The sequence below is a fragment of the Rattus norvegicus genome, chromosome 2 (assembly GCF_036323735.1).
Source record: "Rattus norvegicus strain BN/NHsdMcwi chromosome 2, GRCr8, whole genome shotgun sequence".
Classification (NCBI taxonomy): Eukaryota; Metazoa; Chordata; class Mammalia; order Rodentia; family Muridae; genus Rattus; species Rattus norvegicus.
This window is the reverse complement of record NC_086020.1, coordinates 84,135,555-84,279,733: the sequence shown is the minus strand read 5'-3', so window position 1 is coordinate 84,279,733 and position 144,179 is coordinate 84,135,555. Positions and strand designations below refer to the sequence as shown.

At 42.9% G+C, this 144,179-nt stretch overlaps 2 protein-coding genes, 2 long non-coding RNA genes and 1 pseudogene across 6 annotated transcripts; 3 read left to right on the top strand and 2 right to left on the bottom strand.

Moving 5' to 3' along the window:
• The first annotated feature begins 29,897 nt into the window (after positions 1–29,897).
• On the top strand, positions 29,898–33,660 carry LOC134485604 (uncharacterized). The gene is made up of 3 exons (XR_010063773.1): positions 29,898–30,430; positions 30,646–32,815; positions 33,556–33,660. It is a non-coding gene; the product is annotated as an uncharacterized LOC134485604 (long non-coding RNA).
• Positions 33,661–35,916: 2,256 nt separating this feature from the next.
• Marchf6 (membrane associated ring-CH-type finger 6) lies at positions 35,917–113,164 on the top strand. Of its 3 annotated transcripts, none has more exons than XM_008760826.4 (26): positions 35,917–36,166; positions 58,296–58,392; positions 59,410–59,483; positions 62,334–62,477; positions 65,491–65,563; positions 67,759–67,927; positions 70,251–70,440; positions 72,631–72,692; positions 73,569–73,601; positions 75,428–75,479; positions 76,993–77,051; positions 78,925–79,005; positions 79,229–79,297; positions 79,381–79,455; positions 80,606–80,740; positions 81,861–81,980; positions 82,177–82,277; positions 84,242–84,379; positions 85,947–86,148; positions 94,959–95,028; positions 98,783–98,979; positions 100,728–100,862; positions 102,252–102,341; positions 104,648–104,780; positions 107,320–107,455; positions 109,752–113,164. In XM_008760826.4, exons 1-26 carry the CDS (start codon positions 36,148–36,150, stop codon positions 109,840–109,842), a joined length of 2,745 nt encoding a protein of 914 aa, XP_008759048.1. In that variant the 5' UTR covers positions 35,917–36,147; the 3' UTR covers positions 109,843–113,164. The 3 variants fall into 3 exon arrangements, with proteins under 3 accessions (XP_008759048.1, NP_001292203.1, XP_063137600.1); NM_001305274.1 differs by having other exon boundaries at positions 35,942–36,166; positions 98,798–98,979; XM_063281530.1 differs by lacking the exon at positions 35,917–36,166 and adding an exon at positions 36,242–36,306 and having other exon boundaries at positions 98,798–98,979.
• Positions 77,959–78,081, bottom strand: LOC134478800 (small nucleolar RNA SNORA24; annotated as a pseudogene).
• Positions 113,165–114,169: 1,005 nt separating the features above from the next.
• Positions 114,170–115,093, bottom strand: LOC102553736 (uncharacterized). The gene is made up of 2 exons (XR_351509.5): positions 114,955–115,093; positions 114,170–114,347 (listed from the first exon to the last, which is right to left on the bottom strand). It is a non-coding gene; the product is annotated as an uncharacterized LOC102553736 (long non-coding RNA).
• Positions 115,094–115,517: 424 nt separating this feature from the next.
• Positions 115,518–126,205, top strand: Ropn1l (rhophilin associated tail protein 1-like). The gene is made up of 5 exons (NM_001191086.1): positions 115,518–115,648; positions 118,126–118,249; positions 120,323–120,484; positions 123,579–123,754; positions 126,030–126,205. Exons 1-5 carry the CDS (start codon positions 115,518–115,520, stop codon positions 126,091–126,093), a joined length of 657 nt encoding a protein of 218 aa, NP_001178015.1. The 3' UTR covers positions 126,094–126,205.
• The last annotated feature ends 17,974 nt before the right edge of the window (positions 126,206–144,179 follow it).

Genomic DNA, 144,179 nt, shown 5'->3' with positions numbered 1-144,179 from the left:
TGTGCCTCGGGTTGTTTGTCTGCGAGGAAGGAAAGAAAACCTTGAGAAAAGAAGATGGAAGGACAACAGCTTCCTTTTGTCCCAACCTTCCCCCAACACTCTCAGGCAAGGCCAGTGAAACCATCTTAATTTTCCGGTTCTGTCTCTTAAAGATGTGGGTGCTGGCTCGAGGCCTTGCTCTGGGCAGCGTTTGTCCTCAGGGCAAACCAATGGGAAAAAAAAAAAAAAAAAAAGTGTCTCCGCTGAGAAAGATGGATGGAATCCAAAGCCCATGAGCTCCTTTGAAAGTCTCTGGTGGACAGGATTGCTCTCCCTGTTTCTGAAACCGTCAAAAGATGTGTACAATGGAATAAGAGGGTGCCCTTCAGTGTTCCACAAAAGCAAACAAAACAAAACAGTTTCTCTAAGATGGAGGGTTTTTTTTAATGTTTTTTTATTTGTTTCGGTGTGTCTGAAGGGGGTTTAGTTGTGTTTTTGTTTTCATTTATTTATTTTTTAATTTTTAAAATTTATTTATTTCTAATTTATGTACATTGCTGTTCTGCCTGCATGTATGTTTGTTCGAGTGGAGACAGTTGTGAGATGCCATGTGGGTGCTGGGAATTGAATCCAGGTACTTTGGAAGAAGAGCCAATGCTCTTAACCACCAAGTCATCTCCCCAGTCCCTATTTTTTACTTTTTAAATTTTATGTTATGTGTATAGTCTTTTGCCTATATGTATGTCTGCATGCCTGGTGCCCCTTTGAGAACCAGAGAGGGCAGTGAACCCTGGGATTGGAGTTATAGATCGATCGTCCAGACTGACCATAGCTAGCAGAAAAGACCGGGCCATGAGAGGAGAGAAGAGAGGGAGCAAGGAGGGGCGGGACAAGAGAGGAAAAAGCCAAGAGAACCAAGGGAAGAGGGAAAGAACCAAGAGAGTGCGTGGCTGTAATGGTAGAGCTACACTGGAAAAGGAAGCTGGGGGGAGGGAAGCAGCCTCCATGCTGGAGAGCTTTAGGTAGTAGGTGGGGCGAGAAGAGGCAGAAGTAATAGCCAGCCATTTGTCCTGAGTTTCTTTGGGACCTGACACATGTATGATGTATGTATGTATGTATGTATGTATGTATGTAGTATGTATGCATGTATGTGTGATGTGGACCATGTGGTTGTCTGATGCCCTCCAAGGTCTGAAGAGGGTGTCAGATGCCCTGGACTGCAATTACAGACTCCAGTTGTGAGCTACCATGTGGGTTTTGGGAACCAAACTTGGAACCTCTGGAAGAGGAAGTGCTCTTAACCACTGAGCTGTTTTCCAGTCCTTCATTTTTCTTTTTTAAGAACCAGAAATAGATACAGTGTATGAAGAAGAAGGAGGAGGAAGAGGGGGGAGAGGGAGAGGGGGAGGGGAGGGGGAGGGGGAGGAAGAAAGTGGATTGAGGAACCCAGAAGGGATAGGGACTGCATGGGAAGACCATCAGAGTCAACTAACCTAGACAACCCTTGGGGGTTCCCAGAGATTGGACCACCATCAACCAAAGAGCAAGGATGGGCTGGGCCTAGGCACCCACACAAAGGTAACAAATGTTCAGCTTGGTCTTCATGTGGGTCCCCTAAAAACTGGAGTGGGGACTATCTCTGACTCTGTTGTCTGCCTGCCTGTGGATTCTGTTTCCTTAACTGGGCTGCCTTGTCTAGCCTCAGTGAGAGAGGATGCAGTGACTAGATGTACCAGGGTGGGATGATAATGGGAGGGGGGACTCCCCCTTCTTTGAGGAGGGGTTTGTGGGGGAGGGGCTGGGAGAGACTAGGAGGGGGGCCACAATCAGGATTTAAAGTGAATAAATAAATAAATGGAAAAAAAGAATAAATAAATAAATGGAAAAAAGGAATAAATAAATAAATGGGAAAAAAGGAGGAGAAGGAGGAGGAGGAGGGGAGGAGGAGAGGAGGAGGAGGAGAGGAGGAGGAGGAGGGGAGGAGGAGGAGGAGAGGAGGAGGAGAGCGGACCAGGTGCAGTGGTTCAGAGCTTTAATCCCAGCACCTGGGAGGTAGAGTCAGGCAGACATCTGTGAGTCTGAGGCCGTCCTGGTCTACATAGTAAACTCTAGGATAGCCAGAGCTATTTAATGTCACCCTGTTTCAAAATAAGTAAGTAAATAAATAAAATAAGAAGAAAGCACTCCCAAGGATGCAGGTGGACTAGTAATCGGGGAATAGAATGCTCAAACGTTCTAAGTGTTTTCAAGTACTGTGACTGTAACTCAGTTGGTAGAGTGCTTGCCTGACATGGGCAAAACCCTGGGATGGACTTCCCAGTACTGCATAATAAAATCAGGAATGTTGGTCTACTCCCATGACCCAGCACTCAGGAGATGGTGGCCAAGAAAAAGTTCAAAACCTTCCTTGGCTACATTGTCACCTTTGAGGCCAGCCTGAGTTACAAGAGACACTGTTGCATTATAAAAGACAAGTAACACTTTTTCTAAGTATTGTTCAACATCTTTGAAACTGTGTAGATGAGAAAATAATAGATATGACTAATTACATATCATTTTTCTCTATTTGCTAAATTTAGTTCCTTAAGCCTCAGTATTAGTCTCTGATTTAATGACACTGTTATTAATAGATGGGATGTTATATTCTCAGGACTCTGCCTTGCCACAATTTGCTAGCCTGTGGTGAAGGGATGAGTAAAGTGTAATGGGGAGAAGCCCTCTCCTATAACTGGGCTTCTGGACCTTTTTCTGGTTGAGGAAAGTCTGCTCTTCACATGAGTCATCACTGAGGATTCTCCTGCTCCCTCTCTAGGCAACCTAACAAAATGACCCTTTCTTTGCACTTGTCCCCATAACTGCAAAATGAGAGAATTACACAGGATTTGGTCCTTACACTCTCCCCTGGGAAGGCTGACTAAACTGCAAGCCCTAAGAGCTTCTCATCTCTGATGAACCTGAGAAACTGAGCATATGCACACACTGTCATTGCAGGGTTTCAGCTTAGTTACACCAGCTGGCTGTGAAGTGTTGCTAGGTAACCACATCCAGTGTTAAAGGCCAAGGTTGACACACAAAGCAGAGAGTTGGTGAGAAGCATGAGTCAGTGAAACCTGATGGACAGAACCCTGTATTTGTCCTTCCTATTTCTCACTGTGGTGCTGAGCATGTCCTTTAGAGACCCAGAGCTGTTCTTCATGAAATTAACCTCACGCACTCATGCAGAGATGATTCTCATATTAGGAGAGTGAGTTAGCAAAACAGCACTAGCAGGGAGCTCTACAGACCAACCACATACAGCCTTTTACCCTCCATCACTGGGAGAGCACATTCCATCTCCCTCAAACTGGAAACACACAAACAAAGGAAATTCTACAAAATATGGCTCAGTGTACAACAGGGGACACATGGCCAAACTGTCCCACCATAGTGGATGCATTTCCTTCAAATGGATTTCTACTCATCTGTGTCTTCTACACATCCCATTCAGATACTGATCCTAACTCTCACTGTGAGGGGACTGAGAGGTAGCTCTTGGGGAGGATCTCCATTCTGAGTGTGTTAGTGTGTTAGTGCCCTACAAAGAGTTTGTCATGTAACTCACCCAACCTAGGGTATGGGTCTATGTGTGGAGAAGCGTCTCTTCACCACCTTCAAACAGAGTGGTTCATATTCTAGTCTGAAACGTCTGGAGCCGAGTTACATACTGCCTTGAGACTTGCCTCAAATAGAGAATAGGCATGTTTTAGGTTTTGTTTTGGTTGTTGTTGTTTGTTTTGTTTTGTTGGTTTGTTGTTTGTGTGTGTGATTTTTTTTATTTTGTTTTTTGTTTTTTGGGTTTTTTTTTTTTTGTTTTGTTTTGGTTTTTTTTTGGTTTTTTTTTTTTTTTTTTTTTTTTTTTTTTTTTTTGGAGCTGGGGACCAAACCCAGGGCCTTGTGTGTTTGTGTTTTTGAGACAGAGTCTCACTGTGTAGACCTGGCTGTCCTGGAACTCACTAAATAGACCCAATGTCTTATTTTTAAACATCTGAATAGTAAGGACAAGCCGCCAGTGTATTACCACCTAGAATGAACTGAAGACCAGCCATAGTCACAAAATCTTTCCAGAGGGAGAGACACACAGACAGACAGACAGATACAGAGAGAGAGAGAGAGACAGAGACAGACAGAGACAGAGGGAGATGGGAGTGGGTGGGGGAACAACTTCCCAGCATCAGCTACTTCACTTCAGACTCCACTGGAAACCCATCCCACAGGGAATATTTAACTAAGACTGCTTAAAGTAGATGCCAGTTTCATTCTGATGAGCTCGCTCTCCCAGCCGGGTGAGCATCAAGTCAGCAGCTGCTGCAAGTTGCTCTTGCAAAGATGTTTTGATTTTTCACTAGGAAATAAGGAACCAAATTCCAAGGGCCAATGAGTCCAAGCTGAGTTAATAAACGAGGGAGGGCAAAGTTAAATCAAACTGCTGACTGCGGGCTGCTGTGAAGAACGTCGCCCTTCATCCAAAGGTTAGCAAAAGAATTTTCTCTGAACGACCTCTTCAGAGAAACTGGAACAAAATCGAAGCTGCACTTTAGTGCATCAGGGTATCCCAGGAAAAGTGCCTGAAGGGAAGCATCCCCATCTCCTCTATTTCCACTTACACGGAGAAGCTTCAGGGAGGCAACCAGGAAGCCCTGCAGCCTGCAGGACTGGCATGGAGGTGGGCATTTATTGCGCCCACCCGACAACCTCTCTTCTTTTCTCCCTACCTCCACTGGTCACATATCTACTCTAGGAAAGTAGCTGCCATGCTCTGAGTGGTCCCATGGAAGGCCTTATATGACACAGAATGTGTCTAACCGCAACCCAAGCTCTCACCTTCAGGAGAGATGCTGAGTCAGTATCACCCAGCCAAGCCATTCCCCGAGACCTGACAGTTTCACAAACTATGCAACAATAAACTAAGTGTATCTTTTTTGGCTACATTTTTGTGACTATTGGTACCTGAAGTAGGTGTTGCTTTTACAAAACCTCACATGTGGAAGAGGCTTTGGAACCGGGAAAAGACTGTTGAGAGTGGCTTAAAGACTTGGACAGCCTCAACAGGTTTCTGGTGCTTGCTGGAAACCAAGGCAAGGCTGTTAGAAATGCAAAAAACAGACTGTGCTTTGCAGATACCTGCTAAGTGGTGTACATGGGATATATAGTTTGGTCAATAAAGAAACCAGAGACTCTCTTCCTCTTCTGGCTTGACATGAAGAAAAAAAAAAAAAAAAAAAAAAAAAGAAATGCCAAAAACAGATCTTCTCAAGTCTGCCAGGACACTACTTAGTGTTGTCTGCTGCAGCCCCAGAGAGAAAAGCAGATGTACCAGGTTCTTAGTGAGGACACATTCAAATAAAAATGTTGGGGTTTGACAATTTCCTCCCGTTGCTTCAAAATGCTGATGGGGACACTGGCACAATACCTGGGTGAGGCATGAACAAGTGTCTCTTCACAATAGAGAAACAATGACAGAGCAAAATAGGATGTCACCAAAGTCCTCTGGCAATGAGTTTATTGGGTGAGGTTATTTATAGGGTCGGAAATAACCCCGAAGCAGCTGTGTCATCGAAGCCCACCCAGCCATGAGTAACGGACAGCTCATAAAAGCTGAACTCCAGAGCTCACTGTAGACAGCTCAACTGGCTGGAAAGTCTCTGGCAGGCAGTTAATCTTATCTGAATCTCTTCAACAGTCCTTACTGCTTATCTGACCTTGGGGTCAGGGGTCTTGTGATATGGTCATTTCAGGGATTTCCTGCAGTTTTGAATTGTTTACTTCAGAGAGTCTAAAGAGCCTTCTTTAGAAGTTCTCAGGTGGGTCTTAACGAAGGAATCTGCTACATATCAGGAGCTGGGACTGGGTAGCTGTGGAAATTGTCATCCTTCTCAGAAGCAAGCTAGTCTGTACATGTGTGAAGTCCAAGCAAAGATAGCTGTCATCCAGAGATCTGTAGGCATGACTAGAAAACATGCACTTTTAAGATTTCAGGAGCAGGGGAGATAGCTCTGTAAGTAAAGTGCTTGCTGTGCAAACCAAGGACGGGATATGAAAACCCCACATAAAGAGAGATCTAGGCATAAGAGACAGACTGTAACTCCAGCCTTATGGAAAGTCAGGCAGAGCCAGCATAGCTGAACTGATGAGATTCAGATTCTGTGAAAGGTCTGCCTTAGTTAGGGTTTTATTGTTGTGAAGAGACACCATGACCAAGGCAACACTTAAATCATCATGGTGGGAAGCCTGGCAGCATGCAGGCAGACATGGTGCTGGAGAGGTAGCAGGAAGAGAACTGAAACATACTGAGTCCTCAAAGTCCACCCACTAGTGACACTCTTCTTCCAACCAAGCCACACTCACTCCAATGAGGCCACACCCTCCTAATAGTGCCACTCACTCCCTATGGATCTATGGGGGTCATTTCTATTCAAATCACCACAGACCCATCTCAAAAGATAAAGGTGGAGAGTGATCAAGGAAAGATACCCAACATTGACTCTGAGCCTCCACATGCATATGCACATACCTACATGCACATCTGTACATACATGTGCACAGGATACACACACTTCAGAAACACAGGTGTTACCTCAGACAACCTTATTCAAACAAGTGGTCCTTCAAAGATTAACAGTACACACCTCACAGACCAAGCAGTTTGCCCTTGGTAGGGAACTCCTCACAATGCGCTCAGGGCTGATGATTAGCCCACAAACTGTCTCCAGAATTGCAACCCAAATATGTGAGGCAGGTGGGCAGGACTCCTAACAATCACTTATTTGTCTAAACATGGCTTCTACCTTGATGCTAAGCTGCCCATTTTCCCTCCCTTCATCATAATTTCCCTCCTCTGTCAATCCACAGAGACTCCAAGAGAGGCCAGTACCAAGAAGCCTCATGATGAAGAACTGAGGCTCTTAGCAAAACGCTAGCACAGAATTAGGGGTTCTCTCCTGTTGGCCACATGGTTGTCCATTTGGGACACAGATGCTGGAACCCCAGTAAAGCGCCAGATGATTGTGACCCTGGATGTGTATTGACATTAACTTCCTCCGAGACTCTGAGTAAGAGCTGCTGAGCCACTAAGCTCAGAGGCCTAACACTCAGAAGGTATCTGAATTTCTAAATGTTGCATGAGTAGCATGAGTTTGTTGAGAGCAAGCTCTGTCTCTAAGCAGCCCATGCTGACGTTTGCAGCATTGTCCTGAGGGCTGTGCACAGTCATGAACATCACACCTGGCTGTGGGCTGTGTTCTGAGTCACTCAGTGTTTGTCTGGGTGTTTCTGATGCTTTCTGCCTGCTCTGACCTGGACGTGCCACTTCAGTGCTGGCTGATTCCTACAGATAATGTTCCTTTCATCTGCAAATAAGCCAGTCCTGAATCAGAGCTCAGGGTTCTGGGCTCTCACACTCACTGGCACCAACTTTTCACTCTAGGGTCAGGTATGAGACACCCAGAGATAGCCCTTTCTCCTGGACTATCAGACATTATCCTGAGTGTCCAATCCCACCCTGCCTTGCCCACTTCTTCCCATGGAAAGTACAAGAAAGGCTTTCACAAGAGGCATTCTATTTGATAAGGATATTCAGGAAATCAGTGAGATATACTGATTCCACTAAATTGGAAAGGCCTTTAAAATGCACAAATTTCTGGATAAGCTCAAGACAGAAATCACACTACTATCTCAATGATGCAAAAAGGACTTTTGAAAAAAGAAATACAAAACAAAAATCCCTTAACCTAAAGTCTCAAAAAAAAAAAAAACTAGGAACAGGACTATGTCTCAACATAATAGTGGCTTATTATGATGAATGTACACCCCAATTATATAAATAGAGAAAATCAAAGGATTTTCACCAAAATCAGGAACAGATAATGCGTTCACTTCTCCGCTCATATGCAACACAGTTCCTGAAAGTCTTTGCTAGAGCAACAATACTGGAAAGGAACATAAGGGAGACAAAGGCAAAATGGAAAGGAAACATCTTTATGAGCAGAGGAGAGAGATGTAAGAGACTAAAGACCCAATAGAAAATTCTTAGATCTGGCTAATACTTTGAGCAAAGCACACAAAAACGACACAAAAATCAGTAGCCTTCCTATATACCAGTGCCTTGGTTAGGGTTTTACTGCTGTGAAGGTACCATGACCAAAGCAACTCTTACAAGGACAACATTTAATTGGCGGTGGCTTACAGGTTCAGAGGTTCAGTCCATTATCATCAAAGCAAGAACATGGCAGCATCCAGGCAGGCATGGTGCAGAAGCTAAAGGCTTCATCTGAAGGCTGCTAGCAGAATACTGACTTCTGAATACTGAATACTGACTTCCAGGCAGCTAGGATGAGAGTCTTAAAGCCCACACCCACAGTGACAAACCTACTCCAACAAGGCCACACCTGCTAATAGTGCCACTCCATGGGCCAAATATATTCAAACCATCACAACCAGTAACAAACATACTAAGAAAATAGTCAGTGGATCAGGGCCAGTGATATGGTTCAGCAGGTGAACACAGTTACTGCCAAGCCGGAAAGTCTGAGTTCAATCCCCAGGACGAATGTTACAAGAGAATGGAACTGACTCTAGAGAGTTATCCCCGCACATGTGCATGCACACACATAGTCAAGTATAACTTCAAAATAAATGAGTCAGTAAAATCATTAAAACATCCCCATTCACAATCATTTCAGAAATAACAATAAAACTACTTCAAAATACACCTAAATCAGGAAATGAACAATCTTTACAGTGGAAGAATGAAAACACTGAAGAAAGAAATCAAAGAAAATTCTAGGAGATGAAAAGACCTCCCGTGTTCATGGCTGTTGTGTGACAAAACTTTTTAAAGGAAATTCTACACACATACTCATTCATCTCAGACATAGGGTGCCCTGATAGACCGAAGTACATGTTAGTAGTACGTGTTGTAGTAAGTACTATTTATTTTTCTACCCCACTTTAGATCACCTAGTTTCCAGTTAAAAGACACAAACTTACTATATTATAATAAGCCTTAAAGCACTAGAGATTGGCAGATATCAACCCTCTATGCTATTTTGTCTACTTCCCTGTCAATAACCCCTAGATATCACTTGCCACTTCCACCTGGGCCACTCCTACTCCAATAGGCCAGGCCCTCACGGACATTCGCTCATGATCCACCTATGCCATGGTAACTTCTTCCCTTCTTAGAGACCCCAAGCCCTGGAAACTTCAGCTCCGCCTACCTCTCTTCTGCCCAGCTATAGACTGTAGGCATCTTTACTAACCAATCATGGAGAACTTGGGGGGGCAAGGTTTACACACACACACACACACACACACAGCTGCTATATGTGAGGGTATGCTCATCTTGGAGAGACCAGATCTTGGGGTACAGAATGTAGCATTTGAACACAGGCAGCACGAGACCAACCTCCTACAAGTATGTTTACCACAAAAGTTTAAGTTGGTAAGCCAATGACTTTTTTATCAGAGTTACTAACAGGAATGAGTGATCTGTTACTTACAGGAGCAGCAATGACTCAAAGCCAGCGGCATCGTTAAAACCCACCACAGCATGAATGATAGCTCACAAAAGCCGAGAACCTGAAACATTCAAAGCCTGCAGGCAGCTCAAAATCTGGAGAGTGTCCTTTTCAAGTGATTCTGGTCTAATCATTTTTTAAGGCAGCTCTTGGACTTTTTTTTTTTTTTTGTGCAGCTGTTCTGGGGTTAGTCTTTTTGGCAGCTGAGCTCTTGTTATTGTTTACTTTGGCAGAAAGGGGCCTAGATTCTGATCAGTTTTAGGAACTTCCTGAATGTAGTTCTGGGTTCCACCTGTCTCCCAGGGTGTCTGGTACGTGGACAAGTCAAGTCTGGAATGGGTGGGGTCTGCTGTCTGCCTCTTCCCTCCAGGGCATCCAGGGCCACTGCGAGCTTGGATGAAGGGGAGGGACGAATATTGTGGTTCTCTGTCTTCTGTTCTATCCCTCAGCCGATGCTGCCAGCCGGTCAGGTTGGGAGCCAGTGCTGGGGACGTGGGGAAAGAGAAGACCTTGTCAGAGAATCTTAATACTATGGCTTTTTTAGGCAAAAGCTTTCTCTGACAATCTTTAATGAAATAACTCTGAGACAATCTTAGCCTTGTTCATATTTCTTTATTTGGGGTAGGTTTGAACATATACTCTATTCAGGGTGAACCAAGAGTTATGTAGTTTTGTCGTGAGAATATCCAGGGTGGGAAAAGGTCATTGGCTGAAAGCTAAGGTACTGAGATGCCTCATTAGCATGGAGATGTCCTAGGCAGGCATGGAAACCTGAGAGCTAGTCCCACTCCTGCCAGTCTCAAGTTTTGGGATTTCCTTTTTGTTTAAGGAACTTTGCTGCTCCTTAATCTTGGGGGAAACTGTTATACTGTAGTGGAGTAAAAGAATTAATATTATGAAAATGCCTGTATTATCAAAAGCAATCTATATGTTCAATGTAGCCTCCATCGGAATCCCAACGACTCTTGTAATGTTCTATAAAGCAGAACAGCAGTGAGGAGCCCCACTGAGGTCTTAAATGATGGCTGCTCTTGTACACAATCTTCCCTCCTTTCCTTCTAGGAACCTCAGTGGGGTTTTCTTTGGAATGTTGATAGGGAGGCTAGAAAGTTCTGGAATTTATGGGTTTTGTAAGGGATGCTTGTCTTTCCCCTTGACACCAACTTCAGATTTGTTCTGCTTTTCCCAAATGTCTTCAACATCTACAGTGAGTGTCTTTTCCACCTGGATGAGACAACATCACCCTACAAAAGCCCTTGTTACTGGTCATATTTCTCTTCAGGAGTGGAGTTCCTAGAGGTCCACAAGGAGCACTTGTCAGGAGTGGTGGATGAAGCAGGACAGTATCTTAAAAACTACTCTCTGTTATGGCCAATCCAAGGACAGCTACCTGAGTCTTCACCCTTGAATTTGAGAGGCCTACTGCAAATGTGAGTCCAAATTTTCCTATATTTGACTACCCTTAGGTTTGAAAACCTTAAAAAAATCAAAAAAATCAAAAATTAGGATGATAAATAACTGTACTGAAGGGACTCTAGTCAGCTCGAGCATAGCAGACACGGTTCTGGTAGGCCCTGCCCTTCTCTCTGATTCCCTCCGCCTAGTTAAAAACAATTAGACTGCATTCCTAAAGCTAGCCCCCAAGGTCTATTGCCTTATTTGGCCACTTCTTCCTCCTGAGAGCCCAGCTACCAATGTATTTAAGTCCAGCAATCAAAAGTCCCCTTTGACTCACCTAATTAATATGCCCAATTAAAATTAGATACCCCATCCTAACAGAGTTTCCTCTTTCACCTTTCTAAACCGCCATTTTCCTCTGGACCATGTCTGTCTCCTGTAATGGGTTGGCCTAATGCTGCTTGTATTTTAATGCTAATACTGGCTCCTCAGCACCTGGTTGCCCAGTAACTATGTGACCTTGCCCCCAAGTTATTTCTGATTGGTGAATAAAGATGCTGACAGCCAATAGCTGAGAAGAAGAGGCATAGGTAGGGTTTAGTATCCTGGGTTTGGGATCAGAGGAGAACCACCAGGAGGAGAAGGTAATAGAAGAAGATGCCATGAGGGAGATGGACAATGAGTGCATGGCCAGGAGAAACAGCAAGTATCTGGAGTGTACACTGCCTGGGGTAGGGGTGGGGCTAGCCAGGCCAGCAGTTAGAAGAGAAGATTAAAGGTTACCCCTCAGTAGTCATCAAAGCCAAATAAAATAACCACAAGCTAGTTGGGGATAAGCTTAAAATTGGCAGCACTACAATCTCCTCTCTATCAAGAGGCAGTCCCTTGTACCCTACAGGACAAATGCCTCCCCCTCTCCCTTTCCCTTCTCCCTCATCCTTTATCTTCTATTTCTGTTTCTTATTCTCTGATCTTTGTCCCCCTGGGACAAATAAATCTTTGTGTGGAGAACTTGGTCTTGGGGGCTCCTGAGCAGATACTGTTCCCTTACTTGTATATTCTCTGTCGGAATTTCAGAAGTGCTAGCAGTTTTCCTCTTTCCTTTTTTTTTTCTTTTTTCTTGACCTTTTTGAATGTAAATTGTAGATGTTATGACATTTTACTCCTAAGCCAATTGTCTTCGCAGTTGTTCTACCTTTAGAAAACCCAGAATCCGGGGCTGGGGATTTAGCTCAGTGGTAGAGCGCTTACCTAGGAAGCGCAAGGCCCTGGGTTTGGTCCCCAGCTCCGAAAAAAAAGAACCAAAAAAAAAAAAAAAGAAAGAAAAGAAAAGAAAACCCAGAATCCAATAAGTGCCACATACTCTTGTTTCTTATAATAAGTCTCTTTTTGGAGGGAGGTGAATTTCAAGACAGAATTTCTCTGTGCAGTCCTGGCTGTCCTGGAACTTACTCTGTAGACCAGGCTGGCCTACAGAGATTCACCTACTTCTACCTCCCAAGTTCTGGGACTAAAAGTGTGGGTGACCACCACCCGGCCTAGTAGTGCCTTTAACATCTCCCATTAATAGGTACTTCTGGAGAGATGACTTGGTGGCCAAGAACACTTGGTGATCTGGCAAAGGACCCAGGTTTGATTTCCACACAAGGGGCTCATGACATCTCTAACTCTAGTACCAGGGGTTCTGACACTTCCTGGCCTCCACAGGTACCTGCATGTACATGGTGCATGTACAGACAAGCAAGTAAACATACACACACATGAATAAGTTAAAAAATTTTAAATCTATGCAGAAATATTTTGATCCTTCCGTAGAAAGATGGCTCTGAACCTTAAATGTGCGCTGTACTTAGTTAAGGCAAAGCAGAAGCATGTGCCTTCTAGACTAAGTCACAAGAAACACTGTGGCTTTCCCCTGGTTTCCCCTCAGAAAGATGAAATAGTGTCTACTGTGGCTTTAAGTCCTGGCACACAGATGCCACTCTGTTATGGTAAGGTCACTACCTTTATCCCACTGTAAACTGCAAGTAATCTAGGCAGAAAAAGGAATGGGCACACAGAACTTTCTGAACAGCATAGCTTCACAGCACAGTACACTTACAGGGTAATGATTTTTCTTTCCCTCATGATGGTAGGCTGCCTAAAAGCTTCTACTACTTGCCACCACTGGCCAACATCTCAGGGTACTGTATTTTCTATCACTAAGCTGGCTCTTAGGTTTGGGGCTGAGAGAAATTACTTTGCTAAAGTAGGACTGGAATAGCCACACACGAATGCAGGTACTCTCCATGGCCATATTCTACAGTGTGAATAGCTCTTGGTGAGAGAAGACATTGAAACAGGCACAGAGGTGAGGAGGGAGGGTCCCACCAGGACTCCAAACCTGCATTCCATCTCTCCTCCATTCTAAGGTTCATATATTTTATTTTGAGACAAGATCCTATTATGTATCCCAGGCTATCCTTGAACTCATGATCCTCTGTCTCGACCTTGGTGTCTGTGTGTTGGGAATACAGGTGTGAACCACCAAGTCCTCCAGCTCCAGTTCCTTTCTCAAACGTCAGTTCTACTACCTAGCTTCCTTAGGACAAGTGTTCCTTTCAAGCTTAAGACTGTCATTGGCTTTCCATACTTACAACTCAAGAGTCTCAAAATATATTCCATGAAATAGGTCCTGTATATTTCATGTGAATATGGCCACCTTACCAAACGTCCACAGTTTGAAGGCTTGAGGCAACAAGGATGTACTCACTCACAGTTCTGAAGGTACAGGCTGTGCAATGCATCTTGGGGGAGGATTCTTCCCTATTCCTGCTTCTGGGGCTGCAAATGTTCTTTGGCTCTAACCGCATCACTTCAGTTTCTGCTCCATCTGCATGAGGGCTTTTCTGTGTCTTAGTCATCTCCGTCATCTCTTACAATGGCACATTGAATTTAAGCCCAAAACGTAAGTTCAAAAAGATCTCAGCTTGAGATCCTTGATTACATCTGTGAAAAAATTACATAGATTCTAGGTGTTAGGACCTGGGCCCTGTTGTTAAATATCAGCCTGCACCAGGATAGAGCACACCAAACCAACATGGTTCCACGTGGAGAGATTTAATGGGAGAACAAGGCAAGGGGAAGGGGCAAGAGAAAGAAGAGAAAGAGAAGGAGGGCAAAAGTCTACCTTTTATTTGGAATGTGACGTAACTACTCCCAGGTGGAGGTGGGAATTAAACTAAAGGAATACTGGGAATGTATGGCTGTTGCCATGGCAACAGTGACCAAATGATTTCACTGTTGGAGGTAAAGGCAATTCCTGATACCCACAGGCCCCATGTCTCATAGGCTCCTCACCAGGCCTCGGTCAGTAGAATAACCTCATCAATGTATAGATTCATGTGTGGCATCCAGTTTTCACTCAGATAGTGTTTTAAACAAAAGTTACCGGCAGTCTGACAAAGCAAGAGAATGTAAGATTCCAATAAGCTTAACCTTCTTCCATGTTGAGGGGCACAAGTGTTTCTTATTTTAAGACCACTATCGAACAACAATGCCAACCAATCAGAGCTTCCAGGGACTAAGCCACTACCCAAAGGACCGACCCTGGGCTCCAACTGCGTAGGTAGCAATGAATAGCCTAATAAGAGCACCAGTGGAAGGGGAAGCCCTGCCAAGACTGAACCCCCAGTGAACGTGATTGTTGGGGGGAAGGTGGTAATGGGGAGAGGATGGGGAGGGGAACACCCATATAGAAGGGGAAGGGGAGGGTTAGGGGGATGTTGGCCTGGAAACCAGGAAAGGGAATAACAATCGAAATGTAAATAAGAATACTCGTTAATAAAGATTAAAAAAAAAGAAAAAAGAAAATTGGACATTCCACTACTTGAGGACCCAGCTATACCTCTCCTGGGCATATACCCAAAAGATGCTCTAACATACAACAAAGACACATGCTCCACTATGCTCATAGCAGCCTTATTTATAGTAGCCAGAAGCTGGAAAGAACCCAGATGCCCTTCAACAGAGGAATGGATTAAAAAAACGTGGTACATCTACACAATGTCATACTACTCAGCTATCAAAAACAATGACTTCATGAAATTCATAGACAAATGGAATGAACTAGAAAATATCATCCTGATCCCAATCACAGAAAAACACACATGGTATGCACTCATTGATAAGTGGATGTTAGCCCAAAAGCTCGAATTACCAAGATACAATCCACAGACCGCAGGAAGCTCAAGAAGAGGGATGACCAAAATGCAGATGCTTCCACTCCTTCTTAAAAGGAGGAACAAAAATATCCATAGGAGGGGATATGGAGGCAAAGTTTAAAGCAGAGACTGAAGAAACGGCCATTCAGAGCCTGCCCCACATGCTGCCCATATATATACAGCCACCAAAACTAGATAAGATTGATGAAGCTAAGAAGTGCATGCTGAAAGGGACCAGATATAGATCTCTTCTGAGAGACACAACCAGAGCATGTCCAATACAGAGGTGAATGCTAAGCAGTAAACCACTGAACTAAGAATGGGACCTCATTTGGGGGAATTAGAGGAAGGATTGAAAGAGCTAAAGGGGCTTGCAACCTCATAAGAACAACAATGCCAACCAGCCAGAACTTCCAGGGACTAAACCACTACCCAAAGACTACACATGGACTAACCCAGGGCTCCAACTGCATATGTAGCAGAGAATAGCCTTGTTGGTGCACCCGTGGAAGGGGAAGCCCTTGGTCCTGCCAAGGTTGGACCCCCAGAGCAGGGGAATGTGGGGAGGTGGAGGAAAGGAGGGGTGGGACACCCTTATGGGGGAGGGGGAGGAGATAGGAGGTTTACGGACAGGAAACCAGGAAAGGAAATAACATTTGAAATGTAAATAAAGAAATATATCCAATAAAAATAAATAAATAAAAATTTTTTTAAAAAGACCACTATCCAAGCAGGAGGTATATAAGGACCGTAGGCTCTGAGTCACATGGCACACTCTCTGTAAGTCACAGAAGCATCAATGTTGTGCACGGTACTCTGCAGGGCTGTCAGACAGCAAGAAAATCCATTTTCCATGTCGGAAGTACCAGGATTCATAAGTGTTCCAAGTGCCTGGCCTTAGCAGCTCAGTGATGTGAGGACAGCGAGCCACCATTTCTTGAGGGCAGGTGTCTGTCTCTTAGTTGAGAATACATATCTCCAGTGAAATTTTATAAGAATTAAACCATGATCTTACTGGAATTCTATTATACATTTTTTATGTTCTTTGGATAGTTAAAGGATGTTAGCCTATAGGAAAATCAGGTACTCAATACCAATTCACAGTTTAGCCTAAGAGTTGTTTTTTACCCTTGTGGTTTAAGGATGAAGTCTCATAAATTTTAAGTTTATTGTAGTACTTAAGAGAGAACTTGAGCTGTGCACGCTTTCAATGGTCTAGATTTCTCATAGTTATTAGAATCCAGGAATGCCTATTAGCATACTGTTTCCAAACCAAAGCACAGCTGTTAGTTATAATGCTGTTAATTATAATGACTCGTATAGTTTAAAAGAAAGCTGCAGGCACCTTGCCTGGAGAAGCGGCATTCACTGTAGAGAACGATCAGGTTTTGACTGCAGTGATCCACAAGGGCTTCCAGGGTTCTGTAGCCACTGTGGAAAGGGCAAACATTGGTCTAAGGATTGTCAATCCAAGAGAGACATACAAGGTAACCTCTTGCCATCGGGAAATGAACAGAGGGACCTGTCAGCTGGAGGCCCCGCAGCAAACAACATGAGCTGTCTTCCTCTGGTCAGGGAGGCAGCATTCTGCAGGCAAGAAAATCAAACCAAGTATTTCTGCTCTTACACATGCTATGGAAGGACGTGCAGCTTTGGATTTGACCACAGATACCCCTCTTACATTATCCCCAAAAGTTGAATGTCACAAGTTGACTATAGGTATGCATGGTCCTTTACCTTCAGGGGGAGTAGGAATAATTTTGGGAAGAAATGGATTAACTTCTCAAGGATTTATTGTGCATCCAGGTATAATAGATGGGGATGGCAAGGAAGAAATAAAAATCATGGTATATGTGATAAAGGGGATAGAATTGCTCAACTGGTGCTATTTCCTGACATCAAGGACTAGGTCGCTCTTGTAGAAAGAACAGGCAGGGCCTTTGGGAGTACTGGAAAATGTGTGTTCTGGCAAACAGTAGTCAATGATCAGAGAGACCTGAATTAATGGTACAAATAAATGGTGTTGACATAGTAGGTCTGGTGGATACAGGAGCTGATGTTAGTATACTTTCCCAAAAGTCTTGGAATCCAGATTGGACACTTCAGAAGATCCATACACAATTTATAGGGATTGGTAAATTATCAAGAATAAGTATCTGATGGATTAACTGTGTGGGACCAGAAAGGCAAACAGGGACGTTAAGACCTTATGTAGCTGACATGACCATACATTTATGGGGAAGAGATCTTTTTCAACAATGGGGCACTCAAATCAAAATTCCTACGGTTCCAGGGTCAGCAAATGATGAAATTAGGGGTGATATGGTAGATGCTCCTGGGGAAGTTATTGATACGGGCGATCAGGAACAATCACAAGCTGTGCCCATTGTTCAAACACAGGACATCACAGGAATTGAGTTTCCAAATGTGTAAAAGGGGCCACTTCTGTGCACCTGTGAAAAACGACACACCTGTTGTCTCTTCCTCTTCTTGTAAAGACAGCAGTCCTGATCCAGAGAGGCTCCAGCCAGTGACCTCATTTTGCTTTCATCCCTCAAGGCTCTACCATCACATTCAGGCTCAGTGAAGTACTTCAATATCTGAGGTCAGAGGAGAGGCACAACCCAAACAGAGCTCTATCTACCCGTCCTATTGAACAGCAATATACCGGTGTAAGCCAAACAAGCCCTATCCTTCCCAACTTGCTTTTTTGGTCATGGTGTTTTGTCACAGCAATAGAAACCCTGACTAGGACAAGTTGGTACCAGGATTGTGGGATATTGCTGTGCCAGATGTGACCATATTTTGGGGTGGATTGTGGAAGGACTTTGGAACTTTGGGCTAGAAAGGCCATTGAGTGTTAAGAGTTCAGTGGAATGTTCTGTAGAAGCATTCTCACCTCAAGATAAGGATGTTGACGTGACTGGAGAGATGGCTTGGTAGTTAAGATCACTGGCTGTTCTTCCAGAGGTCTTGAGTTCAATTCCCAACACCCACATGGCAGCTTACTACCTGCCTATAAGTGTAGTCCCATGTGATCCAGTACCTTCTTCTGGTGTACAAACGTACATGCAGACAAAATATCTATATACATATGTAAATAAATATAATTTTTTAAAAAAATGTTGAGAGCAGTGGAAAAGATGGAGGCCTGGCTTGTGGAGTTCAGAAGGAAGTGTAAAGCTTCTATTAGGACAGTTTTTCTATTTTGAACTGAGATTTTGTCGTTCTGGTGAACTGAGACTGAAGATTCGGCTGTGATTTACAAGAGACCAGCAACTCTGAAGTGAAAACTTTGTGCTGCAAGGACAATTGATGCTGGTTAGCTGGAGCTAAGAAATAGGGGTTGGGGATTTAGCTCAGCGGAAGAGCGCTTGCCTAGGAAGCGCAAGGCCCTGGGTTCGATCCCCAGCTCCGAAAAAAAGAAAAGAAAAAAAAAAAAAGAAATAAGTGGTGATCGAAAAGAGACCAGCATCACTGGGGTGAAATCTTCTGGGAAGTGTTTGCTCTGGGCCAGCACACACAAGCAGTGTTCCAGAAGCAGCTGAGGTTGTATCTCATACTGGAAGTCAACTTGGTGGTATAACAGGTACCCACGTGATTTTGAAGGCATGAGGGGTCATGGAGAAGAGCTGAGGCCAGGAGAGGCCATTGGTGAAAGCTGCAGTCCACTTGCAGCAGAAGACCCTACTAGCATTTTGGAGATGCCAGTACCCATGGGATAAACACCAAGAACAGCAGCGGCGGTAGAGTAGAATCAGTCAGAGCCTCAAAAACAAGCTATGTCAAATACATAGGCGAATGCCAGCAGCAAACCACTGAACTGTCAACGTTGAAGGAATCAGAGAAAGGACTGAAAGAGCTTGAAGGGGCTCAAGACCCCATATGAACAACAATGCCAAGCAACCAGAGCTTCCAGGGACTAAGCCACTACCCAAAGACTATACATGGGCTGACCCTGGGCTCCAACCTCATAGGTAGCAATGAATAGCCTAGTAAGAGCACCAGTGGAAGGGGAAGCCCTTGGTCATGCCAAGACTGAACCCCCAGTGAACGTGATTGTTGGGGGGAGGGCGGTAATGGGGGAGGATGGGGAGGGGAACATCCATATAGAAGGGGAGGAGGAGGGATTAGGGGGATGTTGGCCCAGAAACCGGGAAAGGGAATAACAATCGAAATGTAAATAAGAAGTACCCAAGTTAATAAAGATGGGGAGGGGGAAGCAAGCTGTGTGTGCTGCAGAGGGCAGAGCTGGAGAATTGATTCAAGCTCCTTGGAGGAGCCCAGAAGATCGTGAGTGGATCCCAGATAATTGGACATTGAGTTACTTAGACTGTTGGAGATTGATTTTGCTTGGTTAAGGTTGTGACTGGGCCCTCGTTCTTCACACTAGAAGAAGGTATTTCATTTTATTTTTGATTTTTACAGAAGCCAACAGCTAAAAGACTTTGAATTTTTTAAAAGAGATTATGGGCTTTTAGAGAGATCGGATATTTTAAAGAGACTAAAATTTTATTGTGTTTGAATTTATAAAGACCGTCTGGGACTTTTAAAGTTATTTATGTTTTTAATGTGAGTTCTTGGGGATGAATAAGAAAGGAAGGCTTGAGGCTTAATAGTGATGTATTTGTGTATTAAGTTGACAGGGGGTCCATTGTGCTGGCTAGTCTTGTATCATTCTGACACAAGCTAGAGTCATCAGAGAAGAAGGAGCCTCAGTTAAAGAAATACCTCCATTAGATCCAGCTGTAAGGCTTTTTCTTAATTAGTGGGGGAGGCCCCAGCCCATTGTGGGTGGTACCATCCCTGGGCTGGTAGTCCTAGGTTCTGTAAGAGAGCAGGTTGAGCAAGTCATGAGGAGCAAACCAGTGTGCGGCCCTCTCATAGCTTCTGCGTCAGCTCCTCACTCCAGCTTCCCACCTGGCTTGAGTTCCTGTCCTGACTTCCTTTGATAAGCTTCCATGTGGAAATGTAAGCTGAACGAACCCGTTCCTCCCGCTCTGCTTGTCGGTCATGGTGTTTCGTCAAATAATCGAAACCCCAACTAAGACATTTTGCATTTTTCTACAAAACCCTTGATAGAGACAATGAAATTTGAAACTTTATCACACACAAATTGTTCAGCTGACCAGTGCTAAGCTTTACAGTTCCTAGCCACCCACAGCTTACTTAGTACAAGTGACCACACCTACCTTGTTTCCAAATGAGAAAAACAATGACTGCATCTCTTCTTTCCTATGTAGACTAGAAAATCAGATTATACACCAGAAACAGAACTATTGAATGACAGGCTGGAGGTGTATATGTGTAATGTGTAGATGAGTATGATGAAAATGTGTTTGTACAAAAATGTCATGAGGAAAACCGAGCAGAGTGGCGCTCACATGTAATCTGTGTGTGTGGGAGGTTGAGGCAGAAGAATTATGGGTACAAGGCCATTCTCAGCTACATAATGAGTTGGAGGACAACCTGGACTGAATGATAACTTGTATAAAAATAAACTCAATAATGAAATGCATCAGCTTTTTTTTTTTTTTTTTTTTTTTTTACAATTAACGTACACTTTTAAAAAGGCATAATACAAAGTGTATTGTCTGGCCTTGGCAGGATATCTGTTATATCAGTCATTCATTGCAGAAGTTCATAAATCCTAAAGCAGCACTGTATGGTGTCTGAAGCAAACCAGACTATACTCCCTGTTTAGTCAGCCATGGATGGCTGGAGTTGGCGGGATAGGTTTGGTTCCTTGGTGTGGCCATCAGCCCAGCTCCTCTTGATGTGAGATCATTGATTGTTCCCAGGGATTGAAAAAGGTTCACATTATCTCTCAAGGCCTAGACTCAGAGCTTGTGTGGCTCATCTTCTGCAACATTATATTTAAAGTGAGTTCCAGGCTTAACAGCAGAATGAAACTGTAGCAATTTGGGGGGGACACACTGCAAAGGAGAAGACACAGGTGCACATTCACTGGAGCCCTAACTGTAACTTCCAGCCACAGTTGTATCAGTGGCACATGACACTTTTGAAGGAATTCACTAAGTTAGCTCTTTATTTATTTGGTTTGTTTGTTTGTATGTTTGTTTGTTTGTTTGTATTGAGAGTTTGTCTATTATGTAGTTCTGCTCCCCTGGAACTTGCTATGCAGACTATCAGGTTGGCATTAAGTCAGGCCTCTCCAGTGCTGAGATTAAAAGTGTGTTCTACTATGCCTGAAGTTCTTAAACTGTGATCTGGGTGAAATTAGGTTAAAATGTTTTTTTTTTAAATAGGAAATTCACATTAAGTGCAGTTTTTTTCTCTAACATTTAAACTTTTATTTACATTGGTGTCCTGCCTTTATGTAGGTCTGAGTGAGGGTGTCAAATCCCTCAGAACTGGAATTACAGACAGTTATGAATTACCATGTGAATGCTGGGATTTGAACCTGAGTCTTTGGAAGAAACAGCCAGGACTCTTAACCACTAAGTCATCTCTGCAGCCTCTTCAGTGCAGTTTTAATTCAGTCAGAAGCCATCTAGGAAAGGCTAAAGACATGTAAGTGAATTTTTTGGAGCTGGACGACTGTTCTCCATGGCCTGAGATGGGTGAGCTCTATGAAGCAAGAGCCCGAGAGAGTTCATCCCAGGATGGCTTCTTGCTGCAGATATGCCGTTTCCTGTCACTATTACATAGTCTAGTAATTCCTGGGCATAGCCCACCCCATTGGGCAGATTTTCTGCCGATCAACATGAAGATGTACTCTCACTTAGTAATGTTGTATAGATGGATTAATGATTTCACAATTCCGGATAATGATTTTATACAATTCTTAAGTTGATACAAGTCATTTCAGCACCCTATGGAATAAAAAGCTGTAAATAGAGCTCTGTAGACCTTCAGGTGTCATGGCTAATAGCACTAGACAAAGAAAGCAGGCTTGGAACAAATTTACAATCAAGGAAAACATTCCTTCTAGATTAGGTATGAGACCATTATCCAGTAACAAAAGGTCATAAACTGGGAATGGAAAATGTATTGTAGGTGCAAGGACAAAACATAAAATATTGACTAGTTTATCTATACAAAACTTCAAAATTAATAAGGCACAGGCAGATAATTTCTCTTTTGATAAAACCGTACTAACTTTATTTAAACTTAAAATGTACTTAAGGGGATAGCAACAGATAATGAATGTTTAGTGAGATACTAGTCTTAATGAAAAACAGCTAAACAATTCTGTTTGGTGTAGTTTTGTCTACACCGCTTTGCGTTCTCACCTGGTTGCACATGTGTACACCCACCGAGGAGCTATCTCGGATCCTCGAATAGAAAATACTCGCGTGTGTGTGTGCGTGCGTGCGCACACACTCACACACACACACACACACACACACACACACACACACACACACACACACACACCAGTTATTCTTAAAATGCCTAGGCAAATGCAACAAACTGGGCGCTCCTAAATATTCCCCTGCTACCCCATGCCCAATCAGGGAAGTGGCCAGAGGCCACTTACCCAAACCTCACCTGGCTGGTTGGCTTTATCTCCTCCACTACTACTGCTGAATCCCCTTCTCCTCTCTCCCACTCTCTCCTGACTCTCCTGCATCCTACCCAAGCAGCTCTCAGTGTCCTGCCCTGTGCTGAGTCATTGGCTATGGGGAACTCTATTGATAGAGCAAAAACCAACTGAGGGCAAGGACCTTCAGTGTCAGTAAACAGATTGATCAAAGCATCAGAACTCCCCTCTACACAATTTTGTTGTTATTCCTTAAGTCTTATCGATTTATGACATGAATTATTGCCTTAAATTACCATGAACTTGGTGGGATGTAAACGTATTTAGAAAACCATGTAATCAATTATCCTGCTGAAATGGTTCTGCCTGAGAGTTGTATGAGGTAATGCTTTAGAGACAGTATACATATTGAGAACAGAAAATAAAGGTCGTTGGAGCTTCTTTTTCTGTTTCGCCCAGAATAAGTGAATGTTTTTCTACATGTGTGAATTTTCTCTTTTCCTTCTTTCTTTCTCTTCTTTTTTTTTTCCTCTCTGTGGTTCACAAAGAGTTGAGGAACTCCAAGCCTTTAGCTGGCTAGGGAGGGGCCCTTGAGTCAGAGAGAAGAGAGCCCCAGCAACTAAGACTTCTTTATATAATCTACTGCGAACACCAGGAGCTAATTTCCAGAAACCAGCAGCTTTTAGCTGCAGAATAGCAAGAGGGAGTTAAGTTTCCAGTGGCTCTCAGCTTGTGGCCCCTACGACAGTAAGAGAGAGTTACAAGACCAGAGATCTTGCGGTTTTGGCCTTTGTCAATGCTGAGTGTCACCTCAGGAGTATCTGTAAAGTCTGGGGCGGTCCCCAGCAGTAAATCATTTAAAAATATCAGAAATCAATTGAGGGGAATGTGAGTAACGGCATTTCCTGTGGGCTTATGGCTTGTTTTAAAATTTCCTGAATTTATTTCATGTGTGTGCAGGTATGTGTGTTCAGGGATGACACAACATGCATGTGGAAATCAGAGGACAGCTTTCAGGAAGCCAAGTCTGCCCTTCCACCATGTTGTGGCTCTTTTGTTTCTGCACACCACCTTCTACTCCCCACTCCTCTGAGCTAGCAGATCCCCTGTTGAGATTATAAAAGTGCACCATTATATGACTTCTTATATTGTTTCTGGTGACAAACTTTGAGTCCTCTCCCCAACCCCACTCCATTGTTGCTTTATTGTTTGAGATTAGCATGGAGAATAGGTTTCCTTGTACCATTTCATATATATTTTGTTGGGTTTTGCTAGTTTTTTCTTGCATTCTGCTTTTTTTTTTGTGCTCCGCCCCCACCACTGTCCCCTGTCCCCTTTATCCCTCATACTTCCCTTTCCAACTTCCTGTCATATGCATTCTGTTAGTCTCCCTTCCAGCTCTCTCAAAACTTTTCTCTTGCCTCCTCTCAAGCATCCTTCCTACTTCTGACCTCTGCCCACACTCTCTCCCAAGTAAACGCACACATATAAGCAAGGCCATATCTGACGGCACAATGCTGTCCTCCTGAGATACCCTACTTAACATGATATTTTCCAGTTGTACTCATTTTCCTGCAAATTATAACTTTCTTGGCAGCTGAATAGAGTTCCATGGCCGCTCTGTATCACATTGGTTGATGGGCATTTAGGATTCCCTGGGATTTCAAATGAAGGTTTTTCACATGAAACCTCAGGGGGGAAAAGTGTGATCCCCCCCCCAAAAATCCCACAGAATCCATTCACTTTTTTTTTTCTTTTTTCGGAGCTGGGGACCGAACCCAGGGCCTTGCACTTGCTAGGCAAGCGTTCTACCACTGAGCTAAATCCCCAAACCCCATTCACTATTTTTAAATGTATGATTAGTATGTAATTGTCAGTCAACTCTCTTTGGTTTCCTGATGCCCAGTGTTGTAGAACAAATGAAAGGATCCAATTCCAAAGAGGATGTGGTCAAATGTGAATTCCCTTGTGTGCTGGAGTTCAGAGACTACAGGCCCCTGGTGGGTGACACAGAGAAAGGCCTACATGATCGTCACACAAGATGCTGCTCAGACATTTCTTCACACACACCCCTATGCCCTGCCAAACCTTGCCAACCTCAAAACTCTAGCAACAAGAAGTCATATTTGGGACTAAACCACTACCCAAAGACTACACATGGACAGACCCATGGCTCCAGCTACATAGGTAGCAGAGGATGGCCTTGTTGGACACCAATGGGAGGAGAAGCCCTTGGTCCTGCCAAGGCCGGATTCCCCCAGTGTAGGGAAATGTCAGAGCAGGGAGATTGGAGCAAGGGTGGTTGGGGAGGGGAAATACCCTTATAGAAGAAGGGCAGGGGCATGGGATAGGGGGTTTATGGATGGGAACCTGGGAAAGGGAACAACATTTGAAATGTAAATAAAAAATATCCAAGAAAAAAAATGAAGTCATGTTTGGATGGAGACCAGCTCTGCACTGGTACCCAATCATCTTTCCAACCTGGGCTCATTCCAAGAAATCCCTGGAAGAAAGTGCAATGCACAAATACCACAGTCAGGAAACCAACAGCCAGTCTGAGCAGTGCTTCACCCTTACCAACCTTTTCCTTTTCAGCGCCTTTGTTAACAGTTCTCTCTGGCCATAATCTTTACCCTCAAGAGCATACAGAAGGTTTTTGAGTTTTGTACTTTCTGGCTTGCCGTGCTGCAGATCAAGCCCAACATTCTAGCCACATCTATCTGTGGGCTGTTTTTTCCCTCTGACTTTTTGAGTCAGCACCTCTTTCTTAGAATGCTGATCTTTAGCCTGAGCCCAGAGCATGAATGTTGGAGGAGACACAATGCTCCTTCATGAGCAGCCAGTCTCCTGGGAACCTTGGGCAGGTGCGAAGTGGCTGGGCCTTACTGTCAAGTAGACACACAGAGCAAAGGAGGCACATAGCTCTTGTCCCACAGCAGCTGAAGCTGAGGACCATCAGCTGTCAGTGCAGAGTTGGATGGTTTGGCAAGTAAATGGCTGGGCATGGGGTCAGGGTGAGGGGTATGTCGAAGAAGGGGTCCTGGGCTGGAGAGATGGCTCAGCAGTTAGGAGCACTAACTGCTCTTCCAGAGGTCCTGAGTTCAATTCCCAGCAACCACATGGTGGCTCACAACCATCTGTAATGAGATCTGGTGTTGTTTTCTGGTGTTTCTGAAGACAGCTACTGTGTACTCAGATAAATAAAAATAAATTTTAAAAAATTAAATGATACTACATTCCTCCTTTTTTTAAAGAGGCAGGAGGAGGAGGAGGGGGAGGAGGAGGAGGAAGAGGAGGAGGAGAAGCAGAACAAGAACAACAAGAAGAACAAGAAGAAGAACAAGAAGGAGGAAGAGGAGGAGGAAGAGGAGGAGGAGGAAGAGGAGGAGGAGGAGGAGAAAGGGGAGGAGGGATACTCTTGAACAGCTCCCAGTAAGGCAGATAGTAAATATTTATCCGTTCCCTGCAAACTCCAAGTTCCCTCTTGAAGGTAATGTTTTGGCATTCAAACTCATTGGCAGACAGACACTGTTAAAACTGCATATCCGTGACTCTTCCTCAGCAGCATCAAATTACCTGACAAAGCGAATTAAAGAAGGAAGGGCTGATTTTGGTTCACAGTTTGTGGGAATAGAACTCTTCATGGAAGAGACCTGCTCGGGTGGCTGGAGGCACATACAGTAGAGCTGGAAGAGAACAGGACACAGTCACACCGGTCAAGACTTACCCTCCTGCTAAAGTTTCCACAACCTCCCAAGACAGTGCCATAAGCTAGAGATCAAGTTTTCAAACACAGGAGCCTATGGGGACTCTTTACAGAGCAAGCATAATGAGCAGTTAGGGACAATACATGCCCCAAGAGCTAAGAACTTCAGGCCAGGTTGTTCTTTCTCTGGAAAATATAAATGAAAGCTTACTGACCCAATGACTCTTCTTGCACACTACCCTCTCCTGCTATGCGATTGCCTCCTCCCCTGCTCTGCCTTCCCACAGCAGCCTCTCATGAAACCTCAGCCCAAAGGTCCCCTGCCTCTTCACCTCCAAGACCAGCTAGTTAAGAACTGGCCACCTAGGGGCTGGGGATTTAGCTCAGTGGTAGAGCGCTTACCTAGGAAGCGCAAGGCCCTGGGTTCGGTCCCCAGCTCCGAAAAAAAAGAACCAAAAAAAAAAAAAAAAAAAAAAAAGAACTGGCCATCTGCTCTATGAAAGCACCCAGGGCCCCTAGGTGCACATCTAAACTCCTTAATGTGTCACTGACTTTCTACCTCAGTTTACCTTCTTTCTTCTCACTATTGCCAAATTTATCATAATTTCAAACATGGCTTAGTGTTAATGTAAGCTGGTCTTCCTTCCCAGAAGGCTTTTTTTTCTTTCCTGATTTGCTGCCAACCCAGTCTTTTGAAGGTAGAGGTAAATATTATCTCAGCTGCTAAGCTCCTCCCCTGATCTGGAAGATTTTGCTCCCCTGCCCCCAACTCATCCTCCTCCCTGCTTCCTCCCCTCACAGTCAGGCAGAGTTGGCTCCTCCCAGGTCCTCTGTGGATTTTTCACCTCTAGCTAAAGCATCTGGGATGGGTTTGGGCTGCAAAGTGGGGTGTCTGCCTCCCTCCTACCCTGTAGGAGGATGAGGTGCTTACTCCCCTGGTGCTCTTCAGCTCCATCCCCTCTTTCCAGAACCCCTCATACACACATACTTTCTTGTGTTCTAGGATGTCTGCAGAGAGGCTCTCCTTAAATCTCCAGGAGAGAAGTTATCAGTGCTGTGCAGTATTGTTTCCTATTAGGTTACATCTAATTTTATTCAGAGAGAGAGAGAGAGAGAGAGAGAGAGAGAGAGAGAGAGAGAGAGAGGAAGAATGAGTGTGTGTAGGAACTTGTCAAAGTTGTTTTTCTCTTCTACCACATGGATCCTGGAAATCAAACTTGGGTCATCAAACTTCGTTTGCTTTTTACATTGCTCCCTCTTCCCAAAATTTCTAAGATTAGGTTTTGACAGTCTCTCAAAATCACTTACCACTTGACCACAGCAATTTTGTTTCAAAGTATAAAGCCACAGTATATCCACACAATTTGATCGTCCACAGCAGCCATTACTCATAATAGCAAAACTGTTGGCATACTCCAAGTGTTCAATACCTGACAGTGCTATCTATAGACTGGGATGTCATGTGGCAATAGTAAGAAATGATGTGCTGATTCATGCTATCCCATGGGTGGATCTTGAAAGCATATTACATAAAAGAGGTTAGATATGAAAGATCACATGTGTCTTAGGGTTTCCATTGCTGTGAAGTGACCCTGTAACCAAGCCAAGGCTTATAAAGAAAAACATTTAATTTGGGGCTGGCTTATGGCTCAGGTTAGTCCATTATCATCATGGCCGGAAGCTTGGTAGTACACAGGCAGACGTGGTGCTGGAAGAGCTGAGAGTTCTACATCTTGATCTGCAAGCAGCAGGAGGAGACTGTGTGGTAATCACACTGTATGCAGCCTGAGTATATAAGAGACCTCAAAGCCCTCCACCACAGTAACATATTTCCCCCAACAAGACCACACCTACTCCAAGGCCATACTTCCTAATAGTGCCACTCCCTATGGGCCAAGCTTTCACACAGGAGTTTATAAGGGCCATACCTATTCAAACCACCATAACATTGCTATTTGTCTTAGTCGCTACTCTATTGCTATAAAGAGACATCATGACCAAGGCAACTTATAAAAGAAACATTTCACTGGGGGCTTGCTTACAGTTTCAGAGGATGAGTGAGTTCATGATCATCATGGTTGGGAGCTTGGTTGGCAGGCAGGTCCTGGAGCAGTAACTGAGAGCTTACACCTAATCCACAAGTAGGAGGGAGGGAGGGAGGGAGGGAGGGAGGGAGGGAGGGAGGGAGAGAGAGAGAGAGAGAGAGAGAGAGAGAGAGAGAGAGACTGAAACTGATACCTGTTGTGGGCTTTTGAAACTTCCAAGCCCACCTAGTGACACACCTACAATAAGGCCACACTTCCTAATCCTTCCCAAACAGATCCAAACCGGACCAAGCATTCAAATATACATATATGACATCTCAAACCAGCAACTATCTGAAACAGTCCAGTCTGTAGTCAGAAAAGAGTGAATACTCACTTCCTAGGCTTCCTTCAAACAGAGAGAAAATAGTTAAAGATGAACTGTTGTCAGGGCTGTATTATTGAATAAACTAACCCACCATACTGTATGCTTTCATGGGAAGAATCAGATTTATGCCAGGAAAGCATCCAGGGAAAAAGCCTCAGGCTTTTACTCCATCACCTCCCCTTTCTCCACGCTTCCTCTTCTCTGTAGTGGGGCAGTAGGGACATTAGAGAATGTTCCTGGGGCCACCAAAGGTCCTTGAGGGGGCTGGAGCCTGTAGAGACCAGGACCTGATTCTCTGCCATGTTCTCAGGTTCATGGGCTCCAAGACTTAAGGAGCTGTTTTCAAATTTTTGGTGCCAGCAAATCAGAGGCTGGCACCTGGATCCCATCACTGTTGATCTCTGCTGCTCAAAGGAGAAGGAGAAAAACTCCAGGTCAGAACTCTCAGCACTTGGTGGGAGCTCAAGGCTATCCTGCTCTACATAGTGAATTCCAGGCTAGCCATGGCTACATAGTGAGACTCTACTTTAAAATTACAATAAAGAAAAAAGTCTGGTGAGATGGCTTAGCAGGTGAAAACACTTGTTGCCAAGACAACAAGATTTCTAGGATATAGATGGTGGAAGGAGAGAGACAACTCCTACAAGTTGTCCTCTGCCATCCACCTATGAATTGTGGCATGGCCACCTCCTACTCCCACATTCAAACAAAATAAATAAACACACACACACACACACACACACACACACACACACACACACACACCCCTCATAGGGATCTCACTGTCATAGTGCCCTGGGTCGAGTCAGGTCTACAGTCTCATTCTAGTTATGTGAGTCTTAGACCAGTGGAGCAGCAGGGTGATCATGGAAATCATATCCAGGTTGAGGAGATGGGCACTGAGGAAGGTTGGAGGAAACTGGAGGACTAGAGATGCTCCTTTTCTCTATCTGGACTTGGATGTTGGCTGTAATTTATCAACATATGCACTTTCACTGTGCACTGTCTCTGTTCTTGTTGTTAACCTTCCTCTGAGAAGGCTTAGACTACCCAACCCCCCCCCCCATCCTAACATGGACCGCTCAGATCTATATCCTCTTGAAAAGACTGAGGTGTTCATACACATTCAATGGAGGTTGCATTTACCTTGTCATTTCGTTGCTGAGCAACACAGTTTAAGCTGCACAACCCAGTGAGGCCAACCATTAAGAATCAGTGTGGAGGGGGTGCGGAGGGGGACATGCTAATCAAGACTGTAAGAATGATGGACATGGAGGATTCCCACCCTCTGCTCCGCTTGTACTCTCAGAAGTGAGGGGTAGTTTGGACATATTGAACACCACAGACCATGCAGAAGGCTTGACCCTTCCTGGCATGGGCTAGCTGCAGCCAGCCACTCTGAAGTGAGCCTGTGGGCTGCATCTATCACTATGGCAACTACTTCCCTAGCACTGGGGCTAAAATGAGGCTCTGTGGGTGTCCAACGGTGATTGGAGTCTCCTCTGACACAATGAACAAACGGATGAGTCACTGCAGGGAAGGGCACTGTCACTCCTACTGAAAGGAGACAGACTGGAGGCTGGCGAAGAACCCTCAGAGTAGAAGAGGGAGCCAGAAGCCTGGGTGGGCAAGATACCAACCACAAGACCTCAGAACTAGCCACTAAAATTAGGTAAAAATAAACAAAGGCTCCCCAAACAAGAACAAGCAGAGGCTATTCTGTGGTAAGGGAGTCCACCACAGCCAGTTGTGTTTGGCAGACTAAAGGCAAGCAGAAGAGTGAAAGGTCTTTGTAATGGGGGGGGGGGCTGGGGTGGGTAGGGAGAAGACCTGGTTAGAGGCTAATGGTGTGGATGAGGGCATCCCATGTGATTTGTCTTTCTCTAGCTGGTCCTAAAGTAGAAGCAGCAGCAGCGAACACGGTGCTCCAGAGGCAAACCTGACCCACTACGACTGGCTCATTGCTGCGGAGGGAGGAACATGGCTTCCCAGCCTGGCTGTTGCAGGTTGTGGGACAAAGTTCTATTAGAAATGATCTGACCAGTGCCTGTTTGTTATACGAGCAGCTTCTCAGGGACTACCCAGAGGCTAGAGAATCTAGAGAGGGGTGCCCACAGTCCACTTAACAAAGAAGTAGGGCATGCAGCAGAGTCTGGGCAAACCTGAGGGCTGTCCTATATGGAGACAGACTCACAGGAGGCAAGTGCTGGAAGAGTCAACGCTAAACCTTTTTGGGAGAAGGAAGGCTCTTCTGATGATAAAGGCGAGGTTGCCAATCCTTTGACAAGATAGCATGGATGTTTACTAAATGGAGGCAGTTGGGCAGGACTTACAGGGCCTTGGTGCCCATGGCCGAGCCTCAAGATCTTTCCTTTCCTGCCCCCATGTTACTGACAGTGGTATGACTCTGCAAGAGAACGAACAGTGACAGATATTGTGGTTGTCGTGAGATGTTCCCATATGTCTCAGGCATTTGAATACTTAATCTCCAGTTGGTGGCTAGTGGGGAGGATTAGGAAGTGTAGCTTTGCTAGATGAAGTATGCCACCAAGGGCAGGTTTTGAGGTTTCGAAAAACTGCTGCCATTTTGAGTTAGCTCTCGCTGTCCCTTGTTTGTAGATTGGAACGAGAGCTCTCAGCTGCTGCTCCAGTATCATGGCTGCCTGCTTGCTGCCTTGCTCCCCACTGTGATAGCAATGTGTTCCTATCCCTCTGGAACCCAAGTAAATACTTTCTTCTATAATTTTCCTTGACCATAGTGTCTTAGCATAGAAACCCTAACTAATGCAGATAATTAAGAGATTTTTGAGTTTCTGAACTACAGGTTAAAGAATTTTAAGTAGCACATGCTGGGATCAGGAACTGAGGAAGGCATCAGAGATCTGGATCCATCATCAGGACATGCATGGTAACTGAACCAGGTGATGGGTAACTGAAGAGATCCCAGTAGACACCCAACACATGTGCAGGGAGGCATGCAACTTCAGTCTGGGTGAGACTTTGCCTCTCTAGGGATGGGAGAAGGAGGTCAGTGGGGCTGGTTTCTACTGTTTGTTGTATGTTTCTTCTTATTCTTGTATTTTGTATACACACGCCCTCAAAGAATCTCCACAAATGAACTCGCAAGGTCAGTGAATACAGCACAGGTACATCTTTCCAGAAAGAATTCATATTTACTCTTGCTTAGAGATCTAGCAGCCCAAGCTCAGTTATTAATTAATTGATTATTTATTTTGAGACAGAGTCACTGTGTAGCCCTGGAAGGACTACACTATATAGATCAGGCTGGCCTCAAACTCGGACATCTGCTTGCCTCTGCCTTCCAAGGTGTGTACCACCATGCTTGGGCCCAAGCTTGTCTCTACCAAATTCATGGCCTGAGATGATTTGATCACTGATGGCCGAGTTTGAATAGCAGTTCCTGCCAGGAGTGACTCCTAGATTCAATTTTTCAGGACTATTTTTAGCCTTCCCTCTTTCCATATTTGTATTTCCTCTGTTACTGGGAAGCCATCTTTACTCTTAACATCTTTAGTTGCAGACTGTAAGGCACTGCCTTAGCCCACAGTGCTTCTCTATTCTACTTGTATACTTTTTTTTCCTACCTTGCTTTTGGGTCTCATTTCAAGGAAGAGGAATGATGAAGAAGATAGAAAGGGAGGAAAGATAGGAAAAAGGAAGGTGAGAAGGGAAGAGAAAAATAATAAGAGAAATTGAAGTGGGAAGGAAAGAGTTTAATTTTAAGACAGCACCATGCATTGCCCTTAGTAATTTGCTGTTCTCGATAATGTCAAGGTTGTGGTAAGGGTCTTGGCTTAGTTACTATACTTATGTTTCTTCAGGAGAGTTCTGTGCAACTGTTTCAAGGTCACACTTAAGCTCACAGTAAAAACAATAAAGAATTGAGGTTTGATGGCAGGGAGCGGTTGCTCTGCTAAACCAATGAGGTTTAAAATATGGGGCCCTAGAGTCAGACAGAGCTGTGGCTTAACGCTGCTTCCTTTTTTCCCTTTGTGTTAGTCACTTGCTGTGAATCTGATGGCTCATCTGCGAACAGGTATATTTACTTCACAGAATTGCCATTGATATTCATTGGACATAATGGGAACTTTGGTTAATTACTGTTATTATTAGTTTGCTATTGTCATCGTTCATGCTCAAAAAATTACACTGTATCCTCCCACATGTCCTGAGTCATCTTCTCATCCCATAACAACATACCTGACACAAGCTGCTTACACAGGAAAAGAAGCTCTAGGCTTGCCAAGGCTACATAGTGAGACCATGTCCCAGAGTGGGGAATGGGGAGAGGAAAAAGAGGTTTACTTAGTTTGGTTTTGTAGGTTCAAGACCATGGTGTCCTGTATGATAACTTCATATAGTGTGAGGATCTCATGGTGACATGTGTAAGGTGTGGATAAAGTCCTGAGCGAGTGTGAATTACTGAAAAGGACACGGCCATGTCAAGGACCGCAGTGCTTCAGACCTATGGGAATGGACAAAGCTTTCCTTGTCAGTGAGGCTCAGAGGAAAGGCAAGGCCTTCCTCTGGTCTATGTATGTTTATAAACAATTGACCAATGTGTGCAAAACCTAGAAATTGCAGCTTTTTCCTCCAGTTGACTGCACTGTGAGACTGTTCTCCCACAGAGACTTCTGTCAGGACTAGCTAACTTCTCCTGTGCTGTTCACAGTAAACATGACAAGGTTCTGGGTTGGGGCATCATGAGGCCAGCTCAGGAGAGTAAGCATGGCCCACAGACCTCAGCTTTTCTGTATGCCACCTTTCTCTATTCAGGTTGCTGTAAGCTGTTCAGGATATGGCAAAAGATGAAGGTGATGTGCATACAGGAGTGCATGGAACCAACCAGGAATCTGCATGGGACTAAACTTGGCCTTTTTTGGGTGAGAACTCTCAAAGACAAACCTACGGGGACTGTCTTCTGTTGGGGCTACTTTGGGGGGGGTATTCCATTGTGTTTTAGTACACTAAGGGAGGAGAGAGAGAAGGTTAAAGGGGAAAGGGGAGTAGACCTCCTTTGATTACTTCCTGATGATTAGGGGCATCGGGTTTCCTTGGCCAGTCCAAACTTTGACAACACGATATCTCCAGCTTCTCATCAAACAACAGCAACCAGGAGCAGCAGGAACCAACTCCCCTTTTCTTCCTCCTCTTTAGAGACAGCAAAGCTCACACCCCTCCTAGAGCAGGTTGTGGCTAAAATGAAACAGCCCCATATCCCACACCTGGGATGAAAACAAAAAGTCACATACTGTTTTTTTTTTTTTTTAAACCAAAATTCTAAATGGCACGCCTCAATGACTTAGTCACCTGATGTTAGGCCCCACTTCCCAATGATTCTAGCCCTTCCTACAAGTGACACCTCTAGGTCAAACTTTTAACGACAATAGACCCAACAAACAGAAAAAGCTGTTTTTAGACTACAACATTCTCTTACAATAGGGGTAGTAAAGTATCCCCAGAGCACAGTAAACAGTGCATTTCCACACATTCGAGGCAGTACCTGAACATGATGGTATCCATGTTGTTACAAGTCCTCCTTCAGCACAGTCATTAGGTTCAGGGATGGGCAATTTACTGGAGAAATTGCTTTTCCCTGGGAGTTTTAAGTTTAGTAATAGAGAGCTTCATGTTCTCCCTGTATCTAGCCACGTGGAAGAAGTTGGCTGGACAAGATGAACCCGATGTACATAGAAAGGCCAAGCTGAGGACGGGGTAGAGAGATTGGTTCTAGTAGCCCTGTGACCCAGCACAGTCTTATCTTGAGGTTCACATTAGGAATATTGTCCTGCTTTTAGCCTAAACGTAGTTAAATTACCATTAGAGGCATCTGGGAGGTCTGATTTATACAATTCAAAGGGTTGTTGTAAAGACTGCCTGGCACATAGTACGGACTAAACAGACATTGCCTAATTACTTACATCTCATCCAAAGTCAAAACCAGAAAAGGTAATTCACTGCACAATGTATTGCAATGTGGAAGGGCGACCTGGTGAAAAGTGAACTTTTCCCTTGAGTTCCCAAGAGAAAACACAGAAAACCAGGAGAAAGCCCTCCATCCCACCACCTTACATCACCCATGGCCAACAGGTTTACACACCCACCCTGAATACTATTAATGATACTTCCTTCTGCAAACCTTTTTCTCTCTCCCAGAAATCTTTCCTCCCATGCTGACAAGACTTGAATTCTGGTTCTGTGTTCCTGGCTAGCTCAAAGTATGCCGCTATAGGCCCTACAGAGTGAATTCTTAGTGGAATCATCTCCACTACTGTGGCAGCAAGAGTTTGCCTGGAGATATAGACAAATCAATGACTTTATTCAAAATAAATACTGTCCTTTTTGACGGATTCCTTTTCATACTCAGATGAGGATCGAAAGTAGTGTCTTTCTAATTCCTACTCACACCGATGGACAAAGTTTCGTCTCTTGGATCTATTTTTCGTTACGTGCATATTTAAGCATCGAGGTTGGAAAAACTTTTCTTCTAATCTGTACTATCTTATTAAGAGAAAGCTCTAAGGATTATGTGAGGAAGGTAGCCTACTGATGCGAGCAGAGCTGAGTCTTTCATCATTCTTTCATCAGCAATTTAGTTCTGGCCAGGTAAGCTTTCCTAATTGTGTCGACATCTGAACCAATTTCCCTTAGAGGTAGGTTCAATGTCAGTTTTCAGCTGTGAAGACGTGGTCTTTCCAATCAATTGCATAAGCCTCCCCAGGAGAGATTCTGATAACCTGGGTGCTAGTCTTTTTCCGTCTTAGGGATGCTTTTGTAATTCTTTAAGACATGCGTCAGAGAGCCACTCTGGAGCGGAACCCAAATGCATGTTCCGGGGCCGATTCTGAATGCCCCGGGAGTGGCGGTCGGGTACCCCACGCTGGGGCCTTTGTCCCGCACACCAGTCTGGGCGCGCGCCCGGCTCGCCGCGCTCGCTCCCGCTGTCCCGCGCTCCTTTGTCCCGGAACGTGCTGCACCTCCGCGAGGTGCTGCCTCGGCTTTCAGTCCCCATCCCGCGCAGCGACCGGCATCAGGCCGTTCTTCGCAACGCCCCCGCCCGGCGCGAGCGGGAGCGCGCACCGGATGTGACGCTTAGCACTCCAGCGCCCCGCCTTTTCCGCCGCGCGCCCCGCCCAGGCCCGTCTCTCCGCCGCGCGCCCCTCCCCCTCCCCGGCGCTCGCTTTCTGTCAGCCGCTGTCCCTCTCCCCCTCGCCCGAGTCTGGCTTCCTCTCGCACCTGAGCGCAAGCACCTGCCGGGCCCGCGTCCTCTTCCTCCTCCCCTCCTCCCTCCCGCCTTTCCCTTCGGGCCCCAGGCTCTGCCGGGTCGCGGGCGCCTCGCGGCTGCGTCACCGCCGCCCCCCAAACAAGATGGACACCGCCGAGGAAGGTGAGGCGGCGGCGCCCGCGCCCTTGCAGCGGTGCCCGCGCTGGGGCCGAGGCGCTCGCGGCGGCTCCCGCGGGCAGTTTGCTCGCCGAGCCGGCGGGCGCGCGGGTCCAGCGGGTCCTCCAGCGGGCTCGGATCGGAAGGTGACCGATCCTCTGCGCGCCCCCCGCCGGTTCCCGCGGGCGATGACCCAGCCTCGACTGGGATACTGGGTGCCAGGACTTCGGTGTCCGAGACCTGGGGTGCCGAGACTGGGATGTCCGGGATATGAGGGTGTCGCGACGTGGTGTGCTTAATACATGGGGGTGTCGGAAAGTGGGGTGCTTGGGACCGTAGGGTGCCCGAGACGTGGGGCTGCGGGGACTTGACGGTGAAGAAGATCGAGGCCCCGGCCTCCGCCGTCCTGGGTCCTCGGAGGAGGGGGCCACAGTGCGAAGTCCGGGGGCATTTTTCACTCCCCTCCCCCACTCATTTTTCCCCCGTGTTCGGGTCTGTTTGCTGTTGTCCTCTAAGCCCTACCTCTGCCACAAAACTTCTTTGTTGACTTTGAAACTTCGCGGAAAATACACCGCGAGGTGACGACTGCCCAGTGGACTGAACTGACCCCTGTTGTAAAACCTTGCCCTCTGCTTGCCTTACCCTAAGTGCATTGACCAGGCACGAGAGAGGGAGGGTTCCTAGAGACTATTGGAGGAAGAGGGGCTAATATTTAGGTTTCTTGTAAATCCTGGACACCAGCAAGCAAGGGTTTGTTTGTTTTGTTTGTGGGCGCATATTTTGGATGTGGTTGTTTTGAATTAGCAGAGTAACGAGACAAAAACGGCCACATGGGTATAGAAAGCAGTCGCTTACCTGACGTTGGCAGGTGTTTTAGAGTGGCTGATGTATTAGTGAGTCTGCAGAGGAAATTATGTATTTACCAGGGCAGATACTTACACTTTGGATATATTCTTGTTCGAATGAGCGTCTTTTTCAACCTCAGGGTTTATTTTGCCGACTTGATATGCAGTTGAACCGTCAAGCTCTGTATTGAAGTCATCGAGTAATAAAAAGTTTAGTAATAATGTGAGGAGTTGATAAAAAATAGTATAGTTTACAAAACATGCACAGGAGGATTCACTTTGAAGTTCCCGACAGCCCTGGGGGGTGGATCTGTATTACCTTTCGTGGCTGTGGAAATTTAGGCTTATTTAATAGCTTGGTTAAGGTTCACACAGGTGGTAGGAGACAGTTGACCCTATTTTCATTGCTTGTCGCTGTCACTTCATTATGCTACAGCATGGTTCTGTTGAGTGAGTGAGTGAGTGAGTGAGTGAGTGAGTGAGTGAGTGAAGCTAGTCGCCATTGCAGAACTTTGGGAAAGAGTCAAATGAAACCGTTGAGGATTAACAGTCACACAGGCTGATCTTGTGTGTACATCTCTGTAGGTTTCACATCCGTATATTCAGTGCTTGTCTTTGTTTTGTTTGGTTTTTGAGACGAGTTCAGCATCTTGCATTACCATGACTGGCTTTGATTCAAGTTTGTTAGTATTTTGCTCATATGTATTGGATCGATGTAAGCTGCTGGGACTCAAACCTTGGTCCTCTGCAAGAACAAGTGCTTGTAACTGCGCGTAATCTCCTTTGAATCAAGTTTTAATGACTAAATCTAGCAAGCATATGTATTATTTGCTTTGCACTGGCATATTATATGAAACCCTGATTCTTTCCACTTAGTACTTCATAGACATATGAAATGACTATAGTTATTAGTAACTCAGGAATTGAGAAACTGAGTGTCTGTGGTGTCATGAAGGAGATGGTACTTCTAGTGCTTAAAAGTACTTTTTTATATTGGGATAAGAGGTAAGTGATTTTTAAAAAAATCGATTAGTTACTCAGAGTAACTAATAACTTACTGAGGAGTCGCTGTGAGCTTTCCCATTACCTCTGAGAGGTGTTTCCTCTCAGTTTTTTCAGCAGGTTTAGGAAGGCAGCAACCTGCTGTTCATTACACAGGCGAAGGAACTAAAGGTTAATTTCAATGAGCAACTTGCCCCAGTTCCCTCAGGTAGTAAATGGCAGGAGAAGATTGCCTCAGCATGTCAGACCCTGTGCTTAGTTATTTGTAAGTGAACTGGAGAGATGGTTCAGGAGGCTCATCAAGCGTTCCAGAGTGCAGCAACTTGTTTTTGTCATTTCTTTTGGCGGATGAATTGTTAATATAAGTTGACAAGACCTTATTTTTCAACTGTGTCAGTATTCTCCTTCTACCGTACGGGTGGGCTCTAGGAGTTGAACTGAGGTTACCAGGCACTTTTCTTTACCTGAAAAGTCAACTCTCCAGGCATATGAAAGTGAATATTAATAGTTTTCATGACCATTTTTGTAAAGTTTTGAATTGTAAGGTTTTTTGAAAATTTCCCAATTTAAAATTGACTTGAAATAACTGCAAGGAATAGGTTCATGACAGACGTCATAAAATGAAGGTGGTACAAAGCTTGTAAACGATTGTTCTACTTGTTTAGTTACTGCAGGATATTTTTTTATTTTATGTACATGAGTACATTGTAGCTGTCTTCAGACATACCAGAAGAGAGCATCTGATCCCATTACATATGGTTGTGAGCCACCATGTGGTTGCTAGGAATTGAATTCAGGACCTCTGGAAGAGCAGTCGGTGCTCTTAACTACTGAGCTGTTTCTCAAAAATTGCAGGATATTAAAAAAAATTTATGTATCATAGAGTATTTTGATCGAATGCATGTATGTATGTACCATGTGCTTTGCTGGTGCTATGTTGGCCAAAGAGGGCACTGGATCCTGTGGAATTGGAGTTACGAATGGCTGTAAGCTGCTTTGTGGGTTCTGGGAACTGAACCCAGGTCCTCGGCCAGAAGAACTAGCGCACTTAATTACTGAGCCAGCTACCTGTCCAGCTCCAGTAGATTATTTCCTAAATGCAGTTTCTTTTTATTACAAACTGTTGGTTTTGTGTTTGAAAAGTATGACGTAACAGAAAGCAAATTAAATTTGAATTTGTTTTACTACATTTATAGTGTGTGTGTGTGTGTGTGTGTGTGTGTGAGAGAGAGAGAGAGAGAGAGAGAGAGAGAGAGAGAGAAGGTAGGTGTGCCCATTTTGGTGCAGTTATGGAGGTTAGAGGACAACTTACGGTGCTTGGTTCTTTATTCAATCTCTACTCCAGTCATGTGGGTCTTGTGTCCCATAGTCAGTTGTTAGATTTATTAGCAAGCACCTTTACCTGATGAGCCAAATCCATTAAATATTTGTTAATAAGAGGGCATATTGTAGGGCTGGAGAGGTGATTCAATAGTTAAGTCCCTGACTGCTCTTTCAGAGGACCTGAGATTTATTCTCAGCACCCATAGCCCAGCTTAAAACTGTTTGTAACTCCAGGGAATCCATCACTCTTTTCTGGACTCCAAAGGTACCAAGTATGCATATGGTGCACAAACATACATGCAGGCAAACACCTATACACATTAAAATATTTTTCTTAAAAATGCTTTAATTTTTTTTCTTCCATAATCTTCTAGAAGACCTCAGTTTACTTCCCAGCACCATGTCAGGTGGCTCACAGCTGCCTTTGATACCAGCTGTAAAGGGTACTACTCATTCTCTTGACCTCTGAGGGTACCTTGCCACCCCTGCTTGCCAATATACATAGTAGGCATACAGATGCACATATATAATATATATGAAGAAAAAATAAAATATATTCTTAAAAATGTTAGCACTATTTCCTATTTAGGGAAACACTTGTTTTAAAAATTGAATATTCTATGAAAAATGGTTGTTAGTAAATACCTACCACAGAAATATCATATTACATTCTTCTGTTGGACCATCGTCTACAATATTGTAATGTTCAGGATGTTTGTGTTTTCAGTAAAGGATTTATTTTATAATTTCTGTGTCTTCATAGTAAATAATTACCAATTTTCACTTTTTCCCCATCTTTATTAAATTGTGTATTTCTTATTTACATTTCAAATGTTATTCCCTTTCCCAGTTTCCAGGCCAACACCTCCCTAACCCCTTCCCCTCCCCTTCTTTATGGGTGTTCCCCTGCCCATCCTCCCCCCATTGCCGCCCTCCCCCCAACAATCACATTCACTGGGGGTTCAGTCTTGGCAGGACCAAGGGCTTCCCTTTCCACTGGTACCCTTACTAGGCTATTCATTGCTACCTATGCAGTTGGAGCCCAGGGTCAGTCCATGTATAGTCTTTGGGTAGTGGCATAGTCCCTGGAAGCTCTGGGTTAGTTGGCATAATTACCAAATTTTAAAGATTACTAAAGTGCTAAGTGTGTTGAATTATATTTTTGTCAAATTGGCAATTTTGTAATTTATTTTTGTATTTGGTAGATAACTTATTTGTGTATAGTTTGCAAAAGTACAGGTGTGTTATGTAAACTGCTGGCATCAAAATTTTAAATTTCAGAGCTAAAGGAGACCTTAGGGCATCTACCCTCTTCATTTTATGGGTCAGGAGTCCAATCTTATTGCAGTGCACTGAGATTTTTCAAGTTCAGAAAGAAAAAACAAACCAAAAAACAATCTATGCTGTGCTCCAAGTTACATGTTTTCTTTAAAGGAAAAGTGCTGCAGTATTGGAATAGATGTTGCAGTCAAGAACTCATGTCTGAAGCTCTCATAAAAATATTAAGTATTTTGCTACAGAAGAACATTTATATTTCAACCCAATGATAGATACATAAAGCAGGTTCTTTTGTTTTCCATTTTGTTAAGTAGCTACTTACAGTAATGAACATAATTCAAATTTTATCAGTATTTTGTAAGGGAAATGTTAGCACTATTTCTATTTTGTGTTTTATGATGGAAAATATTATTTTTGTTTATTTTTATTTGTCTTTTTGAGACAGGGTTTCTCTATAGCCCTAGTTGTCCTGATACTCAATATGTAGGCCAGACTGGCTTCAAACTCATAGAAAGCTGTCTGCCTCTCTGTCTCAAATGCTGGCTGGTATCAATGGTAGATACTATCATGCCTGGCCTTGGTAAATACTCATTTTTAAAAATACTCATTTTTACAACTGATCACATTGTTTAACATTATGACAAGAAGCATGGAGCAGTTCAAATTTAGGTGTAAAAGTAGCTTTTTAAAAAAATATTTATTTATTACATGTAAGTATACTGTAGCTGTCTTCAGACACACCAGAAGAGGGCATAAGATCTCATTCTAGATGGTTGTGAGTCACCATGTGGTTGTCAGGATTTGAACTCAAGACCTCTGGAAGAGCAGTCATTGCTCTTAATCACTGAGCCATCTCTCCAAACCCAAAAGTAGCTTTCATTTGCCAGATGTAGTTGTCATCTCAGAGTCTTCATCTTACTGCTGAATAAACAAACTCACCCTCCTAGTTCTTTCTGAACTCTGGCAGGTTGGTTCAACTCAGCTGTTCTGGCCCAAACTCTTCTCAAGCTGACTGATTCAATCTGGCTTCTCACTGAGTTGCTATGCTTGGCCTCTAACTCTGGTAATCTGTTCTAATCTTCTGGCTTCTTCTTATCTGTCTCATTCTGTCTCTGTAAAAACTGTTATGGTTTCTCTGTTTCTGTGTCTGTCTCTGATCTCTCTCTGTACTGCTATCTTAAGTTGCCTCTTTTCCTATGCTGTTCTTATGAGAGTTGAATGTATCCTATCTTTGATTTAGTCTGTCAAATCTTTTCTCTGATTCATCACTTTGTCTGCTCCTCAATTAGATGCTAACACTTGTAAGCATGGTTGCTTCCTTATACAAACTAACTTTATTTTCAATGTTAGGGATTAAATATGTGTACTAAGGGCATGTCTGTATTGCAGTTGGATCACACAGACCTAGGTTTTTGGAAGTAATCCCTTGCTGGGGCAGCCATATTACTGGATTCAAATTCTTCTACATTAGGAGCAATGTATTAATAGGATGGGCAAATATCAGAGTCATATAGCTAGCTAGCTTCTTTTTTAAGAATGTTTTAGAAATACGTCTTTTACTATGTTTCCAGACATAACCTGATTCATTCTAACCACAGACTTGTGGCTCAAACATGTTTGCATTCATGAACCAAGTGTGCCTGCTTTTATCTGGCATAATATTGAACACATCTTTCAATTCAAATAGTTGGTGTGTTTGAATTAGAAAGAAAACAAAGTAGAGGATTTTTTTTCATTGAGCTTAAAATCTAATTAATTTGGTAGGTAAAGAAGGAAAACCAAAACAAATATTAAATAAAATATGTGGCATATATGAATGGAAGGTTGTTATGTGCTGTGCAAAACATCAGGTATGAGGACAGAGCTTACAGTTTTGACAGTAGAAGACCTAACAGAGAGGACATAGAAGGAGTTATCTCTGCAAATGTTTTGTGTGTAGAGCAGGATAATCTCTAAGGTACAAGCATGCTTGGAATGTTAAGAAACCACTAAGAAGGTATGTCTCTGGGGAGTGAATGAATGAGCTGGGGGAAGAACAGGTAGATCATGAAGACATCTGGGGTTGGTTTTCTATTGGAAGTTCAGCAGCAGTGTAGCCTTCCATAGTCTATTAGGACTTAGGAGGTCTAAGAACAGTTCCCTCTAGCTAGAGCAGAGGTAGCATAACACATTTTCTTCTCACTCTGTTACGGGCTATTTTCCTTATGTAGCCCTTTTTGTTACCAGCTGTTAACCTCAGATTTCTGAGAGCTAGAATATGACTAGCTCATTTTGATCCAAGAGGCAGGGTGATAGTGGTAAAGGTAAGAAAAGAGAACAAAACTGTGACTGGCATTGTCGGTCCTTGAGCTGGCCAGACATCTGAAAACATGCCCAATACATGGGTGAACTGGAGTACTTGGGATTGAATTGCTACGATGAATTCTGTACTACGCAGAGACTGTTTTTGAGTTATCTTCATCTAATTTCTTTCAGATTAGACTGATTTTTTTGTTTGTTTGTTTGTTTGTTTCTGTAAGGACATGAAGATAACTCATTTTTAGTGTAATGAAGAATGAAATCTTAACAGGGATTAAGAAGTCAGTCATCAAGGGAAGCTTCAGATGAATACCCATTGTATTCTAGTGGGCTATGGAAGTTTAAATTAAAGTAGTGGGATTGGAATGCACATAAAGCCAATCAGTATAAACCATAACAGCTAAATAATTGAGATAGCCTAGGGAGGAGGAGTTGAAAGGAACTGATTTCTACAGTAGCAGTAGTATCAGTAAGCAATGGGAAGAGTTGGGATTTGACTATTGTTTAGTTTTGAAGGATTGCGGTGACAGAATGCCATAGTCTCGGTGTTAACTGTGTACAGCCCTATAGGACAGAAGCTTTGGATCCAAGTGTTGACAAGTGTCCTCCTCCTGAGGGGTGCACTCTCCTAGGCTTGGGGATGGTTGTCCTCTTCCTGTGGTCTTCCATTCTGCACTGATCTGTGTCTCAATCTCTTTCAAGAACGGTCATTCTGCTTAGGTCCCATACTAACAACTACACTAACTTAATTATCTCTTCAAATGTGCTCATATCTAAGAGGTTTTTCTGATGGAGGGGTGGGGTAGCATGCTCAGTTCTTGAGGCTTAGAAGCCAGTGAAGCATCCCCTCAACTCTTATTTACTCTTGTTTAACCTCAGCATCATAGCCTTTCTTATTTTTCTGCCCTTCCTTTACTTCTTGACGATGTTGTATTCTAAAGGTGGAGGTAGGTTAATTAAGTACAATTTACACCCATTGAAACTTATTACCTTTTTGGTATGCCATTCTGCTGGAACATTTGTTTTTAGATGAGGGATTTGGAGACACCACATCTTTAGAGATTTTGTCTCTACTTAATGAATACTGAACATCTACTGTGTACTTAGGACCTTTGCTAACTAAGTAAAATGTTTCATTCTTCCTCATTGTACAGTGCTTAGAAGCATTGTATTAAATGTAACACTTTGAAGGCTGTTATTCTTTGTTTCAGGAATGACCCTTACAGGCTAGTGTGTTCTATGAGGGTGCTGTTTGGGATGGTGTGGAACCTTTAGGGGGTGGGTGGGGGTCCCACTGGAGGGAAATGGGTTCGGGGCTGTGGGTCTGGAGTGTCTTTGGGTCTGATATTGCTGCTTCCTCATTTTCTGAGATGTAACAAGTCTCTTTGCAGGCTGTCACAGAAGAGCCCTAGTGGCTGTGCTTCCCTTCCACTTTGGGATGTATTTCTTAGTCTTCCCTACATTGCTTCTGTCAGATGTTCTGTCACTTTGACAAGAAAAGTAATAGAGGATGGTTGATACAGAGGAGTGTTCCAGTTTCCTCTCAGGACCCCTTTATACTCTTTATGGTTTTTGTTGTTTATATCTGTTTTGAAACTGGGTCTTTATTTGTCCTTGAACCTCCTGTGTGTGTCCTAGGTAACTTCCTACCTTCAGTCCTGTGTCGTGTCTAAATGTAGTGGAACCACATCTGGCTTTCTTTGAACTCTTAAAATTGAGAAGCCATAACATTTAAGTTGTTGTGTGTTGTATAGATATTTGCCCTATTAGAAAGGAAGACCAGTCTTCTCAAACTGTTTGATTTATATTTATTCTGTATACTTGCACACAGGCTTGAGCGTGGCGATCAGAGAATAGTGTAGGGGAGTTGGTTCCTTCAACCATGTGGATTTCTAGCATCAAACTGAGGAGTCAAGCTTGGCAGCAAGTGTACTTTACCTGCTGAGCTGTCTTGACAGCGTTGATAAACAACTGTTAAAAGTTAAGAGTATTTAAAAGTAACGATGGAGCTGGAGAGAAGACTCAGCAGTTAGAGTTCTTACTGCTCTGGCAGGGACTTAAGTTCAATTCCTAACACTCACACAGTGGCTCAGAACTGCCTGTGACACTAGTTGCAGGGAATCCTGTGCCCTCATCTTACCTTCTGAAGCACCAGGCATGTAGGTGGTATACATACATACACATAACATAAATAAAAGTTAAAAGGAATAATGCCAGTACATGCTAACAGAATAACCTTCTGATACATATATTTTCCCAAGGTGAAAATCTTGACTGTAAAGCCTAGTATTATTTTAACTCTTTAAAGATGTCTTATATATGGATTATTAGAAGACAAACATTCACGTGGCTTTTGCAAAGTGATAATGTATCTGAAAATGTCAATTTTTTTTAAAAGATTTATTTATTGAGTACACTGTAGCTGTCTTCAGACACACCAGAAAAGGGCATCTGATCCCATTACAGATGGTCGTGAGCCACCATATGATTGCTGGGATTCAAACTCAACCTCTGGAAGAGCAGTCAGTGCTCTTAACCCCTGAGCCATCTCTCCAGCCCCAAAAGTGTCAGTTTTTAAATTAAAAGATCTAAGTTGGATGTTAAAATATTTGGCCTCGGACTGGGGAGATGGCTCAGAGGTTAAGAGCATTTGTTGCTCTAGTATAGGACCCAGTTTGTTTCCTAGCAGCCACATGGTGATGCACAACCATTGGTAACTCCAGTTCCAAGGAATCTGACTCCCTCTTCTAATCTGCAAGGGTACCAGGCATGCATGTGTTATACAGACACATATGTGGGGAAAATACCTGTAAACATAAAATTAGTAAATCTGAAGCTTCTTCTCAAAGAATCTCTTGATCTGATGATGTGGGATGTTTCCATATGTTGTAAAATGTACATGGGCAGTTGATTTTTGACAAAAGTGCAAAAGCAATTCCATAGAGAAATATATATGTGTGTGTATATATATGTATATATGTATATATATTTTAATAAATGATGCTGGAATAACTGAATAGTTACAGGAAAATGAACTTGGAGCTGTGGTCCTTTCAGTAAATCAAAGTTAATTAAAAAAGAATGTTAAACTTAGTTGAACAGCCTAAAACTTAACTAGGAGTTTTTTGTGGTTTTGTGCTAGGTTGAAACTTCTGGAAGCTTAGTCTCTAAAAGAAGGATGTTGGATGGCTTTGATAAGTACAAAGGTACTTAGTAATGTCCTCATTTGATAAATAAATGTGTCATGTGTATGAATGGGCATTATTCACCAGTACTTAGAAACAGGGCACACCTGGGATGGACTTCATGAACATTATGCTAATTGAAGAAACCAGTTGAAAAGACCATATTTATGTGATCCACTTTGTATGGAATGTCAAATAGTCAAATAGACATTTGTAGACAAATCTCTGTAGAGAGGAAGTAGATTAGAGGTTGCTTGAAGTAGAAGGCCTAATAGAACTGCTGTCAGTTACAAGGTTTCTCGTTGTCTTAAAATGATGGTGTACTGTAAATAACTGGTGTTGACTTGCATACTTTGTGATTTAACTTCATGGTGTATAAGTATACTGTACTTTAAAAAGAAAGTTAAGTTGTATTTATGACATTCTAAGTAGAGTGGCTAAACTGATCTGGTAAAATGACTGACCAAACCAAGTCTTAGCCTGTGTAAGATCTGAAGTCGGTCAGGTCTTCATTAGGGCTATGAGAAAATGATCATTAAGCCCATTGATAGTGCGAAGGAATAGGAAAGCACCTCCTTCCTCTCCAGTGCTTGCCAGCATCCTTTACTGGCGCTTAATCCTTGAAGGGGTGACTCGAGGCTGAGTCTAGTTACTGCTTCTGCAGCTAAGCCTTCTCCCCAAGCTACTGGCAAAATTCTCCTTAATCTCTGTAATAAGTTGGGGCAATATACCTGCAAATTAATTGTTTCTGCTGGTTGTTAGAACCAGAACTATACAGTATTTCTTTCTGAAGTGCTCCTTATAGACAGACTCTTAACACAAATTTAGTCTTTCAGGAGGCCAGAATATGTAGTTTTCACTTTCAGACTACCAAGAATAGCAGGAAAGGTGGTTGTTTGCATTGATAGTAATCTAGAAAGGTAAGAAAATAAATGGGGATACACAGGGAATAGGAGTTCTAATGTTTATTATTGTATGCGAGGTGTATGGATGTGGATGTGGAGTCAGAGGGAAGGTCTGTAGAGCCATTTCTTGCTCTCCCCTTTTATGTAGCTTTGGGGATTGGACTCAGCTGGTCAGGCTGTTCTTCAAATACAAATGGCCTTACCAGCCAAGCTGCTTGCTGGCCCGGTGTTTGGGGTTTTCAACAGTGTATGATGCCTGCTTCCTAAATCCACATTTTTAAAAAAAAGATATTTTCACAAAGAATTTGGGGATTAGAGACAGAGTGTCATGGGCCTTAAGTTGGCCTTGAAGTTTCTGTGGGAATGGGGATAGCTGTGAACTCATTCTACATCCCAAGTACTAGGATTTTTCTGCTTCCATACCTAGCAAAAATGATGTTTAAAAATAGAATTTGAGCAGCTAAAGTATTTTATTTTTATAATTGTAAAGTAGCAGCAAAATACTAGCAACTTTGAGAAATAAAATAGCTACCTTTTTTCTTTTATTGAAAACAGATTTTAAAATACCATATATTCTGATTAGTTTCCTCTTCCACAACTCCTTCCAGTTCCTCTCCACCTGCCCTCCCATCCAGATCCACACACACCCTTTCTGTCTCTCTTCTGGCATCCAAGGAATAATGAGACAAGAGAAAAACAAACTGGAATGGAACAAAACAAACAGAAGAAAGAGATGCGTGCCCCCCCCCCCCCCCAAGGCACAGGAAACATAGATGCAGAGAGACACGTGTTTGCACACACAGGCATCCCATGCAAAGACCTGTAAGGTGAAAAAAAACAGTCCCAACACAGCATTACAAACACAAAGGATGCTGCTGGGTTCATTTTGTATTAGTACCGCTGTCCATGGGTTTGCTTCCCCAGTGAGATCCCCTTGGTTTCACTTGCAAATTTTTATTATCAGTGGAGCTAGCTTCTGGGTTAGGGTGTGTGTCTACTTCTCTCAACTCTGGACTCCACCTGGTTCAGACCCCTGTAGCCGTGTGCTTCCTGCCAGTCTCTGAGTTCATATGCGCATCCGTCGGGCTCTGTTTAGAAGGTCTTGTTTCCTTGGCCCCCTCCATCCCCTCTAGCTCTTAGCTGTCTTTTGACCAGTTATAACCACTCCAGTTTTTACATTTTCTTTCTTAGGCAGTTTTTTTTTTTATTTAGAAGTAGAATGTGTTTATTTTTTAATTCCTGCTTCGTTTAATCTGTATTTTTCTGTGTAACATACAGTTTTAAAGGGACTATATTCCATATAGTTAAAGTATACAATTAAAGCAGATATGTACCTCTTTTCACATATGTAGGTTAACCACAGACATCGAGTAATATTTTCAATATTTGCCTATTAAGATTGAAGCTACTAGTTGTAAACATTTTACTGGGAGATAATAAAAGTTTATTTCCTCCAGATGAAACAAGACCAGCATGTTGTTGTGTATATACTGGATAGGATGTGATAAGAATGGCAGTGTACCTTTGTGGTCTCCTGCTCTAAATCATTGAGGAATGAGTCAATTTTCAGTAACCTCCATGAATACTGTTTAAGCCAAGGTCATCAACATCCGGAAAAGTGAGAAATTCCAAGAATCAAAAGAAACCCAAGGGAGTTGGGGATTTGGCTCAGTGGTAGAGCAAGGCCCTGGGTTCGATCCCCAGCTCCGAAAAAAAAAAAAAAAAAAAAAAAAAGAAACCCAAGGAGACATGACCACTAAGTGTGTATGGAATGTGCAGGAAAGGTGCCTTAGGGATTCTGAATCAACATTGGACCTCATTGATAATGTATGAGTATTAGGTTATTCAATTTAAGAAGGTATAACAAATCCTAATAAGACATTAATAAGAGATACTGTGTGTTGAATTTTCTCCAATCTTTTCTCATAACTTCTGTAAGTCTGACTGTTCTATAAAAATAAAGTCTATTAGTAATGACAGTATTAATTCTGAAATCATCATATCACTGACAGAATTGGGAGATGTTCAGATCATTTTACATAAATTTCAAAGAAAAAAAAAAAAACCAGGACTGGAGAACTGTCTCGGTAGGTAAGTTTGTCATGTCTGAGAACCTGAGTCCAGATCCCTAGCACCTAAGCAGCCAGCACAATAGTATGTCTGATCCCATTGCCTCTGTGGAAGTCAGGACGTGAGACAGGAGAATCCCCAGAAGAATTTGTGGACCAGCTAGCCTGGCATGTGCAATACCTCCGTCTCTCCAGGTGATTGGTCTCCAGGACCAATACCTAGGTATTCCTCTGGCCACTGTGCTTGCGTGTGCACGCACACACACACACACACACACACACACACACACACACACACACACACATCATGTGCACACATATACTTGTTACACTTATACTTGTTACACTCTTATTAAGACTCCACAAAAAAGTAGAATAAAGAATTCAGACATAATTTGCAGAGAATGACAACTTGGTACAGTATTTGGAAATGTTCAGCTTGGCTAGTAATAAATCTTTGTGATTAACTGCTTTACTACCTAGTTATTTTTAAATCTACATTCAATAATATGTTTCACTATAGGAAAGCATGCTGTACAAATGGCAGAGCATAACAGAGTTGAAGGACTAGATGGTAAAGATACCATCTTAGTATGTTGTCAAATGGTAGTTAAAAGACGTGATGGGGCTGGAAAGATGACTAATGGTTAAGAGTGCTTGATGCTCTTTCCCAGGCTTAGAGTTTGGGTTTTTTTTTTTAAGATTTATTTGTTTAATGTATGTGAGTACATTGTCTATCACTTCAGACCCACAACAAGAGGGCATTGCATCCCATTAATGTTGGTTGTGAGTCACCATGTGTAATTGAACTCAGGACCCCGGGAAGAGCAGTCAGTGCTCTTCCCCCCCCCCCCCCCCCCCCCCCCCCCCCCCCGGAGCTGGGGACCTGGGCCTTGCGCTTCCTAGGCAAGTGCTCTACCACTGAGCTAAATCCCAACCCCCGCAGTCAGTGCTCTTAAGAGCTGAGCTCTCTCTCTCCAGCCCTTGAGTTTAGTGTTTAGAACCCACTTTGAGCAAGCAATTCATGATAACACATTACTCCATCTCCAAGGGATATAATGCCCTCTTCTTTCTGTGAGTGTATCTGCATGAGCATGCATGCATATGCAAGTTGATAATATTTATATGAAAAGGGACACAAGGGACTCAGGAAGTAGAGGCAGGAAGATCAACAATTCAAAGGACGGTCTCAACTATGTATTGAATTTAAGGCCAGCCTGGGTTGCATGATACTTTATCTTAACAGTATTGGCACTCTCCTGCTCCTTGAAAAGGCTGTAAATTTCCTCAGATAGACCTGGAGAATAATAAAACATGTTTGGATTTATTTTTAGAAGTACCGTGACAAGGCAGGTGAGATGACACAGCAGGTAAGTGAGATGACACTTGCCACCAAAGCTAAAAACCTGGATACTGTTTCTGTGGGATCCATATGATGGGAGGGGGGGACCTGACTGTTGAAAGTTGTTCTCTGCTCTCTACATAGGAGATCCATGGTACATGCACATATATGTTTGTGTGTGTGCGTGTGCACACACACATGCAATCAATATATTCTTGAAAGGTCTCTTGAACCATGAATGTTCTTTGTTTTATTTTGTTTTTTAATACCTTGAAAAACTGGCTGAAGAGTTGGTTCAGTGGTTAAGAGCACTTGGTACTTTTCTAGAGGACATGTATTTGGTTATTAGCTCCCATAAGGTGTCTGTAACCATCCTTGCACATGTTGTGCTTACATACAGGCAAAATATAAATATAAATCTCTACAAAACCACGACTGTAGAAAGTTTGTTTTACTTTCTTCCAAGATCTAATTAAGGATGTGTGTCAGACTCCACAATTAAAAATTTCTGTTCTCCAGAGGAAGGGGAAACTATAGTCAGCATGTATTGAAAACAAACAATTTTTGTTTTCTTTTATCTTGTCTCCATACTATTAATGGAAATATGATTGTTTTAATATTTTTGTAGAATATATTTTCACTTGGTATGGTTTAGAAAATTTAAGATTGTTTAAAGAATTTTGTATATTATAATTGATGGAAAATTTCCTGGTGTGTTCATGTTTCTATTTTTGTCCACATAGCCAGTTATAAATTGAATATACACCTGAGGATAAACAAAGCTACTTGGAAAGGCACTTACTTGGGTAAAATTTATATTTTTAGCAGCAGAGGATGATTGTTAACTCTTGCATGAATACATATATAACTTCATTATATAACTGGTGGAAACAATGCACTATTAGAATTCCCTTTAGTGGTTTCTCCTACTTGAGACCTTGCCTGTCAATTGTTTTTATACAATAAAAGTAAAGGAAACAAATGGATAGATTCAACTCTGGGGTGTGTGTGTGTGTGTGTGTGTGTGTGTGTGTGTGTGTGTGTCCCGTCCCATGGTGAGGACTGGTCTAGAACTACTTGTACTTCCTCTTGAAGACCCGTGTCTAGGCTTAGTCACCCTTCACATGGTGCTTCTGCACACTGTTTATGCTGTCCACCTATTTAGTCCTTGTGTTGCCAGAGTTATCAGATTGACTCTGATGTTATCATAACACTCAAAGCAAAGATCCCTCAGTTTGCTTAATCATTAGTGATGTTTGTGAGTTACCATGTATTATAATTGCCTGTTTCTTGTTACTCAAACTTTCCTGTTACTGCGTGTGTGTGTTTTTGAGTGCCCCTACATTATTTTGTGCATATAAGAAAGGCATAGTATACGTAGGGTTTGACATTGTTCTTAGTTTCAAGTACTCACTGTTCTTGGCATTTGTTTCCTGTGGATAAGAAGAGTTTTGCTTGCTAACTTTGTTTAATCTACCTCCTGAATGCTGCTGCCAAAAGCATTACATACTTTGTTACATAGTCACTGAAGTCTTTTTTACAGATTTTTACAAGTATTCTATTGAGATCCAGAAGTTCCTATTGTCTGATCTTAAATTCACTATCTCGTTTTTAGTAAATATTTTGGTTTTTGTTATAATGGGTTCTTTATCTTCCATTGTTTTGATGTTTTTCATCTTTCAGATTTGTCATTGTTCACAGGATCATTTTTATGATAGCTGCAACATCTATTGGCTGAGGTTTTTAATTTAGACTGGGGTTTTCCTTATGCTTGGTATGAGTGGTTTTTTGATGGTATCGTTTATATTAAGTTTCATTCTTATTAAAATGCTTGGGGTTTTGTTTTTTATGATATGCAGGTAGAGGAGGCACTGCCTCATTGCTGGCAGCTGGAGGTGAGTCTCTTCCCACCTTCGATGTCAGTAGTGGTGCTTTGTTATTGCCCTTTAGGCTCTCCGGATCCCCAAGGATGCCCTTCTTGTTGCCTGAGATTGAAAAAGTGGCTTATTTATGGAAGTTGTATTCCTATTAGCCTTTTTTTTTTAAAGCCTTCTTGGTGAGTTGTGTTTTTGCTAAGTTAGGTGGTTGATGTCTTGGGCTTTCATTGGCAGAGGGAGGGCTAGGATCACAGTTTTTCATGTGGTATTTGTCTTTGTTGCAGTGGTAAAAGTTGAATAGTTGTTGACTTTTGGGACTGTTGAGACAAATACTACTTGAGTTCTTTCTTTTCCCGTATTGTCAGTGCAGTGTTCATCATGCTAAAAGATGGACCAGTGAAATAAGAAAATCACTAATGTCAGTTTTCTTATGTTTGTATATGCATTAAGTTTAGTCACATACTGGAGCCTTCTTGTAGCTTCTGTCCTTTAAGTTTTTAAATAATCATAATATTTCTATTCTGCTTTTTTATTAACAGTTAATAATTATGCTTAGGATGTCTTTGTATATCCTCTGTCTTAGAATATAGTCTATGAGGGATGTATGAGTATATTGCTGGTCTTAATTTTTTTTTATTAAGAGTTCTTTATTTTGGACTGGAGAGATGGCTCAGCGGTTAAGAGCACTGACTGTTCTTCCAAAGGTCCTGAGTTCAATTTCCAACAACCACATGGTGGCTCATCTGTAATGGGATCAGGTACCCTCTCCTAGTGTGTTTAAGACAACTACAGTGTACTTATATACATTAAATAAATAAATAATAAAGCTTTCTTTATTTTTGTGTATGTGTATGTACTTGCTTGTATAAATGTGCACTTCTGTGTGCCAGTATTCACAGAAATGTCAGAAGTCCTAGAACTGGCGTTAGAGCTGCATTATGTCTGATATGAGTACTGGGAACCACACCCTGCAAGAGTAGCAGATGCTATTAGTCTCTGAAGCTATCCATTCCTTGCTGGTTTTTCTTTTTCTTTCATAGTTTTTAAAATTATGTATTTCTCTTTGTTATTGTGTATCTGTGGACATGGGTGTATCACACACTGTATGTGGAGGTCAAAGAACAACTTTGAGGCATCTGTTCTGTTCTTTTACCTTTACACAAGGTACTAGGAATAGAACTCAAGCCATCTGTCAGGTAGGTATACATAGCAAGTACTTTAACTTGCTGAGCCATCTCACCCGCTCCAAATTACTGCCTTAAAGTGTCTTTCTCTTTTGTGGCTAGCCATGGTATATGCTTGGGTTTATTGATTTGTTTGTATTTTCATTTAGGCGTTGCTTCTTTTCCATTTTGATATAATTTTGTTTTGTACTTGCAAAGGTGATTTCCATGGTCAGAAACGAAATGGATGAGCAGTCTACAGTTACCTTCCTTTTTCCCTATAGATTTCGTCTGAGTGTGGGAGGCCCTTAATAATTTTACCAATATATTTGGAAAGGGTCATTACTATTATCTCTCTCTCTCTCTATCTCCCCCCCCCCTCCAAAGAGCCAAAAAATGTATCAGAACAATTACTAATGAGCAGTGGTTCTCAAACTTTAGAAAGTAAGAAAGGGAGAAAGAGAAAGCAAGCACCTACAAGTACATACATCCCTGCATCCCCTACATGTATGGAGGTCAGAGGATAACTTTCAGGAGTTGCTTGTTGAAACAGGGACTGCTGTGCTATGTGCTCCAGGATAGGTAGTCTGTGAGCTTCCAGGCTTTTGTCTGTCTCACCCATCTTGCTATACAGATGCAGGCAACTGCATGGAGCTTTTTACATGAGTTCTGGAGGTCATACTGCACTTGTCAGACTTAAATGAAGCATGCTTTTTACCTGCTCAGATATCTTCCTAGTCCTTGGCTCTCAAACTTTTGAGGTTTTAACATATGTTTATACTCTTAAAGACGTGTAAGAATTTTACTTGTTATATTAGAAAATAAAATGGAATCATTTAATTTAAATAGCATATTCATTCATTATGGTTTTATACATAACATACATACTATTTTTCATAAAACTGTATCTTTTGAGCTGGGTGTTGGTGGTGCAAGCCTTTAATCCCAGGACTTGGGAGGCAGAGGCAAGCAAGTCTCTTGAGTCGGAGGCCATCCTCACTTACAAAGTGAGTACCAGAACAGTCAGGCTACAAAGAGAAACCCTGACCTGAAAAACCAAAACAATTACAAAACCCACGCAAAGAAACTGTATCTTCTAAATCCTAAATCCTCCAATTTGGTTGAGAGAGAGAGAGAGAGAGAGAGAGAGAGAGAGAGAGAGAGAGAGAATGTGTGTGTGTGTGTGTGTGTGTGTGTGTGTGTGTGTGTGTGTGTGTGTCTGTGTCTGTGTCTGTGTCTGTCTGTGTCTGAGTCTGAGTCTGACTGACTGTTTTGGAACTTGTTATGTAGATTGTGGTTGTCCTTGAGTGCAGAGATCTACCAACCTTTGCTTCCCAAGTGCTAGAGTAAAGGAGTGTGGCACCAAGCCTAGTTTATATTTACAATTGTGTTTAATGTCTAGCTAATAGAACAACAGCTCTTTATTTTTTAATATGTGGCAGCATCCAATATGTTGTATCATGTGCTATCTGTAGATGCTACTGTAAGTTGGATGTGGTGATAAATTGGAGCATTTGGAGACTGTCACAGGAGAGCACTGAGTTCAAGGTTAACGTGGGCTACATAATGGGATCCTATCTTAAAAGAAAAGGAAAGAAAGACTAGAAAGAAACCTCTGTAAACTGGCTCATCAGTGAGTGAAGAGAGACTACTCAGGATTGTTAGAATGCAGTTCTGACCTTTCAGTCTTTGAATAAGGAAGGGACTCTACAAACTCTAAGGATCCAGGTCTCTGCTACACATTAGTGTTATGTTAAGAGCTTTGGGGATTGAGTTTAAGTTGGTTTGTCTGTGCATGACACTGTGTTCGTTGGTTTGTCTCTGAGTTGAATGGAGGCCTTCTGAAAAACATCAGTGTCCTCTCCAAGTGTGTATTGGACCCCCTAAGATTTCCCTACCTCAGTCCTCCCTTGTTCACAGGCTCCTTTCTATACAGATTAACACCCATGGAGTTTGCCATTGCCTTGGTCCCAGTGCTGCTTTCTCAGCTCACACAGAGCTGAGTTGCCTTGGACCAGTCAGCTATGCCTATGTGTTTTCTCATTCATCCTTGTACTTGTATCTTGCTGACTACAGTGTACTAGTAAGTTCCATTTTTGTTTGCCCTTTCTCAATTCATACTTAGTAGCTGACCAGTTACTATGTCCCTCCCTGGAGGGTGAATAATGTGACAACCCCATTTGTGTGAGCCTGTGTTACTGCTGTCTTTCTTTGAATCATTTTCTGATAGAGCATTCTCAAAGGAGGCTGTTGATACAGGTTACCATACCCAGGGCTGTTCCATCTCTATTAACATCATCCTGTCTACTTTGCTGATCTACAGTAATGAATAATTGTGTCAGTACTCAGTATGGTGGTGACATTGGGCAGCATTTATCTCCTGCCTGGGTAACTAGTAATTTATCCACGATACTTATCTGCATCCATGGTGCTAGAGGCTCTGGTACTTGAAGATAACATGGATCAGCTGCAAGCACCATTGCGTTTGTCACCTTTATGTGTTGGTTGCACTGTCTACTGTGGCAGTGACTAACCTGGAATCCAAGTGATGGGGAATCTTCATTCACTTCACAGAGAGGGGCATGCTAAACTGCTATCAGAGGAGGGCAGGGGCATACATATCACTAACTCCAAGCAGGAAAGGGGGCGGTGAGTGGAACCTCAGTGAACTCTACCACAGAGACTGAGCTCTGAGATAGCTCTTTTGTGGGCAGGGGAATGTGACTTTTCCATTTAGGTAAAGAGACTTATATGGTTGCTTGGTAACCAGGGAGAGTAGTGTACTAACCAATTAGGTTTTCCTGATGATTCAGTGTCCCTCAGCTTGGATAAATGGCATTCTGTCGCTCAAGAAAGAGCAACCGGAAAGTCTGTGATGATACCAAGTGTTTGGGATGGTGCAGCATAGTCCTCAACTTGTGTGCTTTAATCCAGGGGATACCACGGGCCCTTTCTCAGTTCATTAGTGAAGCCCGAATCATCAGGGTTGCCATTTTTTCCATTGAGTGTGGAATTTCCTGTAAGAGAGCAAGTCCGAAACAAACATTATGCCTTTGTCCCTTTTGCACATTGACTGTTGCCCTGGGATTATTTGTCACTTGGCTGTGAGGGTCAGCCGAGAAAATAGTCTTAAGTAATAGCAATAGTCAAATTTCAGAATGAGGCACTGAACAGGAGAATGTTAGGAGAAATGAACAAGAGAGCACAAAAGATCTCTTGAGGTTTTCTTCTGTGTTGCTTGCTGGCCACAGCAGATGGGAGGGCAGAGGATGTGTGTGCCTAGAGCCCTTTGGTGCTGGGTCAGGGAGTGCGTTCCATAGTTGCTGACTCCTCAGCCCTGGGCTTCTGTAGCTTCTGCTTAAAGAAGCTTCCTGTTCCTCATCTGGTAGGAGTCTGCAAGGTCCTGAGGTGCTGTCCCCAAATCCTAAGTGTGTGTGGACGTACATGCTTGGAAGGGGAATCTACTGTGGTTTCTTCTACTGTTTCCATCTTATGTCCTCAGATAGGATTTTAAAAAATATTATCTTTAAAATTATATTTCTTTTTTATCTCAATGGGTATTTTGCCTGCATGTGCCCTGCCCATGGGGGCCAGAAGAGGGCATCTGGTCCCCTGAAATTAGAGTTACAGGCATTTGTAAGCCACCAAATGGGTGCTAGGAATCAAATCTAAGTCCTTTGGTATAGCATCCAGTCCCCTGAAGCATCTCTCTAGATCCCTGAACATTTTTAGAGATAATCTTATTTAGAAAAATACATTTTAGGTTGGCATACAAAGCAGTGAGCTTCATTCTGGCATTTTCATTTATGTCATATTTTGTTCTCATTTTTCCTTCCCTCAGATGTTTTTGTGTTGCTTAAACCCTTAGAACTGAATTTAGACTTTAAAAGTTACACCGTTTGGACACTATTATTTGTGGCTATGATTCTTCTACTTATTTGATTGTTACAGGAAAATGCAAATGTGGATAAATTAAATGTGTTTTTTAATTTTCAATTTAATTTACAGACCTTTCTAAGGAACAACTTGTTTTAATCCATTTTGAAGGAATATACGTAAATTCAGATGCATCCTTTTTTTTTTTTCTACATTTTTCTTTCTTTTTTTTTTTTTTGGTTATCTTTATTAACTTGAGTATTTCTTACTTACATATCCATTGTTATTCCCTTTCCCGGTTTCCGGGCCAACATTCCCCCCCACTACCGCCCTCCCCCCCAACAAACACGTTCACTGGGAGTTCAGTCTTGGCAGGACCAAGGGCTTCCCCTTCCACTGGTGCTCTTACTAGGCTATTCATTGCTACTTATGAGGTTGGAGCCCAGGGTCAGTCCATGTATAGTCTTTGGGTAGTTGCTTAGTCCCTGGAAGCTCCAGTTGGTTGGCATTGTTGTTCATATGGGGTCTTGAGCCCCTTCAAGCTCTTCCAGTCCTTTCTCTGATTCCTTCAACGGGGATCCCGTTCTCAGTTCAGTGGTTTGCTGCTGGCATTCGCCTCTGTATTTGCTGTATTCTGGCTGTGTCTCTCAGGAGAGATCTACATCCAGTTCCTGTCGGCCTGCACTTCTTTGCTTCATCCATCTTATCTAATTGGGTGGCTTGTATATGTATGGGCCACATGTGGGACAGGTTCTGAATGGGTGTTCCTTCTGCCTCTGTTTTAAACTTTGCCTCCCTATTCCCTGCCAAGGGTTCAGATGCATCCTTAACTATAAGGTTTATCATAATTTTCAGCTCTCCTTCATTTAATGCGATGAATTTTACCTTTAGCACAAAATATTCTGGTTTTGTTGGTCTGTTTTATATAAAAGCCATACCCAAAGGTAATCCCATTTTTTTCTCTGTTATCAGATATATGTAGAGTGTGTCGGTCAGAAGGAACACCTGAGAAACCTCTTTACCATCCTTGTGTATGTACTGGCAGTATTAAGTTTATTCATCAAGAATGGTAAGTCATTTGGAAAATCGTATAATTCTTAAATTCAATTTTGTTCTCTATAATAAGAACAATCATTTCCGTGAACTTGCCCTATATCACTATTTTTGAAAACTTTTGTTATATACGTTTAAAGTTTCAAAAGAAATTATTCATAGTTTAATACCTGGCATGTTATTTTGGTATATTGTGGATATGCTAATGATAGTCTCTTGTTTATTTCTAGCATGGGAACTTGTTTTGTTCATGGGAATAATTATGCTTTCCTGGTTTTGAGTGGCATAATAGCTTATATTAATTAAGTACTCTGACAAGAACTGTCTTTGATGCTATACATGTCTATTTTTTTAAAATGTATTTACTTGTGTATTTTATATATACGAGCACTCTATTTGCTTGTATGCCTGTGGGACAGATGATGGAATTTGACAGAAGAGGGCATCAGATCCCATTACAGAGGTTGTGAGCTACCATGTGGTAGCTGGGAGTTGAACTCAGGACCTTTGGAAGAGTAGCCAGTGACCTTAACTGTTGAGCCATCTCACCAATCCCCGCTTTATACATCCGAACTCACTCTTTGCAAGAAAAGTCCCAACGTCATTATGTGGCTGAAGGAGCAGAGCATAGAGAAAAGGAAGGGCCTGTCTAAGGCGCATGCTTGCTTGGGCAGGGCGGGAGGGAATTCAGACCTGCTCACTAGCTGGCTGTGAGCACTGTGAGGCCAAGATCAAAGCTCATCTTGACCCCTGGGTTATTTAGTATTATTCAGTATTCAGTTAGCTCGGAAGAGATTAGAATTTAGGTTAATTAAATCTTTTTATTACTACAACACATACTGGTTTTGTATTTATCTGTTTTTAAGTTTTATACTCTTAGACAGGACATATAAAAAGTTAAAATATGCCATATTTGAAATCTTGAAAACTACAAAAGTTCCGTAATACAAAAAACTTAATAACATGAGTTTTCAATGAAACTGATGTTGCTATGTTTTAAACACTGTATTTATGAATATATTTGTAATTGCAGCCTAGTTCAGTGGTTGAAACATAGTCGGAAAGAATACTGTGAATTATGCAAGCACAGATTTGCTTTCACACCAAGTAAGTTTGTTTGAAATTTTCACTACAGTTTTCTCTTTATTTCTGGCAACAAAAGGTGTTTAAAGAGTTTGAAAGCAATAATTTTCAACTTCATTGTCTTTGATAGTAATAGAAATAACCCGTTCCGCTTAGAAGGCTATTTTAAGAAATATTATGCTTTATAGGCTTTTTTTTTTTTTATATAGGTTTTGTTTTCTTTTTGTTTTTGCTTAGTCGCAGACAAGCTTGAACATCTACAGAGGTGTCTAGTGAGTGCTTGTGAGTGCATTTGGTTTTTAACTCATGGCCTATCTCATTTTGTCTGTACGCTCATGTTTACTGTATTCTGTCTATCCTTTTAAAAAGAAATACTGTCAGTTTTAACTTTATCTATTCATTTTCAGTATGTGTCACTAAAACATTCCTTTTATGAGTCATTATTTCCCTGCAGAAACAATGATGTCTTGACTTCCTCAGATCTAGCGTATTCAGTTTGATCTTCCTTCTGAGTTAAAACTGGGATATTAAATTTTTAGTAGTAGGGTGGGGAGGGGAACACCCATAAGGAAGGGGAGGGGGGAGGGGGATGTTTGCCCGGAAACCGGGAAAGGGAATACCACTCGAAATGTATATAAGAAATACTCAAGTTAATAAAAAAAAAAAATTTAGTAGTAAAGAGAAGTCTTAGAGCGTGTTTTTTTCCTATATGAAACCAACTTTTTTTTTTTTTTCTATTCTTTTTTTCGGAGCTGGGGACCGAACCCAGGGCCTACCACTGAGCTAAATCCCCAACCCCTGAAACCAACTTTTAAAAATGTATGTGCATGTGTGTTTGGCTGTCTGGGTGCATATGTATGTGTGTGCGTGAAGGGGCACATATGTTGCATATATGTGTATGTGCCAGAGGTGGAATGGGGGTCCTTTTTTGAACCTTGTGTGACAGTCCGGGGCTGTCCTGGAACTCACTCTGTAGAACAGGTCGGGCTCAAACTCAGAGATCCACCTGCTTCTGCCTTTGGTGAGTGCTGGGATTAAAGGCATATGTCACCATGCCATGCTGGGGTGTCTTTGATTTCACTGCCTTCTAACATACATTATGGAATCTCATATGAATTCACAACTCCTCACCTCAGCAAGTGTGGCCCTGGGATCTGCTGTCCCCACCTTTTGGGCACTGGAATTGAGGCAGGCCATGGCTTCCATGCCTGCCAGCCTTGCATGGATGCTGGAGATCCTCACTCTGATCTTCATGCTTGTGTGCTTCTTCCCAGCCCCAGGAAACTACCTTTTGAGTCCGTCTTTTTGTAAGGCTAGAAGAAATATTTTTCAGATGTCTAAAATTTTAATTATAATACTTGTGCCTATTGATTCTATTGTGACTATTATATCAAACAGGACTGTATTGGCAAATTATTAAAAAATGGAAGCACAGTTTTTCATGCTGGGATCCAAGTACATTGCACCTTTCTTTTGTGTGTGTGTTTTACTTTTTTTTTTTTTTTAAAGATTTATTTATTTATTATATATAAGTACACTGTAGCTGTCTTCAGATACACCAGAAGAGGGCATCAGATCTCATTACAGATGGTTGTGAGCCACCATGTGGTTGCTGGGAATTGAACTCATGACCTCTGGAAGAGCAGTCGGGTGCTCTTAACCGCTGAGCCCTCTCTCCAGCCCGTGTTTTACTTTTTAAGATCCTTGTGCTGCTTAGTACAAATATTGTAACTTATCATTGGTTTTACTTGATATCTGACAAGCATAGATGACCAAAGTTACTGCATTTTGTTTACTCATTGCCAGCAGAAAGGTTACATGCATTCTTTCATAGTCTTTAATTTTCTCTGGTGCATAAGGATGTTACTGTTTGTGAAAATTTGTAGCACATATCAATACCTGTGGACCTTTACCTTGAGACTATGGAATCATTCTTAAAGGATTTTGTTTTTTAATTATTTTTTGGCTGCTAAAGATTAAATCTAGTGTGTTATCTGTGCTATCAAGTACTTTGCATCTGAAAAACACCCAGCATGGTCTTTTGCGCTTGCTAGGCAAGCACTCTACCACTGAGCTAAATCCCCAACCAGCATGGTCTTTTTGTTTTGTCTAGTTGTTTAGTTATTTTTCTTCTCCTCTGGCCCTGTTTTATAATTTTAGATCATCAATTTTTATATGACAATTCCTTGTTTTGGCCTTTTTGGAGAAAGAGGTGTTTGAAAGACAATGTTGTATTATATGGAATAGAGCTTTTTTAATAAAATAATCTTAACTGGAACAATTCTTACACAAATTTTTTTAATGTGGGAATGTTCTCAAACTACATCTAAATTATATTTTGCAAAGATGTCTGAATTAATGATTTGAAAATTAAGATGTTATAATTGAGAGGATGGTTAGCTAAGTGACATCAGTGAGCTGTTTGTTCCAGTGAAATTGCTGTCACAGGCCTTCACAGGGATGCTGTGTCTAGCACTTGCATTCAGAAAGTCCTCTGGTCACAGGCCTACAGAGTTCCTTTTGCACTTGTGTCTGTTACTGCATCTTTTATAGCCGGAGAAGCCAGGTCATCAAATGGTTGGCCTGTTAGATGTGTGTAGACTAACACGATTTGAGATTCAAGGCTGTGAACTGAGGAAGTAGATGTTTCTCTCCTCTTAATGCTGTTTTTCTGCTCAGTGGACTTTCTTTGTCTATTTCTATATTTTAGTTGTAGTTTGGATAAATAAACAGCTCGTATAAATAGTATTATTGTAATGATTTGAAATTCAGTAGTTTATAGGAAAAATACTTAAGCTTAGTATCTCTGTTGTATTTATGAATTAAGTCACTTAAAAATTCTCATGAAATCCTGGGTAATTTTTCCTCTTCTAGTTTATTCTCCAGATATGCCTTCACGGCTACCAATCCAAGACATTTTTGCTGGACTGGTTACAAGTATTGGCACTGCGATACGATACTGGTTTCATTACACACTTGTGGCCTTTGCATGGCTGGGAGTTGTTCCTCTTACAGCATGTGAGTATTCATGCCTCTTCTGGAACTGGTTAAACATTTTATAACTGTTTAATATTTTAGTTGTTGCCTACTACTGCGAATGATGTTTTAATTATTTATAATACCATGTATTAGGAAAGAAAACTTCTTCAGTAATTTGTTTCTGGAGAAGAAAGGGTGTTTTTCTTAGACATAAATCAGTATTGATAATACATGACTGACAGAGTATGTAGATATGATTCTGTGGAGCAGGGATTTTAAATACATGTCACTTGTAGCTTCGTGTTTCCTTAAGTTAAACCAACTGGAGTACCTGTGGAGATAGAGACCATACACAAAGTAGCAGAACAGGCACTGTTGGAGAGTGGCTCAGTGAGCCAGCCGCTCCAGTGAGGCCTCCTCCATTGTAATTCAGAGGTACGAAGTAGCTCAGGTGAGACCAACAAGGAGAGGCAGGACTGAGGGACTGCCTAGCAAGAGTTCTACAAGGTCGGACCATGGAGATGGAGATGAAGAGTTGATAATTTCCGTTAGGAAACTAACCTAATAATAAAGGAAGGATACTATAAACCTAAATGCTTCAAATGTTCTAGAGCCAGGTAGGATGCTGATAGTGATAAGTGGTAGTGAATTACACTCTCAGATTTCCTACAAAGTAGAGAAAAATCAGATATGAAATTAGCTTGTTGAATGCTAGAAGACAGTGGCACCTTCCAAACACATCAGGTTGGTTTTTTTTTTTTTTAAATCTTTATTAACTTGAGTATTTCTTATTTACATTTCGATTGTTATTCCCTTTCCCAGGTTTCCGGGCCAACATCCCCCTAACCCCTTCCCTTCCCCTTCTCTATGGGTGTTCCCCCCCCCCCCATTACCGCCCTCCCCCCAACAATCACGTTCACTGGGGGTTCAGTCTTGGCAGAGGTTTTTTTTTTTTTTTTTTTAATAACGTAAATCCCTCACTCCCCTACCCCCAATAGACTCAGTTGGAAGAACAAAATACAGACAGTTCCTTAGATGTTAAGTGTTTACTTTATCACCTTTGAAGCATATATACCTGTAATTCTGTCACTGGAGGCTGTAGCAGTCGGATCCCAAGTTTGAGGCCAGCTTGGTCTATATGGAGCATAAGAAAAGAGGAAAGGAAAGAAATGTTCAGTTATAGCCAAAAGCAACATACTTTTCTAAAATCTACAAATAAAACAGTTCAGTCCAGGTGGATGCCTGAGTTCACTATAACAAGCTTGATTTCTGTCCTGACTTTTCGTGTATACCCATGTACCTCAAATTTAAGTTGCATCATATAGTACATATCCTTACAGACTTTTCTAACCATGTACCATTCTCCTTTCCTAGTACCTAGTGCCAGATTTTTAAGGAGCTCTAATGCTATGCAGCCCGTTTTCCGATTGTCTGACTCTTGATTTGTTAGTTGTACTTATTGTAAGCAATTATTGTTTGCTTTCTTCTGTAAATATGTAAATAATTTCTATTATTGACATTCTTTCTAGACTACCATTTTGACTTGACTTTTAAAAGAAGCCATTGAACTCATGGAAATGGTTTGGTTTAAGACTGAGGACAGTGCTTAAATTAAGAATGTACAAGAAATGTTCTGAAGGGAAAGCTTAGCGTTTTCCTTAATACATTTCTAAAGCTGTAGACTTGTTACCTCATTCTCTCTAGAATTCTACCTTTCTCACTTTTCTGAGTAAGAGGGTAAGGGATGGCAGTGAATGTAGTACAAGTAATGTAAGCTTATCCCTGACCAGCTTACAAGTAAATGAAACTCTGACTGTGGTTACTTTATTTGATTTGGACAATTATGGGGGGGGGGCAGGGGTCACATCTGCTTTTTTAACTGCTGGCCTGGCTACCTCCCCAGTGGGGTACCCCAAATGCTTGCTGTTTCTCCTGGTGTGCTCATGTTACCTCTCTTCTTCCTCTTCTGGTCTCTCAGGCTCAACCTGTTATCTCAGACACCTGCTTACTTCTGATAATCCTACCGGCAATGAGCTATAGCTATTTTTATTTAACTAACAGTTTTAAGGAGCAAGGTTTGCACAACAAAAGCTGGTAAATGTGAGAAATCTCTTGTAGACCTCTGCCTTAGGGAATAGAGTTGAGCATTACAATACATAGCAGCAGACCAAACCTCAACAAGTGAAATTCTTTTATGCTTGTCTTTCCCCTCCAAGACTGTAAGCTAGTCTTTGAGACCTTTTGAAACTTTTATTTTAACCCCAAAGTGTTTTTAAAACAAATATTTGTATATGTGTGTGCTCTTGTGTCTTGGTGTGTGTGGAGATTAGAACAACTTTGGAATGTTTGTCTCTCTGAGGTTGCTGGGATTGTTCATCTCACTGGACTCTGAAGGTGTCATAAGATTATGCACTGTGCTGAAGAAGCTTCTTAGTTCAAAGATGTGTGTTTTGAAAACTCAAATCTTTTGTTTTTATGAATAGTGAATTTTGTAGTTCATCTTATGATCTAGATAATTAATTCTCACTTCCCCCAATATTTAAACTCTTGCAATAAAAACAAGTGTAAGATAACTAGAGCTGAGGATGTAGCTCAGTGTAGAGCTCATGTGTGAGGCCCTCATTTCAATCCTGGTTTGGCAAAGACCACCTAACACTGTCATGGAGAACTTACTATTTGCTCACTTTTAAAATTCTCTTATAGAGTAGTAGTTTGAGGCCAGTGAGATAACTCAGTGCTTGTTACACAGGCTTCTGAGTGTCATCCTTGGAACCCACAGTAGGAAGTAGTAGGAGTGGTAAAACTCAACTCCAGAAAGTTGTCTTCTGACAACACTCAAACCATAATATGTGGGTGTGAGCAACCCTCTCCGACCCCCACCCCCTCCAAGCAAATAAAAAACAAAAACTAAACCAATGAGACCCAGGCTTACAGAGACTAAGAACACTTATTTTATTGGTGTCCGTGTTGTTCTACTTTACCTCTGCTGTCTTGAGCCAGCTGTGAGTATATGATGCCAGTTGTGACTGTGCCATTGTGCCCTTGTTTGTAGGCCGCATCTACAAGTGCTTGTTTACTGGCTCCGTGAGCTCACTACTGACACTGCCACTAGACATGCTGTCAACGTGAGTATTAATTAACTCTGAGGGTGAAGTTTGGGCCCTGTAAAAAAAGTGTCTTTTCTCATATATTTATTCTTTTTTGTTTGTTTTGCATCCTTTTATTTTGAGACAGTTTCTCTGTCATATAACATCCCTGGCTGTTCTGGGGAACTTGCTTTGTAGACTAGTCTTGCCTTGAACTCACAGAGATCTACCCGTCCCTGCCTTTTGAGGACTGGGGTCAAAGCATGCACCATCATGCCTGGCTCACATATTTAATCCTATTACCTGAAGATTCATCTAAGAACATCAATTTATTATTTTTATCTAACTACAGTTTTGTTGCTATAGTATAGAAATTGGTGTGTGTAAGTTCTGTTTCTTTTAAAGCAGAAGAATTTAAGGAGCCTTTTGGAAAGACATGTAAAACTAAAATATTTTGTGCACTTTGAGTTGTATGCTACTGAATTTGTATGTTGAACATAACTTTAAAATGTTAGTAAGATGATTGTTAAACCACATTAAAAACTTGTTCACTGTAGCTTTTCTTTTAATGCTGTGATGTTAGCATTTTGCTGGCCCTGTGTTGACATGTCCTCTAACTGGTTGTTGCCTCCTTCATTAGACTACTCACAGAGGGACGCTAAGTGGGAGTGGTCAGACAGAATTAGGAACACTCTGGCCCTGCACTGAGTATTTATATAATTTATAGAGGACAGTGTTTTCCTGAAAATTCTGCATATGTACCACATCTGACAGCATGCCGTGTGTGTATGAGTTAGGTCATCTTCAGGCAAACCATCTTCTTTCTTGCTGCAAAACAGAGTTCAGACATAATGGTGTCAGACAGCTGCCATTTTATTTGTTCATAATTCTGGAGGTCAGAAATTGAACTTGGGCTTAGTCGAGCTATTCGTCTGTTAAGCTTGCCTAAGCCACCACACATGTCTTTTAGTGGACTTTGATTGTCTAAGGAGGACCTTTCTGAGGTGCCTTAGTTCTCCACATGGCCTTTCATCTTCTAGAAGGTGAATGGGGGTTGCTCTACAAGGTGGACTTGGGACAACACAGTGACCTGGGAGAGTGGGACCTCACAAGGCCTTTCCCGGTCTCTGGCACTTGGGCATCCTTAACTCAAGTCTAGGCAAACATGATGCTAATTCAGTTTGAAGGCATTAGAGAAAGGGACTTTAAGGTTTGGTTCCACTTAAAGTCTACAAGAAGCAATTACTTTTTTGTCAAGGAAGTTAGAGAAGTGCTATTTTAGCTCCACCTCATGATTTTGATGATGTAGAGGAGCCTTTAATAAGTGATAGTGAGGAATCCTTTGATTTTTGGAGACACTGTAGATAGGACCTTCTTAGGGGCAATGCTAGTTAAAGTGTGGAGCTGATAGGCCGAGGCCTTTCAGATTGACCTTTTATTATATTTTTGGTTGTGAGGCTAGCCTTTAATGGCTGAGCCATCTCTCCAGCCCGACCTTTTCTTAAATGAATACAAAAGCTATCAATTTTCTGAAGTCTATCAATATTTTTGAATTATTCTGAAGTCAGACATTGACAGTGAAGGATGAATTTCTTCAGAAAGAAGGAACAAGAGCTTCCAGGTGTTAGAAGTCTCATGTTTCCTTGCAAGGTTTTCTAAAGGATCCACACCTGCCTCTTTGAAGATAACTTGGTATTTCTGAGGTAGCATTAAAACTAGAGTTTCTGTGCCATATGTTGTTTCTCCATCCGATTCATAGTGTGCTAGATGTCTTTCAGCCCTTTCCTATATGTAGGTATTAGACCAGGTACTAATAACCAGGAGTTTTCCACCTTTCTCACTGATGAGCTTGTTCATATATGTACTTCTGTTTTGCTTAAACTTTAAAGTTCTGTTAAAAGGATAAAGTGCAGTTGCTTACCTAAATTTAGTAAATTTTATAGATACAATGCTTTCATTTTGTTGGATCTTTTTTTGCTTATATTCCTGTCTCTTGGCTATGCTAAAAGAATAGGATGGATAGTTAATAGCTATGTAATTTGATATATTTTGTATCTACTCAATACAGTAATATATAAATTACATATTATCTAGTTTACAAGTTAGAATTTCAACATCATTATAAGTAATCCTTTGGAAGCAACTGCATTTTACTGAAAAATTTAGATTTTTTTTTTAACAAGTGTTCTTTGAAGTTAATGTGTCTAATTATTACTATTATTTTTTTAAAATAGGGAAAATTTGTTGGCGGATTGCTTGCAGGGTTGTTTTGTGGTGACATGCACACTTTGTGCATTCATCAGCCTGGTGTGGTTACGAGAGCAGATAGTCCATGGGGGAGCACCAATTTGGCTGGAGCATGCTGCTCCACCCTTCAATGCTGCTGGACACCACCAAAATGAGGTAAGCCCCTCACTTGACATGTATCTTACATGGGCAGCACATGAGTGTCCTTTTCACCCTCTGTGATCTAAATCCTTGACCTTCATGTGCCTTACAATGTGCTCATATTATAGGAGAGGACAGGGGAAATGAAAAAATACCTTCTGACTGTCTCTTAATGTTCTTGCTAGACTGGGAACAGTGTTAGAGGGAATACTAAAACACTTCCATTTTCTTTGCCTGAGTCAGCAGCTTACTTGGGCCTGGAAGGTAAGAAGCAACTTCCTATATATATAGCTGAGTGGTGGCCATGCCTGTAATCCAGAACAGATCCAGGGCTACATAGTTGAGAGACCTTTATCAAGGTGTGCATAGACATGTACATGCACATACGCACACACTCAAAACAACTTCCTGGGTGGATTTCTGACATGCTCCATAGCATGTAGGAGTGCTCTCTACCTATCCCAGCTTTTTTCTTCATGCAAAATACCTTATCTTTTCTGCTATGTAGGAAGAACCTTTTCAGAAGTAGAAAACTTGGGCCAGTCACAGTAGACATGTTTGCAACCTAAGCTAGATAACCATAGTTTGGATTCCCCAGAAGTCACAGTGGACAGAGAAAAGTTGTCCTGTCACCTCCACACATGCAATGTGTTTAGATCTATGTATGAGGGCATGTGCACACACAACACACTAAAAAAAAAAAAAGAATTGCGTGTAGTTTTCTTGTAAGTGATAATAACATGCTCAGATACAAGGGAACTTGCCAGACTGTTTCCAGGATAGTATAGCGAGTGAATTTTAGTATCTCACCTGCTGGGAATTTAGGGCCAACAGTGTTACACAGTAACTACTCAGTGAAGTGAAAAGTACACATTTCATACACTTTTTTCAGAAAAACAGTTGATCACAAACTATTCAATGGTAATTAATCTTTGTTCCTATGATCTGTATTTTGTTGCACTTTAAAAATATTTAGATTGTAGCAGAAAAAGATTTCAGACTTAATGAAATTGGAGTATACCTTTACCTTTGAAAAGCATATGTACGAACTCAACACCACAAGATGTGGTACACACTGGTTTTGGGGATGGAACACAAGGCCTTGTGTATGCTGGGCAAGCAAGCACTCTACCACTGAGCCACACCCAGGTCTTTTGTTGTTAATTTTTAGACCCAGTCTCCATATGCAGCCCAAACGAGTCTCAAACTCACACTCCTCCTCCCTGTGCCCCAAAAGTAGGAAGGGTGCACCACCGTGTCAATGCTGGCACTGCTATTAGTTTACGATCAGCACTGTGGTAATTGCACCTCGTATTTTGAGGCATTTCATGTGGTTTTGTTTTAGAATTCTCATTAAATCAAAGTGAATTGTGTTTTAACTTAACAGTTAATTAGATCTTTGCATTTGGTTATCGGCAGAACTTGGATTTGTAACACTTTGTGCTGTTGAGGACTGAGTCTAGGGCTTCACACTTGCTATGTACCTACCATCCCATGGAGCTACAGCTTCAGTCCTTTTATTTTCTATTTTGAGACAAAGACAAAGGTCTGGTCAAGTCCAACAGAAGACCTCAAATTCATAGTCGTCTGCCTCAGCTCCTTTCCCCTACAGTATCTGGGATTACCACTCTGGGCCACCATGCTTGGTTGGTATCCTAAAGGCAGAGCCAGGAGAAAATGCATTTGGTAGTTGATAATTCCTAGTCTCTAGGTCAAACTAGAAATCATTTACTCAAAGGTTCAATCAAAGCAAATTAAGGTGTGTATGCATCTGTAAATGTACATACATTTTTAAAAATTGGTTTTGTCCCTAAGGTAGCCAGATTTGTAAGCCCATATTTTATTCTGTCTGTCTGTCTGTCTGTCTGTCTGTCTGTCTGTCTGTCTGTCTGTCTGTCTGTGTCTCTCTCTCTCTCTTGGCTTGAGTGTGTTCCCATGTTACATATATAAATGAGGCTATGCATGTGCCATGGTGTGCATGTGAGGGTCAGAGGACAACTTTTGGTATGTGGCCTTGCCTTCTACCTTATTGGAGACAGGGTCTTAGATTCTCTGCTAGCTGGTCCACAAGCTTCCAGGGATTCTTCTGTCTCCACCTTCTCTTGTCATGTTGGAGCACAGCATTGCAGGTACATTACTGTGCCCAGCTTATGTAGGTCCTGGGAATCCAAAATCTAGTCCTCACACTTGTGGGGTGGCAAGTGCTTTGCCCATAGAAACCACCCCCTCAGGTCTAAGTGCTTTCTGAAATGTGCACATTGAAAAGTGAGTTCATTTCGGGCAGTGGTGGTGCATGCCAACCAGGTAAGTGAATTCCTGGGCTTTCTTCTCATTTTAGGCTCCTGTAGGAGGAAATGGAGCAGAAAACCCTGCTGCTGATCAGCCAGCTAACCCAGCAGGTGAGAATGCAGTTCTGGGTGAGAACCCTGATGCCCAGGATGGTCAAGCAGAAGAGGAGGAGGAGGACAATGAGGAGGAAGATGATGCAGGTGTAGAAGATGCTGCTGATGCCAACAATGGGGCCCAAGGTAATGGCTGCTCTGTGCCCTTGCTCATCTTCAGGGCTGCCAGACATTCTTAGCTTGCGCTGAAGACAGAGTAATGTTGTCATGTTTTATGATGTGTTAAAATTCTGTTTATTACCTGTTTCTGTTTTGACAAGCTATCATTAATATACATGTACGCAAATTGCTTTCTGTGAAAGAGGAAACATGTGTATCACAGTTCTTCTCACAGGACTGACCTACTGTCCATTCATCCATCTGTCCTGTCCATATCCATTAGTCCATCTGTCTGTCTGTCCGTAAATTATAGGTTGGGGAAAAAAATGGTTAAGTGTGACCAGGTTCACATTTTGAGGAAGTAGCTTGGTATAGAATTACCTGACCCCCTCCACCACCTTCCTGTTTTCATGGAGTTGCTGCACTTTTCAAATGAAAAAAGAACTGTAGTGAATACTGCAGGCCAGGTGCCACCTCTGGAAACCATTTTTATTTTCTGTAAATGGGAACTCTGGAGGGTAAAATCAGACCCAAGGTGTGTGTTCAGTTGTCAGAGCTCACTGCCTTCCTCTTCTGTTATTCTTTTTTTTTTTTTTTTTCGGAGCTGGGGACCGAACCCAGGGCCTTGCGCTTCCTAGGTAAGCGCTCTACCACTGAGCTAAATCCCCAGCCCCTCTTCTGTTATTCTTGAGTCTACTCTGCTAGTGTCTGTGTTCATTGTGCCAGCCACTTGAGTATAGAGTTGTGAACAAAATGTCCGGGGCTGCCTTCCTGGGAGCTTCTGGTCTAGGGAAGAAGTAGGAGACATAGCATTGTATTAGTGTATATGGGTTGCTCTGAGGTTAGTTTTATTTACTTATTTGGTGTTTTTTTCAAGACAAGGCTCCTCTGTGTAGCCTTGGCTGTCCTGGAGCTTACTCTGTAGATCAGGCTGGCCTCGAACTCACAGAAGCTGCTTGCCTCTGCCTCTCAAGTGCTGGCATTAAATAAAGGTGTGCACCATCACTGTCTGGCTGATGATACTTGTTATAAATAAATAATGTTTCCAGGAAGCTCAGAATAAGTGACTTTTGAGCTGAGACCTTTTGAAAGATAAGAAAAAAAGACATACCCGGGAGCAAAAGGCTCCCAGGGAAAGATCAGAGGCTCAGAGAAAACAGCATGTGCTACTGCTGTTCTAGTGCTCCACGCTCACCTGCCGTATGCAGCAGCTTTAAGTCTCCTCTTTCTGGTCTGGACCCATCAGCAGTGTTCCTCTGTTTTGACTTAAGTCCTTAGATATCTTGCTCACCGCAGTAAATCAGCCCAACCTGCACATTTCTCCAAGTTTGCTATTTAATCTCCGTCTGCCTTTCATACTTTTTTTCCCCCCTTGGGACAGATCTTGCTGTATAGTCTAGGCTGACCCAGAATTTGTAATCAATTTGCCTCAGCCTCCTGAGTGGTAAAATCACAAGCTTTGTACCACCTGATTCAACTCTTGACTTTTTTTAAAAAGTTTATTTTATGTATGTGAGTACACTGTAGCTATCTTCAGACACACCAGAAGAGGGCATCAGATCCCATTATAGATGGTTGTGTAATTGCTGGGAATTGAACTCAGGTCCTCCGGAAGAGCAGTCAGTACTCTAAACCGAGCCATCTCTCCAATTCTGACGTTTTGAATGTAGATAATATTTCTCATTGTGTGTATATATGTATGTCTGTGGTCTATGGGTTTATAATTGTGTGTATAGTGCCCAGGGAGGCCAGAAGAGAGTAGTCCCTAGAGCTGGAGTCCAGGTCGTTGTGAGGCACTGATGAGTAGAGCTGGGAGCAGATGGAGTCCATTGGCACAGTGGGAACTGTTAACCACTAGTCGGCCTCTGAGTTTTATACCGTTATCTTTTGCTAACTTACTAATTCGAAGAAAGTTTAATCCCTTGCTTTCCTTTTTTTCCTCAAATCTACCAGATTCATTTCTGAACCACAGCTATTAGATTTGTCTTTCACATAATCCTAATTATTCCCTTTCTAGCACTTGCCACAGTCTAGGATGATTATTTTGTATGTGTTAGTACAAATGCACTCATTTGTAGGACTAATAACCTAGTTAGTAATTTATGTCATATAAAATTTTAAATGTGGTTCAGCTTCACCACAGATTGTAATTTAAACTGGCTTTTATGTGTAGTTTAGTGTGTGTCAGTAATCTCAAATGTGCAATTGTATTTTCAGACGACATGAACTGGAATGCTTTGGAGTGGGACCGGGCTGCTGAAGAGCTTACTTGGGAAAGAGTAAGAACTGTCACTGTCACATGTCCCCTTAATCCTAAGATGTTTTTTGAAGTTGGCATATTTACCTATGAACACAAATTTCATATTTAAGTTTGATGAAGACAGTTACTAGGATTTAATTTCTGGAGAAAATCAAGCAATGGACCTTGTGGTAAAGATGATCACAGGTCTGTTTTTCTGTCTTTAGTACAAACCTTGTTCCATGGAGGCAGTTTGACCTGATATTGTGGACTTGAGAAAAATTAAGTAAAAACTTAAGGGGTTGGGGATTTAGCTTAGCGGTAGAGTGCTTGCGCGCAAGGGCCTGGGTTCGGTCCCCAGCTCTGAAAAAAAGAAAAGAAAAAAAAACCCAAAAACTTAAATTTAAACAGGATTTCCACACACTAATTGATGAAAATAAAGTAATTACATAATGAAGTTATGACTGGTTCTATTTAATGTAAGAGTTAAAAGTCAGAACGGGTCTGTTTTCCATTTTTCAGTATTGGGCAAACATCCCTACAAACCCGGGGCCTTGGGCATGCTAGGCAAGCACTCTTTCACTGAGCTCACCTGCCAGCTGCTTGACTCACTCTCCATCTCAGCAGCTGCCCGACTTTCTCTAGTGTGGGAAGCACAGACATATACCCTGCCTGCACAAGATGAAACATTTCTACGTGATATCATCTTCTGTATTACTTAGGGTAAAGGGAGACTCAGAGTGTGATACTTGAGAACACAGAATTTCTTTCTCTCTTTCCTTCTTTCTTTCTTTTTTTTAAACATTCTGGGAATGATAAGGTTAGAAACTATTTAATGATACTGATAGGAAAGCAATCTTTCTATAAGAAAAGAAAGTCTACTGCATCTTAAATTAAGGCATATTTTTTATTTTAGATGCTTGGACTTGATGGATCACTAGTTTTTCTGGTAAGTAGAACTATTACTTCTGATAGAATTATGAGTTATTTGTCTTTGTTATTTGGTAACCTCAAATTCATGGAGTGTGCTTTTATTATACTAAAGTCAAAGTAATCTTTGACTTTTGGTTACTTCATGTTTGAAAGTATATTTTACATACTGACTGTACTAGAAATATTTAAAGGTAATCTTATGTAAAAACAAAGTTACCTAAATATTTGAAAGAAAATATCCAAAGTTAATAGTAGTTAAAAGAACTTGATGCTTAAAGTTGGATTGTACATGTTTAATGCGTGTACTGTTGGGGCAAAGCAGTCTCGTCTGTTCCCCAGGAGAGAGCCACAGTCTGATCTGGAAAGTCTGCTATAGGAGTAAAGTTTACAGCTTCATTTTTTATTTTAGGGTTTTTAGTTTTTAATTTTTTAAAAATTTATTCATAAGTATATGTCGAGGCCAGAGTCTGTTAATCTCCTTCCAGTGTGGAACCTGGATCAAACTTAGGTCCTCAGGATGCACAGCAAGCACTTTTATTTGGTAAGCCACCTTAGTATTCCAGAGCTACAGCTTAAAGGTAGCGCCACCAGGGCTGGGGAGATGGCTCAGCGGTTAAGAGCACCTGCAGCTCCTCCAGAGGTCCTGAGTTCAAGTCCTAGCAACCACATGGTGGCTCACAACCATCTGTAATGGGATCTTGGTGTCCTCTTCTGGTGTGTCTGAAGACAGCTACAGCGTACTCACGTATATGAAATAATTTTTAAAAAAAATATATACATACATACATACATACATACGAATGAATGAAATATGAGGCAAGAAATGACAAACTACAATGTAGCAAGGGAGATTGTTAAGTCTTTCTTAGAAGTCTTTTAGCAGGACATCTTCAGAGATGATCTGTTAAGAGATTGAAGCATAGAAGATGTTGGGATAGAGAGAGTTTAGGAGCCCTTAAGGCAGAGAAACTTAAAAAAAACAAACTGAGCTTCCATGGTCAGAATGTATCAGTCATTCTTTTTGGATAACTCATCACTTTCTTGCCTGATTGGTTGGTGGAAGACTGGGGAACCCAAACAGATGGATTTTTCTGAAAATAGGTCAGACCGTCTCATCCAGCCCACCTTCGGAAAGTTCATTGTCTTCATGTTGGGTGACTTGGTGGGCCCAGATGATTGCACTTGGACAGTGTAGCCTGTCAGTATAGAATGTGGCTAACATGCATTTGACATGGCTGCAGGAACAGGTGCATAATGCATATATTAATATATAATAATATACGGTAAACTGTGTATGTACAATGTAAATTATATAACAGCGGATCAGATGACAATTCAAGAGTGTGTTTCTGAGACAACAGCCAAGTTACCACATGGAGAATGCAGGGACTGGAGGCGATTTCATGTAGCAGTTGCTGGCAAGGTGGAAGGAAGGGTATTTAAGTAGTAGTGGACTTGCTGAAGTCCAGAAAGAAAAATGGGGAATGAGAGAAGCAGTCTGTATTGACATTAATGTATTGATTAGAATGAACTTTTTTCCCCAATTGGAACTTTTCATTGTCATTTAAGTGAAATCTGATAGTATTTGTAAAAATCTGTGTAATTTGTGATGGACTATTAGTTTTGAAAAGGAAATTTTTATAAATTGATTTTATAAATTGATTTATTTTCTGAATGTGAAAAATGTGAACTTTGTTTTATTAGTTCTGTTTTCACAAGATGTGTAATGAAAACTAAAAAGTTAAAAATTACAGTCAGTTATTTTCAGGACTTAGCATGACTAAGTGGGTGAAGTTGCTCAATTAAACACGAAGTCTCTAACACTAATGCTGTCTCCTGTAGGAACATGTGTTCTGGGTGGTATCGTTAAACACACTGTTCATTCTTGTTTTTGGTAAGTTATACATACTATGCTTTGAGCTCTTGTGCTATCATAATAGAAGTTTGATTTTTCTCTGAATCTTGTTGTAGGCTTTTGTGTTATTTGCACCTTAGAAATATTAAGGAACGTATAATGTAGATTTAGGAGCCAGACCCTAGTAAATGCTCTGACTTTTACTTGGTGGTGGAATCATCTTTTGCCCTATTTATCTATTATACTGTTTACTGTTAACAGAGAGAAGACAACTTATTAAGAACAAACTGAAATTTAGCTAGAAAGGCTTCAGGAAAAGAGAAGTATAAAACTTGTAATAGAAAAATTTAAGTACATTTTCTGATTTAACTATAGTGTCTGTCATCTTTATATCTAAAACTTAGTAGAATTCATGTATCATTTCCCAATAATCCATTATATTTGTGATCTGTAAGTTGTTCCCTTAAATACCATTTTATAGTTGGTTTGTTTGAATAACGACCCCAGTAAGTGTTCATGTTACTTGGAAGTTGAAATTGTCTTTTGTTTCCCACTCCTCTCTGTTATGACAAGAGTGTGTTGATGCTCATTCAACTACTTTCTTGATGTCCCCCACCCTTATCCTCTGTCTACCATGTTTTCTAAATTGGAAGCGAGATTAAAGGGCCTGGTCAGGTTCAGTACATCTGTGAGAAGGTTATTATTGGATGCACATTTTGACTTTTAATGTGACATAGGAAGTATATGATATTATCCATTGTTTTATGACCTCATTTTCTCTTCACACTAAGAAAGTAATCTGGGAGTTGTGGGGAGCTGGGCAATGGTGGCACATGCCCTTAATCCCAGCACTCAGGAGACAAAGGCAGGCAGGTCTCTTGAGTTCAGGGCCAGCTAGGTCCACAAAGTGAGTTCTAGAGCAGCCAGGGCTACACAGGCAAACTCTGTCTCAGAAGAAAAAAAAAGTAAGTTATCTGTGGAGTGATATTTTATTCAATGACTTATTTTCAGTCCTCTTCAGTCCTCTTTAGATGTTGCAAAAATGCTGAATTTTTCAAATTCTGGCATTTTAAAGATATAGCTGGTTTTTCTGCAAGAGTAATCCAGTTGGTCTGAGGGTAGTTCTCAGGAGATTCCAGACACGACCAAGGCTGTCCTTTTAGTAATTGGTTCTGAATAAGGAACTGGTGTGTTAGCCACTTCCCAGACACAAAACATTTCATGTTGCTGTCTTTCCTTTTGTGGTTATTTTGAGCTTTGAGTATTAAGAAAAACTCATGGGATGTATGTGTTCCCATCAATTTCGGGCACCAGGTATTTGTTTTTAATTTTTAATGTTCATATAATCTCTTTAAAAATGACAGTGACACCCTCTTCAATATGACTTCTGTGTCCTTTTGAACAGGGTCCAGTTATTCTTTGGTCAGAGAATGTTTGAGAAATATTTTTGTTTTTGTCCTAGAATTTTCATTTTCAGAGAAGCCCTGGTTCCTTCAGTGGAGATATGTTGCGTGCTCGTCCTCCTAATGATAAGTTTTCTCCTCCTTTTCAGCATTTTGTCCCTACCACATTGGTCACTTCTCCCTTGTTGGCTTGGGGTTTGAGGAGCATGTGAGTATATCACTTTCAGAAACTTACTTTCTAATTATCCCCGAGTTTGCTCTTTTCCAGGCTGTTTTTATTTATGTGTATAAATGTTTTGCTGGCATATATGCAGTATGTGTGTCTTGTTGGATCTCTGGATTATGGATGGTTGTGAGTCCCCATCCTGGGGCTGAGAACTGAACGCAGGTCTCTGCAAGAGCAACCTGTACTCTTAACTGCTGAGCCATGTCTCCAGCCCACCAAGGAACATTCTCAGGAATTCTTTTCTCAGTATTTCTTGTGCAAAGAATAGTTAGCCAGCATAGTCTTGTTCTCTTTGTTTAAAGCCAAGCAGTTGCTCAGGAAGTGGTATGTCCTATTGCAAGTCATTCCGGGTACACTACAGAGTCTCAGAGTGTATGTAGTGGGCTTTGAGGCACATCGCAAGAGAGTTCCCACAGACTGCTTCACTTGCTTGATGAACTTGTGTGTCCCTTGCTCTCTCCCCAGGTCATCTATAGTGAATTTTGAAAAGTATCAGTGTATTTATTAATTTAAAAACAGGGAATAGAGGACTATCTTTGGTAATGGTCTATAGTGTTTGCTCAAGAATTTGCTTATATTTTACATATTGTTATTTCCTAATGGTGGATAGGTATTTGGGTAGATTTAAAAAATTTATTTATTTATTTAATTATTTATTTACATTGCAAATGTTCCCCCCCCCCAGTTGTTCATCTCCCCTCCCCCTTGCCTCTGAGAGGGTGTCCACCTCTCTCCCACTTCCTGCATCCCCTTCCTTTGACATCAAACCTCTACAGGATTAAGTGCATCCTCTCCCACTGACAGAGCCTTAATACTCTTCCCTAAAACATTTTAATAGCATACAGAAGCACACCAGTAACTCGGTGTCCCTCAGATCCTTAGTAGTGAAGAGTGTCATTGTGCATGTCTGATTCAGATAGCAGTTAGATGGTGATGGCTTTGCATGTCAACAGGACTGTCTTTCGTGTTAAGAAGGGATGACCACAGCTGGAGGTTCCAAAGCTCCATGCAGTAGAACTGACTACCTTTATGGGCTCCGTGAAGATGTCTGGATGACTGGGCTCTTGTTCCTGTTGTATGGGGAGATTACTTTTAGGAATGTTTCATTATCTGCTACTGCTCTGATACCTCTTGGAGACTGCTTGTAAGCATCTAGAAGGCTAAGATTTCAGCAGGTCTCAATTGTTTGAACTGTGGCTACATAATTACCTATAATTCAGGAACTAAAATGATATGAATGAAAAATATTTGTTATCCTGTAAACTTTTGCTTTCTGCAAGTCTCTAGAACAATTTTGGAGGGTCAGAGAAGCTTAAACGTTACGTCTAAGGGTATGAGGTAATGTGGTCAGATGTCACCAGCTGAGTGGACAACCTGGGCAGTTTGCTGCTGCTGCTGCTTGAACTGTAAGCCCTTAGCAAATGCCCAATTTTGAGAATAAGGGCAGGCTGATCAGATTGTGGTCTTACTGAGAAATTTCATTCACTGTTATTTTGACTCTTTGGATAGAATGCTATTTAATATTGAGTCTTCAGTAATGTTTAGCAGTCTGTATATGAGAGAGTCTGGTTTGCAGATGCTGTATAAATGAGATTTCAGTTTTTAAATTATAAATATGTAGAATCAACAGTTTACTTACTATTTTGCTGGAAGGTGATGGCGCCTACTTTTAATCCCACCACTGGGGAGACTGAGGCAGGTGGATCTCTCGAGTTCAAAGTCAGCCCAATCCAAGCAAACCAAGCCACAAAAGCCATAGTTTACTTTGTGTCGTTCAGATCCCTTAGTATACGGAAAGACTGGGTTACCAACCATGTGGGGAAAGTCTTATTGTATTTATTTGTTTTATTTTCAGGTTCAAGCATCTCATTTTGAAGGTCTAATCACGACAATTGTTGGATATATACTTTTAGCAATAACACTGATAATTTGTCATGTATCCTTTAATGAACCAGTTTAGCTTGGAGGTACATGCCATTCACATTGAAGAGTTCTTACTAATAACAAAAGCTGCTTTCCCCTGTTGTCTTCATAAAAGTTAATGCTGGTGAAGGGATGAGTGTGGGGAGATTTGAAATAAATAAATAAAACGTCATTACATTCAGTATTATCTGAAGAGTTTCCTGTCTCATACATTTTTCCTTGACTAAATGCTGCAGGCCTTGGCCACTCTTGTTAAATTTCATAGGTCTCGTCGCTTGCTGGGCGTCTGCTATATTGTGGTTAAGGTAATCCAATTGTAAATGAAAGCTAAACGTGGTTTGTCCTCCATTTGGTTGATACTGATGAACTCTATTTCTATTTAATTAAGGTCTCTCTGTTAGTTGTGGTAGAAATTGGAGTGTTCCCTCTCATCTGTGGCTGGTGGCTGGATATTTGTTCTCTGGTGAGTCAAGTGTCCACTGAGACACCTCATTTCAAAGCTTCAAATCATGCTTAGAAAATATTGCTTTTAAAGGAAAGTATTTGGTGATTCACTTATTTTTGGAACAAAACACTATTAAGTCTAAATGTCATTAATTTGTCTTGAGTATTAATCTTTTGGGTTTTTTTTATGTATTTGAATGTCAGGGTATTTTGACTGGAGCGTTTATAACTATTGGAGAATTTTGATACTTTTTTTCTAGTAATGGTGGCCAGTTTTTAAAATTATGACACTTAATTTTAATGGTTCTTAGTTTTAATTTTTTTCAAAATATGTGTAGAAAAGGTGCTTTTGGTTCCGAGATTGACATATACTGTTATTCTTTACCACTTAAAGCCTTTGTGAATGCAGGCTGTAATAAAGCATCAAGGTCTTACATAGTTAAAAAGAGGGGTTTTTATTAGTAAAGGCTGAGAGCATAGGTCAGTTGGTGGGATGCTTGCCTAGGATGCTTGCCTCGGATGCGTGAAGTCCTGGGTTCAGTTCCCAGCATCAAATGAGTGTGATAGCATGTTTCCGTAGTTGTAGCAGTGAGGAGGAAGAGTCAGGAGGATTGGAACTTCCATGTTTTCTTGAGCTGCACAGCAAGTTCTAGGCTGGCCTGACATACATGAGACCCTATCACAGGGAGAACAGACAACCAACCAACCAACCAAACTAGTGCAACCGGTTCTTTAAGCTTCAGGAATTTATTTGCATCATTTATTTTGAGTGTCTGCGCATGGGATGGTGAGAGGACAGCCTGCAGGAATCCATTCTACTGTGGAGTCCAGGGATCAGACTCAGGGTTGGCCACCCTGCCTGTCCAGGCTTCAGAATTTTAAAGTGTTGTATGCTCTTACATAGTTCTGTGACGCTGTGAACTAGCATTAAGAGAACTGAAAACCCAAAACATTGACATTATCTATCTACATTTGGAGTTCTTACTTTTTTTTTTTCAAATTAATGTTTATTGCATCTTTGTAATTTGTAAGTGTACAAAATATTTTTATTAGAAATTAAAATTTCACAAAATGTTTTAATTATTGTAATCTGACTTGTTAATGGTGGAAGTATTAAGAATTGCAAATGTAGGTGGTACAGATCTCTGACCTGCTGTCTTCTGGCTCAGGAAATGTTTGATGCTACTCTGAAAGATCGAGAGCTGAGCTTTCAGTCAGCCCCAGGGACCACAATGTTTCTGCACTGGTTGGTGGGAATGGTCTATGTGTTCTACTTTGCCTCCTTCATCCTGTTACTGAGAGAGGTAGGTCCTATATGGAAGTGTTGGTGATCAGTGTTTTTGAGAAGGGCTTTACTTTCTCAACCATCTATCCCTCAAAGGCTAGGATGTTTTCCTAACTAAATCATATTCTCTCTTAGTTTTTTTTTTTTTGGTTCTTTTTTTCGGAGCTGGGGACCGAACCCAGGGCCTTGCGCTTCCTAGGTAAGCGCTCTACCACTGAGCTACATCCCCAGCCCCAATATTCTCTCCTATTTTAAGAGACAGGAAGTAATAATATAGTTTGGTTTGATTACTTTCAATCAATGTTTATGTCAAAAAATGACAATTTATAGTTTTAAAAATGTTCAAGGATAATTAAAAATCAGAGTTCTTATTTGATATACATCATACTTACCCCCTGTTGTAAACTCCTAAAAGTGTTTGTGATAATAAATTGGTCGTAGACATCATCCCCAAGAGAGGTTTTATAGAGTTGAGAATACTGAAATATTTAGGAACAGACACTTGAATTACAGAATAACAGTGAGGATCCTTTATGACCACAGTTCACTTGTCAGGTGTCTGGCTGCCTTCACAGATCCTGTTCTGAGTGGTTTAAAAATGAGAGGAGGTTAGTATCTCCTTAATGTACACCTCTGGCTCCAGATCTAATCTGTACGCTGGGGTAATACTGAGGTTACAAAGACAATTCCTATCCTTCATTCCTGGGGTTAATAAATTCTTTGAAAAATTAGCTTCTGGAGGAGAAGGCCAAAGAAGGCAGTGGGAATGGAATGTGAGATCACAGAGTGAATGACATGTGTGCTTTAATCTGTAAAAGGTTTGAGGACAGTAGGGGGTGGGTCTGAGTCTTTAAATTGTACAATGTGTAGTAATGATTGTTTTTTCCTCAGTGACTCAGATTTCTTGATAAATTGTTTTCAGTGAGTGTTTTCCAGTTTATGATTAAAAGCATCAACGGTCATTAAAAGCACAGTAGTTTGATAGTTTCTGACTAAGGAACTTCTTTTTTTTCCATGAATTCTCAGGGTTGAATTTTAGATGCCAGAATAACTTTAGGATCTCATTTTTTTGGTTAATTTTCAGATGCACAACATAAAGATGTTACTGAGTATCTATCATACTTGAAATATATTTGCAGGTACTTCGACCTGGTGTCTTATGGTTTCTGAGGAATTTGAATGATCCAGATTTTAATCCAGTACAGGAAATGATTCACTTGCCTATTTATAGACATCTTCGAAGATTTATTTTGTCAGTGGTGAGCAGATCTTTTTATTTTTAAAAACATCAAGGCATGGTACTTTTTAGTTTCATACAGTGTTTTTGTTGTTTGTATTCTTTTAGATTGGGAGGGCTGGGAGAACATGCTGACTGTATTTACCTAAACCTGTGGAACATACTTACCACGTAGTTTCCTAGACTCACAGTAGGGTTGTGCCTGTTTCTTACTACAGATTGTCTTTGGCTCCATTGTACTTCTGATGCTCTGGCTTCCTATACGTATAATTAAGAGCCTCTTGCCTCATTTTCTTCCTTACAATGTCATGCTCTACAGGTAAGTGTTTTTTGTTTTCTAGTTGGTGGTTTTGGGGATTGAACTCAGTGTCTAGCATGCTAAGCAAGTGACATACTATGAGCAGCATCTCTGAATCTATAGTTAAGTTTTTAAAACTTAGGAAAGCTGTAATGATTTATCACTGTTGGGGATTTAATATTCATTTTACATTAAACATTTTATGTGGTAGTTCCATTTGTATACTGCTAATAGCTACATTTTTCTTTTCTCCTTCCACCTCTCCCCAAGACAGGGTTTCTCAGTGTAGCCCTGGCTGTCTTGGAACTCACTCTGTTAATCAGGCTGGCCTCAAACTCAGAGATCTGATTGCCTCTGCCTTCCAAGTGCTGGACCTAAAGGCTTACACCAACACCACCTGCTTAATACATTTTTCCAAGGAATGACCCACTGCATTTGTTTAACCACACTTAAGGAGAATTAGTAACATTGTTTTTTCTTTGTGTACACCTTTATGTACTAAAAGCAAGACTCAAGGCTTTCATCTTTTTGGGTTAAACTTTCCAGTGACGTCTTTAATCTCATAGTTCACCTTAAGCTATGAGGAGTGAGATTGCTTCCTCAGATTCACTTCTGTCTTGTCAGTTCGTCCTTAAGAACTTAATGAAAGCGACTCATTTTCTATGCAGTGGTTTAGTTTCCCTCTGCTCTCCGTTTATATCCCAGCCTCCTCTCTGCTGTCTCTAGGTTTTCTGAAAGGTAGATTGTATTATCCCTGTGTAAAAACATTGTCAGTAGCTCCTTCTGCTGTCTCTAGGTTTTCTGAAAGGTAGATTGTATTATCCCTGTGTAAAACATTGTCAGTGGCTCCTTCATAGGAGACGTTAGTTATATCTACAGGCAAGGAGACAGGCTTTAGAATAGATAGAATATATAGTATGCTTACTATAGATCCCTACTGTTCTAGGGAAAAGAAAGGGGCAAAAAGAATCCAGGACGAGGTTTTAATATAGAAAGACTGAAATGACAGTTATGGAAAGCCATGAAAGTAGGTGGGGATTGGGGTACGGAGCCCAGTGGATCAGGCAGGCACACTAGCACCCAGTTCTGTGTAACAGACTATTTTGGCAAAGTAGTTGGCTATGAGTGAGAGAAGACATTGAAAGCAGCTCTTTGAGTTTGAAGGCTGTAACAGGCTGTAAACTGTGATGTTCAGTCACAAGATAGGGATAGTTCGTGGAAGGCTATGAGGGCTACTCTACTCCTTGGTGATCAAGATATTGTGAGAGAGAAGCAGGATAGCCAGGAAGAAGATAGTGTGAGGATCCTGGTGGAGATGGGAGGGGTGTAGATGAAAGAGATACCAATGGAGGCTAAGAAGCAGTTAGGATTGATAATATTGTTAAGAGTCAAAGGAATCTAGTGGTGTGGATGTGAGCTGTAAAGAAGTCAGAAATCCGAAATTCTGTTCTTGGCATGGGGGAGTGTAAAGTTACATGTTTTGAGGTATGTGTGACAGTGGGGAGAGCAGGATTAATAGTTTGATGGATGCTTGGTCACATCAGTGTGAATCACTGAGTTCCACTGTGGAATCACAAGTTAGGAGTCAGGGAAGAAACATCTACTACTGTAGATAAAGGTGGTGTCCATGCCAGACAAGTCGCAGTCATTCAGAGAATAAGCTAGGCTGAGCAAGGGGACAAAACTTGGGCCCTTGTGTTTCTAGGCTGGGGAGGCAAAGGGAGAGCAGCTGCTTGGAAGCTGTTGAAAGCACACTGCTGTCACAGCACAAGTGAGCACCAAGGCATGGCCTTGGTGGACACCAAGGGACCAGGAACAGCTGCAGTGTGGTTTAGGAGGATAGCCTCACTGACTTGGAGAGAATGGGAAAAAAGGCAGTAAAGACAAGTTCACTTGGCTTTGGAGATTTGTTATCTGGATAGATGCTCTATAAATGATAATCGGACTCACATAGTAACCTGGCTCTTCGTAATCATCTACTGCAGTGATGCTCCGGTGAGTGAGCTGTCCCTTGAGCTGCTCCTGCTGCAGGTTGTCTTGCCAGCCCTGCTGGAGCAGGGGCACACCAGGCAGTGGCTGAAGGGGCTTGTTCGTGCATGGACTGTTACTGCTGGATACCTGCTGTGAGTATGGCAGCTGGCTCTGGACATCTATGTTATCAGTGTCTATAACCCTCCTTTTTTCCTTTTTCCTAAAGCCAGGCCTCGTGTACACTGTACAAATGCTATACTACAGAGTGACACTGCAGCCCCATACTTTATTTTTCATTTGGAGGCACATTCCTACCCAAGCTGTCCTCAACCCTAGAGTCTTTGTATCCTGGTCTTAGTGCTGAGCATACAGGCGTGTGCCACTGTGGCCAGTCTTGTTTTATAACCTTTCTGAAAGAAGTTAAAACCTAGTTTTAGAGGCTGCAGAGACAGCTCAGCAATAAGATGCCTACTCTTCTTCCAGAGGACTGACCTCATTTCTTAGCACTAATGTCAATCTACTCCCATTGGCCTTTGAGTCCACCTCTGGGAATCTGATATGTTTTCTAGCTCTGTGGGCACCCACAATGCATGTGGCGTACACATGTCCCATGTGTCCTTATTGGTGTACAAATAAAAACTCTTGGAAAACCCTCATTTTAATAGGAAACAGTTGAGTACTGTCTGGAGGTTACCCGTTGAAGGAGGGTATGTGCACACTGTCCCCTTGTGCAGGCTCACTGCTGTTCCTTTTGTGTTAATAGACGTGGCAGACCAAAGGGTTTGGGATCGATCAGTGCAGTTGCATGGCGTCTTCTATGGAGTATGCAAGTACCATCAATGCATATTAGCCTAAAAGATAAAATGCAGTGCACTTAAAGACTACACTTATTTTAGGGATTCTATCCCTGCTATCTGGACTAAATGCTAAAGTTTGATTTCTTTTTTGTTACTTAGTTACTTTTTGTGTTGTGAGAAAATACCCACCTGAAGCCGCTTAAGAGGGAGTATTTACTTTGGCTTATGTTTTCAGGGTAGACCCCACTGTGGTGGGGAAGTCTTGGCAGCAGAAGCTCGAAGCTTCTGTTCACATTTACATTCACACAGCAGAGAGAGAGGAATGCTGGCTTCTCTCTTACAGCTTTATTCTGTCCAGGACCCCTGTCCTGTCAAAGAAATGGTGTCATCTACTTTTAGGATGAGTCTTCCCACCTCACTCTACTTGAGATATTCTTTCACTGGCATTCCAAAGGCTTGCATACATATGGAAGTTTCTGTGAAATCCTTGGCACAGTATGGTCTATGTGGGATGTAGACTTGGTTATATTTGATGATTGAAGACTGCCCTTCTCCTCAGTGCTGCTCTTGTCTGAATTGCTTGTTGCTTCTGCAGGAGACACAGCCATCATTGAGAGAGAAGAAAAAGGTTTTCACTCTGTGGAGCCTAATGCTGACTCTCTGCTTTCTTCTAAATCACTGACTTTTCCCAGATATTAGGTGACGAAACATAAAATAGGTTGAATTTGTGGAGTGTCCTACAAGCTAGCTAACAGAGTTGGAAGGGTTTGGTTTGAAGCAGACACTAGCATGTAGTCCAATCAGCAGGAGTAACACTCTGTATAATTCCCTTGCATATTTTCTCCCCTTTAAGAAAACACGTCACACCTGTCATTGTCACTCTGGCCTAAAATGAGACTCACACTGGTGTAACTTTGTGTAGGGACCTTCATTCCTACTTACTTGGAGACCAGGAGGAAAGTGAGAACAGTGCAAACCAGCAGGTCAACAACAATCAGCCTGCGCGGAACAATAACGCCGTCCCTGCTGGGGAAGGTCTGCATGCAGCTCACCAAGCCATACTCCAGCAGGGAGGACCTGTTGGCTTTCAGCCTTACCGCCGGCCTTTAAATTTCCCACTCAGGGTGAGTCCATATAGCCTGTCTTCTGTAAATTAATTTTTCTTTCACCAATTGAGAATTAGTGCTGTTAAAGTCGCTGCTGTGTAGCTATGACGTATGGTTCCTAGAAAGAAACTTGCATTACTCTAATTATGTAGCTTAAATGTTCAGAATCGGTTATTAGATTTTGGAGATAGGCACTGTGTGGGGTCAGAATTTCATGAACTTTAGTTCCTGCTTGAGAGAAAAAGATCATAAATTAGAAGCTAGCATGAGGGATGACATTTCAGCATGTGCCAGGAACTGTCATGGTATGTTCATGTTGCCCTCTCATTCAATCCCACTTGTGGCAGCTGTTAGGTCAGGACACAAATGTGCTCCAGTAGGGCAGAGAAGCAGTGAGTGTGGGTAGTGCACATGTGGCCTTCATGGCGCCTCACTCTGCCTCTGTCCGTCTCCGAGTGTTGGATGTCATAGCCTCCCTTGTTCCTCTTCTCTCCTCACACACACCAGCTCCTGGATGTAGTCAGTTATCTGTAGTTAGACGTCACCATGTCCCATGTGTCCTTAAGGGCCTGGCATTCCAGATGTGGGAGGTCATCTCATGTTGATAGCTAATGAAACTGAAGACCAGCTTGGCTAAAAGTATACCTGTTTCATTGTCTCGAAGCTAGCAGACAGTCTGTGATTCAAAGTCTTGTCAGGAATTTATCCTGATGATTAGTACCATTTATATGCGATTTGTTATATTTAACAAATTTGTTATGTTTATAATGGTTTGAGGTTCTAAATGGTCATTTTGAAATTTTGGTAAATTAAAGAGCCTATCTTTGGTTCTTTTTCTGTAAAAATAGTCATCTTCTTATTTTTGGATTACCTGTAGGTCATATGTAGCCATTTTGTAAACATGTCTTGAGTGCCTGATATTTTGGATGTGTGTTAAGGCTGTAGAGATCATGCATGCAGTCTTTGTACTAAAACTATTTTTAGACTATTTTTGGAGATTTAAAAAAAAAAAACCAAACAATAGCAAATTTGGGTTCTCAGAGTAGATGTTTGCTGAGGGCACTGTGACTGCTTTTGGGCAGGGGCCCCTGGCTTGTGGTCGAAATGCCTAGAAATGTTCCTGGAGGAGGTGATAGACAAGCTGCCCTTGATGCTGGGAGGACCAGCACTAAAAACGGGGAAGTAGAAGGGCATTGCAGGCACATGCCAGACTTGTGGGACGTGGTCAGCCTGGGGCTGCAGGGAGTATAACAGGTAACGGGCAGGGAGGCTATGGCAGACGGACTTTCGCTCAGGCTGCAGCTGAGTGCAGAGCCTTGAACACTCTGTGTACTGTAGTTGGCACTCAAGATTTTGTATTTACTGCTTCTGGCCTCATTAAGAAACACAGCTGTTGACACCCGCGGATCCCGGCCCGCAGCAGCTCTCTGCTCCCAGACCCCGTGAGAGAGAGAGACCTCACCGCCTGGTCAGGTGGGCACTCCTGAGGCTGCAGAGCGGAAGAGACCACCAACACTGCTCACCCCTGCCCACATCCCTGGCCCAAGAGGAAACTGTATAAGGCCTCTGGGCTCCCGTGGGGGAGGGCCCAGGAGCGGCAGGACCCCTGCCTGAGACACAGCCGGAACCTGAAGGAAACAGACCGGATAAACAGTTCTCTGCACCCAAATCCCATGGGAGGGAGAGCTAAACCTTCAGAGAGGCAGACAAGCCTGGGAAACCAGAAGAGACTGCTCTCTGCACACACATCTCGGACGCCAGAGGAAAAAGCCAAAGACCATCTGGAACCCTGGTGCACTGAAGCTCCCGGAAACGGCGGCACAGGTCTTCCTGGTTGCTGCCGCTGCAGAGAGCCCCTGGGCAGCACCCCACGAGCGAACTTGAGCCTCGGGACCACAGGTAAGACCAAATTTTCTGCTGCAAGAAAGCTGCCTGGTGAACTCAAGACACAGGCCCACAGGAACAGCTGAAGACCTGTAGAGAGGAAAAACTACACGCCCGAAAGCAGAACACTTTGTCCCCATAACTGACTGAAAGAGAGGAAAACAGGTCTACAGCACTCCTGACACACAGGCTTATAGGACAGTCTAGCCACTGTCAGAAATAGCAGAACAAAGTAACACTAGAGATAATCTGATGGCAAGAGGCAAGCGCAGGAACCCAAGCAACAGAAACCAAGACTACATGGCACCATCGGAGCCCAATTCTCCCATCAAAACAAACATGGAATATCCAAACACACCAGAAAAGCAAGATCTAGTTTCAAAAATCATTTTTGATCATGATGCTGGAGGACTTCAAGAAAGACGTGAAGAAGTCCCTTAGAGAACAAGTAGAAGCCTACAGAGAGGAATCACAAAAATGCCTGAAAGAATTCCAGGAAAACATAAATAAACAAGTAGAAGCCCATAGAGAGGAGACACAAAAATCCCTGAAAGAATTCCAGGAAAACATAAATAAACAAGTAGAAGCTCATAGAGAGGAGACACAAAAATCCCTGAAAGAATTCCAGGAAAACACAATCAAACAGTTGAAGGAATTAAAAATGGAAATAGAAGCAATCAAGAAAGAACACATGGAAACAACCCTGGATATAGAAAACCAAAAGAAGAGACAAGGAGCTGTAGATACAAGCTTCACCAACAGAATACAAGAGATGGAAGAGAGAATCTCAGGAGCAGAAGATTCCATAGAAATCATTGACTCAACTGTCAAAGATAATGTAAAGCGGAAAAAGTTACTGGTCCAAAACATACAGGAAATCCAGGACTCAATGAGAAGATCAAACCTAAGGATAATAGGTAGAGAAGAGAGTGAAGACTCCCAGCTCAAAGGACCAGTAAATATCTTCAACAAAATCATAGAAGAAAACTTCCCTAACCTAAAAAAAGAGATACCCATAGGCATACAAGAAGCCTACAGAACTCCAAATAGATTGGACCAGAAAAGAAACACCTCCCGTCACATAATTGTCAAAACACCAAACGCACAAAATAAAGAAAGAATATTAAAAGCAGTAAGGGAAAAAGGTCAAGTAACATATGAAGGCAGACCTATCAGAATCACACCAGACTTCTCGCCAGAAACTATGAAGGCCAGAAGATCCTGGACTGATGTCATACAGACCCTAAGAGAACACAAATGCCAGCCCAGGTTACTGTTCCCTGCAAAACTCTCAATTAACATTGATGGAGAAACCAAGATATTCCATGACAAAACCAAATTTACACAATATCTTTCTACAAATCCAGCACTACGAAGGATAATAAATGGTAAAGCCCAACATAAGGAGGCAAGCTATACCCTAGAAGAAGCAAGAAACTAATCGTCTTGGCAACAAAACAAAGAGAATGAAAGCACACAAACATAACCTCACATCCAAATATGAATATAACGGGAAGCAATAATCACTATTCCTTAATATCTCTCAATATCAATGGCCTCAACTCCCCAATAAAAAGACATAGATTAACAAACTGGATACGCAACGAGGACCCTGCATTCTGCTGCCTACAGGAAACACACCTCAGAGACAAAGACAGACACTACCTCAGAGTGAAAGGCTGGAAAACAACTTTCCAAGCAAATGGTCAGAAGAAGCAAGCTGGAGTAGCCATTCTAATATCAAATAAAATCAATTTCCAACAAAAGGTCATCAAAAAAGATAAGGAAGGACACTTCATATTCATCAAAGGAAAAATCCACCAAGATGAACTCTCAATCCTAAATATCTATGCCCCAAATACAAGGGCACCTACATACGTAAAAGAAACCTTACTAAAGCTCAAAACACACATTGCACCTCACACAATAATAGTGGGAGATTTCAACACCCCACTCTCATCAATGGACAGATCATGGAAACAGAAATTAAACAGTGATGTCGACAGATTAAGAGAAGTCATGAGCCAAATGGACTTAACGGATATTTATAGAACATTCTATCCTAAAGCAAAAGGATATACCTTCTTCTCCGCTCCTCATGGTACTTTCTCCAAAATTGACCATATAATTGGTCAAAAAACGGGCCTCAACAGGTACAGAAAGATAGAAATAATGCCATGCGTGCTATCGGACCACCACGGCCTAAAACTGGTCTTCAATAACAATAAGGGAAGAATGCCCACATATACGTGGAAATTGAACAATGCTCTACTCAATGATAACCTGGTCAAGGAAGAAATAAAGAAAGAAATTAAAAACTTTTTAGAATTTAATGAAAATGAAGATACAACATACCCAAACTTATGGGACACAATGAAAGCTGTGCTAAGAGGAAAACTCATAGCGCTGAGTGCCTGCAGAAAGAAACAGGAAAGAGCATATGTCAGCAGCTTGACAGCACACCTAAAAGCTCTAGAACAAAAAGAAGCACATACACCCAGGAGGAGTAGAAGGCAGGAAATAATCAAACTCAGAGCTGAAATCAACCAAGTAGAAACAAAAAGGACCATAGAAAGAATCAACAGAACCAAAAGTTGGTTCTTTGAGAAAATCAACAAGATAGATAAACCCTTAGCCAGACTAACGAGAGGACACAGAGAGTACGTCCAAATTAACAAAATCAGAAATGAAAAGGGAGACATAACTACAGATTCAGAGGAAATTCAAAAAATCATCAGATCTTACTATAAAAACCTATATTCAACAAAACTTGAAAATCTTCAGGAAATGGACAATTTCCTAGACAGATACCAGGTATCGAAGTTAAATCAGGAACAGATAAACCAGTTAAACAACCCCATAACTCCTAAGGAAATAGAAGCAGTCATTAAAGGTCTCCCAACCAAAAAGAGCCCAGGTCCAGACGGGTTTAGTGCAGAATTCTAGCAAACCTTCATAGAAGACCTCATACCAATATTATCCAAACTATTCCACAAAATTGAAACAGATGGAGCACTACCGAATTCCTTCTACGAAGCCACAATTACTCTTATACCTAAACCACACAAAGACACAACAAAGAAAGAGAACTTCAGACCAATTTCCCTTATGAATATCGACGCAAAAATACTCAATAAAATTCTGGCAAACCGAATTCAAGAGCACATCAAAACAATCATCCACCATGATCAAGTAGGCTTCATCCCAGGCATGCAGGGACGGTTTAATATACGGAAAACCATCAACGTGATCCATTATATAAACAAACTGAAAGAACAGAACCACATGATCATTTCATTAGATGCTGAGAAAGCATTTGACAAAATTCAACACCCCTTCATGATAAAAGTCCTGGAAAGAATAGGAATTCAAGGCCCATACCTGAACATAGTAAAAGCCATATACAGCAAACCAGTTGCTAACATTAAACTAAATGGAGAGAAACTTGAAGCAATCCCACTAAAATCAGGGACTAGACAAGGCTGCCCACTCTCTCCCTACTTATTCAATATAGTTCTTGAAGTTCTAGCCAGAGCAATCAGACAACAAAAGGAGATCAAGGGGATACAGATCGGAAAAGAAGAGGTCAAAATATCACTATTTGCAGATGACATGATAGTATATTTAAGTGATCCCAAAAGTTCCACCAGAGAACTACTAAAGCTGATAAACAACTTCAGCAAAGTGGCTGGGTATAAAATTAACTCAAATAAATCAGTTGCCTTCCTCTATACAAAAGAGAAACAAGCCGAGAAAGAAATTAGGGAAACGACACCCTTCATAATAGACCCAAATAATATAAAGTACCTCGGTGTGACTTTAACCAAGCAAGTAAAAGATATGTACAATAAGAACTTCAAGACACTGAGGAAAGAAATTGAAGAAGACCTCAGAAGATGGAAAGATCTCCCATGCTCATGGATTGGCAGGATTAATATAGTAAAAATGGCCATTTTACCAAAAGCGATCTACAGATTCAATGCAATCCCCATCAAAATACCAATCCAATTCTTCAAAGAGTTAGACAGAACAATTTGCAAATTCATCTGGAATAACAAAAACCCAGGATAGCTAAAGCTATCCTCAACAATAAAAGGACTTCAGGGGGAATCACTATCCCTGAACTCAGGCAGTATTACAGAGCAATAGTGATAAAAACTGCATGGTATTGGTACAGACAGATAGACCAATGGAATAGAATTGATGACCCAGAAATGAACCCACACACCTATGGTCACTTGATTTTTGACAAAGGAGCCAAAACCATCCAATGGAAAAAAGATAGCATTTTCAGCAAATGGTGCTGGTTCAACTGGAGGGCAACATGTAGAAGAATGCAGATCGATCCATCCTTATCACCCTGTACAAAGCTTAAGTCCAAGTGGATCAAGGACCTCCACATCAATCCAGACACACTCAAACTAATAGAAGAAAAACTAGGGAAGCATCTGGAACACATGGGCACTGGAAAAAATTTCCTGAACAAAACACCAATGGCTTATGCTCTAAGATCAAGAATCGACAAATGGGATCTCATAAAACTGCAAAGCTTCTGTAAGGCAAAGGACACTGTGGTTAGGACAAAACGGCAACCAACAGATTGGGAAAAGATCTTTACCAATCCTACAACAGATAGAGGCCTTATATCCAAAATATACAAAGAACTCAAGAAGTTAGACCGCAGGGAAACAAATAACCCTATTAAAAAATGGGGTTCAGAGCTAAACAAAGAATTCATAGCTGAGGAATGCCGAATGGCTGAGAAAAACCTAAAGAAATGTTCAACATCTTTAGTCATAAGGGAAATGCAAATCAAAACAACCCTGAGATTTCACCTCACACCAGTGAGAATGGCTAAGATCAAAAACTCAGGTGACAGCAGATGCTTTCGAGGATGTGGAGAAAGAGGAACACTCCTCCATTGTTGGTGGGATTGCATACTGGTACAACCATTCTGGAAATCAGTCTGGAGGTTCCTCAGAAAATTGGACATTGAACTGCCTGAGGATCCAGCTATACCTCTCTTGGGCATATACCCAAAAGATGCCTCAACATATAAAAGAGACACGTGCTCCACTATGTTCATCGCAGCCTTATTTATAATAGCCAGAAACTGGAAAGAACCCAGATGCCCTTCAACAGAGGAATGGATACAGAAAATGTGGTACATCTACACAATGGAGTATTACTCAGCTATCAAAAACAACGAGTTTATGAAATTCGTAGGCAAATGGTTGGAACTGGAAAATATCATCCTGAGTGAGCTAACCCAATCACAGAAAGACATACATGGTATGCACTCATTGATAAGTGGCTATTAGCCCAAATGCTTGAATTACCCTAGATCCCTAGAACAAACGAAACTCAAGACGGATGATCAAAATGTGAATGCTTCACTCCTTCTTTAAATGAGGAAAAAGAATACCCTTGGCAGGGAAGGGAGAGGCAAAGATTAAAACAGAGACTGAAGGAACACCCATTCAGAGCCTGCCCCACATGTGGCCCATACATATACAGCCACCCAATTAGACAAGATGGATGAAGCAAAGAAGTGCAGACCGACAGGAGGCGGATGTAGATTGCTCCTGAGAGACACAGCCAGAATACAGCAAATACAGAGGCGAATGCCAGCAGCAAACCACTGAACTGAGAATAGGCCCCCCGTTGAAGGAATCAGAGAAAGAACTGGAAGAGCTTGAAGGGGCTCGAGACCCCAAAAGTACAACAATGTCAAGCAACCAGAGCTTCCAGGGACTAAGCCACTACCTAAAGACTATACATGGACTGACCCTGGACTCTGACCCCATAGGTAGCAATGAATATCCTAGTAAGAGCACCAGTGGAAGGGGAAGCCCTGGGTCCTGCTAAGACTGAACCCCCAGTGAACTAGACTATGGGGGGGGGCGGCAATGGGGGGAGGGTTGGGAGGGGAACACCCATAAGGAAGGGGAGGGGGGAGGGGGATGTTTGCCCGGAAACCGGGAAAGGGAATAACACTTGAAATGTATATAAGAAATACTCAAGTTAATAAAAAAAAAAAAAAAAAGAAAAGAAACACAGCTGTTCTGAGGCAGTACCTTATTCTAAAAAAATGTTGCTTTTAATGATAAAGGAAACAAAAAGGTCTTTTCTTCAGTTCCTGTGTCTGTGAGTCTTAAAAGCAGACCTCATAGTAAGTACCTGTTTTACTTTTCCCTGGTCTACACTTGGCCCTGCTGCTGGGGTTGGTAGGTGCTCATTAGACAGAATCAGTCACTAAGGGCTTTTCAGGCAGGCAAAGCTTAAGTCTTACTTGAATTTTTTCTCATGAGGGACTCTTGGAGAAAGAGGGTAAGGTAGAAAGTGAGCTTTCTTTTAGCCCCGGAGAAGGGGTCTCCTCTTCCTTGTGGGCTGCTGTTCCATTGGTACTTCCCAGCACAGGAGCCATTTGGCTATGTGTATGTATTTACAGTTAAAATTAGTGAAAATAAAACTTAGTTCTGTTATTACATCATACTTTTCACATGTCATGGGCTCAGTAGCCACATGTGGCCAGTGACTGCTGTGCTAGACAGTGCAGAAGTAGATGTCTCTATCAGCACACAGAACATTCTAATTGAGTAGCAATGTTGCTGAGTTTAGAACAATGGATATTTTAAATTTGTTAATTTTGAGTGAATTTTGAGAAAGTCTGAGTATAAATATGTTTGTTTCTTTTTTGGAGGTATATCTGATCTTGTGAAAATGAACACTTAGTTTCCAAAGGCTTGCTACTCTGAAAGCACAGGTCCAGGCTGTCTCCTGCCCCTTTCTCTTTCTCTCCCTGGTGCTGGGAGTACAGGCACCTATGAACCCTTGTGCCCACTGGCAGATTTTATTGTAGGAATACTATGTGGATTCTTTGAGTATCAGAATATATTGAGGACATGTGAACCACTTACGAACTTTTCTGTTTTGCATTGCAGATATTTCTGCTGATTGTCTTCATGTGCATAACATTACTAATTGCCAGCCTCATCTGCCTTACCTTACCAGGTATGAGTTTATCCTAGCGTCCAGCTGTTGAATGTTAAGACTCTTTTCTCAAAACATGTCATACCAAATAGAAACTTGGAATATAGTCCTAATGTTTGGTTCTTAGGCTGTTGATCCCTTTGGGGGTACTTCATCTAGCTGGACTCCAGAGGCCCACAGGTTCCAGAAACAGGAGTCTACTGCAGAGCATGGACCGCAGCCTCTCAGTTTTCATAGTATGTTGCAGTGTGGGTTTTCAAAGTCCTTTAAAAAATTAGACATTTTACTAAAATCTGGGATTTACAAGTGTTGCTCTTCCCTGACATTGACTTTGTTAGAAATGTCAACCAGTGTTTCTTCATCTAATGAGGAAGCCACTCTTGGTGGGATATAATAGCTTGCTGTCCTCTCAGCAAAGATGCCCTCAGTGGGATAGAGCCTAAAGCCATTAACAAATCATAGAATAGTCTGTCCTCTGTGCTCAAGACATTCCAAATCATGCTGATAGCTGTTATCCACAGTTGTTTTGCTTATACTACTAAGCTAATAATTTTATACTAAATTTGTATTAAATATTTGGTTCCATGAGTTATAAGAGTGGAAAAGAGCAATTAGGGACATTAAAATTAAAATGATGTTTCTTTAAAAAAAAAAAAGGACAAAGAGATAAAACACTTTTTAAATTGAAGAAATTGTGAATTTTTTTTTAAGCCTTCATTTGGTTTAAGTAAAATTGTACTATCTCTGTGTAGAGACTTTAATCATTTTTAGAGATTCTTTCAGAGTTTTTTAATGATCTACCCCCATTCTTCTCCCTAACTCCTCCCAGATCTCCTGACCTCCCTAATCTCCAAATTTCTTTCCTTTTGCTTTTTTTTCTTTTCCTCTTTTCTTTTCTTCTCTTTCTTTTTTTTAAGTTTAATAACTGATCTAGCCCAGTTGGTATTGCCTTTGAACTACCGGATGTAAAAGGCCTTCCTTTTACAAGGCCTGCGGTTCTCAACCCGTAGGTCACAACCCCTTTAGAGATCACACAACAGATATTTAGTTACAGTTCATAACAGTAGCAAAATCACAGTTATGACGTAGCAATGAACTAACCATGGTTGGGGGTCAGCATAACATGAGGAACCTGTATCAAAGGGTGGCAACCCTAGGAAGGTTGAGAACCGCTGCTCTAGACGCTTGTCAACCTACCAGGGTCTACAGCCCTTAAAGGAAAGAGATTCTTCCCTGGTAGCTGTCCATAGTCCCCAGGTTAGGGTCGAGATAGGGCTCATGAACTCCTTCCTATCCAAATGGGAAGTCGATCAGCTTGATCCTGTTGCATTATGTGCCAGTAAATACAGCTGCTGTGAGTTTGCGTGTGCCTTGCTCCAGTTTGGTGTGGTTGACACTTTCTTCTCCCTCTTCCTCAATGATTTCTGAGCATGGGGAATTGGGATATGTGATATAGAAGTCCTCTTGCTAAGCACTTAGACTTCTGACCTTGTAAGACTGCTTTAAGTTTAAGCTCCTTGTCCTTTTCAAACCATAGCTAGCTAGCTACCTAGCTTCAGTGTGAGCATAGTTTTCATGTTCCTTTTCCATGTTTTTATCAGAATTTTAAAAAAATCAATAAAATCTGGGCAGTGATGGCACATACTTTAATCTCAGCCTTCGAAGGCAGAAGCAGGAGGATCTCTGAGTGTGAAGCCAGCCTGGTCTACAGAGTGAATTCTGGGACAGGAAGGGATACGCAAAAAAAGCCATGTCTCAAAAAAAAAAAAAAAAAAAAAAAAGAAAGAAACTAGTTTTTAAGCTTTCATTTAGTAATGTGAACAATTCAATATCATTGAACACTGTTAAACATTTCCATTAAATCTATTCTAGCATAGTCGAAGAATAATTTAGGTTCATAGAAGAGATTTGATGGGGCACATTTGAAGCTAATGAGGCTGCTTCTGCTTCCTCCTACAGATTACCTCTTAGCTACAACATAATTTATGAACCCATCTTCCCTCTGAAAAATAGAGGGAAGGGGGAGGAAGAGAGAGAGAAAGGATGGGAGAGGTAAAACAATGGGGAGAGAGGGAATGGAAATAGGATATTAAATGTAAAACATCTAAAATCTCAGAGGCAAACTATAGACATTTATATAGAGCACTAAACACTTTTTACAGGTGTCAGTGGTGATTTTGGTGTCTTAGAATTAATTTGCACATTTACTTAATTCATGGAATATATTTATCCTCTTGTGGATTGAACCTCAGGGCTCACAAATGGTTGACTTCACTCCTGGTCCAGTTTTTTTTTTTTTTGTCTTTAAAAGAGCTATTTTGATATATTCACTATTTTGTAAGTTGATAAGAGGTCTGTTTGTCATATGGCTTGTAATGCTTGACTGCATCAGGCAGAACCATGAGCTTAATCTTGTAGACATGCATTCAAAAATCTCCATACTATGTAACTGATGGGTCAAGCAAGGCCTATGGCTGAGCCTTTCTCCTCTTCCTCTTCCTCTTCCTCTTCTTCTTCCTCCTCCTCTTTTCTTCTTTCTCTTCCTTTTTCCTTCCTTCATTCCTTCTCTTCCTTCTTCTCTTTCCCTTCTTCCCCTCCCTCTCACCCCCCTCCCCCCCGACAGGATTTCTCTGTTCCAGCTGTCCTGGAACTCATTCTGTAGACCAGGTAGGCCTGGAACTCAGAGATATACCTGTTCCTGCCTTGCAAGTACCAGGATTAATGGCATGCACTGCCGGGCCCATCCCTTTAGTCTTTCAAATGGAGGTTGTATTTATGTTGGATGAGATATTTAACCATTGGAGAATGAACGACAGGATAGATGGGAAATGCTTAGCATACTGACCCTCTATCTAGGTATTTAGACACAACAATTAGGAGAACAGTCCATAACAAATTGAACAGTAGAGACTTACTCATCTCTCAAGCCTCGTTGAGAATGAGTTATGTAAAGAAAGTTTAAAAAAAAATCTGCTGAACATTAACTGTGTGGTTGCACCAGAGCTGCACTGTGACTCACACTTGAGAACCAGCACTCAGTCTTTGAGGCAGGAGAATCACTTTTGTGTTTGACATCACCCTGGACTACAGTGTGAAATCCTGTCTCAAAACAAAAGCTCAAAACTGACGATCATTAGGAAGATCTCAAGTTTGTATCTTACTGTTCTGTGTTGGTGTTAATTTTTTAAAAGAAAGTTTATATAATATTCTTTGATGCTATGTTTTGGAATATTATTGCGTCTACTTCTTTATTTTAAAAAGTTTATTAGGGCTGGGGATTTAGCTCAGTGGTAGAGCGCTTACCTAGGAAGCGCAAGGCCCTGGGTTCGGTCCCCAGCTCCGAAAAAAAAGAACCAAAAAAAAAAAAAAAAAAAAGTTTATTTTTCTGTGCTAATGGATCATTTGGGAGAAAACCCAAGTTTGTAATGTTTCTAGATAAAATATCAGTAGCACAAATAGGGGGAGTAGCACAAATAATAGAAAACTTGTATCATTATCCTCTTAGCATAATAATTTTAATTGGTAATAAAAAGTAACAAAAGCACTAATGCTCATAGCATCCCAGGCCAGAGTAAATTAGTAAATGGCCTGGCTGATCAGGGTGCATATTCTGAGACCATCAGCTCATTGACTCTCTGTGTTTTGGATGTTTCTTAATCAAGTAATTCTATTTCCTAAAGGGTTGTTGGTTGTTTTTGTTTATTCTGATGTGAAAATATTTATAGAATGTCAAGATTACAGTTCTTTTTATCTAGCCACATGTCTCATTTGTCAGCCTTTCTATTTTCAGTATTTGCTGGCCGTTGGTTAATGTCATTTTGGACGGGGACTGCCAAAATCCATGAGCTGTACACAGCTGCTTGTGGTCTCTATGTGTGTTGGCTAACCATAAGGGCTGTGACGGTGCTGGTGGCCTGGATGCCCCAGGGGCGGAGAGTGATTTTCCAGAAGGTCAAAGAGTGGTCCCTCATGGTAGGTTTCTGTAACAAGAGTTTGATCTTACTGACAGTAGTAAACACTTGAACAGCTATTTCCCATTGGTTTTCTTACTGTGTTACCAGTTTTCAGGAGAGTTATCTTTTTATCAGAAGGCATATTCCTTTAAGATGATAACTTTCCATTTTACTTGAATCATAGTTCTAGAAGTACCCAGGTACACTTAAGAGCCAACAGAAGAGTGAGCTGCTATCTAATCTCATGAAGTAACTAAGAATTACGGAAAATGCTTTTGGAGATGGGAATGCACAAGTTAGGGAAGTTATTCTCAAAAATCCTGATTTCACACAGAATGTCCCTTTCTGAGTGTGGAATGAATTCCTGTGCACACCATTGGCTGGGCTAGTAAATATGGTAGGGCACTTCTCTGCCTAGTCATTTGGGTAATCAGCTCTGCATTTTGAATCTGACTTTATATTTTGTTTTCTCTTGGACTTTATACATTTATATTTATGCTGAAACCATTTTCAATGTTTTAAACTTATTATTTGCACATACTATTTGGTACCACGTGTTAACTTGGTACTAGCAAATTCTACTTTTCCATCATTGTACAACTATGCGTTGATAACATTTATGTCTGTAGTGAGAGATTTATTGTAGATTATGAGTAGAGGGGGTTAAATTGCTATTTAGTCAATAGCATAATGAGCCATTTACCTATATTTAAAATATAGAGAACAGCTAAGTTTAGTTTTATTTGAAAATCTATCCTGTCTTCACAAATGTCATGTAAAAAGGTAGTATGTGTTCCACCAATACCATGTTTGGTCATATGTAAGAGTACTGAAGCCACCGTAAAAAGAGGTCACCAGAACCCAAGGTCATTTTAAAGACTGATTTCATTGTTAAGTATTTTATAGCTTCTTTTACTTTGTAACAGTTTATTCTTATTTTGCTACTTAATCCAAATTTTAAAGCTGCATTGTGAACACATTAGCTGTAGCTGCTAATGTATTAAATGGATAGGCAACACTTCTTGATTAAGAAGAAAAAACCTATTCTGATTGGCTTGATGAATTACTTTAACTGAAGTTAGGATTAACTACCAGTTTACCAGGCTCACAAATCATGAGTTTGGTTGCCATGGGACCAGTGTTTTGGCAAATCAGTGTTTTTGCAGGAAGATAAAAGTCAGGTACTGAGAATGATATTTGGAGGAAAACATCATAGTCATTTTGTTAACTGTATATAACAGTAAATAAGATTTTGGGAGAAAAGTCTTTTGTAGAACAGTCTGGAGTAATGTTAGGTTTTGTTACAGCTTATCCATTCAGTTGAGATCACTTCATGGGGTTGGATGGCTCAGCTTGTCAAGCTCTTGCTGAAAGCTGGAGACCAAGATTCAGTTCCCAAATCCACATAACAGTTATGCTGGGTGTGCAATTATCCTTGTAATCTCAGTGAGGAAGAGGTAGAAAAGGAGGCTCCTGGGGTTCGCTGGCTGAACAGTCTAGTCTAATAGAGGAGTTCTGTGCCAGTGAGAGTCTTTGTCAAAGGAGGGGGTGACAGTGTCCTCTGGCCTTCATATGCATGTATACACATGAGCACCAGTGCAGGCACACTCCCACATGTGCCCATATACATTAAAGGAAATTCCACTGAAATATGCAACATAAAAATTTGTTGGGAATCAGGTCAAAGAGGAAAACAAGCCTGACAGTGGAATCCAGTTTGTCAAAAAGCAGGTTCTCTGTAATGATTCTGTGTCTTGTTCCTACTAGATAATGAAGACTTTGATAGTTGCTGTGCTGCTGGCTGGGGTTGTCCCACTGCTCCTGGGGCTCCTGTTTGAGCTGGTTATTGTTGCTCCTCTGAGGGTCCCTCTTGATCAGACTCCCCTTTTCTACCCTTGGCAGGTAAATGTGTATGTTACTCTTGTGATTATTGCTAATGATGTGGGATCAGAAAAAATATTTTTAAAAGATTTATTTATTTATTTTATGTATATGAGTACCCTGTAACTGTCTTCAGACACACCAGAAGAGGGAATCTGATCCCATTACTGATGGTTGTGAGCCACCATGTGGTTGCTGGGAATCGAACTCAGGACCTCTAGAAGAGTAGTCAGTGCTCTTAACCACTGAGCCATCTCTCCAGCCCCAGAAAAAATATTTTTGAGTATGTTTTTACACAGTTGTTTTAGGAAGATTTTTTTTTTTTATTCTAGGAACCCTTGTAAAGGTGTTGAAGTGATTTCTTTTACTCTTGTTTTAAAGATATAAAAGCCACACAAATTCCTTTCTTGGAATACTTTATGATCAGAATGTTGCCCTTTGCTGAGCTTGCTATCCAGGACTCACATGGGTGAACTGATCCCCAGGTGTCTTGACTGTGCGTGCATATGCTGTGGGATGCACTTGCTCCCCATCTCCCTAAATAAATAATGAAATTAAAAAAAATGTAAAGGAGTATTTTGTGCCATGGTAAGGACTTAAGGTTCTAAGCAGGGACTGGTACTTGTAGGGTTTGATGTACATTGTTTAAAATGTCTCCATGGGATGGAGGGGCAGGGTGGTTGCTGGCCAGCTGAAGGAGAGGGTTTGGAGGCAGTGTTCCACTACCAACTACTACTAATATGGTTTCAGAGGTAGTGGGAATAGAAAATAGTCTGGATCTGGTAACACCTCAGGAAAACCACAAATGCCTGAGCTTGAACACAAGCCTTTGGAATAATTTCTGTAGGTCAGAAATGTCTTTTTGCAACCTAAGTTATCTCAGGCCATAGTAGTAACACAGGACAAGCAGCAAGCATAGCTGGTTAAAGAATAGCATTTACTTTATTTCCTTACTGGGGTCTCCATTAATGCCCAGACTTGTCTACTTTCTTGAGAAAATAATGGAGATTTCTAAAAGATAAAAGACTATTTGTTCAACTTGAGCTTTTACATATTAATCTCCTCATTTTTATTAGTTCTTTGAGAGTTTGTACAATGTATTTTGATCATATTCATTCCTTCTCCCCACTCTCTGAAGATTCATTCGCCTTCCCTAACTAGCCCTAACCTTTATGGCCTCTAGGGGTGGAGATCTTTTTAATCCATCAAATATGAGCTGCCCATGTACTTTAGGATGTGTGGCTTTTACCCATCAATGGTAGAGCTCTTAAAGAGAATTGACTGTCTCCCAGAAGCTAGCGGCTATCAATTCTGGGCAGCTTCTGTTCCAAAACTAAACAGCTTTTTGTTAGGCTTACCTTTGAGGCCAGTGAAGATGTGTTAAGCACTCATGGTTTCCTCTAACCGTAGGACTGGGCGCTGGGAGTTCTCCATGCCAAAATCATCGCAGCTATAACACTTATGGGTCCTCAGTGGTGGTTGAAGACTGTCATTGAACAGGTAAGAAGCCAATTCCATGGAAAGATACTTTGAAATGGATCATGGTTGGATTTAGCTAATGGAATTTTTGTTTTTATGTTTGTGCTTTTCTGAGCTCTATTTTCATTAGCGTGCATATACAGCTTTTTTTTTTATTAAAGTGTGTGTGTGTGTGTGTGTGTGTGTGTGTGTGTGTGTGTGTGTAAGTGCAAGTGCACCTATGTAAGGACAATTTCTGGGAGTTGGTTTTCTCCTTCCACTGTGAGTTTTGGGGATTAAATAGGTTGTCAGGGTTGCACAGTAAGTGCTTTTACCTATTTGATCAACTTTTGCTGGCCTCTCTTTACTTTTTTGGGGAGGATAGAGGAAGGAAGGGGGTTTTGAGGCTGGGTTTCTCTATGTAGTCCTGGCTGTCCTGGAACTTACTCTGTAGAGCAGGCTGCCCTTAAACTTGGAGATTTGTCTGCCTCTTGCTGCTCCAGAGTGTTGGGATTAAAGGCCTGTGACACAATGCCTAGCCTCCTTCTCCTTTTAAACCAAGGAGGCAGTTTTGTTTTCTTATATTGTGGCTGTTAAAATAGTTTGTCTTTAGATTGAGTAATTATTAAAGAAGTAGCTTTGAATTCTAGCTGATAGAATGTTTTTAAGAAACATTAACAAGTTCTTAAGAAACTTAAAAGACAAAAGAAAAGATTCCTTCAATTGCAGCATTCGAGATGTGGAGGCAGGGGGCTCATGTATTCAAAGTCACCCTCAGCTATACAGCTAGTTCAGGGACAGCTGGGCCATGTGAGACCCTGCTTTAGAAGGCCTGGGGACTACATAACGAGCTTTATCAATGTTGTTTTCTCTGGTTCTTTCTAGGTAGACCTACAAAGGGTCAAGTTGTCTGTAGCTGGCCTTTGCCCTTCTTAGTACCCAGTTAGGCGAGTTAGCCACCTTCTGTACCTTCTTTTTCTGTAAAGGGGCAGGAGGGATCGAGTGCTTTCCTGCGTGTTGCTTTCAGTCCACCTAAAACCTCCAATGCCAGGGGTGTCAAGTGCTCAGTGTTTGTTCTGGTTTCCCGTTTTTGTCAGTCACTCCTAACTGACTCGGAGGTTAGCCAGTAAATTAAAATAGCTATAGCCTTGGCTAAAGTGGAGGCAAAGCTGATCCTCGGCATTTTCCACTGCAGACATTCTGATGAGACTTAGTATTCATATTTCTAAGCCTACTAGATAAAGGGAAGTTACTATTCATTTAACAGATGGGGCAGGGCTGCTTAGGAATACTCTGATTACATAGCATTTAAGACTGGTTGCTCTGATAGGAAACTGTGAGGTAACTTGGTTATCATAGTGCTGAGCTTGATAAAAAGTAAATTGCTCTTTTGAACACTAATTGATAGCTCATTTCAGAAAAAACATTATCCATATAGCTCTACTAGATATTTTAGTACTTTCCTCTTTAAACTTAAGTTATCTAGAAAATGTACTCAAGGATAGCTCAGCCCTTTTATTCTTAGGAAATTGCTAGAAAGGTAAGGTCTTGCAGGTCCATGGCAGTTAAGATCTAAGTAGTTCTCTCTGCCTAGTGTACATAAAATCATTCAGAGTAATCTGGGACCTTCTAGCCATTGATTCTTAGATCAAAAGTGGGGTCAGGAGAAGGCCACTGTGTGTTTGTGGCAGCATACCCCTTCAGGATAGAAATAGGAGACTGTCCAATGGAAAGTCTCCCAATTGAAATTGACCTTCCAAAGAAGTCTAGAAATTGAGTTTATTAGTAGCTGGGAGCTAAGAAACCTTGCTGTTCCCCTTGTCTGTTATACTATTTTATAGTGAGGATGGGGAGAGGGCAAGGTGACATGAGAGGGAGAAATTATAGTTATAGGCTGATTGAGAAACCTGGGTTGCCTGCTCTTTAGTGTTCATGCATTTGGGTTACTCTGTTTGAGATGGAAGATGTCTTCAGAGGCATAAGTCTGCTTGTCCTTCAGACCTTGGAGTAATGGGTTGAGCTGGACTATACCCTGACTTCTAAGAAGCTGGGAGTGAAGCCAAGAGAAGAAAATGAGCACACTCTGTTACAACAGTGCTATCTATTTTCAAGGTTTCCTACTTCAATCCATTTTTTTTCCTTCAATAGTATGTAGTAGCTTTTTTCTAAGATAATTGGGGTTTCCTGAGTGCCATGGCATTGAGGGTCAATGGACAAGTTGGGGAGTCCTCCTGCTACCATGTGGGTCCCACCCAGGAATCTATCTCAGGTTGGTCTTGGTAGCAGTCACCTTTATCTGCTGACCATTCAGTGGCCCACACCCTAACCATTACTTTTCAATGTTTCAGGTTTACGCAAATGGCATCCGTAACATCGACCTTCACTATATCATTCGTAAGCTGGCAGCTCCAGTGATCTCTGTGCTCTTGCTCTCCCTGTGTATACCGTATGTCATAGCTTCTGGCGTGGTTCCTTTATTAGGTGGGTAATGCTGGGTGTGAACCTTTCAAAGAGTACTATCATTAGGACATTCATACAAACACACACACACACACACACACACACACACACACACACATATACACACACACATACACACACACACACACACATAAAGTTTAAAAAAAGAGTTAAAAGTTTGGGGCAATTTTGGCTGTTTGGAATATCCTGTCTTTTTTATAGTATGTTTATTGAGGTATATTATAGTTTTCTCATTGATGGTTTGTAGACTTAAGAATTACAATTTGATTTCCACACCTAAATCTTTTCATACATGTTCATGTGTGTATTAGAAGTTTCTTAGTGAGGGTATATGATGCATGCCTAGTAATCCCAGCATCAGGAGGCTGAAGCTTGAAGAGCGTGTTTGTGCTTCACATCAAGATCCAGTCTCAGTGAAAAGGGGAAAAATAAATTTTATTGTACCTCTTAGGAGGCACTTTTTGTTGTTTCTTGTTTTTCAAGACAGGATCTCTTTGTGCGTCTTTAGCTGACCTGGAACTAGCTCTGTAGACCAAACTGTCCTCAAACTCCTGCCTGCCTCTGCCTCTAAAGTGCTGGATTAAAGGCATGTGCTACTGCCCTGGAAACAAAAGGGGTAATGGTTGTAAATGAATAGAAGTAATAGTAAAGCGTCTATTGGCACTGTCTTGGTTCTTTACATAGTTTATTACTCATGTATGTGTGTGGGGGGGTGGTGGTGTGTGGGGTGTGTGTGTGTGTGTTTATAAGAGCAGTTTCGGCTATTATTACTTGGGAAACAATAAGGAACTTCCACCTTATTTTGAAACAGGGTATTTCATTGGCCCAGAGCTCACTTTTAGGCAAAGCTGACTAGCCATTGAACCTTAAGGACTTATGTTTCTGCCTCTGCAGCAATGTTATTACAAGCATGACCATAATGCCAAGATTTTTGTGTGTAGATTTCAGGGGTCAGGCCCAGGCCCTACACTGTCTAACCCATTTTCCCAACTCCTATATGTTTTCTTACAGGGCTTTTTGAAGGTTTTATCAGTTTCAATATAGAAGTTTCTAGAGATTGACCATCTTCCACAAATTGTAGATTTTAAGGAGGGGAAGATTCAGGCTATGCTGGGCTCCAGAGTGCATGGGTCTTTCACCACAGTGAAGAAGTGATTAAATAGGTGTGAGGCTTAGTCTCTTACTTCCCTTGAATCCTTCCTCTGCCTTTAAGCCTCCCCTATTTGAAAGAAGAGTTAAAGCACATAAGCTAAGATTTGAAAAGGAAGTATGAGAGTTATAAAACTGGATGCATGTTTTTGATAGTCTGTGTCTGGAAGTTTGGGAAGGCAGGGGCTCACGCTGCTTTTGAACTTGCTGTGTGGATGACAATGACCTTAAATTTCTGATCCTCCTGCCTGTGTCTCCCTAATGCTGGCTGTCTTAGGGTTTTACTGCTGTTGAAGACACACCAGACCAATATAGGTTACAGAAAGCATAATTGGAGCTGGCTTACTTTCAGAGGCTTAATCCATTATCATCATGGTAGGAAGCATGGCAGCATCCAGGTAAACATGGTGCTGGAAAAGGAGCTGAGAGTTCTACATCTTGATCTGAAGGCAGCAGGAAACTGTGTGTTATACTAGGTGTAGCTTGAGCATATAATGGCCTCAAAATCTGCCTCTACAGCGACACTTCCTCCAACAAGGACACACTTCCTGATGGTGCCACTTCCTATGGGCCAAGCATTCACACACCCAGGACTCTGTTCATATAGCCAAGCACTCTACCATTTGACATCCCTAGTCAGCACTTTCATTATATAGGCACAGCCTTTGTTATTGAACTTAAGGCTCACACAGGCTAGGCAAACACCTGTCCCCTGCTCTGTATAAGCACAGGATTTTAGTTTCTGAAACGGTGACATAGCTGAAATACATAAATGAAACCACCAACTGCATCGAAGTCCAGGGTATCTGCATTTGATAAAACTCCTGGAGCACCTACCTGCACTCCCTTATTTCACAGAAGAGAAGCAGATGGGAGTACTTGAGTCTAGTAGAACATTTGTAGAAGCTTCTCTGCTGCACCTAGTCCTCTTCCTAGGGAAAGGACAGATGCGCCCCCCCACCCCCCACCCCTTCCTTTGAAAAAAAAATGAATAAATAAAAGAGCACAAATCCGATTTCATTTGTTTACTTCCCATTAGTTTAAATCTGGGAAGGGTACATCATCACACAGATTCTGTGTCCAATGGTCGTTGTAGGAAGGTTGTTTTAAAGTGTAATGTGATCCATGCTTCTATTTCCTCAGGCCTGAGTTTCTGTTCCCCAGATCACTCTGGTTTTTGTTTGTTTTTTTGATTGCCTCCAAGAATTATTGTTTTTTCCTTTATACACATAAGCACATCTCTTGCCTAGTAGAACTTGGTTTCATCTCAGCATAAACACCTTCAATTTTAAGAAGAGTCGTGTGCTCTCTTTGGTTCCAGCTTGTAGCCAGCAAATATGGCCTTGCACCAAGCTTGCTTTAATAAAATTGTCTTTGTTTGGTTTTACAGGTGTTACTGCAGAAATGCAGAACTTAGTTCACCGGCGGATTTATCCATTTTTATTGATGGTCGTTGTGCTGATGGGAATCCTGTCCTTCCAGGTCCGCCAGTTTAAGCGCCTTTATGAACACATTAAAAATGACAAGTAAGTCTAGAATTCTGCTTATCTAGCCACTCTTAAGGTGGTGGGTTTTGTGCTTGTCTTAGAGTTTCATTGCTATGAGGAGGCACCATGACCGTAGCAACTCTTATAAATGAAAACATTTCATTGGGATTGGCTTACAGTTCAGAGGTTTAGTCCATTATCATCCTGGTGGAAAGCATGGCAGTGTGCAGGCCAACATGGTGTTCTTGAAGGAGCTGAGTGTTCTACATCTTGATCCAAAGGCACACTGAGGGGTGCTTGAGCATATATGAGACCTCAAAGCTCACCCCTACAGGAACATACTACTTTGATATAGCACGTCAGTATCAATAGCACCACCCTTCGTTCGTGCATGCCCTGTTTGAGAGAAATCCCAGTCACTTTACTTATTCTGAGGATTCCTAAGAGGAATGCTTTCAAGAAGGAAATTTAAATTGTTCAAGACTTCTCTGAAAAATGTACTGACAATAAAAGTATAAGTACCATCAGGTGGAGAATAAAGGATGGTCCCCCTGAAGGGAAGAAGAGGAGGATTTTTAGTGTGTCAGTTTTTTAATTGCTGCTTTGGTAGAGGACAACTGCAAGGTTTTTCTTGCCTCCATCCTTCATTCTGGAGGCCCACCTGTTCTTTAGGCTTACCCTTTTCTGTCTCCCCAGGGGTCTGTGTTCACTGATCTCTTATGTTCTAATCGTGCTTTAATCAGCAGACAGAATACTGCTTCATCACAGCACTTTCAAGCATCATTTTTGTTCTGTCCTATTTCCCCTCTGTCGTCCTCCCTACCGTCACCACCTTTCTGCTTTTATGTCACAAAGAGGCTCCTGGTCCCCACTCTTTACTTCCCATTTCAGTATACTTATTAGCACGGGTCATCTGTCTCTGCGTGTGTACCATTTGTCATAGCTTGGTCTGTAGGAGGTAGAGAGGGAAGGGGACATGGACTAAGGTACAGGAGGGAAGGGTTTGAAAGAGTGGAACATGAGCTCAGCATCATGTTTCTGTTAGGGAGTCAGTTTGGGTCTTAGGCAGATTACCATCACTTAGTCTGTGTACTTTGTTTTTTTACTTTTTCAGTGACATGGCCCTGCTCACATTCTTGACAAAACCTGATATATGTGATGATATGTTTTGGGTAGGGCTCTGTATATTCTATCAAATAGTACTATCCTCAGTTTCAAAAAACACTGCTTTCTTGGGAAGCAGTGGGGTAAAGAATGGTTATGTTCAAGAAAAGAACTAGTCATGTGAGAAGGAAGTAGACACGGATGATGATGGGTAAAGCAGCAGGAGCCTCACAACCGTAACATTGGCAAAAGCTGAGCCGATATCTTAAGGATTATATGTGTTGAGAGAAAAGATGTAAGAAGCCAGTGATAGCTGCATTGAGCCTTTTAACATGTGCCAAAGCCCTCGTCACGGCTTTGTATGCTTTCCTGTTCTCAAATAATCATGTGGTATGACACTACCATTCTTGTGTAACTAAAAAGTGAACTGAGGTCCCAGCCCCTGTTCCTGATAGCTCATCACACACAGACAAGTGTGTGTCCTTAGCAGTCCATCCAGCTCTGTAGCGAGTGCTTTCACGGATATGCTCAGAGCTTGCTGCCCTTTGCCTTGGTGGTGGTGATAGTGGTGGTGGTGGGATGTCAGCCTCCTCGTGGAGGGCTCTCCAGCCTCAGTACTGCATACTTAAGTGCTATAGCCCACCCTGTTTGCCATGGCTGTTTCCCTTCTTCACAGCATGCAAGTTAGCAGTACTCTTTGGTTGATTGACATGGATTTAGTCTCACCATTTGACCTCCCTGAAATCTGCCCCTTGTTGCTCCTTTGTCCAGAGGAGCAACAAAAGGTTTTTTGAGTCCCGCTTTTTCCTGTCCAAGCTATTTGCCTGCACTATTTGTAGTCTTCTTCCCAAAACCTCAGCACTAAGGTGACTTGTAAAGCATAAACCCTAGCAAAATGAAAAAAGGAAAGCCCCTGCATCTGCTCTCCTACAAGGTCAGCAAGAGGTCTATAGTGACGAGGACTCCTAATTCCCCACTGTAGTAAAGGCCCCACAACTGTGCAGTCTATATGGCTCTGGACCTTCCCACAAAACACACCATACATAAGACCTTCCTCCAACGTGCTGGCCTTTGTGCTCGCTCTAGACGCTCCTGTAGCCCGCCTCTTGAAAGGTTGCTAGTTAGCTGATCTGAATACAGTTAACAAGGTGTCACTGGAAGAATTTACCCTTGAAGAATGATGTATGTGTGAGGTACACAGGAAAGTGACGTCCCTCTTTTTGTACCCTAGGTACCTTGTGGGGCAGCGCCTGGTGAACTATGAGCGCAAATCTGGCAAGCAAGGCCCATCTACGCCACCTCCGGTGTCGTCCCAAGAATAAAGTGCTTGTCTCAGCTCCTTGAGCTTCTCCTTGCCTTTTCGTGTCCTTTGTTGTGGACTTCTCACTTGGAGATTCTCCTGTGATCTCAGCGTGTTTAAGTTAAATGTACTTGACTTGTGTCCTCAGCATTCAGAGAGCAGCGCATCCGGCACTACTGCTCCTCCCTGCATCTGCCGACATCACTGCTGTCTGAGATCTGTACATGTGTAAATAGGAGTTCCTTGATGCCCTAAAACCTTGGATTAAACAGAATGTGCATTGTACATCTTTAACAAATGTATATTAATTTATTAAATCTAGTTGTCACTTTATTTTGGACCTGCTGTGATCTCGACAGGAAATGTGCCACAGAGCAGTAGTGTATAGGCAAGAGCGAGTGACATCTTTCGGAGCGCAGTGCATGGTGTTGCCAGCAGTTCTCACCAGGTCACTGCATCCTGCCCTTGGCTGGTCAGTCCTTACCAGCAGCCGACTGAGCAGTGGGGCCTGTGGTAAGGGACACGGACAGAGTGCCTCACAGACAGTCGTGTTTGGGAATTATTAAATGTAACACCAAAGCTGTTGTACATTTTCTACTGCCTGATTGTTTTCATGTGTCTGTGTTTGTAATATTGTATAGTATGTTGTGCTAGGTGAGGATATTACTTTTAATTTTGATAATTTAATATTCCTAGTGATCAGCATTGGGAGTTGGGGTTTTTGTGCTTGTTAGGGGCATGTCTATCCTTAGAAAGGTAAACTACAAATGAAGAGTTTTATTAGCCTCCTCCCCTTCCACGCAGCTCTTTCTTTTTGTCAGCAGTGGCCAAAAGTGTCATGCCAGATGAGAAATCGGAGGGGATAGATAGCATCACCAACACCACCGTTGTGAGAGGTGGAGGCCCTAGGCTGCGGTGTGAGGCTGACTGCATCAGGGAGGACGAGCAGAACATCTGCAGTGCTGGCAGCGCACTGCAGCTGAGGCTCGGTGAATGCACCAGGAAGCCCTCTTCTAAAGCATTTTGTTTACAATAAACTGCAAGTAAAACCAAGTTTTATTTGTTTGAAAGGAAGCAGACTGAGCTGGCCTTCACCATAGGAAAGAGTTGCATTGGAGAAATGCTGTGAGATTTTAGAGAATTTAATACTCAGAGGAAGCCTGGTTCCCCCTAGCCCAGGCTTCATGTTTAAAGTTTAAAAGATGAGGATGATTGTACATCGTCCAAGTGTTTAATGGTAAAGGTGTATTGTAAGGATAGTGCTAGAAGCTTTCATAGACTCTAAAGAGTTCCGTGGAGTATTAAACCCATAGTTGGAAAGGTCTGAGGGTTCACCCCCCACCTCCAAATACAAAGCCAAACAAAAGATTAAGAGCAATGCTTCTTGGTTTTGTTCTCTTTTTGATTTTGTCTTTTTGTCGTTCTTAAATTCACTAAGTGATAAGCAGATACTTTGTTTTAAAGCAGCATTATATTAAACAGAAGCAGTGCTTGCCATGGGATCCAGTGTTACACTGTCATTGTGTGATGGCCTTTCTCTTGTGTGAAGTATGAAGTAAGGGTCTTCTAGCAAATCTACCTTCACTCTCAGGCTTTGTCCTTCCACAGAGAATTAGCCTTTTAAAATGCAGTGCCGCCTGTCAATGGGAATATGTCTTTGAAACCTAATCTCTTGAGGAAAAGGATGGTGGTGTATTGGGCAAATAACATTTAGGCTTTATTTTTAATTTTTAAAGAATTTATGGATCTACCACAAGGTTAAAAATTTTAAGTGAACCTTATTAGATGTTTTGCTGAAAACAAATACAAACAGTACAGATTACCAAAGTTTGCCCCCTTTATTGGCAGAGGTCTCTGCTCTCTTACTGAGGAATTCCTCCTGGGTTTACAGTTGTGTTTTGTCTAGTGGCTTTCAGTAAGATAATATCCTCATGAGGATTTATTGTGCATAACATTTGCTAGGGTGACATACAGGTTTTATTCAACAATATCATAAACATTTAAAACCCTCAGTTCAGAAGGTGTTCCTATTTGCTGCCTGTCTTTACAGGAAGTTTACAGATAAAGAGTTTTGCATCGTTTTGAATTGGGCTAACACCCAGTCTTCAAGGAAGCTTACAAGGAAAGATCTTTGTGCTTTATTATCGATAATTTGAAGACAAATCACCACTTGGGATTAGTTTTACATGACCAGTTATCAAATGGTCACTTTGAAATGTATAGTTGTTCGTTATTAACAAATTATGGTTTGATTTTAAACTACAAACTCCTAATAGTTTAGATGAAAACTAAAGAAAATGCCAATGTAAAATTTGTGTGTAGCTAGCCTTAAAGTTCCATGTTTATAGTTGTGGTCCCAGCCCCCACTCCTGTTCTCTGGTGGGGGGAAGGAGGTAGGATATGTGAGCAGTCATTTTTATGTCAGCATTCAGTATGGTTGTTATTACTGTGAATTCTCAGACAGGCCTTCCCCTCGAGGAACAGAGTTATTGTCCTCCAATGAGTTTATTAGGTGCATTGTTTTTTTGTTGCACAAATGCTTCATTAGAGTGTATTCTTAAATTTAGGTTGAGCTGATGAAATTTTAAGACAAAGACAAAATATGCATTGGACATTTGTACCCTGTTGTGTTTGCAGACACAGGAGCCAGTGCCATTATGCAAGAATTTGGCACTTGTCACGGTGCTCCAAATTAGCTCCTTCCTCTCCTCTCTGGGATGGAGAATATCAGGCTCGTTACTGTGATGCCTCATTCTACATTGTGATGTTCAAAGTTCTTGTTAAAACAGTCCTCTAGGATCGTACCTGTTGAGTCATTGTCAAGGGGAGCGAGGGAACATAGTACCGCTGGAGTGTTACAGAAGACCTCACCTGTGGGGGCTTTACAGTCTTTGCTAACTGCCCAGTCTCCACACACTTAACTTACCCTGTCAATCAGATGTTTTGTTTCAGCTTACTGCTGTTGTGTCAACATTTAAACAGCTGCCGTGAGCAAGGGCTTCTTTCAGATACTCTCCAATAATAGCTTTGGCGTTAATATAAAAATAAGACAGTATACATGTATATGTATGTCTCCATTCCTGTCTGTATGAGTGCCTCATTTTGTAATCATGACAGTCCTATAGAACCTTAGATGGAAACGAATGACTAAGGCCTAGGGGTGTCTGTTGTAGGAATGAACTAGAACACTTAGTGATGTGGGATGTCAGTTTTCTATTACAGTAAACACCTGTACCCAGATCAATTTTATGTGTATATATTCAAAAATGCTCCCTTTTTTATGTGGTCATTTGTTGCCTTCTGAGTTAAGAGAACAGAATTGAATAAAGTGAATGTTAGTTGTAGCCTCGTTTTCTTTTTGGTTGCGTGTTTTTACTTTGATGTAAGATTGCTTTTAATTTCCGAAAGGTATGGGGCTGGTACTGTGGAACATATGTGTACCCCAGCTTACTGTGAAACAGGCAAGGGGATTGCTGGAGTGACAGAAAGGCCCCACCTCAAAAGAAATTACTAAAATTTAGAAATAGCTAGGTGTTTATAATGGAAAGGAAAAGTTACCTGAAGCTTCGGAGTTCCATCATGTACTCTGACAGTGGGTGGGAAGTGTAGCTGCAGAGGACACCTCTGTCCCTGCCCATGCACGGGAGTGGAGAGCATTTTTACTGGAAGGCCTGAAACCTCTCCTCGTGCCATGAGCCATCGCTTTGGGATGGAGGCTCATAAAAGACACGTCAGCAACCACTTTATGCCCATTGCCTGCATGCCTGAGAATGAAAGGGTTTTCTCCTTTATGATAATGAGATCTTTTGGTTTTCGGGGCCATTTCTAGTTTTTCTGTTTCTAAGTTCAAGTTTTTCAAAAGCTTTCAACATTTTTCTCATCTCCACCCAGTTATTAATACATTGTTTAATGTAGGAGCAGTGGGAAAATGTTCTTTGAGCCACAGACATCTTTAATCTGTGAAGTTGAGTCTTCATCAAAGGAAATCAATACTCAGAAATGGTTATCACCTTATATCTACTCATTGGAAACACAGTGATTAGGAGAGTTGATGTGTCAAGTGACTGAAGATGTCTGCCTCCAAGGACCACAAGTGGAGAACAGATAGTAACCAAAAGAGGGATGAGAGAGAAGTCAGCCGCCTGAGCCAGCACACAGGACTGGGGAGACACCGGGACCCAGCTGCTTCCTCAGTGGGTTCTATAGGTCTGCACACATACACACCTAATCCTCCATCAGCCTCCTGCTGCCTGCTGCCTTTATCTCAGGTAGACAGTCACCAAGGCACAGGCCTGTCTGCATCAGTTTACATTGTTAAGACTTTTAAAAAAAATGTATATAACAGTGCCTAAAGTTTCTGTTCCCGTTCATTTATGCTTTAGGACATACTTGAAGGAGGAAGGAGCTTCTTGCTCAGGAACCACAGTCATTTGTTCTTTGCTTAGGAGGCCATTTCCTTGCCACAGTGTGGTAAAGCAGACAACTCCCACATGTAGACAGTGGATCCTTCACAATGGTGCATGGATGCTGAAAATGAAGTAACAGAATGAAAAGCAAACATTCATTTACAGATATGTACAAATGAATATTTCTAGTTCTAAGTAAAACCCCAAATGCTAATTTCTGTAGGGTAAAAAAATTTAGTTCAATGTCAAGCTAGGCATACATTTTTTAGATACAACAGCAAAATACAAGTTTAATTGTCACAATTTATACCTATGAGACATTTAAGAATAAAAGGACACCTGCAAACCCAGATTGGAGGTTTTACAATCTTTTCAGCTTCACAGGTCTTGTGGCTAATTTTTGCGGTGGTGGTAGTGGTGTTGGTGTGGGTGGGGACAGACTTGTTGCTTCTTGAAACACTAAATGTTGTCCGGGATGTCTCCAGTTCCCAGCTCAAATGAACCCCATACTGAGTCGCAGAAATTTTGTAGCACACTAGCCCCCACATCAGATTTTAACTATGTCAAGTTTTATCCGATTATGTTGTTTTTCTTTTAATAAAAGTTAACCTACCGAGCTACATAATGGACATTATTATTTACTCCTTTATACCTACTCCCCACCCCCGTTAAGGATAAATTATACTGCTAAGTCATCAGAAAATTCTGTAGTCCCCAGATAAACGCACATTTCTGTTTACAGTGTCTGAGAATCCTTGTTTGCCCATTCTATCAGTTTGTTATTGTTGTTGTTGTTTTTTTGTTTTTTTTGTTTTTTTTCTTTTCCCAAAGCTGCTTTGGTTTGGAAATGTGTATTCATACAGTGGGTGTGTGGACCAAATGGATTCACAGATGGTGACGCCAAGCCGAGACCCTGGTCTATCCCGAAGACAGTTTGCGATCTCGTGGGGTCCAGATTAGCTCAGCCTCTGAATTTTAGGAAAACAAGCTGTTTTGTTGCACTCTCCCCTCTGTAGAAACTTTGGTCACCGCGACTACGGGCCGGACGTCCGCCCCTTGCTCGCCGAGGCTGTGCGCCTGCGCAGCTCAGGTTGCCTGGAAACCGCACGCCACAATCGCGCGCTCCAGGTGCTGTGGGCGGTTGGGCCTCAGTTTCCAGGAGGGGGCGGAGCAGCCGGTTAGAAGCGGAGCCCGCCGAGGCCCTCCCCGCCGCCCGCTGCGCTGCGCTGACCCTGCCTCTCCCCACGCAGCACAGCGGATCGTCCCCGGCCGCCGCGGTCTGCCCAGAGCGATGCCGCTGCCCGACACCATGTTCTGCGCGCAGCAGATCCACATCCCCCCGGAGCTGCCGGACATCCTCAAGCAGTTCACCAAGGCTGCCATCCGTACGCAGCCGGCGGACGTGCTGCAGTGGTCGGCAGGGTAAGGCCGGCCTGGGAACCTCACCCGGTTACCGAGTACAGACGCCTACATTGTGGGTGTAGACTAACAAAGCTTGCACACCAACCGCGGGGCTAAAAGAGGCTCCGCTGAGTTAAAAAAAAAGTTACAGGGATGTTACAGTGAAACCGCTCAGAACAACTGACTTAAGTTCCTTCCCCCAACCCCACTGAGGCTGAGGTATGCGAAGGCTGCCACCTGAGAAAATTGGCTAGCACAGCTCACAGCTAGCAAACCTTCACACTCTAGAAATAAGGACACGAACCCTGGGCCTGGCCAGTATAGTCATACCACTCATTCTTTCGGTTTTTACACGAGAACTCTGCCACTGTTTAAATCACGAGAATAAATATTTTTAGCCAATTTTTGCTAACTTTCTCTGAACTGTATAACTAAGGTGGTTTCATTTCTTTTGGCTGTTTTAATAACTCAACTTATTTTACCTATTTTTTTTTTTTTTTGGTTCTTTTTTTTTTTTTTCGGAGCTGGGGACCGAACCCAGGGCCTTACGCTTCCTAGGCAAGCGCTCTACCACTGAGCTAAATCCCCAACCCCTAACTCAACTTATTTTAAAACAACATCTCTGGAGGTAAAAACCCCAAATCATCTGAAGCAGGCAACAGGCTTTTGGGGTGGCGGCTTCCATATTTGATTCAGCTGTTGGAACTGCACTCTAATGGCCATTCTACAATCCATGGGTTCTCTTCTGCCTTACTCTCCTTGAGGATTCCTGTGATGCATTTAGGAGCCATACAGTTTGTTCAGGATAGCTCTCCACCTAAAGTCCTTAATCGTGCAAAGATGTACCTCTCACAGGCCCCAGGGAAAGGACCTGGATGTCTCTTATTTAGCTCTGTCAGGGCCACCTTTGACTGTTCTCTCAATGTCCCCTCTACGATATTACGCTTAAGCCTTAGAGAAAGGGCTAGCTTTTTATGAAAGTTTATGTGCACTCCGAGACTCTGCCCCAACCGGGCACATTTGATAATACTTCCGAGAGAGTTTTTTGAGGCCTTGCTCAAGAACTCCATGATTCATTTGATTGGTGATGAGGGCGACTATAGGATAGGTATGAGTTTGCCAAGCCACAAATGGGGCCTGGACCGATAGGTCCACAGTTCTGCATCTGATTCTCTCATGGCTGTCCGAACCACTCCTTAGATCATTAACAAAACCACAGAGAGGAGCACAAGTCTTAGTTGTAGGCAGAGTTGACCCTGAGGGGTGAAGAGAGAGGGGGTTATCTTTGATCTACACAGTCTCCACTTTCCGCATACACCCATGCTACAGACTTAGAGGTTTCTGGGGACTCATATACACACCTGTTGCCCTGGTGCTTACTTTCACGTACATTTTCCTGTACAAATTCTTTGGTTAACGACTGTGGCTCAAGACCCTGCCTGGCACAAGGCCTCCCTCTGGTCAAATCTGATAGAAATCCACCCGAGTTGTTGCCCTGAGCCATTTCTGTGCCTCCTTTGCCTCCAGCCTAAGCATTTTCAGTGACCTGGAATGGAACGATTGGGGGTGGGAGGGTGGCAGGCAGGACGGGGAAAGATGGAAAGCGGGAAGTAGATGACCTTTGTGTATGCCCACACCACCTCCAAGTGAACGTGTAGAGCTGTCTAATGCCACATAGCCCAGAAAGCAGCTGTTGAAAAGGAATAGCCTATGTTGGGGATTTAGCTCAGTGGTAGAGCGCTTGCCTCGCAAACGCAAGGCCCTGGGTTCGGTCCCCAGCTCCGAAAAAAAAAAAGAAAAAGAAAAAAAAAAAAAAAAAGAGTGTCTCAGAAAAGGAATAGCCTTAGGCATGGAGTGCTGGAGAGATGGGGCACTGTTAAAAGTATTTGCTTGCTTTCCTGATGGACCTGACTTGAACTCCTAGCACCCACATTACAGAGTTTACAGCCAACTGTGACTCCAGTTCCTGGACATGGACATCTGCACCTACACACACACACATACACACACACACAACACACACACACACACACACACACACACACACAAAAATAAAAATATTGGGGTTGGGGATTTAGCTCAGTGGTAGAGCGCTTGCCTAGCAAGCACAAGTCCCTGGGTTCGGTCCTCAGCTCCAAAAAAAAAAAAAAAAAAAATATATATATATATATATATATATATATATATATATATATGTATAAAACAAAGAAACACAGCACTCAGAAGAAGGGAGATGAACCACAGTTCAGTGAGGCTCTCCTGGTTCCCATGTAAGCTCTCTGTCACTTGGTGCTTCCAGGACCCTCAGATAGCAATCAGCATGTCTGCTTTGCAGACAGAGAACCCACAGTGCACAGTGAAGTTCAAGGAGGTTGTCCAGCCAAGGTCCCGGGATTTGAGTGTGGTCCGCTGGCTTTGGGAGCTCCCAGCACATCTGCTGGGGTGACGAGAGAGTGTTGCCTCTGTGCTGATCTCTTCAGTGATGTCTCTCCTTCCAGGTATTTTTCAGCCCTGTCCCGAGGAGACCCACTTCCCGTAAAGGACAGAATTGAAATGCCTGTGGCTACACAGAAGACTGACACAGGCCTGACCCAGGGACTCCTGAAAGTCCTGCACAAGCAGGTGGGTGAACCTCTTCACTGCCCATGCTGCTGGTACCTCGTTGTGTCTCTTGAAACATTGGGATGCCTCCCCACTGTCCCCAGGCCTGCTCTGCCATGTTTAAATCTGACGTTATTTCTTGGAAAGAACCCCAAGAGCTAGCTTTTTCATGTATAGATTTTATTTTTATTTTGTGAATGTGTGTTGGAGATCAACAAACCACCAGAGATTTGTTTCATTTTTTTTTTTTTTTGGAGAGATAGAAACATGCTATGTAGTCCCAGAGATCCTCAATCTTGAGGTGACCCTCGTAACCCAGCGTCCTGAGTGTTAGGAGTACAGGTGGGCATTCTGCTCTAGTTTTGAAGTTAGTTTTGAACTTGGAGATATTCTGGACAGTAGGAACCATGTGCTCCCCATGGGAGTGCTCATTTCAGGAGGCCACTGTGGGGTGTGTTTTCTTCATTGACTCCTCTTTCTCCACTCACCCTTTCCTGTAAGTGCTCCCTTATTCTCGTGTGTGTGTGTGTGTGTGTGTGTGTGTGTGTGTGTGTGTGCGCGCGCGAGTGCGCATGTGCAGGAGGGAATCCCCAGCTGAGCTGAGGAGCTGAGGAGTCTCGGTCCCCTCCTTCATGTCTTCTCTTCTTCTTTTCATTGCTTCCTGTCTTCCTGTCTTCTTCCGACGAGAAAGTCACACCAGGTGGAAAATCTCATGAACGAGATTTATTAGAGTGTCCAGTATGGAGGGATGAATCCGAGGATGGCTACCCTCTGCTCCTGGGAGCGGAGAGCAATGAGCTAGACAAAGAGGCAGTGCTTTTATATAGGATTTCCGAGAGGTGGAGCTTCTCAGGACAGAGGTTTCCAGATTGAGGGGTGGTGGGATTTCAAGTCCTGATCTTGGGGAGCTCAGGGACTGGGGGTTTTCCTGCTCAGGGATTGGCCGCTTTTTTCACCCCCCTTTTCCCTGCATCAGGCCCATGGGTTAGGGTGGAAAGTCTCTCCCTGCTGAAGCCAGCTTTTGCTGAGGTGTCGTCTCTGTGGCACTGCTGTGGGGAGGCTGGAGAGGAGGCACTGCCACTGTGGGCAGATCCTGAGAGACAGCTCCTGCCTCAAGAAAGTTGTAGGCTGAGGCAGGAAAGGTGCAGTCACCATGGACAGCTGCTTTTCAGGGGTGGCTCCTGCGGTGGTGGGAAAAGTGACCACTATGGCTATCTCCTGCAGCATCGGTGACAGCTACACGCTGAGGGAATGTGACTGTGCTGTTGTTTTTGACAGCTTCTACAGGGCCATCTTGTTATAGGCAGCTGTACCACTAAGGAACTACTACACCTGGAGCACAATGTTTTAGGCAGGACTGGGTCCCACATTTTAAAGTCTATGCCACCACACTCAGCTTTTAGGTGGGTGTTTGAGTGGCAAACACTTTCCCCACTGAGCCATCCTCTAGCCTCTTCTCTTTTGAAATGTTGCTAATATCCATCTACCTGCTTCATCCTGGCACGCCCTTCCCCTATCTCCCTTCCTAGCTCTTCTTACCAGGGTGGACACAGTCCACAGTCACAGGGTACAGTCCATAGTCAGTCACATGGCACAGTCCACAGTCACACAGTACAGTCCACAGTCACATGGTGCAATCTACAGTCACACAGTACAGTTCAGTCACATGGTATAGTCTACAGTCACACAGCACAGTCCACAGTCAGTCACACAGTACAGTTCATAGTCAGTCACACAGTACAGTCCATAGTCAGTCACACAGTACAGTTCATAGTCAGTCACACAGTACAGTCCACAGTCAGTCACACAGTACAGTTCATAATCAGTCACACAGTACAGTTCATAGTCAGTCACACAGTACAGTCCATAGTCAGTCACACAGCACAGTTCATAGTCAGTCACACAGTACAGTCCATAGTCAGTCACACAGCACAGTTCATAGTCAGTCACACAGCACAGTCCACAGTCACATGGTACAGTCCACATCTCCCACACATATGATGGTTATTATGAGTTAAAGTCTTCAGAAGCATTTTTCTGGTTTCACAGAGTTTCTACTTACATTGAGTGTGTAATATTGTGTTTTCTAAACAGTGTAGCCACAAACAATATGTGGAATTAGCAGATCTTGAGAAGAAGTGGAAAAATTTGTGCCTTCCAGTAGAAAAGTTCAGAGCAATCGTGGATCTGGATCCGAGTGAAGACAAAATGGAATGGATCAAATTTTTAGCACTTGGATGTAGCTCACTGGGTGGGGTAGGTACCTACAAATGTTATCTTAATATTGTTATTTCATCATCTGTCTGACTACATGTCAGACTGGGCTTCAGTAGCTACTGAAAACAGGTTGATTATCTTATTAACTAATGTTGTTTTCCCAGACCTCAGTTATATGATTAAAAAACCACAGTTCCAAAGATGTTGGGCATGGAGGAAACATCTGGACACACTTGGGATATATTTAGGCTTTCAGATGGGATCTACCAATGAGTTCTTTGGTTGAGCAGTATACGTTTGAAAGCTGGTAACAGGTTTCTTCGTCTGTGGGAAGAGACATAAAACTACATTGTATTTGACTTACAATCCAGTAGTAATAACTAGTAGGTATGGTGTAACATTGCTGGCATTACAATGGAACTCCGACAATTTTGGAATAAGATGGCAACATGACTAATCGTCCTCAGTTGGGGAGCAGTGGCCTTTGTGGGCCTGGGATTTAGGCCTGAGGTGAGTGGAGGCTGCAGTGGGAGGATGTGGGCGGAGCTTTGAAGGGAGGCTGGAATCTGAAGACCCTGTGGTTAAGAGAACACTTGGTGCTTGTGAAGAAAGGGGTTTCAGAAGGAGAAGCAACCTTTTTAATTTTTTTCTGTCTGGATACATATTTTATATTGCCTCTTCAGTCTGTCAGTTCTGAGTACCTAGCTGTATATAATTCATAATTTTTCATGTGCCTTTAACAATAGGGTGCTGGATCCTCTGTTAGCCTCTCAATGGAGAACTGTCTGTCTCTAACTCAGGTCCTCGGGAAGGGCAATGAATGCCCGTAACCACTGAACGAGCTCCTGTCCTTCCTTCCTCTAATGTTGGTCCGTGTTCACGTTTCTTTTTTCTTTGTCCAGAGTTACTCTGCATCAGATGGCACCGGCACTGAGACATTGACAGTAAAATCCCAGCTGCACGTGCCCTTTCCTGCCACCATCTCTGCTTTCTCTGGCCTTTGCCTTCTACGTATGCATTGACAAATGCCCCAGGAAGCACACCATCAGAGCTGGGTTTTGTTTTATGATGGGATAGCTAGATAGGTGTCTCCTGGAACTTCATTTCTGGTGGCATTGGGGGTGCCTTTGTCTGCGTAGCTTATGCATGTCCTTGGTTGGACAGGCGACTGAATCTTCTGCAGTGTGGGCTCCGTCAGAGGAAGCTCTGTTCCTTCAGAGAAGGCAGGTGTCAGGCTGGTGACCGTGTGCCCAGCCATAGTTGGATATGTGGTTTCTGGTCAGCTTTGGGCTCATTGTGTGGAGGCCCAGACGCTGACACGTGTTCTCACAGGGGCTGGGCTGCCCAGTGGATTATTCCTTGGAAAGGGAAGGCAAATGTGATTACTACAGAAACTGTCAGTGTGCTCACAGGAACGCTGAAGTTAACATTAAATTAACAGAGAATACTAACATTTGGGGTTAGTGTTGACAGTTTATGCCTCTAAAAATAGGTGCAACAGTTTGCTCTTAACAAGAAAGAACAGGTTAATTCATGATGTTGGCTTCATCTTAGTCATGAAAAAGGCCAAGCCATGTACATCAATCAACACTAGGTGGCGCCATTTTGTAAAGGAAGGCGCTTCATCTTCTGCTGTGATTACTTGAAAACAACCGAGATCCTGTTTATTCTATGCCACTTTGTTGTTACAAAATAAATTTACACCAAAAAAGCATACTGTTCACAGAGGGGTCCTTCCTGTCCCCTAGCCTAAGTCTTCACTGGCTCTAACTGCTTTGCTTGCCTTCTATTCTCTTAGGTGCCCAGTAGCACATAGGCTCAGTGTCAGTATCTTTCCTGCCACTGGACCGTATGGGGGGATCTGTTCTCCCCGGGCATGGAGTGTGAACTGTTTCAGTATGGGCTGTGTGGCAGGGAGGTACCCAAGCCCAGCATAACCATCAGCACACTTGACAGCACAACTGCTCGTGCAGACCCACCTGTGGAGCCCGGGTTACACGGGGCCCTGTGGCCTGGACATGCACAAGCCCACAGTAGGGATAGCAAGGGAGTTCTGGCTTTCTGCATTCTAAAAACTATTTCCCAAAGGAGAGATGAAGAAGCCAGCTTGTAGGTGTGTTGGGAGCTCTTTTTGCTAGATCGTTGCCAGTCAGGAAGCAAGGGCACAAAATGTGAGATGCTGTTCCATGATGACTTCAGGGACTGGCTCCATGGTGGCAGGAAGGCAGGTGGCAAGTGACAGATGACGTTATCACAATAAGAGCATAGAAACCCTAGCGAAGACACTGTGCTACCTCAGTACAGAAGAAAGGAAAGAAACTTGGTTCCTGTATATTTTTTAGGTAGGAATCTATTATGGGCCATTTTTTCCTCCATTTTACCCCCCTTTTCATGGATTAATTGAGCAAGAAGGAAGTGTTTGAGGCTTGGTCATACAGTGTTTCTCTGCAACCTCGTTCCTGTTGCGTCATTGTTACTCTGCAGGCCTCCAAGAAAGACCAGAAGCCTGTGCATAAACTGTGAGAGAATGCTGAGAATATCGGTCAGGCTGCAGGTGGAAGGTCGGGTGCAGGTAGAGTTAGGTTGCGTCTTGGGGAGCTTAGCAGTAGGCAGGTCTGAGAGAGGTTCACAGGTCATAGAGGAGTTTCCTGGGCCTGACAGAGTCCTAAAGCCTTCTGTATGAGTGAGGTTGAAGGCTGGACAGCAGGGACATTGACAGATGCATAGTGCTGTCTGTCCTGCCAACTGTGCCCTCTTCAGGGGCAGCTCAGAGGGGCACTAGGTCCCTGTGTGCCTTGACACGGCACAGAGTCTGTTTCTGCACCCAGTCAGGCTGCACTGACTAAAGGTTATGGTTAAATGGCCCTAGACTCCAAATCCAGAAGCACGTGGAGGAAGCTGCTGATTAAAGATGATGTGCTTATCTTGTTTGTGGCAGTCATTCGCATTTCATCTGCGAATCACTGTGTCTGCTCTGTTGCATTCTGGTCAAATCTTTCTTGTTGCTTAGGTGTAGAAAACACTCTGAAGACTGTTTTCAGAGCACATTTGTGTTTCTGTCTCTGGTGTTGGCTTGTCATCTCTGTGACTCTGAGACTGACTGTGTCCCATCCTTGTCCCATCCCCTGCTCAGACCCTGAACACGGCCATGAAGAACGTGTGTGAGATCCTCACCTCTGACCCAGAGGGTGGCCCCGCTCGCATTCCCTTTGAGACGTTTGCCTACATTTACCAGTACTTGTCTGCATTGGATCCAGAATTCTCGGCCGTGGAGACCGAGACCTATCTTGCCAATTTAAGAGACACGTCGTAAGTACAAAACTGTGGGTTTCTGGTGTGTTGACAGTTGGAGAATCTCCTTCACCCACGTCTTTGCTGAGAATTTGCCCCTGGTGGAAGGCACAGATGTCCACCTTGATTCCAACAGTCTTGTCGGGGAACTGCCTATCAGAGACCATAAGCAGAAGAGCCGCAGCCCCCAGCTGGTCTCCTCAGTGCCCTCAGGATGGGGACTTAGGTTCTATCTTCCTTGACACTAGATAGAGAAAATATGTCTTGTCACAGAAGAGCCCAATTCTACTAGAGTTTTTTTTTTTTTTTTAAAGATTTATTTATTTATTATATATAAGTACACTGTAGCTGTCTTCAGATACACCAGAAGAGGGCATCGGATCTCCTTACAGATGGTTGTGAGCCACCATGTGGTTGCTGGGAATTGAACTCATGACCTCTGGAAGAGCAGTCGGGTGCTCTTAACCGCTGAGCCATCTCTCCAGCCCCTCTACTAGAGTTTTAAACAGATGGAGTTTCCCTCACCAATGCATGAAAGAGAGGTGACTTGGCAGCAGTGGGCAGCCTGGCTGCGCCTGTGGACACCGCTGTGTTACCAATTACAATGTGGACTTGAGGAACTGGCACATGACTTGTACACACTGTGTCTTCATGCTGTCAACACTGATAGAATATGGAGTAGTGAAGGTCCTTTGGCACTCTTGACTTCACTCATGGCTGCCTTTGACTAGTAAGTGGCCTGAGGCGCCCACATCTGAGATGTTCTGTTCCTGTTCTCTGTGGATGTGGATGTACTGCCATCTTGGTTGGAGAGGGCTTGTCACTTCTATGTGGGAAGCTCATAAGTTTTTTAGGCTAGGTCTTTTCTAATGCTCCCCAGGATTATCTCAGGAAGTGTGACTCCATGACACTGAGGTGGATGTGTGGAGGAGAGGGGGCTTGACAGCCAAGCCAAATATGGCAGCTGATGAGAATGTTGACAGAAGCGAGACTAAAAGGTAACTAGGAGACAGAAGTGCAGTCTGTGGCTTGCTGTGAATGGCTGGTTGCAGGGAGAGGGTGGGGAGGTGGGCAGGACTGTGAATAGGGATAGGTTAGTATTATAAGGGGAGCAGCTGGAGATAAGGGCTCTAAATGGCCAAGGGGGGTTTCAGCTTGTCCTGTACTCATTAGCACTCACCTTGAAAAATCCCCACTGTAGTTGTTCAAGGAAGCATTGTGGGCTGGCCTGGCTGCCCAGGTAATGTGATGCCTGGCTAAGCGCGGCCATTGACCTTCCGGTTGGTGCTCTTTGGGTGCTCTGAGTGCGCCCCTGAGTTGTGGTATGGCATGTGGTGAACACCCAGAAGCCAGGGCCAGACTGCTTGACTGCCACCTCTCCTGCCCCTCCCTCTTCAGCTTCTTAATTAGATTTCTCTTTTTAAATAGAGGGAACTGTTGCTTATATGACTGCCTATTGCAAATACATTTATCCACCCCACAGTTCGTTCACGTTGTCACCTACTTGCTGCCTGCTTGGTTCTGACAGCTTTTGATATTCCCTTGCTATCTATACCTTTGTGGGCAGTGGTGCTGTGCATGATCTGTCCTAGCTGTTGAGGCATAGGGAGCCATGTGGGCTCTGCAGCCCTGGTTCTCTCTGGCCTATGTCAGAGAGAGAGAGAGAGAGAGAGAGAGAGAGAGAGAGAGAGAGAGAGAGAGAGGAGACAGAGACAGAGAGAGAGGAGGGGAGGGAGGGAGGAGGGAGGGAGGGGGATGGGGAGAGAAAGGGAAGGGGAGAGGGGAAGGGGGAGGGAGGGGGGAGAGGGGGAGTTTTGGGGTGGGTGGCATTGGCAACAGAGACCTCTCTGGCTAGAGTGAGCGGGAGGCATGGGAAGATTAGAGGGATCACTTGCTGTGTCAAAAACCAGGGTGTGCTGTGATCACTGCTTAGTATAAAGTAGCTCCCAGACATGGATGGCTTTTGTTGTTTGTTGATTGGTTGTTCGAGACAGGGTTTCTCTGTATAGCTCTGAATGCCCAGAAACTTTCTAGACCAGACTGGCCTCGAACTCAGAGATCTGCCTGGTTCTGCCTCCTGAGTGTGGAGATGTAAGGTACAGTATGGATATTTCACCTGGAAATAAACATCCATTGTTGTACAAGAAAATAGAGCTATCCTGTCCTGCCCAGAGTTCGTGCTTGTTGGCAGGAGGCTGGTGAAACTTAAGTGCTCAGTGTTGGGATAATCTTGTAAAATGGTTCATATCCTGTAAAAAGAATGTTTCTAATGCTGTGTCTGTTTCCCATCCAGAGAATCTAGAAAGAATGGCATGATAGGACTTTCGGACTTCGTCATTGGAAAAAAGCCAGTATAGGAAGCCTTGAAGAGAAAGCTCTGAAGAGTAGAGCCTTAATGCAGAGAGGAACACGTTTAATGTTGAAGCTTTTGCGAAACCTTGGCGCCAAATACAGCTTGTCATTACCTTGTGACTTGTGACTTGAGTTTTTCTCAGTGGAGCAGTACTGTGGCAGGTGCTCACAGGGCCACTTGGTCACTGCTTCTTACTGCACTGTGGAAGGACCTCACAGTGGGGGAAAACGGAGCTGGAGAGGGTAGGGAGTGGAGTGGGGGCAGTTTTCAGTGTCCAGCCCTTTCTTGCCTAGAAGACTACACAGATGGTTGGCTTCTCAGTGCTGAGAATCTCTCAGAAGTGGAACTTTCTGAGACAAGGGCATTCACAGCTGGAACAGAATTCTTATTTTGATGAAATGTGTACATTTTAAAAACTATAATGTTGATGTTATTTCTGGTTCTTCTAGCCCCATGCTCCCAGAAATAAGATGTAGACTCCAAATATACTTACAAATACTTTGGCCATATAGCTAGGCCCTACTCTTCCTAGGAGGGGAAATATTTCCTAGGAAATTACTTAAAATATTCCATTGATTCTAACCTACACCCTGTTGTGTGGCTGGTTACCTGTGCTCAGGCACCATGCACAGCTCTCTGTCATACCTTCCCGGCAAATCTTCCCTTCCTGGCTCTTGCCCAGAACCTTTTTCTCTCTCTTGGACGTCCCACCTCTTTCCTGCCTAAGCCAAAGGCTTTTTAATTGACAGGTGATGCATCCATACAATACACAGGATATTTTCTTTGCACTATAATTTACCAAGAACTGGCTCAAGAAATCGCAGAGCTGGTGTGGGGGTGGGTAGGATAAGAGACAAGAGTTTTGTCTGGGAATGTAACTTGGCAGTAGAATGCTGAACCACCGCTGTGGGCCACTGACCCCTGGCCTGGAGGACCACTACCTGCACGCACAGGTTTGCTCAGACAACTCTATCGCTGTGTCAGGTCAGTCACTAGGCGTTTCATAAAATCAATTTTGGAAAACATCTCTGAGATCTGAGACTGGGCAGCTCGTGGTTCAGAGACAAAGCCTCAGGGCCAGGTCCCTCAGAGTTTAACTTTCAAGGCCTGTTTGTTCATACTACATAATGAGCCTTCACCACAGGAAAGCTGAGCCCTGGATGTCAGAAGTGCAGGGCCCAGCTCAAAGTGATTTGTGTGCGTGTGTGAACCCAGAGGCTGAAACTGTGACCCTGATGGACACCAGCATAAGGCAGTGTGTTTCTGTCTTCAAACCAAGAAAGTAGGGCCCTGAGAGCTGTTATGTATATTAATATATATATATATATATATATATATATACACACACACACACACACACACACACATATATATATATATATATATATATATATATATATTTTTTTTTTTTTTTTTGGTTGTGAGCCTAGCCTTTAATGGCTGAGCCATCTCTCCAGCCTGCATATTTTTGACACAGGATCTCTTTGTATCCCTGAAAGACCTGGTCAATCTGTAGATCAGGCTAGCCTTGAACTTCTGTCCTCCTGCCTGTGCCTCCCATGAGCATCTCACCAGGCCTGGCGAGTTCATTTTAAAAGCTTGTGTTTTAAGAACTCAGCTTTGTTGTGTATTCTAGATATTCAAGCGTGCGGTTTCAGGAAGGCTCAGGGACAGGAGCTGTTGTCCAGAGTGGTGGTAGCATATCAGGAGGGAGCACATCAAGGTGACGGGACACCGAAGCAGGCAGTCACATCCGCAGTGAAAGCAAGTTAAGAGGACTAACCCTCACAGAGGGCTTCACAGTTAGCCCTCAGAATCCTGGGGTCACCATCACTGTTTAGTATATCGGTTTTGTCAGGTGGTCTAGGTACATCCTAGCACAAGCCGGTCACAATATGATCCTTCAGCATCAGCTACCCGGCTGCTGGGATTGCAGGCATGCCGAGACGGTTACCATGAGATGAAGCTGCAGCATGAACTTCTGTTTCGCCATGCTGTGACACAGCCAGGAAGACACTGTCCAGAACCGGAAAGCAAGCCTCCTGTGTAACAGAGAACTAGCCTGGGGTGTTTTGTCATAGCAACAGAACATAACAAACCTAGAGCTAGCAATAGACAAGAAGCTGGAGATCAGTCCTTACTGATGGGGACACAGTAGCAGGAGAAGGGAAAGGCTACCATGCCTGGCTATCTTCTGGCCCCCAATGCTTTCTTGTGACTGCTGCAACAAATTAGCACTTCGCCATTTTGGTTGGAAATAAGAGGGATTTACCCTCACACTAAGGGCCCATATCAAAATCAAGCTATTGGCGGTTATGCCCTCTGTGAAAGAGAGTGAGGACGCAGCTCCAGATGACTGGGGGCTTCCCACCTCAGCCTCCGTAGTCATTAATTGACCCTTTCTGTATTTTCCCCTGTGATGGAGGTTAGGACCTATCTACACAGGACAGTGATCCTATCACCCTTTAAAAAATTTTTATTACATGAGCATCTGTGTGTTGCTCATGCGTGTGTGTGTGTGTGTGTGTGTGTGTGTGTGTGTGTGTGTGTGTGCTCTGACACTAAGGGACAAACATGAGTCAGTTCCTTCCACCAGGTAGGTCCTGAGGATGGAACTTTGGCCGTCAGGCTCCGTGGCAAGAGCCACTACTGAGTAATGTCTCTGGCTCCTACCTCTTGATTATTCCCTTTCTAAAGACCACAATCATAGGATCCCCAGGGGTCAGGATATACCCACATCTCTGTGAGGGATGTCCTTCAATGTACCATGCCCCTCTTTAACTATACTTAAACCTTTCAGAAAAAAATGGCTAACTTCCTCTCTCCCTCCATCCCCGGACCACTCATAAGCCCTGCCCATTGGAGGTCCCCCTATGACGGCATGCCAACAGACAGTGTCTGGGTGCACTGGGCTTGTCTCTCAAGGCATCTACTTCAGGGGATGTGCTAAAAGGATAGCCAGGGTTACCTCTAGTCAGGTAAAGGAAGAACAAAAAACACTGTGGGAGAGACAGGTTTCTAGATGCAGGAGGCACACCATCCACACAGGGCCATAGGGACTTTGGGGAAGCAGAAAAGAGAAGAGAGCTGTGATCTGGACCAGTACGTCATTCCTCAGTGACAGGTTCCCGAGAGAGGTGGTCGGGGGATGAGAAGATAGGAAAGTTTGGGACTAGGGGCGTCTTACACAAGCTGATGGCTCATGTAAACAAGTTTATTAAGAAATGCAGCATCTTACATACAGTTTTCCTAAAAGAAAAATAGGTCAGTGTCAGCAAAAACTATTATGCCGTGGGACAAAGTCAGCAAGAAGCTAATCAGTGTTGTACAAAGGGATACCTCAAGGGCACAGAGACCAAGTACACAGCAGCCTTGGGACTGATGACCGTAGTAACATAGGGTGGGAAGAGGATTCTCAGGATCCAAAGCCACAGCCCCACTAGGTCCCTGTCCCCAGGCCATTCCTGGCCTTACCACAATCATACCTGGTCTTAGTTCCTTCTCCATACATCAGGGCCTCAGGAAAAGCCCAGGACTGCCCTAGCCCTATTGAGCCAGGTCCAGCCTTTGAGGGGGCAGGATAGACACACCAAGGAAGCTTAGGGATGGAGTAAATGATTTCAGTTGGGCAGCCACAGCAATCTACACAGCCTGGGTAGAGCCAACAAAGTCCCTGATGGTTTGCATGGGGTTGTGACTTCCTGGGTAGATGCCAACAAAAGTCTGTCCCTACCCCGAATGGAACATGAATTAACAACTGACCAAAGCACGGCACCACCAAGGTCATCTTGGAGAACCTGTGAGGTTGGTGGTTATATCAGAATTGTCCCCTAATTGATTCAAATAATAAATACAAGAAGCCAATCATTGGACGAGGAGCCGGGACTTCCAGGTCTGAGAGAGTAAGAGGGAAGGCAGGAGGAAGGGACTTCTTTTTGGACTGCAGAGGCAAGGCAACCAACGTGTAGGCTGTGGGGGTTGGGGGGCGACTGTTAGCTCGGGTGGCAGATCCACCAGGGTCCACCACTGGAAGGGTTCTAACACAGTAGTTGGGGAATTTAGGATGTTAAGTTTCTGCATCCAGAGATTGTGTAATCTGTTGATTCTAAATTAAGATTGCCTGGTGTTTTCCCTGGCTGAGCTCTAGGGAAAAGGTAACTGCGGTAGAGCATGGGTTTGCAAGAGTGCACCCCAGCTAGCCTCGGAAATTTGGGAGTGCTGAGTGAGTTAGGCAGCAGCCAGCCTCAGGAAGGAGAGAATGATTTTGGAGCTCTGGAGAGGCAGAGCCAGCTTTGGTGGGACAGGCTTTGGCAAAAGGGAAACATATGGTCTTGGCCTATGTGCCGGGCTGGGAACAGACCGAGACCTCTGGCCAGTGCCTAGCTGGCAATAGCATGGGTTGTTTTTTTAACATTACTACAGGTAGTAACTTATGAAAGCTGCTCCCTGGAGCTCCCTGACTGACTTGAGGCAGCTTAGCTGATTAGAGAGTCTCCTAAACCCAGCTATTATTATTACTTATATAACTCTAAGGCGGGGCCTCCTGAGCCCTGTAAGTTTCAGGAGCTCCTGTGCCTTGCATGCCTCACTTACTTCCCAAGAATCTCAGGAGACTCTCTCTTCACTCCAGGAGGGAAAGTTTTGACTTAACTGTTACCTTGGCTTCCTGTGTGTCCTCTGCACATCTCTGCCCTGATTTTCTCTTAACAAGAGTCATGCTGGATCAGGATCAATTGTGATGACCTCTTTTGAATGACACATCATTATTTATTTATTTATTTATTTATTTATTTATTTATTTATTTATTATATGTAAGTACATTGTAGCTCTCTTCTAACACACCAGAAGAGGGCATCGGATCTCATTACAGATGGTTGTAAGTCACCACATGGTTGCTGGAATTTAGACTCAGGACCTCTGGAAGAGCAGTTGGTGCTCTTAACCACTGAGCCATCTCTCTAGCCCAACACATCATTTTAAAGCTTTTTGGTACACATGGTCACAATTCTGAGGTTTTGGGGGTTAGGACTTTTAACACATGAGTTAGTAAGTTAGGTCGTGAACTGCTAACAAAGAGATCTTAGACATTACACTGGCCCTTGTCTAGTTCACACCTGAACACACCTATTATCTCAAATGGTAAACAGTGTTCAAGCCCTATGAGTAATTGCTTAACAGCCAGGTTCAAACTAGGTTTCAAGAATGTTCTTTATGGTGGACTCTAGGTCTGAAGAAGAAAGGTACCTGTCTGCTGCACTCCCATCCTCCTAATGGGGGTCATTGGCTCTCTCTCAGCAGTGGATACAAAGGCAACCCCCATGCCACTCCCCTCCCCCCCCCAGTCATCACACACATCAGAGTCACCTTTAAGCTCTGTCTTCATCTCTTGCTCAGTAATCTGCTAGCACCTTCTGGCCCTGGCCTCTCAGTTCAGATGTCCTGGTGTGCTAGCTGCAAGCCTTGGGCTCCCAGAGGGGCTGAGCTTCCCCAAGGGGTGAGAGATGATTGGTAGTGTTATTAGTAACACATAAAAGATGACACTTCCTGCGTGGGCCGTGTACCAGACAGAAGAGCTGATAAGGTTGAAGCAGGTTCAAAACCCCAGGGAATCTCAGAATTGAGAACGGTAGGCGTAGAGCCAGCTCCCTGCTAAACTAACTCTACCTGTCCTGGAACACGTAACCATGATACCACACGGAGAGAACCATGACAACTGGTAACATAGCAAAAAACCTGGGGCTCTCCACACTGATAAGGTATCTAGGTATGCACTGAGCGTTTAGCCAATGAGCTTCCTTTCCTGGGCATTCCTTTCTGCAAAAGGTAGTTAATCCCTGGTTCACGCTGAGTAAGATGTACGTGTTCACATTCTCTATAAATAAAACAGTTTGGACAAGCAAGGACATTCTCCTTCATCAAGGATCGCTTCGGGGGCAGGGTGGGAGGCCTTTGTAAAGAACCGCCCCCTAAATTTCCCAGGTCTTTTCTCTTCCCGCCCCTTTGTACCCTTGGCACTCACTTGGAACCAAATTGGATTCTGCCTCTTCCTGGGCTCAACCATTCCCTTCCTGCCTGGTGTGTAGGGGAAGGGCAGATTCTTGGACCGCTGATCTCTACTCCCCGTGGTCCCCAGTAGTGTTTAGGTATACAGAAGACTGAGAATCACAGGATCTGTCCCAGAACTCACTACTTCTTGCCCAGAAGAGCATGGGCTGGGATCCCATAACAGACTGTTCTGCCTCTCCTGAGAGACTTGCTGGTGGCACTCAGGCATCCCAGGGGCCAGGCAGACACACAGCCTGGCAACTTTCTGCCTAGGAGCTTCAGGTAACTTCTCCTAGCACCTAATTCAGTCCTCTCTAAGCCAAAAGTAGATGGCTTCCTCTTAGTGTACCTGGCTCCCAGTCCCAGAATGCTCTGCTTCCCCTCATTGCTGAACACACTTTCCCTTCCCGTGCTGACTTTAACACTTCTGTGACAAGCCAAGCCGTTTGTATCCTCCATGCCTGTAGTGACTTCCTGTTAAATAGCTGTAGGCTGTGGGCTTTTAGTCAGATTAATAATCACCTTGGGAAGTGTGCACAAAAACGGTTTAAGTACCAGCAGCCATGTTGCAACTGTCATAGCTCACTCGACAGTTGGAGAGAACTGACCAAGCAACTGGTGTGTTTAAATAAAGCTTCTCTATAGGAGGCTAGGATCTGTGAGGACCCCGACAGACCCTGTAGATTCTGAGAAGCCAGGATCTGCTCACGTGTGGGAAAGAGAAAAGGAGGCAGTCACCCCATCCTGATTAACACCGTGGGAGCAAAGAGACTTTTCCGGTTGAAGTCTGATAATGATGAACCTCTACACCAGAATATTTCAGCCCTCGTGTTTGAAAGCCATGGAACTAAGGCTTATATATGGCTTGTGTTTGTTCCCTGAGTATTGGATGTTGGAAGCTGGGTCCTTAGAATCCTAGTTTTAGGAGATATTAGAGTTTAATATGGGATAATAGGGAGATGGCTCAGGGATTAAGAACATTTGCTGCTTTTGCAGAAAACCTAATTCAGATCTCAGTATCTACTCTGAGAAGCTGACAACTACCTGTGATTTCAATGCCAGGGGATGAGAAGTCCTCTTCTGGACTCTGAGGGTACCTGTACTTACACCTGCATGTATCCACCTCCCTCACAGATACACATGATTAAAAATAAATCTTAAAAAAATCAATGTGTCAGAGCCTAACTGAAGTCCAGTGGGTCACTGGAACTCCCCTCTCAGAAAGGAGTATGGGTAATTATTCTGAGACTCTGTGTTTTCACATGAGTGAGTAGCTGTGAGAGTGAGTCTGACCCCAGAACATCTCTCCTGGGAGGGTCTCTGCAAACATTATGACCAGCAGATTGTTGATCCAGGAGAGGCAAGAAGGAAATCTGGTTCAGCATGGCTCAGTAGCTGGTGTTGGTTCAAACTTTGAGAGTCTGATGCCAGGCAGTTGTTTTAGGAATGTTCAAGCGCAGCACAATTTGGGAAAAACACTTTCTTGGTGATAATTAACTCAATCCTGGGTGGACGTTAGAGCTTAGACTTGATATCGTAGAAACCCTCTTTGAAGTACACATGGTATCTTCCATAAATATGGGTTATAGGTTGACAAGCTCATGATTAAGTGTCCATGGTATGGTCTTGGTCATACACTTAGTGCAAAGTTCACCAGGCTGTTAACCACCTCTGCTTCCATCCATCTGGGTAGAAAACAGGTTATACATCTCTTCCTTGCGAAGAAACAACCCCGCCTGGTTAGCATTTCTGGCTCCTCTAGTGCTTACCTCCGTGCCTCTTAGACTCTGACTCATGTGGGGATGTGATTTCTCCCTCTCCTATGTGCTCCTTCCTCTACATCCTCACCACAGTCAGACTTCTGCCAGGACCACCACATCCTTGAATTTCCAAACCTGTGAGCTACAGAAACCCTTTGATCTTTATAACGTTATCCTGCTTCATGCATTTTACTGTAGCAACTACAACAGAAATGGACAAACACATAAGGGTTTGAAAAATATCTGCTTACTATCCCAAAGTTGCAGTTATCAATGAGGAATTAGAAAAGCCAGAAGTGACAAGTGGGGGCTTGTTGGGGTGGGGGTTATAGTGTGTGTGTGTGTGTGTGTGTGTGTGTTTTCCTCCTGTGTACATGTGCGCTTGTCCTTGCAGGCATGTCTAGAGGCCATGTTGACTGATGTCAGGTGTTACCCTCTCCACCTTGGTTTTGGGTAGGATTTCCCCCTGAGCCTGAAGCTCACGGCTTAGGCTGGGTTGGGAGCCAGTAAGGCCCTGGGATCTGTTTCCCTTTCCTGTTGGGGAAACAGGCATGTGTGGGCATGCTCAGATGTTTTTATGTAAGTGCTGAGGCTCCATGAGGGTCTCTCGTTCACACAGTAAGTACGTTTACCTACTGATCTCTTTGTGTCTATGAGATAGGGTCACACTGCAGCCTAAGCTGAACTTTAAAGCCAGGTAATCCTCTTTCGTCAGCCTCCTGAGAGCTTGTGTGCTGGATTACAGGTGTGTGTCATACATCCAGTGCAAAGCCTCCTAAGGTTTCTTTTTAAAATCTATTTCAGATGTCCTTGTCGCTGCAGCGATGGTCAATAGATTTTTGGTTTCAATCTAACATTGTAGTTGGTTGGCCTCTCTCTCTTGTCTGTCCTTCTGACTGTCTATGTGTGAGTAACCTATCAATATCTGTCTGTCTGTCTGTCTATCACCCATCTATCTGATCTCTAAAGATAAATTGGGTTTGCTCTTTCCCATGTTCATCCCATGTTTATGACATGTAAAGCTGCACTCCTGGGAAATCAGGGCTGTCTGGAAATATGTGATCCCCTTTTGTAGAGGAGTGCTGAGAAGGGAGCCAGACCCAAACATTTGCTACAGAAATGATTTTGGTCCAATCACTCATTTAATTTCTGGTCAGCTATTATTTCCTGGCACTCGCTAGCACACTTGTGAATTCTTGTAAAGTGAGAAAAATCTGACTTACAAATGGTTTTCAAATGTACTCAGATTTTTATCTCAATTTAGCAATTAATGGAGATGAATATATAAATTAGTCATTTGAGCAGAATGACTCTGCTCCTTCAGTAACTCGCAGTCAGTCATTTTTCTTCAAGAGTCTGAAGGCCCTTGAGACACCTGCATGTCTGAATCCTCTGCCTCAGTGGCTGAGACTGAAATGGGCTCAGAGCTCGCCTTGAATCAGAGCCCCAGCGCTCTCCCTGCTCTGCACAGCTTGCTCTCCTTGATTGCAAAGAGATTCCTCAAAGATCACCCAGAGGGAAGCCACAGAAGACTTTAGCTTCTTTATAGTAAAGGCCAGTGACATTGCCTTAGTTAGGGTTCTACTGCTGTGAACAGACCCCACGAGCATGGCAACTCTAATAAAGGAAAACACTTGGAGGGGGCTCGCTTACAGTTTCAGAGGTTTAGTGCATTAGCATCATGGCAGGAAGCATGGCAGCCGGCAGGCAGACAGGGTGCTGGAGAAGGAGCTGAGGGTTCTACATCCAGATCTGCAGGTAGCAGGAAGAGAACTGGTTTGAGCTTCTGAGATCTCAAAGCCCACCCTTTGTGACACACTTCCTCCAACAAAGCCACACCCACCCCAACAAGGCCACATCTCTTTATAGTACCACTCCCTATGGACCTATGGGAGCCATTTTTATTCAGACCACTACAGACACTCAGGACCCAATTCAGGTCCTTTCACCTACCCACATATGTGTCCCTCTCTGGTCCCTACGCTAACTAGCATTTCTGGTATCTTTCCTCACCCTGCTGCCTTTCTGTGACATCAGAAGACCGAATGAACAGGTAAAATAAATTGAGCAATGTGACGTGTTGATGCCAGGGGTCTGTAGAGAGTGACTGCCGCCACCCCACCAGGAGGGAGCAGTCCTGTGGTATCCTGTGCTGAGTTAGAGGCAGCTAACCTCAGATCAGAAGAGCTTCATGTCCCAGTGAGTTACCACCGTAGCCCTAACCTCATGTTCAGATCAACGTAGAGTGGAGTTAGCAAGGATGTAGCCAGAAGGGCAAGCCATTGCACACCAGGGGCCTGGAAGGTGCTCTTCAGGGAAGCCTCAGTCTGGAAAGGCGTTTGGGTTAATAGCACTTGGGCTTGGGTGGAAATGCTTTTCTCTCAGACCCATTGTGGGCCACATCCTGGGTCAAGAAGGAACTTTGCATGCCACTGAGTTCTCACCCTCAGACACTCCTGTCATCACATTTTATGGATGAAGACACAGCTCCTTGTCCAAGTTCATTTGGTTGAAACGGGATGTTAGTGGCATGGCAGAAAAACCGAGGAAGTCTGCCTTCAAAATGAAGGCAGAAGAGAAATGTGGCTCCTAAGATTGGGGCAATGTCAGGATGGGGTGAAGGTTAATTTCTTGGTTCCCAATTGGAAGGTATGTAGGACAGGATCCCTGCAAGGGACACTTGAATAGAATTTGAGAGGAAGGTTTCATGGAAAATAATTCGCCAAGTGTGTAGGAGATGTCTTAGTCTGTTTTCATTGCTATAGCAGCACACCAGATTGCTTACAGAGCATGCAGATTTATCCCTCTCACAGTTCTGGTTCCCAGTTGGGGGACTGCCTTACCGAGGGGACCTCTCCAGGGTCCTGAGGCCGCAAAAGAGCTTCACCCAGCTCAGACAGCAGCCGCTGAGCTGGGACCTTGACTGTGTTTCTTCCCTATGCTGTGTTCACGATCCAGTGTTATGCATGGGTTCGTACTCTGAATAGAATCACACATTAGTCCAGAAAAAGTTCCAAAGCATCTAAAGAAAATATAGGCAGAGAAACAAAAGTCGAAGGTTGGTTATGCAAAACTGTGCTTGAGATGTATACAGAAATAGATTGCTTGTTCCATGCGGGCAGAGGCTGCGTACACAGCTTCCCAGAGAGTTTTGTAGCAGCAGACCTTACAGAGAGCTCTACTCTGGGCAGCTTTCTCTGGCATCCTAGAGGGCAGATGTCTAACAAGATGAAACCATGTCCTCAGACTGTCCACATGAACCAGGCAGTAGGCTCCTCTCTCCCTCCCAGCTGTTGGAGCTCATCTTCCAGCCCTTGGGCCAGTGGCCAGTCTTTTAATCTGGTCTTCCAATCTGCAGGATACCCTTCTCTTCAACCAGCCAATCCTGCTGTAGCGCCTGAGCCTGTATTAAACTCTCCTTGTTCAAATCACTGGGCAGCTGCTTTCTCTTCACTGGGTCCAGACGGACACGCTCCTTGACAGCACACCACACACAACTTAAAAGGAGATGCTGCTCCGTCTCTCATGGGCAGACAATACTGAGGGCACATGGCCAGAGCACGGGTCTTCAAGGTAAGAGACTGGCTTTGGAGCTAAGTGTGGGCTTTTGAAGGTGAGAACTTCTCAATCTTTGCCCTCATCTGTAGTCTGCAGATGATAATGGCCTTCGTGTAGATGGAGCAAAAAGCTAAGCTGCTGCAATGAAGTCATGTTGTGAATGAAAGCACATGGCTGATTCTCTAAAGGGACCCTGGGACGAGGGCTTCTTCATGAAAGAACTCCTGTGTTCCATGGGTCCTCCAGGAAAGCTGGTATCTCCATCCTCTCAGTTTGCCGTCCTCCTCTCTGCATGGTTGCCATTCACAGGAAGAGGTTAGTAGCCCAAGGAGGAAGAGCACATACTCATATATTGAGACCCAGACTCAGAAATGCTGCCTTCCACTGGGGCTAGGAAGTAAAAGAGACCAAGGATAGGGCTTCAAGTGTTGAAAAGGATACCCTCAATGACCTAAGGACCCACAATAGACCCCACTTCTTACAGGGCCCACCATCTCTCAACAGCACCCATGAACAGATTTATAATGGATCCAGAGGATAGTTGACAGACTGCACGATTCCCTGGGTCCTCATTCTCCTGAAATCCAGCCCACCCTGGCCTTCTGGATGAGCACTGAAAACCTCCAGCAGCTTCCCCACCTCGTGCATAGAAGTTCTTCAAAACTGACTCATGTTTTCTGAACTTTCAGCCATTGCTCCATATGCAAACACCCAGGAAACCTGAGCTCAGATTTCTCGAGTCCCAGATGGCTTCTAATTTGTGACGTGGGAGGAAAACTCTGTATTCCCTAGCAGATGTACAGGGGCTGCTGCTATTCATCTCACCACCACTTCCGACTTTCAGCATGGAAAGTTTCTCCCAAGCTCTATTGGTCTTAATTCTAAAATGTTAAAACAGAATGATGGGGGTGCGCATGCCTTTCCCACCAAGCCAAAGCCATTACCAAACAGACTATAGGTCACTGGGGTATCCCTTCAACCCCTGGGGGCTTGAAGACTCACCCTTGGTCTCTTTTACTTCCTAGCTATGGATTAAGCAGTTTTGCTCTGTCCCATGTTCTTGGAATGTCCTCTGCCTTCAGGAGAAGCTCAAGAAGCAAAGGTCTGCTCAGCCATAGAGTAGATCCCAAACCACGAGCCACAACAGACCTCACTTTATAATTTAGTTACTTCAGGTGTTTGGTTGTAGTTACAGGAAGCTGACTGACATGCTATCTATGGTAAGTCAGCATTCCAGGACCCATGGTAAGATTTTGAAAATATGGACCTACCTAAGTCTCATAAAACTATCTTGACATAGGACTGTCATGACCATTGGAGCTGGGCAAAGGGAAGCAGAACATGGTGGAGAACTGAACTAAAGCTTCCAAACTAGCCAGGAGTGGATTTGCAATTAAAAATCAATTTGGTTGCTGGAGCCCAGCAAGTTTTCTCTGTAGAACATCAACCAGGAAACAGTTTAAGGCTTTGCAGGACACATGTCTCCTACCACGACTACTCAGCCACTAACAATGTGAAGTGAAAAGTGCATTTGTGTCCAGGGAAATTTTATTGTTGGGGACGTAGAGATGGCCCAGTAGTTAAGAGAGAACACCGGAGGAGTGATGGCTCAGAGGTTAAGGGTGCACACTGCTCTGGCAACGGACCAGGGTGGAGTTCCCACTACCGATGCATCCATCGCAACCATCTATCAATCACTTCAGTTCCCAAAGACCCAAGGTCTTCTTCCTGTCTCCAGAGTCAGGTGGTGCACGTGTACACAAGCAGGCAAGACGTTTATACACGCTATATTTTTTATATACACGTTATAAAAATAAATCTAAGAAAACCCTTAATCACTCAACACCAAAGTCACAAGCTTATATAAATGTGCATCATTAACTTTTATGCTTCACCTCTTCGGTTAATTAATTATGTATAAAATCATTCTTAGCTCACTGCTTACACTTCCCTCTCACCTCATGAACTTCATGCAACTGACCTGGATGCTCTTTAGTTTTTTGGAGTTGTCTCCTAACACGTCACCCTCTGAGCACTGCTGGTCCCTGGTACCATCCTGGAAGCTCTCAGTCTTCCCCTGGGAGGTAGGTCCTGCTCTTGTCATTCACACTAAACTGGACAGTGTATGGCATGAGGTGGGACAAAGCCCTGCAGATACCAGGAAAGGAAGGTAGGATGAGCACTCACAGGAGCTGAGGATGAGGGATGCTCAATTGATCAGTCTCCTAGAAGTGGATGACAGAGGGCACCTGCTACTGTGCTCCGGAAGAGGATGCTGAGCCTGGTACTCTCAGTACCAACCTGGAGAGGGGACCACTGCTGAGGGAGGTCTGGTCAGACAGAAGCTGCTCGCAGTGCCTTCTCACCAGAGCCTTCCATCAGCCCGCCCTGACGACTCTCCTCCTAGAGCATGATCAGCAGTGTGTGTCTGCCTGGCCATCCAGGCTGGGGATAAACACACTCGCTTGCCTGGGTTACACTTACTTCATTGGTGTGCGTTTGGGAACGGGGGAGCAGCTGGAATTCATGTTTCCTGGGAAGGAGCAGGTGGAAGCGGAGGGGACCTGGTGGTTTCTGGGAATCCGCATCCTCCATAAAGTACGAGAGAGTGAATACTTGCGGTTTGCACAGACTGCCGTGACTGTGCATCTGCTGCTGTAGAGGAGAAGCAGCTGCTGTCAGCCCCGGGAAGATGAATGGGGCAGCTGCTCAGGCACGGCCTCTGGAGCTCCCTCTGGGCTCCCCGACCTCAGTTCCTGCCCCTCGTTAGCCTCGTGGGGCTGCTGTACCTGAGTACCTCAGGCTGGCCACAGGACTCACTCAGCCTTGAGACACCACTGAGACTAGAAACCTCAGTGTTGGCTGAGCCCTCTTCCTCCCAAGGTCACAAGGAAGACCCCTCCCCTGATTCTTCCAGGTTCTGCTGGCCTCTGGCTACCCTCAGTAGTCCTTGGCTTGTGGATGCATTGCGTAAATCCCTGCCTCCCTCTTCGCAGAGCCTTTATCTTTATCCAGACGGCCCATGTGAGGACGCTCACCTTACCCAAGTAGCCCCATCTTAAAACCACACCTGCAAAGATTCTATTCACAAGTGGGGCCATATGCAGGGCTTCTGGCTGGGTACAAATTTGCAGAAGCTGAGGGAACACACTGTGATCCAGTGCTCACCTGTACGCACATGCTGGGTTGTTCTATCTCTTGATAGAGCCTCACGATACAGCCCTGGATGGCTTGGATCTCAGCATGTAGGCCACGATGGCCTTGAGCACATAGAGCTCCACATGCCTCTGCCTCCTGAGGGCTGGGATTAAGGGCATGCACCACCATGCCCAGCTATGTTGTTGGATTTCTTCAAACTTTTACATTAACTAATTTATTTATGTGTGTGTGCGTAGGTCAGGTTTTGGGAGGTGACTCTCTCATTCCACCACCTGGATCCTAAAAATTGAATTCAGGTTGTCGGGCATGTCAACAAGCCCTTCCTCACCTGATGCTCCTCCCCGGCCCACATTGTTTGATTTCTCTGGCCGAAGGGTAGCATAAATTACAGGTAATGAAAGCAGCTCTGGGTTCACCTCAGGAGAGGAAAGAATGATAGTAAAGGGTATTTGTCAGTTCAGGCATGAGCACCCAGTGCTAAGCCAAGATGGCGCCATCAGATTTGTGGAAAAAGCTGAGAGCACGAAAAGCCTGCTTCCATGGGTGGTTTTGTTGTGCCTCTTGGTCTTGCTGTTTCTGAGCTGGTTAGGACGATTTGTGCAACAGCTCTGAGCACACACTGACAGGCCCCTCGGCTACAGTTGTGAACAGCATTACTAGGCAGGCTTGTCACTGTGCAGGCCTGGACTGTCCCACAGTGTGCCTCCCCTCTAGACACACACCTCCCAGTACTTTGCTGTCCATTATGCAATGGTGTTTGTGTCCGACTGTAGAAAAGGCCCAATAAAGACGGTAGGTGATGGGAGCGCTTAACTCCACTGCAATATGATTGCTGACTACCTTATAGATGGTGGATTGACAGAAACATCACTATGTGGTGAATGGCAGCATCCAAAGGCCTCCACGATGGGGCTGAGGATATAGCTTACTTGGTAGAGCATGTATGAAGTTCTGGGTTCAGTTCTCGGCTTGCATACTCCAGGAGAGGTACAAGCCTGTGTTGCTAGCATCTGAAGACAAAGGCAGGAGACTCAAGGTCACCTCAGCTATGTAGCAAGTTCCAGAGTAGCCCAGGCACCAGTACCCATCTCACAAACAGAACAAAACAAAACAAAACAAAAATCTACCCTAATCTGGAAATCTCACCAGGCTCCATCCTCAACAGAGGACTATGAGTAAGTAATGACTGCTGAGAGGGGGAGATTTAGTCTCCCCCCGAGGCTCCCAGTACCAAGTGGTCAGCCCTGAAATAAGATACATACATACAAGCAATACTAGGCATATGCACCACATATAATACATAATATTATATATAAATATATAAAAGTAACACTAAACATGTTTGTGTATGTATGTATGTATGTATGTATGTATGTATGTATGTATGTAATAAAAAGAGGCCATGAACTTGAGAAGAAAGAGTGTATGGGAAAGTTTGGAGGGAGGACAGGGATGGAGAAATAATGTAATTATATTTTAATTGTTAAAATTTGTAAAATGATTCAATTAATCAAAAGTTTTAAAAATAAGTATTAAAAAGACCCAAACAACAAATCAGAACAAAAGAAAATAAACAACTGCTTGAATAAATAAATGGGCTTCCGGAATGGCGGAGGCAGAAGCCAGTCATTTGGACGCTAATAATAACTCTTTCAGCTTCTGGGAATACAAGTCAGGGTGGGGATGATCTGTAGAAGTGAAGACACTGCCGTACAGACAATTCAGAGTCTAGCCCGTCTTCTTGGAGTCAGAAAACCCTTGTGCCCAGGCCCTGGTCACATTTGTTGCGACTGTGTGACCATCTTCCATCAAGCATTTCTCCAGGATTAAGGTGGTGGGGCTTGTGCTCCCTTGCGGTTGTTCCAGTTTCCAGAGATCCTTATCAGTTGCTTTTTGCACAAGATGCTTTGACCGAGCTGTAAATGGACGTGGGGGGAGGGACTGTGGCATCAACACCCAGAGGATTTGCAAGCAGAAGACTATCTAGGGAGGCCTCTCTGGAAAGCTCACTGAGAGTGAGCGGCACAGAGGCAGCCAAGGTGGAGAGCTGCAGACAGCCCTCTGACTCTACCGTCACTGATGTCTGCCTCTCCTGCTTCGGAGGAATCCTCGGTACTTGTGTGGAGGGGGCTCCTGCCCTCACTAACTCCTCTCAGTGTATGTATGACTTGAGGGAGAGGCTAGGAATTATCAACTGAAGGGAGCCATCCTAGGCTGAGCAGGGGAGGTGCTAAAAATAGAGCCTCCCAACTCCTTGCAAGAGCAAATAAATGAAAAAATGGGCTATAATTGACTGGAAACAAATGTAGCTACTTCTGCTGAGTTTTCTTTTCCTTTGACTGTCCCCTAGAGCTACAAAGTACACAAACACATATCTTGATAGAAAGACTTCCATTAATTTAAAAAAAAAAAGGAAAAAATTTTCTAGACCCAATGATGTGTGAAGTAATTGATTCAGCGCCATTATGAAGGTTGGAGGTAGCTTCAGGCAAAAATATCCAGTGACACCTTTTTGTTCTAGAAAAATCCCTAGACTCCTCTTGGAGCACATCCTGTGATGGTTAGCTTTTTCCTGTTAACAGGATCTGGAATTATCTAGAAAGAGAGTCTTGAGTAAGGATTCTTTAAATTAGGTTGGTCTGTGGGATTGTCTGTGGTTATTGTCTTTATTTCAAACTTCCACACCTGACCCCAGCTCAATAGAAATGTAGAATTTGTCCATCAGAGGACACCTACATAGACTGTTCTAGAATGCCCCACAGTACCAACTCACAAATTCTTTTCTCACTCTCTGGTGGCTGAAACAAAGTATCTGACATAGGAGAGCAAACATTTATTTGGGCTTATGGTGTCAGGGCTCACTGAAGTCACCATAACAGAAGGTCACAGTGGCCAAGAGCTGGAAATATGGGAGGAGAAATGGGAGTGAGGGGAGGGGGTAGGGGACTGTGATGGTTTGTATATGCTTGGACCAGGTGGTAGCACTATTGTAAGGCCTTGTTGGAGTAGGTGTATCACTGTGGGTGTGAGTTTTAATACCCTGGTCCTAGTTGCCTGGAAGCCAGTCTTCCACTAGCAGCCTTCAGATGAAGATGTAGAACTGTCAGCTCCTCCTGCACCATGCCTTCCTGGATGCTGCCATGCTCCTGGCTTGATGATGATGGACTGAGCCTCTGAACCTGTCAGCCAGCCCCAATTAAATGTTGTCCTTATAAGAGTTGCCTTGGTCATGGTGTCTATTTACAGCAGTAAAACCCTAGCTAAGACAGAGACATAAGAGTCCAGAGTTCCAAAATATTTTACAGAGCATGCCCCTAAATAACTACTTCTTTTCAGTACTTTGAGGGGCACAAATCATGTCAGAGCCATAGCTTCCATAGCTCTCCACAAATCATGGAGAACCTAGCTTCCATCCTCAGTGGGCTTTGCAGAACGATAGGTTCCCTCTTAGAACACACACTTGGAATCTGACCACTTTTTGTTTGTTTGTTTGTTTTGATTCAGTGGGGGTTAGGGGATCCTCAGGAAAGTAAAGGTGCTGTCACAGGGTAAAGAACAGGCAAAAGG

Excerpts from the sequence above, each read along its gene's own strand:
- Marchf6 (XM_008760826.4), top strand. Across the intron at positions 73,602-75,427 it reads ATGGATCACTAGTTTTTCTG|GAACATGTGTTCTGGGTGGT; the intron begins GTAAGTAGAACT and ends TGTCTCCTGTAG. Across the intron at positions 79,456-80,605 it reads GGCTGGATATTTGTTCTCTG|GAAATGTTTGATGCTACTCT; the intron begins GTGAGTCAAGTG and ends CTTCTGGCTCAG.
- Ropn1l (NM_001191086.1), top strand. The coding sequence starts at position 115,518 with ATGCCGCTGCCCGACACCATGTTCTGCGCGCAGCAGATCCACATCCCC. Across the intron at positions 118,250-120,322 it reads TGAAAGTCCTGCACAAGCAG|TGTAGCCACAAACAATATGT; the intron begins GTGGGTGAACCT and ends TTTTCTAAACAG. Across the intron at positions 123,755-126,029 it reads GCCAATTTAAGAGACACGTC|AGAATCTAGAAAGAATGGCA; the intron begins GTAAGTACAAAA and ends TTTCCCATCCAG.